General features: G+C 43.4%; 7 protein-coding genes across 12 annotated transcripts in view; 1 reads left to right on the plus strand and 6 right to left on the minus strand.

Annotated features, from left to right (window-relative positions):
* Positions 1-4920: 4920 nt before the first annotated feature.
* Positions 4921-49939, minus strand: LOC130108501 (C-terminal binding protein 1). The gene is made up of 11 exons (XM_056275462.1): positions 49817-49939; positions 48568-48622; positions 35825-35972; positions 30858-31012; positions 30255-30399; positions 27085-27291; positions 26581-26795; positions 26121-26251; positions 25859-25986; positions 9819-9939; positions 4921-8163 (listed from the first exon to the last, which is right to left on the minus strand). The coding sequence occupies exons 3-11, from the start codon at positions 35880-35882 to the stop codon at positions 7977-7979; spliced, it is 1347 nt and encodes a 448-aa protein (XP_056131437.1). The 5' UTR covers positions 35883-35972; positions 48568-48622; positions 49817-49939; the 3' UTR covers positions 4921-7976.
* A 1495-nt stretch (positions 49940-51434) lies between these two features.
* LOC130122643 (protein FAM53C-like) lies at positions 51435-65200 on the minus strand. Of its 2 annotated transcripts, none has more exons than XM_056291607.1 (6): positions 65183-65200; positions 60333-60477; positions 58219-58301; positions 54830-54890; positions 53911-54749; positions 51435-53078 (listed from the first exon to the last, which is right to left on the minus strand). In XM_056291607.1, exons 3-6 carry the CDS (start codon positions 58291-58293, stop codon positions 52833-52835), a joined length of 1221 nt encoding a protein of 406 aa, XP_056147582.1. In that variant the 5' UTR covers positions 58294-58301; positions 60333-60477; positions 65183-65200; the 3' UTR covers positions 51435-52832. The 2 variants fall into 2 exon arrangements, with proteins under 2 accessions (XP_056147582.1, XP_056147575.1); XM_056291600.1 differs by having other exon boundaries at positions 58210-58301.
* A 4053-nt stretch (positions 65201-69253) lies between these two features.
* On the plus strand, positions 69254-73953 carry phykpl (5-phosphohydroxy-L-lysine phospho-lyase). Of its 2 annotated transcripts, none has more exons than XR_008810269.1 (13): positions 69254-69407; positions 69567-69685; positions 69864-70023; positions 70113-70187; positions 70273-70360; positions 70444-70560; positions 70702-70784; positions 70857-71082; positions 71452-71606; positions 71756-71845; positions 72069-72229; positions 72402-72441; positions 72868-73953. XR_008810269.1 is itself a non-coding variant. In XM_056280634.1 (13 exons), the coding sequence occupies exons 1-12, from the start codon at positions 69349-69351 to the stop codon at positions 72416-72418; spliced, it is 1323 nt and encodes a 440-aa protein (XP_056136609.1). In that variant the 5' UTR covers positions 69254-69348; the 3' UTR covers positions 72419-72441; positions 72868-73953. The 2 variants fall into 2 exon arrangements, 1 of the variants encoding a protein (XP_056136609.1); XM_056280634.1 differs by having other exon boundaries at positions 72069-72202.
* On the minus strand, positions 73762-77351 carry LOC130113124 (heterogeneous nuclear ribonucleoprotein A/B-like). Of its 3 annotated transcripts, none has more exons than XM_056280649.1 (9): positions 77221-77351; positions 76489-76749; positions 75881-76049; positions 75633-75791; positions 75383-75514; positions 75215-75305; positions 74700-74852; positions 74503-74588; positions 73762-74089 (listed from the first exon to the last, which is right to left on the minus strand). In XM_056280649.1, exons 2-8 carry the CDS (start codon positions 76719-76721, stop codon positions 74518-74520), a joined length of 1008 nt encoding a protein of 335 aa, XP_056136624.1. In that variant the 5' UTR covers positions 76722-76749; positions 77221-77351; the 3' UTR covers positions 73762-74089; positions 74503-74517. The 3 variants fall into 3 exon arrangements, with proteins under 3 accessions (XP_056136624.1, XP_056136633.1, XP_056136641.1); XM_056280658.1 differs by having other exon boundaries at positions 77282-77348; XM_056280666.1 differs by lacking the exon at positions 74503-74588.
* Positions 77352-78952: 1601 nt separating this feature from the next.
* Positions 78953-81631, minus strand: nme5 (NME/NM23 family member 5). 2 transcript variants are annotated; one of them, XM_056279204.1, is made up of 5 exons: positions 81463-81631; positions 80735-80940; positions 79548-79648; positions 79334-79452; positions 78953-79166 (listed from the first exon to the last, which is right to left on the minus strand). In XM_056279204.1, exons 1-5 carry the CDS (start codon positions 81475-81477, stop codon positions 79083-79085), a joined length of 525 nt encoding a protein of 174 aa, XP_056135179.1. In that variant the 5' UTR covers positions 81478-81631; the 3' UTR covers positions 78953-79082. The 2 variants fall into 2 exon arrangements, with proteins under 2 accessions (XP_056135179.1, XP_056135112.1); XM_056279137.1 differs by having other exon boundaries at positions 81202-81631.
* Positions 81632-81756: 125 nt separating this feature from the next.
* Positions 81757-85663, minus strand: rack1 (receptor for activated C kinase 1). Its single transcript, XM_056279024.1, has 8 exons — positions 85449-85663; positions 84683-84854; positions 84050-84197; positions 83725-83820; positions 83301-83411; positions 82960-83100; positions 82239-82349; positions 81757-81932 (listed from the first exon to the last, which is right to left on the minus strand). The coding sequence occupies exons 1-8, from the start codon at positions 85555-85557 to the stop codon at positions 81867-81869; spliced, it is 954 nt and encodes a 317-aa protein (XP_056134999.1). The 5' UTR covers positions 85558-85663; the 3' UTR covers positions 81757-81866.
* A 13199-nt stretch (positions 85664-98862) lies between these two features.
* The window catches only part of LOC130123851 (collagen alpha-1(XXIII) chain), a 209204-nt gene continuing 164608 nt past the window's right edge, over positions 98863-143458 (minus strand). The window contains exons 12-32 of the mRNA XM_056293162.1: positions 135779-135805; positions 135232-135258; positions 135016-135069; positions 134874-134933; positions 134635-134679; positions 134439-134516; positions 134225-134248; positions 129014-129067; positions 128829-128873; positions 128569-128649; positions 128423-128476; positions 121607-121672; positions 121470-121496; positions 121305-121364; positions 121095-121166; positions 120981-121007; positions 120798-120851; positions 104576-104662; positions 104181-104279; positions 103234-103272; positions 98863-99056 (exon numbers count right to left, since the gene is read on the minus strand). Coding sequence (XP_056149137.1) covers positions 99006-99056; positions 103234-103272; positions 104181-104279; positions 104576-104662; positions 120798-120851; positions 120981-121007; positions 121095-121166; positions 121305-121364; positions 121470-121496; positions 121607-121672; positions 128423-128476; positions 128569-128649; positions 128829-128873; positions 129014-129067; positions 134225-134248; positions 134439-134516; positions 134635-134679; positions 134874-134933; positions 135016-135069; positions 135232-135258; positions 135779-135805 — 1131 coding nt within the window. The 3' untranslated portion in view covers positions 98863-99005. The remainder of the gene's footprint in view (positions 99057-103233; positions 103273-104180; positions 104280-104575; positions 104663-120797; positions 120852-120980; positions 121008-121094; positions 121167-121304; positions 121365-121469; positions 121497-121606; positions 121673-128422; positions 128477-128568; positions 128650-128828; positions 128874-129013; positions 129068-134224; positions 134249-134438; positions 134517-134634; positions 134680-134873; positions 134934-135015; positions 135070-135231; positions 135259-135778; positions 135806-143458) is intronic.

Below are 143458 nucleotides of genomic sequence, written 5' to 3' on the forward strand. Positions count from 1 at the left end.
GGAAAAGGACAGTAATGTACGAATTGAGCTGAATCGTACCACGGGTGAAAAAGTTTCATCATAGTCAGCACCATACAACTGTGAGTAGCCCTTGGCGACGAGTCTGCACTTGTATCTCTCCACTCGTCCATCACTATGATGCTTGACTTTGAACACCCATCTTGATCCTATGGCCTTTCTATCCCTTGGTAAATCCACTAAGTCCCATGTCTCATTTTCCAGCAGCGACTCATATTCCAAGTCAGCCGCCTCCTGCCATTCCTTTGCATTAGTACTCATCATTGCTTCTTTCAGTGCGCTTGGCTCTATGACACGACACACATTGGCATAATGATTAACAGTCACTATATCAGCAAACTCATCATATCCATGTCTCCTTGGAGCCCTTCTGATTCTGCCACCTTCTCTAGCAGCTTCATTGACAGTGACCTCGTCATCTGGTGTTCCACTCTCATCGGTGTTCATGGTTACCTTGTTCTCTGAGCAGGTCACTTCCACTTCCTGTTTCCAGTCGAAGTCTGATTCATTAAAGATGACCACGATGAATTAGAATCCTCCTTTTCTCTTCATCAAACAGGCGATAGCCTTTGGCATTGTTTGCATATCCCATGAAACGAAGCTTCACAGCCTTCTTGTCCAGTTTTCTTCTCTCTTTGTCTGGGATATGTGCATAAGCAACACACCCAAACACTCTCATGTGACTCATGTCTGGCTTTTTGCCACACCATCTCTCGTAGGGTGTCTCTTGCTTCAGGACAGATGTGGGCAACCTGTTCTGTATGTAAGCTGCGGTTGTTACAGCCTCTGCCCATTACATCTTTGGCAATTTAGCATGCGACAGTATACTTCTAGCTGCTTCAATTAACGTCCTATTTTTTCTTTCTGCAACACCATTTTGCTGTGGTGAGTGAGGTACAGTCATCTGATGGTGGATACCTCGAGCCTTCAAATATTCTTGAAACTCCTTTGATGTGTACTCACCACCATTGTCTGTTCTCAGTCTCGTGACGTTCTGCCCACACTCATTGGAGAATGTTTTCTCAAATTCCTTGAATTTGCTAAGGACTTCACTCTTCTGTTTCAGAAAGTATACCTTGCAGCATCTAGAGTAATCATCGATAAAAGTCACAAAATATTTTACTCCACCTATATATTCAGTCTGCATGGGACCACAGACGCCACTATGGATCAGCGGCAACTTGCGTTTGGAATGGATTTCTCCAACTGGCTTGTATGGCTTTCTAGACAGCTTGCCTTCCACACATCCTTCACAGAAAGGAACCTCTTTCTCTGCAGAGAAGTCCACTCTGTTCACCAGATCTTTTAGTTCCTTCAGCTTGGTGGTGTGACCCAGGCGCTGGTGCCACAGGCTGGCTGCTACTGATGCACTTGATGCACTATGACATGCAGACGAACTTCGTTCGATGTCCAGCTGATACAGCCCGTCAGATCTTTGTGTTCCCATTCCTTGAAGAGTTCCATCTTTCCCATGTATGTAGCAGCGAGACTTCTTGAACTGCACCGTATTTCCTTTTCTGGCAGCAGCTCCCACTGAGAATAGATTCCCAGATAGCTTTGGAACATACAGCACGTCATACATTGTGACATTTTTTACATCACTTACTTTAAAAGTCATTCTCATTTTGACTTTGCCAAGTCCTAGGGCGTCAACCACCCTGCCGCCACCGAGTTTCACAGACTGTGCTTTTGAGAATTGCTGGTAGTCTTGAAGAATTTCTTTATCAAATGTCATGTGCTTTGATGCTCCCGAATCAATCAACCATTCGACCTGATGTGGCCTCTCAGTCGGGTTTGCCTCTTTAGCGACAAAGGCACTTTCAAACGAATCTTCTGCATCTTCACACATCATGCTTTTGGCCTTGTGGGTTTTCTTTTTCTTTTTCCAACTTGGACAGTCGCGCTTTATATGTCCTTCTTTCCCACATTTGTAACATCTCCACGTGCTTCGTCTTTCAGCTCCCGCTGCCTTGGAGTTAGCCTGCATATCTCCACGAAATTGTGATGACATGGCTGATGCACCACCTGACGTAGCACCACTGGAGTTATCATTAGCATTCACTCGCTTTTGCTCTTCATTTATTAATGCTTGCTGAACAAACTGCAGTGTCAATTGTCAATTTTTGTTTCTAGTGCAGTGACAATTGTAGCATAGCTTGGTGGCAAACTAATCAAGAGTGTTATAATTTGGTCTTCCTCTTCAATCACAGAATCTATTGCTCCTAGCTGATCAGTCAGTTCCTTCATTCGTTTTAAATGTTCATTTAAACTTTCTACTTCCTTCATTTCACATCTGAAATATTTTTTCTTCATTTATTTGCCAAAGCATCTCTCTCAAAATGTCCTTTCAGCGTGTTCCACACCTCTTTTGGAGTCTGGCAGCTTGTTATTAGGTACAAATGGGGTTTACTTACATTCAGCACTAACACAGAGAATGCCTTCTCTCTCCGTTTCGTGAATTCAGCTTGTGCGTGTGCATTAGCATCTGCGGCTAGGATATCCGTCCTCATTAGCATGCCCCATAGTCCTTTTGCTTCAGCAAGTGTTCCATCTGAAATTTCCATCCACGTTGCCCAGTTCTCTGGTCCGCTCAGCTTGTCAATAAACAGCTTATCTTCCATTGTGAATTCCACAACACCGTTTATCTCACGCAAAACTCCGTGTAAAACAGCCTTTTAGCGACGCTCTGGGCCCATAACGTATTGCTCTTTCACGTGTTTATTCAGAAAGTCAAACCGGAACTACAAGCAGACACTAGAGGACAGTACAGCGCATTAGCGACACCCATTGTCAAATTACTGTATTACAACATGATAAGCCCCCATCATTCACAAGTTGGATCAAAGAAGTGCTATCTTTAATTCCATTAGAAAAACTCAGATACAATAGATGTAAGTCCCGACAGAAATTTATGGATGTCTGGTCTCCCTTTATAGAATTCACTCTTGCTCTCTCTTTTAGAAATAGCAGAATACATCTCTTTCTCCCCAATTACAGCCTCTACCCTTTTATTTTAAGTATTGGGATTAGGAATGGATGATGCTTTAATAATTAGGGATAATTTAGCTGGAATAAGTGCCTTATGTGTTATTGTCGATGACCCTGTCTGCCTATACTCAAATGTGTATTGAGATGTGTGGGTATGTATACGTATCTCTTTGTGTATAAGTGCATATACTGTATATATCTCTGTGTCTGTATATGTGTGCATGTTTGTGTGTATATATGTACTTAGCACTAGGTGTCCGACTATTGAGTGGTTCCATTTGTAACGAAGCCCTTTGTTTTTGTTTTTTCTTTCATTTTTTCATGTTTAGTTGATGATTTTGGGTTTTTTTCTCTGACTTGCTTGTTTTTTTTTGTTTTTGTTTTTTTTGGTGTGTGGGGGGGTTGTGTGTTTTGATTTTTGTGTGTATTTTTAGGAAAAATTAAAAATAAAAACTATAGCGTTAAAAAATAAAAATAGGGGCTATAAACAGTTGTTTTGGGTAAACACTGCTCCCATCCAGAGTGTAGGTGATTATCGACTGGCAAAAAACTTCTGGGTACTCACCCATCAACTGACCACTGTGCACTTCATCCAGACAGGCAAGGAGGCTGGCCCATAAACAAAACACTAAATATTAACAATACACACAAGCATATAAATGGATATGTACACTGAGGCGAAAGTCAAGTGAAAGAAACGGAGTACAGTCCGACGCTGCAGGACTGTTGGATGAGATATTATCCATATGTTCTTAGTATTAACAGTGGGATATAGACAAGGTAAATGTTTATTTGTGAAGAAGGTGAATGCGCGACAAAGGAAAAAAGTTGCATATTCTCAGCAGGGACAAAAAAAAGAAGCAAAACGATAATTTTTTTTTTAATTTTATTAAAATACGGTGTGGAGTTTACCATTGGAAGTTACCATCACAAACATGATTGTTTCTAATAAAAAAGTAAACAAAAACAAAAATAAAGCTTAAGAGCCTAGTTACAGGAGATTTTTTTTCTCTTTTTTGTGGTTTTTGCAGTCTGGTGAAAGAAAAAATAAATCAATTAATTCACAAGAGTGAATAAAAAAAAAACCCCAAAAAAAAACATGTTCACATGTTGTAAAAATACATTTCCCAATTTCAACAATACATGCAGTCACCTTCAAACATTCATTCATTCATACTTTGTTAGATGGTTATATGTCAGTGCCAAAGAAAGAGAAAAGTAAAAAAAAAAAAAAACCTCACTGTGCACAAAGGGAAGAGTGGATGGGGAATGCAGGAAGCTGCTCTACATTCTGAGGGTGGGAAATCAAACACGGGACAGAGGCTAGAGGGCGACTGCAGGAGGAGGATATGTGTGCATTTGAACCCTGAGAGAGAAAAAGTGACCAATTCCATCCATAATTTTCCGCTCTTTGACAGACCACGCCAATGTACGCAGTGCCCCCCCACCCCCACCCGCCAGGCTCTGAAAGAAGCTCTCAAATCTCTGGATTGGGAGGTGGGAGGTTTGGGCAGGGGGGCTCCAACATTCTCACACCCCAGAGTGAAATATCAGCTGTGGCTTTGTAAGCATGCTTCACAGGACTGTGGCCTTTCTGTTTCAGCTACACAGATACATGCTGCTGGACTCATTCACAATAACTCCTAGAAATAACTCAAATTAAAAAAACAAAAACAAAAAACGAACTACAAACAAATACCACAAGTCCCCTGAGCAGGAAATTATGGTGGATTTATGTGTTTGCAGAGCGAGCCCAGTTTAAACTCCACTCAATGTACGTTAAGCTAAACACGATCATTTTGCTGAGAAACGAAAGGTGCTTTTGATTTCTTTACGTAGGTAGGCCTGTCGGGGTGTGAGGTGCTTTGCAGAGCCAGGGCCTCAGACGTGACACCCACCCACCCACCCCCCTTGTCTGTCCATGTGCGACTGTGCGTCCCTGACCTCACCATCTGTGGTCAACTGTGTTAAGGCAGTGAGTGTTTCCATGGCGGCTTTCTATAATAGCTACTTTGAAACAGGGAGCGATAAGGCCCAGAGGATAGCGGCTGGATAGGGCAGCTATGCAAAGATTTAAAGAACGGGGGAAAAAAAGAAAAGAAAAAAATCACAAAGTTTCACAGGGAAAGGGATCTCTTATTTTCTCTGAAATGTTTCAGTACAACATGTAGAACACAAGAGAGCAAATCCATAAAAATGAAACTCTACAATAAAACAATGGATTTCATAACACAGTGCACTGCCGAACTGAAAAACAAAAGGAAAAAAAAACAACATTTCATCATAGTTATCAACAGCAAATTTAAAATTACTATTATGCTCATAATTCAAACTATGGGGGTTATTTTAAAAATATATACTCATCACATGGGGACAGAGGAGCCTAACGTCTCCAGACACGGACACTCTCCGTGTCACTTATAGACTCTGAGGGATGAAAAGCTGTACATCACTGGAAACTGACCACCACAAAATGGCAACTCGGAGTTAAACACTAAGAGGGAAAGGGTGGGGTTGGGGTCACAGGGATCAGGAGGAAACAACAAGATGACACAGATTCTTCAAGCCAATAGCAGTTCCTCTTAGAAAAAAAAAACAAAAACCTCATGCACTACAGATGGAGCAGCATGGGGGGGCAGCATCTACCTCGAACGTCGAAAAAAATGAGTAGACCATGCCGATCACCTTCGTTCTTCCTCATTTTCATTAGCCAGTAAGATGGAGGAGGTCCAAACGTGTTAAGATCAATTGGTTGTGAAATCAAGGGAAAACATTGTGCTCATTGTTCCCAATGAGGAAAGACAAAGTGAGAGCTAGAGAAAAAGAGTAAAACTTGTTAAAAAGGCAGAGATTAAGAGTTGGTTTCAGAGCCTGAGTTTTCAACAGCGGCCTATGTCAGATTTATAAAGGTGTTGCTGTCGACTCGTTTTATGGGGTGCGGGGTGGGTTTTTTTGTTGTTGTATTATCGATGCTACAATTTCATAATCCTTAAGGTCAGGAATAGCAAAGAAGTCTCTAGAAAATCTGTACAAAAAGAAAAGGGTATGCACGGTACATTCAATATCTGTTACTGAGGTACTAGAAAAAGGTGTTCCCTTCACATCAGGGCGACGGTGTTAAGTTACTCTGAGGGACTACTCCTTTGGAAAAGACAACAGCTTGTTATGATGGGGCGAGGGAAGCCCACACATACACACACGCACGCACGCACGCACGCACACACACACACACACACACACACACACACACACACACACACACACACAACCCTGTCGTTAAACAGAGCCATCATGCAACAGCACTCTCTCCCCTTTGCTCATGAAGGGAAACCGAACACTACTCCATCCCATCACTGTTGGAGGGATGGGTGGATGAGTCCCAGTTCACTGAGCGGATGTATAGAGTGGACTCGGACAGTGGGAGAGAGGTGGTGGGGGACCGAGTAAAAAACAGAAAAAAAAACAAAAAACTGCTATCTAACACAATAAGGCGGCAGTCTATCTCTGGTCGCCTGTCCCCTGTTGTTTTTGGACGTTGGCAGTGTGTGGGTGATGCAAGAGAGGCAATTGTGTGTTCTTTGTCACTATCGCTTCTAAAGCTGGCCGTTTAACAGTTTGTCCGCTCCGTTGAGTGAGATACATTGCCTGGACATAAAGTTGCTCATTGGGCAACTTAACCATGCAAACTCAAGTTCTCCAGAGTTGTGAGTGCTCAAACAGTGCCCCTTGGTGGCCAGGCACCAAGTGTGCACCATGTTGTATTCTCAGCTAGGAGGAGCTGATGTATTTGATTGATTATATGTGAGGGCTGTTCCAAAGAAAAGATACCTCACACAGATCCCTTCAGTCATTTCATGAGGTTGAACTCAAAACCAAGGGGCTGTCTAATATGTGGCCATTTTAACAGATCATAACAACCATTAAGGTTAATGGCAAAGCACCCCGTGAGCTGACGCTGGCGCGAATACAGAAAACATCATAAATGGCCGGCTCACACATAAACCGTCACGAGAAAGAGGAGCCAAGTGAGGCTCTCTGATACGACCTCATCAAAAGACGTCACACAGTTAACGCCTGCCAAATGGGGGGGGGGGGGGCGCTAAAGTTTATTGCAATAGGAGAGAGACGAACATGCTGAGAGGGAGACAACATGCTGAGGAGCTCTGTGCTGACATCATTATGGATCCCTGGGCTTGGCCAGATGACAAACAGGGTCGGGGAGAGGGGAGAAAGAGATGAGGGGAAGGGGGGGTCGGTGTTAGCCTGATGCCTGCCAGGGAAAACTAGAAGTACTGTCTGCGACTCTGTCCGTTTATACTTTAGTACACATTTTCCCCACCATGACAGAAGTGGTGGCGAGAAAGAAGAAAGAAAAGAAGAAAAGAGCAGTAACATTAGCCATTAACGTACACAGGGGGCTTAGACCTTCCTGCCTGTGGGGATCAGAGTCAGGGCAGGACGGCAGGGGAAGGCTCACAGAAAAGCCTCACTTCAGAAATGCTATTTTTACAAATGAAAAAAAGAGAAAAAAAAACACCTAAAACCATAACAGATCAACAGGGGGGATAAAGTTTGTTTTTTCTTTCATGAAAACAATAAAAGCCAACTAAAGGAAATGAACCAATCCGATTACTGAATCCTTGAGAAGAGTTATTGCTGACGTTGCAGGTGGGTGAGGGTGGGTGGGACCTGGGATGGCAAAGGATGGCAAGAGATGAGCATTTTCTGGGGGAGGGGAGGAGGGGGGGTTCGCTGCAGTTGGAGAGTTGGAGATAGTTGTGGACAGGTCACTCCTGGGTTGGTTATGTGATCTGGATAATCTGGTTGTGTGGATCTGTATCAACCTGGACCAAACTGGTGCCGCCAATGTCATTGTATTAGAGAGTGAGCCTGTTGATGTTGGGAGGTGGGGTTGAGGGACGTGGGTTGGTTTCCAAAGGTGACGGAATGTGTTGGTGGGCATGCGGGGGCTATTGGTCAGAGGGGATGTCTCTGTCGGCCTCAGCCTTCGTGGGTTGCCCTGGGGAGGGAGTGTGGGGAGGGTGAGAGACGGGGGCGATGCCATGTGCCAGAGAGCCTGACACCAAGCCCTCAACTCCAGCACCGGCCCCTGAGAGACCCCCTGCTGCTGCCACGCTGATCAAACCCGGAGGAAATCTGAGAGAGGGGGGCAAAGACACCATTATTTGGTTGGCCAGATAGAAAAACATTAAAAGTTAATCATTCCTTTTTAGTCTGGCAATGGTCCAATCTACACGGCCTCAACAAATAATTGCAATATTTAAAGGCACGTTAGGTTGTGCAGTGGAAGACTTAACATCCAAACCAATGCTGAACATGCAGAGCATCCACCAGATGATGGACTGCACAGATGCTTGTTAATCGGTCGTAAATTTATTCACTCAGATGACAAGGACAAGGCGTGATGTCATCATAAAGATTATCCAACTGGTTTCTGACATGTCATTAACATCACAAAATCTAAACTCACAAAAACTTGTGCAATAAATGTGATGCTAATCAAAACAACAGACTCAAAATCAATAAACAGGAAAAAAAAACCTTAGCAATCGTTGGTTATTCGTGTCTTGCTGCATGCATCATTGTTGAAATTATTCCATCAACTTTAAGTCTCACCTCACTGTAAGTTTGACTTTTATTGGCAGGCTCTAAATTACAGAGACTCAAACACTAAAGGACTTGCTCAGGACCCATGCAGATGACGTCAGGTTAAAATGGTCGAACGAGTTGGCCCGGCTCAGACAGCGAGTCAATCAGGATGATTAAAAGCATTGACAACTCGATTTAGATGTCAATATATTTCACGTGTGATTTAAAAAGCATTAAACAAACTTTGAATGGTAAAAAAACAAATAAAATATAACCAACTATAATTAAACATGCATTGATCTGCCTGACTAGGACTGTATGGGTGTGGTTTGATTGCATTATGACTGCCGGCAATGTAAAACAATCCTACGACTTGGTGTTCAGTGGAAACAAGTTAGTGCTCTGCTAGCGATGGAAGCATCAGGAAGGATTGCCACGGTGCAGCCATACGCATTTCAACTGCCAACATACATATTTTCCAGAGGATCAACCAGAGGGCCCACTGCAAAAATGGTCAACTTTGTGCTAATCAACTGATCACTGCATGTCGAGTTTTACAAGTCCAAAAGAACATGAGAGCTAAGCTTACATTAGCTAAGGTACATGATGCAAGATTTTTTTTGTGTGTGTGTTTTTGCAACAAGACTAATAGTCATTGTGTGGCGACTGCCCCACATAGTGTTTTTCTTTGGTTTTCCATTAGGTTTTTCGTAGGCAGAGATGAAGTGTGTCCAGTTTTCCCCTTCGTGTCAGTTGTCAATTTCTTTATTTTACTTAGTCTTATGTTAGGCAAACCCAAAATGTTCGGTTCCAATAACTCAGCTGCATGTTGGCTTTCGTTTTTCCACATCCAATTTTAATAAACATTTGTTTGTAACATCCTGTGTTCAGATCATCTCCAATTTTAGGGCATATTAAACCAAATTTCTCACTGCAGCATGGAAAAGATGTAGGTATCTCTCCGATTCATGGGCTTTAAGAAGTAATCTTCCACACTGCTGGATGCCACTGATCTTTTCCAACCTCCAGTCCACACCAAGCCTTTAATATTTACTTCCCCTGATTGTCAGGATTGGCTAATTAAAAGGTAAAACGGTTTGATCTTCCTCTGGTGGGCATCCAGCCTTAAACACACAAAAAAGTGAACTAAAACTCATCTCCCAGGTTACATTTCTGCTGCTGCTTCTTTCCTTTTCTCTTACCTGTATGCCGCAGCGCCATTGAGTTCGGGGTGAACGGTAGAAGCTTCCATACTGGGCCATTGGGAGGCTGCCATCAAATACTCCTTGTTAACACAGTTCTTCAAACTGTCAGGGATACGCCCTAGAGCAGGAGAGACCACTTAATTGATGTTTTACACTTAAAAACACGGCAGCATTATTTCAGTTGGTTGCTTTTCCCCCTAAATGTAGGAATGATGAAAGGAAAACAAATGGTGTAGGTAGAATTTATAAAAGGCTCATTAAAACAAAAGGCTTTACATTACTCACTGCATTTTACAGTTGCTGAGGCAATTAAGTCCAGTAACTGACAGTGGGCTTGCACAACCCACATTTTGTAGTGTGTGCATGTGTGTTTGAGAGAGATAGCAATGCAAATGACAACAGTTTCAGTTAGATAACTAAGCAATTTGGAACCAGGTTTATGGATATTTATGAAGGCATTGCTCGATGTTTTCTGTTTGAATGCTGGGACAAGTGTATCAAGTTGATTTACTTAGGTTTCTCTAAATTGTGATTTTGTTTGCAGCTCCTTAATATAAACACAAGGGCTTAAACATCAGATTCTGTGTATTACTGAATATTCAAGAAACTCTGGAAACGGAATTCAGAAATCGAAAAAACAGAAGGGGTTTTAATAAAAATCCATTTAAAATATTTGCATACTTAATTAATTCCCGTTGTGAAATTTTCTTTTCCCTTTCCCCTTCAGTGAAGTCAGAGCACGTGGCACACTACATAACACCTCCCCTTCAGAGTCCGGTTTTCCATGTCTCACTCAAGGCCACTGCAGTGGGATACTTACGGATGGGGCTGGACCCAGGGTAAGTGTTTGCCTCTCATCTGATGTAGCCACCCTGTCTGACAAGTCATAACTACTACTACTTTCGGCTGCTCCCGTTAGGGGTCGCCACAGCGGATCATCCGTTTCCATTTCTTCCTGTCCTCTGCATCTTCCTCTGTCAGACACCAGCCACCTGCATGTCCTCTCACCACATCCATAAACCTCCTCTTTGGCCTTCCTCTTTTCGTCTTCCCTGGCAGCTCCATATTCAGCATCCTTCTCCCAATATACCCAGCATCTCTCCTCCACACATGTCCAAGCCATCTCAGTCTTGTCACTCTTGCTTTGTCTCCAAACCGTCCAACCTGAGCTGTCCCTCTAATATACTCATTCCTAATCCCGTCCTTCTTTGTCACTCCCAATGAAAATCTTAGCATCTTCAACTCTGCCACCTCCGGCTCTGCCTCCTGTCTTTTCATCAGTGCCACTATCTCAAAACCATACAACACTTGCTTAATCCTCCTGTTGTCCACGGATCAAATTTAACCTGTTTTCAAATGTTTTATAGCCAAAATAAGGGTTTCTTTTATCTAACTGCCATAAAAATAACATGGATGGTTCCATACTACACTCTTCACAAATAAAAATGATCAATATTTCCTTGAATTGTGAGTGTTTTATTCAAATATACAGCATCTTTGGTCTTCCCAGGTCAAATATGCCCCATGGTGCCATAGGTCACACTATTGTGCCTTCCAGCAGATGAACAATGAGTGCGCGCGCACACACACACACACACACACACACACACACAAAATCTGTTTCTCTCTCTAGCTTAGTTAATATGTTTAGTCATAGTATAGATTATCAGACTTACAGCTTGGTCTATAACACTGAGAATGTCTCCCTTCCTTGCTGTATTGCTCCCAGGCTGTCCTCTCCTAAATGTGTCAATCACAAGAATGTAATAATCACTGTCTACCAAAGCCTTACTAATAAATGATCTGATTCTTGAACATAGTTTTATGATTGGGTTATGTGAAACATGGCTGAAACAAAATGTTTTCCTTCCCTTAAATGAAGCTTCCCTGCCTGACTATACTTATGTCCATGTAGCTCAGGCAAATAAAAAAGGTGGGGGTGTCGTCTTAATATTCAAGTCTATTTTCAATTTAGCTTCTAAACTTGAATCTAAATTCCAATCTTTTGAGGCTCTTATTCTAAGTCCATCTCCCTCAGCCATGAACACTCTGCTTAGTCCACATTGTGATGCTCTATGAACCTCCTGGCCCTTACTCATTAGGGGTGGGTGTGTGTGTGTGTGTGGGGGGGGGGGATTCTTAGATGCATCGAGATTCTCTCATAAAAGATTATGTCTCAATGCCGAAAACTCAATGATCGGAAATTTAAAGCTCAATTCTTGACTGGGCTTACAGCTGCCGCGGAACCAACTGGATGGTGAAACGTAACAGACGTAAAATATGTGCATCATGTTTACATTCTAAACTAGGCTACTTCTTCAGTTTTGGTAGGATGGCTGAGCGCGAGTAACCAAAGTTGGACACAATCCGATCGGCACAGCCAGTGTATGGAAGCATTTTGACTTCTATGAAGTTGAATGGAAAAGGGACCTGGACAAGAGCCACACTGTATGCAAGTTGTGTCTGACTAAAATAAAATATTTTGGGAATTCAAAAAATGTGAGAAACCATATTTCAAGTTTCCACCCGGAGTTGGAGGAAAAACAGCCGGTTGTAGTTGCTTCCAACCAGAAAACAATCCATAGTTTTCATGTGACGTCACATTCATATTCGAACGCCCACCGGGCGGGCAAAACACTTCCCAAACGGCAGCATTACTGACCCATCCAGAACGAAAATACATATAACTGTCTGTACTTTTGTAAGCTTTCATCCTGGCAGCAGTGTAAGGAGAGGGAATCTCCACAAGATATATGTAAACATCGCCAAATTGGCACTCTGGTATGGACTTCGCTGTTTTTAGAGATTGAAATACTGCGGCGGGTGCTGTATATGGACCACAAGTGCCCAAAACTTGTAGTTTGTTAATATATCTTTGTTTTTCTTCTTTCATAAGGTGATCCAAATAGTCACTGGAACAGCTGGAAAATTGACAGGTCTGTGCTACTGCTCTACAGAGTTTCCACTGTTGGCCGCCATGCTGGAACTTTGTTTTGCCCACCAGGGCTCCGCGTCAGTCATGTGACTGAAAACTATGAATTGAACAAGTGATAGCAAAGTTTCCACTGAACTCAGAAAGGGCGAAGCGAATCACAAAGTCGATCGCAACTTTTATTGCCAACGATTTGCCCCCCTACTCAGTCATTGAGAACCAGGGCTTTCGTGCTATGCTGCACACTTTGGAGCCGAGATACAACATCCCATCTCGACATTTTTTCACTGACAGCGATACCCACACTCTACAACAAAACAAAGTCATGGAATCATTGAGGAAATCGGGTAGGATAGCAATAACATGCGATGCGTGGACATCCATTGCTACAGAATCTTATGTCACCGTAACGGCGCACATTTATTCCATGATTTCATTGTGGCCTATTATTTGTATTTTCTCCATTATTTGTTGTTTTACCACATATTCCACAGAAAGCGTTAGTTTTGTATGAGAGCTGGTACAGATTTATGTGTTGTTTTTGTATGAAAGTTGTTTTTGATTTTAATATACAGCAAAATGTTTTTTTGTTTGTTTTGTTTTGTTTTTTTTGGTCTGAGGAATTCTGTGCTCCTGAAGTCTTGCTGAAGCCTGTGTTCATTTACAACAAGGATGCTGCTACAAGTACACTTTTGTTTCTTTTCTTGTTGGTTCTTTGCATTGCTGGGAAACATGACCTTTCGGTTGACAAATTTCTTCAATGTGTTACTGTATTAATAAAAGATAATGGAAGTAAATTCATCTGTTTATTTTAATAATGGCTCATTACAAGTAGCAAGTTGTCACACAGTGGGAAAAAATAAATCATGTATAGAAATTAAAAATGTTGATGCATCAAGAATCACTTTATAATCGCATCATAGCTCCCTGAATCGGAATCGAATCAAATCGTGAGGTGCCTAGAGATTCCCACCCCTATCACTCATTATTTCTTAAAGAATTTGGTAACTTTGTCTCAAGTCTTTTTACTCATTCTGATGAGATTCTAATTCTTGGTGATTTCAATATTAATCTGAATAAGGCTGCTGATCCTCTAAGTAAGGCCTTTCTGATGCTTGTTGATACTTTTCAGTTCACTCAGTTTGCTCAAAAATCAACTCACTGCAGTGGTAACACCCTTGATTTGGTTTTATCTAAAGGGATAGCTGTTTCTGATCTCAATGTCTTGCCAACCACATCTGCTATGTCAGATCATTTTCTCATCAAATTTGAATCATTATTGGCCTGTCCAGTTAATGTCAGCAGAGATGAAATTGCTATTTGCTACATTGGTCCCTCCACTGTAGCTGCATTTGGTCAGCAGCTGCTTGCAGTTTTGGCTCCTTTCATTGTAGAAACCGACTCTGTTGAAAATCTCACTAGTGACTTAAATGTGGCCCTCTCTAGTCTCCTCGATGCAGTGGCACCTCTCACTACCAGAGCTAGGTGACTAAAGAGGTCTACACCCTGGTTTAACGATGAGACACGGGCTCTTAAGCGGGCCTACGGGAGATTGGAACATTAATGGCAAAAATCAAAATTCTAAGTTTTCTACCTATCTTGGTATGAGTGTTTATTTAAATACAAGCGTGCGTTAGCTGCTACGAAAGCAGGGTATCTCTCTCGCGTAATCAATATTAATAAACATAACCCCAGATTTCTCTTTTGACACTTTATCTAAACCTATTAAAAAGCAGCCATCTATGAGCTGCTCACCATTCACGGCCCATGAGTTTCTAGACTTTTTCTGCAGTAAGGTTGATGAAATCATAAACAAAATTAGTTCTTCAACTCTAGCTACTCCTGCAGATCCTGTCTTACCAAATTCATACCAATACAATAAGTCACTGATAGTCCCTATTACATCATCAAGATGGCACTGTGGACAGTAGCCTCGGTTCTGCACTCTCTTGTACGTTTTCTGTTTTTGTTTATTTTCCAGCACCCACTCACTGATCACATACAGCAGGGAAGAACCTATAAGCCTCCAATTGTCCACTGGACAAACCGAACAGACCCTTTTACTGACTTTAATTGAACATTTTAACAAAAATATTGTCGAGTTCTTGATCCGTAGGTACAACCCTGTGCGGACTACGCCGAAGGGGTAAGCAAGCCGGAGTGCTCGTTAAACTGCGACAGCAGGGATTTAGAACCGTGTTCCCTTCAATCCACCTGGTGAATGTCCGCTCTCTGGCCAACAAGATGGATGAACTACTATCCCTAAACAGAAAAAACTCAAGACGTTTCCAGATATGCCGCCCTGTGTCTCACTGAAACCTGGCTTAGTGAGCATATCACAGACAGTACACTTCATCTGCTGCAGTTCCAACTCCTCCGGGTGGACTGCGAAACGGAGCCATCAGGGAAAAAAATGGGGTGGCGACATATGCGTCTACATAAATGAAGGTTGGTGTACAGCTGTTAACAGTGTTGAAGAAATCATGTAGCCCTCGCTTAGAGACCTTTTTCATTGACTGTAAACCATTCTATTCACCATGGGAATTTTCATCATTTATTCTGGTTGGTGTCTATATCCCACCCCAGGCCTGTGTTAAAGAGGTGTAAAAACACCTGGCTGATCAAATTACAAACATGGAGCACAAATATCCAGACTTCCTACTCATTATCCTTGAGGATTTTAACAGGGAAAACCTCAGCCACGAACTGCCAAAATACAGACAGCATGTTAAATGTCCCACCTGAGACAAAAACACTGGGTGGATTTCTACACAATATTAAAGGACGCCTATCGCTCTGTCCCCCATGCAGCCCTGGACCTCTCTGATCACTGTCTGATTCATCTCATCCCAACCTACAGAGAGAAACTAAAATCTGCAAAGCCTGTGGTTATAACTGTGATGAAATGGACCACTGATTCAAAACTGGAGCTCCAGGCCTGCCCCGACTGCACTGACTGGAGTGTTTTTGAGGCTGCATCTGCAGACCCGGATAAACTTACTGACGCTGTGACATCTTACATCAGCTTTTGTGAGAACATGTGTGTGCCCACCAAAACCTTCTGTACTTTAACAACAATAAGCCCTGGTTTGCAGAAAAACTCAGGCAGCTTCGTCAGGCCAAAGAGGAAGCCTACAGGAGTGGAGATAGGATCTGGTATAACAAAGCCAGAAATACACTCACAAAGGAGATCAGAGTGCCAAAAAGGTGCTACTCTGAAAAGTTGAAAAAAAGGTTTTCTGCCAACGACCCATCATCAGTCTGGAGTGGTTTGAAAAACATTACCAACTACAGGAGACCGCCCCCCCCCCCCCCCACTGCAGGAAACCATCAACTGGCTGATGACCTACGTATATAGGTTTTATTGCAGGTTTGAAAAGTAAACTTTCACACCCCTCACCCTCTCCAGCCACAACACACAACCAACTGCACTGCCTGCCAGACACTCACCCCTCCCCACTGAACCCCCACCCGCACTCAGGATCTGTGTTGAGTATGTGCGTCAGCTCTTCCAGAGACAAAAGCCCAGGAAGGCACCAGGCCTAGATGGCGTGTCACCCTCCTGTCTTAAGTCTGTGCTGACCAGGAGGCCCCCATTTTCACACTGATCTTCAACAGATCACTGGAGCTGTCCTGCTTCAAGAGCTCCACTATCATTCTGGTCCTCAATAAATCCTGTATCACAGGATTAAATAACTACAGGCCCATTGCCCTAACGTCTGTGGTCACGAAATCCTTTGAGAGACTGATGTTGGCCCACCTAAAGGAAATCACAGGCCCCCTGCTCAACCCCCTGCAGTTTGCGTACTGAGCAAACAGGTCAGTGGATGATGCAGTCAACATGGGATTGCACTACATCTTCCAACACCTCGACTCCCTGGGGACATATGCAAGGGTCCTGTTTGTGGACTTCAGCTCAGCATTCCAACACCATCATCCCAGATATCCATCCATCCATCCATTATCTTACCCACTTATGCTCAGGGTCACGGGGATGCTGGAGCCTATTCGGAGACACCCTGCCAGGCCATCACAGGGCCCACCCACCCACCCACACACACACACACACACACACACACACACACACACACACACAAACACTCATTCCTAGGGACAATTTAGTATGGCCAATTCCCCGGAGGAAACCCACACAGACACAGGGAGCACATGAAAACTCCACACAGAGGAAGATTCGGGATGACCCACCAAGGTTGGAATACCCGGGGCTCGAACCCAGGACCTTTTTGCTGTGAGGCGACTGCGCTAACCACTGTGCCACTAACCACTGTGCCCATCCCAGATATCCTCCACTCCAAACTCACCCAGCTCACCGTACCAGCCCCCATCTGCCAGTGGATTAAAAACTTCCTGACAGACAGGAGCCAGCTGGTGAGGCTGGGGAAAATCCCATCCAGCACCCGCACAATCAGCACTGGTGCCCCCCAGGGATGTGTGCTCTCCTCTCTACTCTTCTCCCTCTACACAAATGACTGTACCTCAGGTGGCTCTCTGTTAAACTCCTGAAGTTTGCAGACGAAACACCCATCATTGGCCTTATTTGGGATGGTGACGAGTCTGCATATACAGTGCATCCGGAAAGTATTCACACCCCTTCACTTTCCCCACATTTTGTTATGTTACAGCCTTATTCCAAAATGGATTAAATTCCTTTTTTTTCTCATCAATCTACACACATACCCCATAATGACAAAGTGAAAAAGGTTTTGTAGAAATTTTTGCAAATTTATTAAAAATAAAAAACTGAAATATTGCATATACATGAGTATTCACACACTTTGCTATGACACTCAAAATTGAGCTCAGGTTCATCCTGTTTCCACTGATCATCCTTGAGATGTTTCTACATCTTGATTGGAGTTCACCTGTAGTAAATTCAATTGATTGGACATGATTTGGAAAGGCACACACCTGCCTATATAAGGTCCCACTGTTGACAGTGCATGTCAGAGCAGAAACCAAGTCATGAAGTCAAAGGAATTGTCTGTGGACCTCCGAGACAGGATTGTATTGAGGCACAGATCTGGGGAAGGGTACAAACAAATTTCTACAGCCTGAAGGTCCCGAAGAGCACAGTGGTCTCCATCATTCGTAAATGGAAGAAGTTTGGATCCACCAGGACTCTTCCTAGAGCTGGCCGCCCAGCCAAACTGAGCAATCAGGGGAGAAGGGCCTTGGTCAGGGAGGTGACCAAGAACCTGATGGTCACTCTGACAGAGCTCCAGCATTCCTCTGTGGAGATGGGAGAACCTTCCAGAAGGACAACCATCTCTGCAGCACTCCACCAATCAGGCCTTTATGGTAGACTGGCCAGACGGAAGCCTCTGCTCAGTAAAAGACACATGACAGCCCGCTTGGAGTTTGCCAGGAAACACCTAAAGGACTCTCAGACCATGAGAAAAAAAATTCTCTGGTCTGATGAAACCAAGATTGAACTCTTTGGCCTGAATGCCAAACGTCACGTCTGGAGGAAACCAGGCACGTCTCATCACCTTACTAATACCATCCCTACAGTGAAGCATGGTGGTGGCAGCATCATGCTGTGGGGATGTTTTTCAGCGGCAGGAACTGAGAGACTAGTCAGGATCGAGGGAAAGATGAATGGAGCAAAGTACAGAGAGAGATCCTTGATGAAAACCTGCTCCAGAGCGCTCAGAACCTCAGACTGGGGCGAAGGTTTACCGTTCAACACGACAACAACCCTAAGCACACAGCCAAGACAACGAAGGAGTGGCTTCGGGACAAGTCTGTGAATGTCCTTGAGTGGCCCAGCCAGAGCCCAAACTTGAACCCCATTGAACATCTTTGGGAAGACCTGAAAATAGCTGTGCAGCGACGCTCCCCATCTAACCTTACAGAGCTCGAGAGGATCTGCGGAGAAGAATGGGAGAAATACCCCAAATATAGGTGTGCCAAGCTTATAGCTTCATACCCAAGAAGACTTGAGGCTGTAATCGCTGCCAAGGGTGCCTCAACCAAGTACTGAGTAAAGGGTGTGAATACTTATGTACATGCAATATTTCAGTTTTTAATTTTTAATAAAATTGCAAAAATTTCCACAAAACCTTTTTCGCTTTGTCATTATGGGGTATTGTATGTAGATCGATGAGAAAAAAAAGGAATTTAATCCATTTTGGAATAAGGCTGTAACATAACAAAATGTGGGGAAACTGAAAGAGTGTGAATACTTTCCGGATGCACTGTAGATAGGTTGATCAGCTGGCCTCTGGTGCGGCCATAACAACCTGGAGCTGAACATGCTCAAAACAGTGGAGATGACAGTGGACTTCAGGAGGAGCCCCCCAACCCCGCCCCTGTCACCATACTCAACAGCATGGTGTCTACGGTGAAAACCCACAGATTCCTGGGTTCCAGTCTCCCAGGACCTAAAGTGGGCAATCGAACATAGACCCAATCATCAAAAAGGCCCAGTAGAGAATGTACTTTCTCCACCAACTCAAGAAATTCAACCTGCCTCAAGAAGTGCTGATTCAGTTTTACACTGCAATAATCCAGTCAGTCCTCTGTACATCCATCAAGTCTGGTTTAGTTCGGCCACCAAACAGGACAGCGACAAACTACAATGGACAGTTAAGTCTGCAGAGAAAACTACTGGCGCCAACTTTTCCTTTCCATTCTGGACCTATGCACCTCCAGAGTCAGGGAATGGGCAGGCAACAGCACTGCAGAGTGCAGACTCATCACACCCTGGTCACAAACCGGTTCCAACTCTTCCCTTCTGGCAGAGCACTGTACCCCAAAACAACCAGATATAAAACAGTTTCTTTCCACAGGTTGTCATTCAAATAAACATTTAACACTGTCAAATAAATCCAACCATTCTGTATATATGATACTGTACTGTACATTTTACGTATACTGGTACACTTTCATGTCCATCTACCTCAGACATGTGTGTAAGTAGCCTGCTAACACCTATTTCAGCATCTCTGATATATTCTCTGCACCACTGCACTTTAACACCTCTTATTTCCCCTGTATAATTCAATCCTTGTATATATATCTGAAGATTGTTGTGTTGTAGTATTGTTATTCTATGTTTAAGTACACAGCGAGCCATGAAACTGGAGTCCAATTCCATGTATGTGCAAACCTACATGGCCAATAAACATGATTCTGATTCTAGCTTTTGAGACTCTCTCTTTTGGGTCTTGATACTTTGAACAAGCTCGTGTCAGCTTCTAAACTAACTAGTTGCCTACTTCATTCTTTACCAGAAAAACTTTTAAAAGACTTCTGGCCTTTCCTGGGACTGACAATGCTAGACATTGTTTATTCATCACTTACTACTGGCACTGTTCCCAGCAGTTTTAAGACAGCTGTGTTCTACTTAAACAGCAGGGTAACCAAATTGACAGATTTGCTTCAAAATACTTTATAAACGTGGGAGATGTATTGCTGTTGACATGTTAAAATGTGTTGAACCATGTATAGAACTGATTTGCGGAGTTAAGACTGTTTTTGGGTATTTTTCCAGTTATCCTTTCTTGATTTTTTTGGCCGGCTTCCTTGGTGACGTCGCCGTCTTCCTTTTGGTGCCACGCCCCCAGAGTCTTAAACCAGTGGACGCTGCAGATTTTTACACGTTTTTGAAGCTTTGTTTTATATACTTCGCAACATTTTTGAAGTGGCGGGTAACTGAGCTCAAATCTGTGTTTTGGGATACCCATACCCAAGGAAAACATATCAGTAACCACCCAGCCAATTCTGTATGATTAAAGAGCAGGGTAACCAAATTGACAAATTTGCTTCAAAATACTTTATAAATGTGGGAGATGTATTGCTGTTGACATGTTAAAATGTGTTGAACCATGTATAGAACTGATTTGCGGAGTTAGACCGTTTTTAGGTATTTTTCCCGTTTTCCTTTCTTGATTTTTTGGCCGGCTTCCTTGGTGACGTCACCGTCTTCCTTTCGGTGCCACGCCCCCAGAGCCTGAAACCAGTGGACGCTGCAGATTTTTACACGTTTTTGAAGCTTTGTTTTATATACTTCGCAACATTTTTAATCATACAGAATTGGCTGGGTGGTTACCGATATGTTTTCCTGGGGTATGGGTATCCCAAAACACAGATTTGAGCTCAGTTACCTGCCACTTTAAGAAACCACACCTCGATCCAGGGTCTCTTTAACTATCAACCAGTCTCTAATCATCCATTCTTTTCTTGAGTACTAGAGAGAGTTGTGTATCAACAACTTTTGACCCATATAGAAGATAACTATCTATATTAACCTTTTCAATCGGCTTTCAGGGCCTCTCACTCCACTGAAACTGCTCTGACCTGAGTGGTGAACAATCTTTTACTAGCTGTGGACTCCGATTCTACCTCAGTGCTTCAACTACTGGACATCATTGCAGCCCCTGACACCACTGATCACTGCATACTATTAGAAAGAATAAATTGTAATTCTGGTGTCTCTCTCAGCTTGCTTAAGTCTTACTTATATGTGCATTTATGCATTTATGAATATGCATTTATGAATGAATGAATGAACGAGTGTAATAGATATTACACCTATTTTTACACTTACGCATACATTATATGTTGACTGTGCTGCAAATGTTTCTATATTTGTATTTGTATTATTTGTATATATATATATATATATACTTTTTTTTTTTTAATTCTGTACCACTGGGGAGTTGCACTTAATTTCATTGTACAGCTGTGCAATGACAAATAAAGGCATTCATTCATTCATTGTCTGGAAGAACATATTGTGTCTGCTATAATACATCGAAATTCTTGGACGTTAAATATGGTGTACCTCAGGGCTTGGTTCTTGGTCCTCTACTTTTCTCTCTTTATATTTCATCTCTTGGCCAAATTATACGCAGTCATAGAATAAATTTCCATTGCTATGTGGATGACACTCAGCTGTATGTGCTTATGATGGCTGATGATTGTACTCAAATGACTAATTAAGAGACCTGCTTGGCTGCTGTGAAAAATTGTCCGTCACTAAATGTCCTGCTTTTAAATTCAGACAAAACAGATGCTGGTCGTTGGCCCTGCTAGACACAGAAACAAATTTGATCAAATAACAATAACAATTGACAACTCTGTGATTTCAAAAAGTGTGGTAGCCAAAAATCTTGGGTATTACATTTGATCACAGCCTTTCCTTTGATAAGCACATTAAAGAAATCACCAAGACTGCATTTTTTCACATACATGACACCGCTAAAATTCTGTCTTTCCTGTCTATGGCTGACACAGCTATCTTAATACATATATTTGTTTCATCCAGACTTGATTACTATAATGTTGTTTTCAGGTCTGCCACATGCTAGTACTAAAAGTCTTCAGATGGTTAAAAATGCTGCAGCTAGAATCCTAACTAAAACTTGAAAATTTGACCATATTACACCAATTCTTGCCTCCCTTCATTGGCTTCCTATCCATGTTAGATCAGACTTCAAGGTGCTTCTGCTGACTTATAAAATCCTAAATGGGCTTGCCCTATCACACCTGTCTGATCTCCTTAAGCTGTATATTCAATTTCGACCTCTTTGCTCTCGAAATATAGGACTACTGTGTGTACCCAAAGTTAAAAAGTCAGCTGGTGGCAGGGCCTTTTCTTGTCAGGCTCCATTCTAGTGGAATAAACTGCCTGATGCCATCAAACTGAGTCTGTTGAATCCTTTAAATCCAAACTCAAAACTCATCTTTTTGCCTTAACCTACAAACAGTTGCCTTCAAATTAAGTACTTCCCGACCTGTACTGCACGGTGGGTCGGTTTCTGTTTCAGTGGATTTACCAAGCACTGTTCTGCCGATGAGATTGTAGAGTATAGATTATTGACTATTGCAAACTGTTCTCTTCTCTCACGTCTTTTCACAATCTCTGAATTACGTCTTCTTCTTTCTCTTCTACTGTGTATGTGAATGGTGTGATGCGAGTCTCCCAGTGTGCACATGTAGTCTGTCCTCCCTGGTCTCCATGGTGAAGGTGGTTGCCACCTGGACACTGCTTGGCATCCTCCTTATCACATTTTTATAAATCTTATAAAGCAATATAATTTGTTTTCCTGTTTCAATGTTATATCCTTCTCTTACTCCAATGTGTGACTAATGTTTTTTCTTATCTATTCTCCCATGTATGTGAATGGTGTGATGCGAGTCTCTCTTGTGTGCATATGTAGTCTTTCTGTCAAGTCTACTTAGTGATGGTGGTCATGTGGCTGTTCCGGTGGCATCTGGACACTGCTTGGTAGTGCTGCACAATTTGGTGAAAAAGTCATATTGCGATTATTGTGGGCAATATTGCGATTGCGATATAATAAACACATTTATACATATACAAATAATACAAATTCGTCGTGTTGCCGCGACATGTATAGCAAATTTCATTTTGCATGTTTTACACAGTACCTCTTTCTGCTCAATGTTGCTGAGCTTGAATCCAAAATATTGCCATATAACAGAGGTCGTTTTTTTCTCTCCCACCATTTCATCAGCGTTAACCTGCTCGTTGTTACTGGTATCAATCAATCAAGTTGCATTCAATTTTTCCTTCTTTCTGGTCTGCACACAGCACACCGGATAGTCATGTGACCATAGAATGCACACGCTTCACAGTCTAAAGAGGGACTGATTGGTCATCTCTTAATTATGGGAGTAGACATGCAGACTACACACAAATAGACGTTCATACATGCACATTGTATTATTTAATTAAATTGCAGCCTTTCACAGTTATATAACTGCACAGGTTGACATTGCAATTGCGATTAGATTAATCATGCAGCACTGCTGCTTGGCATCCTCCTCATCATATTCTTCATATATCTTATAATTCCATCATGAATCTTCTATCCTCTTTCAATGTTGCATTCTGTAAATTGTGTACACACAACATCCATTGCATGCCTGTCCATCTTGGGAGAGAGATCCCTACTTCTTTTGCTCTCCTTGAGGATTCTTCCTATTTTTTCTCCCTGTTGAAGATATTTTTTAGGGAGTTGTTCCTTAACTGATGCAAGGGTTTAAGGGCTCTATGTGTGTGTGTGTGTGTGTGTGTGTGTGTGTGTGTGTATATGTATGTGTACATATAGTATATATACACTCTCTCTCTCTCTCTCTCTCTCTCTCTCTCTCTCTCTCTCTCTCTCTCTCTCTCTCTCTCTCTCTCTCTCTCTATATATATATATATATAGACTGCTGTAGTATTAACCAGTCACGTTAGTGTAGATGGCAATTTCTACAGGAACATCTTTGGTTGCATGCAAGTAAGCAATCCATGTGGGGAGCGAAAAAGGTAGAACACATTGGCCGAAATGTTGTCTGGGCCTACGAAAAGTATCAATGTTGAGTATTGCATGGAGACACGTTTGACTTGTGTTGACTACTTATGACACAACCGGTCGTAGACACCGTCTCTCAACTCCAACAACCATTCTCATGTCTCAGGTTGCTAACCCAACTATAAACAATGACGGGCGGATAGAAGAAGAAGTCTTCATAGGAAATGGAAACCAGCAGCCAGCAGCTACACCAGAAGCCCCAAAATATTGGCCGTTGCCCCCAGTAGCTAAATTGTTGTCAGACAGCCGATGGGTTCTGAGATTGATACGCACGCGCGTGCGCACGCACACACACACGCGCGCACGGACTGTTTTTGAATTTATAATCCAAATGAACTGAAATTATTCTGAAAAGTTAGAAGTTTTGAAAGGTTGGAACGTAAGTTTCAAATTTTTGGTTTTAAGTTTAAAAAAAATATTGACTGTTCTTTGTAATAAAATTGTTTTGCTCTTTGTTATTTGTGAATATAATTGCATTAGTCAATTTTGACCTGGGAATATCCTGGCTAATATTTGACATATACCAGTCTGTGGTAATCCAAAATAAATCATAATTTCAGTTTATTTCACTCAAAAATTAGGTATAATTTCATGTAGATGAGGTCTACTGACCATAAATTCCAAAAAGAAGTGTCAAACTTGTGGTAATGAGTTATAATGAAGTTGGCTAAAAAGGTGTAACACAGGATTGGGTAATAATTGGGTACTTTATGCTTTATAAACAGTCAAACCAGATCGGGCCAATTTTGACAATATGAAGGTTAAACTGGATTTTGTCAGAATAATTCCGTTGCTGTGATTATTACTAACAGTGTCTATAATCAAAATAATACAACCAAAAATGTATAAATCTTACTTGTCTAATTTTCAACAAATCTCAAAAGTCAAATCAAAACAGGTCTTCTGAAAACAGAAAACCAGTTTGGACTTGCATGTCATGTAGAACACTGCAGACTATCAATTACACATGTAGGCTTCTAGTTCATATAGTGTAATGAGGACTGTGGTGCAGGAGATAATTGACTGTGGACCCATGAACACTGGAATGATGGGGGATACATAGAAAAAAGAGAAATAAAATAGCAGATGTAAATCTATCCATGATGATGTAATTCCTCTCTAGTGTAGCACCTATGTCAAGCTACAGCTAAGGTCTAGCAACAGACAATGGATGGTCTGTTCCCACAAAGGAAAATAGTTTGACGAACAAGAATAATGTTATTTGACTAAACCAACCAGTATGTGCACATAAATGCCAAACACTCCTTTTACATATGGGCTGTGAGCAGTAATTTGAGAGAAATGAAAGAGATTTTGTCTCTGGTATAAATAACCCTCGCAAGGTACACACAAAATTTACATTACCGGTTCCCAGGTAAAACTAATGCAGTTCAAATAGTGCTTTGGACTTTTAGTGGTTCTCCCTAAATGCACCCATCTATCCCAGGTTTCTTCCAATTGATTCAAGGCCAACTAGTTATTTGTTCAACCTTTAATCTCTGGTCATATGGTGGATGCACTAGAATCTAGAGCTGTAAAATAAAAGCTGGGATTGATAGGGAAAGAACCTATGATTGTCAAACCCTATGACAATTGGCATTTGCATTGGCAGATAATAACTGAGGAAAAACTCTTAAGTCGTTTAGTTGTAAAACCGTTTATGCCTTCTCACCATTAAACATTTTCAGATGTCTAAGAAATGAGAAGACTGGAATCTGTTTAGCCAAAATTCCCCCATGCATGTGGGCCTGTCTTACCAGTGATGGCACGGCGCACCTCCCTGGCTGCCTCCTCGCGAGCCTCTACAGAGGCCTGCTCACTGTACCAGGAGGTGTGGGGGTTACAGATCAAGTTGGGGGCATCCTTCAGAGGGCCTGTTGAAAAACTATAATGAAGGGCAAGAGGGTGTCACACACATGGAAGAATGAGGATATGCTCTGCTCTGCGTGTGCATTTGCGTGTGTGTGGTGCGTCTGCAAGTGCAAGTGGATAATCAAGGTTATGTGGTTTCCAGGTTACCTGAAGGGCTCCGTCTCATGGACATCCAGGGCGGCTCCTCGTATCCGGCCCTCCTTCAGTGCCTGAGCGAGCGCTTTCTCATCGACCAGGCCCCCTCTCGATGTGTTCACCAAGAAGGCCCCCTGACGCATCTACAACAGTCAACAGCAGTAACATTAAACCGCTTTCAGCAGCACAGGCCAGAGAGGATATGAGGCATTGTCCATATTCCCATTTGTGATAATTCTCCTTCCAGAGACACAAATATGGTTGTATGACTGTATAGTGTTTGACATGTGTCTGACCGCATGCAACTTGTGTGCATTTCCAGGTGATCACAAATAATGTGACAAATAATGCAAGAGAGGTTCTATACACACTGGTGTCCAACAAGTTCGCATCATGTTTTAGATACAGTAACTGACATGGGGGGGTGAGAGAGGCTGTACATTTTTGGTAGTTGGTTTTATGTCCTGCCCACCTGTTTGATAGTAAAATCATTGATGAGGTGGTGGTTGTGCTCATTGAGGCTGCAATGCAGGGAGACACAGTCTGAGTGGATGAGCAGGTCCTGCAGAGTTGCCATACGCTGCAGGCCCAGAGAGCGTTCCACACCATCGGGCAGATAGGGGTCATAGAAGATCACACCAAAACCAAAGGCCTTGGCTCGCAGAGCCACTGCTTGGCCAACGCGTCCTGGAGAATCAATGGAATGAAAAGCATTAGTGACGGTCACTGTAGTAGCCTTGTTAGTTCCCTGATTGGAAAAATCTACACAGAAAATCTCATTGAAAAGCTCTCCAGCAGATGGCATATCATTCTCTGGCTTCGACTTAAGTACGACCTGACTAGGACTCCATTTGGAGCCATTGACAGAGCTCCTAATGACGGCTCTACAGTCAGGAGGATGACATTGGAAAAACATTCTCTGGTCCTCATGTGCCAGTCCAGTGACCTACCCTCCACATCAAACCCCTCGACTCACCCAGGCCAATGATACCCAGTGTCTCCCCCCGGATGCGAGCAGCGCCACCAGCCACCTCCCTGATCTGCTCCACACTGGAGGCGCGGGTTCCCTCCCTGAGGGCTTGATGCATCCAGGTGACCCGCCTGTACAGATTGAGGATCAGACACAGCGAGGTGTCAGCAGTCTCCTCCACTGAAGATGCTGGAACGTTGCAGACGGCAATGCCTGGATGGAATGGAGGGCAAGAAAGGAGAGAGTTATGAGCCGTCTCCTCTAAGCCGTGTGGCAGCACAATGACCGCTGCAGATCCAGTGTAGAAGGCAAAAAAAGCAGCGTAAACTCAATGGTTAATGAAAAAAAGTATTAGCAAATTATCAAATTTCAAGATTCAATAATCACTGAATAAAAAAACCTTTACTGAAATATATATGTATACACACACACACACACACACACACACACACACACACACACACACACACACACACAGGTTTTGATCAAGGAAAAAACAGAAGGTTGATGTAAAAATAGTGAATTTTCTGAAAGGAAGCCTATTTGGTCAGCAAGAGTGAATGAAAACAAGACCACTTCAAAACCTAGTATACGGCTGGACTGTGTATGGTCAATGTTCGAAATTGTGGCCAATTTGTTACAGGGATAGTCAGTAGTAGTGTCTATAATGTGAATTCCTGGATATCATCTGCAATTTTCTGTAGTGGACCCAGTTGTTAACGTGTACTGAAGTAGCATATCACATGATATGGTTAAGCTATGTTTCAAGTAAAATAAAAAGGTTATACATGCAGTTGCAAGAACAATACTTTCCCCTCATATCTTGAGATGTTTGATTTGAAAGAGAACTTAATTCAACTGTAAGTATACCTATTCTAATTATCTGTTAACTCCCCCTCCTGTTTCTATCTCTCATATTTCTAAGACTCCCTCTCTATTGACAGTTGAATACACAAAGAATGGATTGCGGCGCTGATAGTATCATGAATTGTGCAATCTCTTGCAACCGCTATCTGCCCCATCTCAAGGTCCCGTTCACAAAAGATATTGCATGAATGATATTACAGCGCAAAAACGCTGATAAAGTTTTGCAGCCTAATGCAATTTGCCCTTGTTTTGTATCTGATTGCAATTATCCATGTCGCAAAGCATAAATGGTGGCTTTGCACCAACACAATAGGTAGTTTCAATGTCATCCTTGATGTCAAGTATGGCAAGAATTGTTTGACCTGGCAACCTGTATCTGTGAATGGCTTCAATCTCAGTTAAATCAAAAAGTGATGTCATCCTCCGAAATAGTATCTGCTCACGAGGACACCTGGCATGACGATGCCTTCGCCTGGCTACAATCACTGCTGCCATGATCCCTGGAAAGTCTGGGTGTGACACCCCTTATAAATGCGCTTCAGTTACTACCAACTCTCTAAAGACGCTAATGCGGGTGCTTTAAGAATTACATGGTTTCTTTTGTCTTATTTGCTCAAGTTTACCGGCTGCAAAAGCCACACAATCCTTTTGTGAATTCGCCAGTGACTATTTTGTCAGAGACTTATTTGGGATGCTTTAACTGTGCGCTCTCCCTTATGCCTCTCGGGGCTTGGCCAACCAATCATGTAACTTCAGTGACATTGTTGGTAACCTTATCCACCAGCCCAATCATGTAACTTCATCACTCAGTCACGCTAATGTGGTCGCTCAGTCAGTCAGGGACATTTGCGTTTGTAGGGCTGATCCATTCCAGCCAAAAATGCCTTCACCTTAGTGACTTGGGAGTGGCCTTAACCAATGAGGTGGTCAAATTTATTTCTATGGGCGCATCTGACAACACTATCACTGTCCTTGATTCTAGAACATTACCTCTAGTGACAGGATGCTGTGTTGTTGTAAAGGCCCCTGAGGCAAATTTGTAATTTGTGATATTGGGCTATACAAATAAAATTGACTTGACTCTTCTTCAGTGTTATCTGCTGTTTAATGTTTAAATTTCAAAGAAAAAAAAAAAAAGCCATATTAACAATTTCCCTTCAAGGAATATTTACTTATTGATAAAAGGGAAACAATATCAATTTTCAACATTATCTCTATAGGTTGGGGCAATCGCACTGAGCAGTCTTCTGTGTGTCTCTGAAACACCACCAACATTGTGTCCGTCAGTGAGGTCACGGCAGACAATCTGCGAATGTAAAAGGTTACTTCCTGGTTTGCCTATAAGCTGCATTACTGAATAACAACGGTGGATACAACTGTACAACGTAGCATAATTATTCCCATTTTCTTATCTAGCTGTATGAAGTGTTGATATTTACATTTTCTTACACAATGCAGCCTATTGGCATATCAGGAAGTAAGTTTTCACATTCATGGATTGTCTGCCAGTGGCAAACACTTTTCTGCACAATTTGGGCAGTATTTCAGCAATGCAAATTTAGGCAAAGTGGAACCAAAGGATTTTGTCTACATGCAACATGATTTTTATTCAACAAAAATTAACATGTTTTGAATCAAATTCTTAATAAATAGATGACATATGTAATAGATAGATAATAGATATAAATAGATATGTAATAAATATATAATTATAAATCAATTTTTGATTAGGAGTGATAATGATTACTGGCAGTGCTGTCAGCACAACAAATCCATGATGTGTGCACACTGTGATGCGTGCACTGATACGCACAAAGACACAGAAATGCAACAGGGTTTCTGCGAGGGAAAGTGACAGATGGTCTATAAGGTCAAAACTAGTTTAAATTCCTAACATGTTAACAAATTCTGCAATAACCTCCCCCAAATCTCCAAATGCCACATACCACTGTGTTTGTCTTGTAGTTTTTGGATGTGTTTTTGTCTTTGTGTTGTACTGCTGTGGGCTGGGGGAAACGGCATTTTATTTCATTTCATGTACATAAGTGCATGAAGTGAAACGACAAATAAAGCGTTCCTGTTCCTTTATTTCTGATTCGTGTTTATGTCTCCATTCTGTTATTCCGTCTGTGTTTTCAACATTACAGAAATAATAGGGCTCTATATAATAGAGAATATTTATGAAAGACTGCGACTCCCTATATGAATTTGCATTCTATGTGTTTGGTTATATGGGGCAATCCGTCATGTGTTATCTCTTGTACAGTTGGGTGAACTAGTGAATTTCTGATCGAGTCATGTCGCCTCACCCAGCTCAGCAGCTGCTTTGATGTCCACATTGTCGAAGCCAGAGCCAATCCTGACGATGATGCGAAGACCTTTGAACTTGTCCAAGTCATCTCTGGACAGAGTAATGGTGTGATACAGCAGGGCACCGACTGCCTCATTCAGCACCTTGACACACATATTTCAAATGCTTCCTTTGAATCCATTAAAAATTTCACTTCAAAAAAGATGCAAACATTGCCCCTGTTCAAATAGGGTTAAGAACATCTAAATATACAAAATCTAATGATACCACACCCCCCTTACAAGCCCGACAAACATTGGTGAACAGCAATAACTAGCTGTATGGCCATGAAATTTCTGCTACAAGGAACTTCATAGCACATATAGCCTTGGAGTGTCAACTCCAACACTGAGTAAACTAATCTTCAATGTTACACCACATTTAGCGAATCAAAACCTCTGTTCAGATCATGCTATAAAAAAAAAGCTTTGTAACTCCATGTGTAGTAAACGCATTAATACTGTGAGGTGTCAGAGTGAAGGTGGGAGTTGTGGGTGTTTATTGCTCATGAATCTCCAATACAGCGTGTTTCTGCAGGTTTGTCCGAGCAAGTTGTTTCTACCTTCTCGTGAATCTCTTGTGTGGACTGGGCGTCGCAGAAGGCCACGGTGGCCACATCTTTGAGGATGGGCATCTCCACAGTGCAGTCGCGCCCGTCCAACAGGGCAACCAGCGGCCGTGGGTGCATCGGCCCGTTCAGGATGGGAGGGCGAATGCCTGTGTCAAGGAGAAGGGAAACCATGCCAGTGGTTAGGTGCGGCTTCATGGACAGTAATAACTCAAACTCACACAACTGTCTTTAGGAATGCCCTCACCAGCATGCTGAAGCAGCTATATCAGACTGCTGCATTTAAGTGAGTGAAAGGGAAAATTCACTGATTTTCAACCTTATCTCTATCGATCTTCAACAGAGATAGCACATGAAAAACAACAGCAGTTGTTTCCAATCGTTTCTACATCTATGGAGCAGCAGTGAAACGTTTTTTTTTCTGGCAACCTAGCGTGGTTTCTGATACTCTAATCTACTCTAAAGACGCTGTAAAAGAAAGAAAGAAAGAAACAAGAACACGTCCTCATTCTCTCAACTAAGCTACGTTTCCAAGAAATGACATCCACTTGCAGAGGATTTTATGGACGATGATACAGAACCTACCATGCAGCAATGCATTCTGGTACATGTAAGCGCTGTGGGAAACACTGAGCAGGAGAAGACCGATGCCGATTTCTCAGTCAATGACAATATAGGACACAGTGAGGACTTTATTGGTTCAACTGACTACATTAGTCATCAATACTGACTACATACACAAAACCATCTGTAAAATTTCCCTTTAATACACGCCTGTATGTGTACAGGTGTGTGTATGTCTATGGAGGAATGTGTAACTGAATCTACAAAGGGGAGTCAGGGTGTCCTGTCTACAGGACTGTCAGGTGGTCACTTGCACTAATTCAATTCACTGCCATTCAGGAATGCCTGAGAGCAAAACCAAAAACATGTACCTCAATCGATACTTCTGACTCACCAATCTCATTATTTCTATACACTCAAAGGGTCCCCACAATAGACCACTGTCATTCAAGCTAATTGATGTTTACAACTGCCTTGATCGGGAAACTGACTGGCCTACTGTATGAAGAGCACACACACGGGGTGGGGTGGGGTAGAGTAGTGGTAGGAGAGGTGGTCGAGTGTGATGGCTGGGGGAAGGGTGGAGGAAAACTACGGGATCTCAGAAGTAGCGGTAATGGTGGGTCATGTGGGGGTCTGAGTCATGACCTAAATTCCCCCGTCTGGAGGAGTGATTTCACCCCTCCACACACAAATCCCCATTATCTTATACTTTCCTTTCTCTAAGCACATAAATTAATGTGTACACACCTTGTTGGCTAATGGAATCACATCTAACTACTCAGTACATGTGTGAAGTTCATTTGTAATTACGCCATGTAACACAACGCCATTTCTAAAATGCAAAAATTGATTCTATTAATAAAAATGGCACTACTCTGCCAGCACTTAAGTGTCAACTTAAGGCCCCAGGAAATGAACAATAAGTTAGACAGTCACTGGTCATAAGTCATAAAGGCAAACCTTTTTGTGACCCCCTCTCGTCTCCCTGGCTTCTTCACTGGACTGGCTCATCCACACAGCCATAAAGACCCTCACACCATGCACAAAAGCACAAATACACACACGCACAAAATCTTGCACCCCCTTCCAGCATGACAGGTGTGTAGCTTTGGGTGGGGGAAGAGTGTCTAGTTGGAACATTTACTTGGACAGAGGGCAAGAGGTAATGGTGAGACTACAGAGGAGAGAAAGGAGCTGGTTGCAGGGGGTGAAAAACAAATATTTGTGAACACTTCCTCTGACGTCAAATGTTTCTCAATGCCTGCATGCAGCACACACAGGGATGGAAAACATACACTGTGCCAGTGTATCTAATATCTGCCGACTGAGGGCTCAGAAGAGCCAACAGGCTTATTGCGAGGCAATAAAACTATGATGCCTTGTAACAACCATACCTTTGTGGAAAAGCCATAGGGATTTATCACACAATATCCAAAGATTAAGATATTATTAACGCAAAAGTACTCTGCAAATGTATAAGGAATTCTACACACTCGCGTGGGGTAATACGAGTGAAAGACGCTGGGCAAACTTGAGGCCTACAAAAGCGAAAGCATGGCTGCACACACAATGCATTTCATTCAGTGATTCATTCATTCTCCCTCCCTCTTCTTTCCCCTTGCGCCCTCCTCCTTTCTCATCACTCTCCCCCTCTGGCCACGGTTGGAGTGAGTGAGAGAGGGAGAATGAGCAAGAGAGAGAGAAAGAAAAGAGTGCAGAAAGGGAGAGGGGAGGGGGGAGGGGCAGGGCATGATGATAATGCAGCAAACAGCGTACTCCACCCAGACACAGATACACACACACAAACATGCACACACCTAAATACACACACATGGCGGTTCAATTCCTTTAACGGCTACGACACACAAATGCGGCAAGCAGAAAAGGGAAACAGCACATACATGGCTGCGCCACACCCAAACCCCATACCTCCCCCCACAGTTCACAAGCATGGCTTCAAAGACACACACAAAAAAAATACACGAGCATCGAGCCTAACCTTGCATTATGAAGTCTGTCAGCCTGTCTTCCTCTCTCTCTCTCTCTCTCTCTCTCTCTCTCTCTCTCTCTCTCTCTCTCTCTCTCTCTCTCTCTCTCTCTCTCTCTCTCTCTCTCTCTCTCTCTCTCTCTCTCTCTCTCTCTCTCTCTCTCTCTCTCTCTCTCTCACGCCTTGCTCTCCCACTATCGGTCTTTTTTTCTCCCCCTCTCTGTCAGACTGCTCTTGGCTGGCTCGATCCCAGCTGTCATCCACACCCAGCCCCTCCCCCACAGAAATCCTCCAATCACAAGCACCTCCATTGTGGGCCAACCAACCAGCACTAACCTCATTAGCATAGCCAGGCTGCGGCTGAAGGCGGTTTTGGCTGTTGTCGTTTTTTAAAGAGACAGCTGGCCTGTTTCGCTGAAGCTGCGGCCACGACCCTTCACCTCGTCCTCTCCTTCTAGCCTCCAGAGACTCTCCCAGACCATTCCCTCCATTTTAGTTCGCCATTATGTCTGATCACATCATCTACTCACGGCAACTCAAACAGAATTTTCCAGAAAAGTCAGGCTTTTTTTATGCCATACATCACATGACTTCATACATTTGTCAGGCGACTTAAGCACAACTTATCTCTGCCGTCCTCACCTCAAAATCTTTTCAAAAGTTATCCTCTCGTTCTTTAAACAGCTGGGGAAAAAAGGATTCCGCTTCAACATCAACTTAACTTCAAATACAATTTTATTCTTCCATCCTTTCACATTGATATCCTTTCAACAAAAAAAGCACCCCCCTTCCTCCTCACACAGACTGAAAGGAAGGAAATGTGGCAAGTCAGCACTTTAACCAATCTCCTCACAATACCCCTTAAGGTGGAGAGAACTACAGTGTTGTTCAAATCAATACAAATATACTATGAGAAAGAAACTCAAAAAACACAGAACTATGAAATTTGTGGTAATAAAATACCTAAAGCAACTCAACCTACAACAACTGGAATCAGTCCCCAAAGTGAGGCTTTCCATGCGCATTTTGTTTTGAACAGCACACAACTCCTTTAGTGCAATACAACTTTCCTAGAGCCCAGTGTCACAATCTGGCTTTTAGTCATGTTTTTTTTTTTTGCACTATGTATGAAGATTATAAGCCAAGTCTAAAGCTCATTGAGACTATAGTGACATCTACAATATCACCTTGAACTTAGATGGAGAAAATAATTTTCACTTGTATAAATAACTTTCGCAGTATAGTAAGGCTGCAACAACGAATCAATAAAATTCGATTATAAAAATAGCTGGCTTCCTTGGGTCTATGTTGGTCCATGCCATGTCGCGGAGCTGGCTACATCACCTTTAGAAAAACTAAACAAAACATTTGAAACATGGCGGAGGCGGAGAAAACTGTTCAACCAAAATCCTTCTACATTAAATTTAAGTGTGTTAGCTGCAAACTACGTAAAACCGATCTTGCATGGCACGCAAGCACCGCAGTATCGAGAGAACACCTGAAACAAAAACACGTTGGAGTCATGGATAAAGAGGACTCGACAGCGGGATAAGTACAAAATCTTAATTAAACGAGTTTAGACCCATGGCATGCGTTGTGTTTTGAAGTGAGAAATCGGTCTCACAGCAGGTAGTTCTTGTTTATCTACATAATAGCCGGTATTTACTCGCGATCTAGCTTGAATGGTCTATTAAGTCAAATTTCCAAGAAGCAGCCAGGAGCATTTGGACATGCTAACATTTTTGCATTGCAATGCAAAGTTCCTGTGGAAAGAGAGAATGGGTGTGTGTGTGAGAGAGGGAGAGGGAGAGAGAGAGACAGAGAGAGAGAGAGAGAGAGAGAGAGAGAGAGAGAGAGAGAGAGAGAGAGAGAGAGAGAGAGAGAGAGAGAGAGAGAGAGAGAGAGAGAGAGAGAGAAAGTGTTACTGATGTTAAAGCTATTTGTTGTAGCAAAGACTGTTAACAGTTGGTGTTTTACATTTTTCTTTTTAATTATCTATAATTAATTACTATTTTAACAGCTCAGGTCCATTCAAGCAATGTCAAAATTACCTGTTTTTGTGTACTTTATATAAAAAAAAACACGCTTATATCTTTTGCATATGTTGTATAGCATACATTTAGGTCTGCTATTTGTATTAATATTGTCAATTTGGAATAACATTGTTTTTTGAATAAAATTATGGAAAAAATTTGTTTTTGCGTTTTTATCCGATTAATTGAAGAAATAATCGACAGATTAATTGATTATAAAATAGTTGTTAGTTGCAGCCCTACAGTGTAGTTCAGACAGTGTAGACATAAAAAAAAAGTAAAAATGCAGGTTAACTATTTACCTAACAATAATATGAAATGCATTAATCTGTGTGTGTGTGTGTGTGTGTGTGTGCGCATGCATTAAATCTCACCCTCACAGATGCGGTCCAGTCTCTGCCGCTTGACTTTGTGTTTGTCCATCAGAGCCATAGACTAAGCAGTCTTAACCCAGGACAGCGCAGAAAAAAAAACAGATCCAAGTATTTGGCACTGCCTTCAATATTGCCCAATCAACTTCACCTGCAAACACATTTAGAAGTTGGAAAAGATGCAAACTTAATTTATACTTCTACATTTTGCAGAGCAATTGATTTAATTACCTATATCCTTAAAGAGAAATCATCAAAAGAGCAGGTAAGCAAAAGACCAGCACCAACAAGAATTGTTTTTCATGACACTCAGCGGTATGTGCACTGCTTAAAGGTAGACCGAGTGGGAATTGTCGGTTACGGTTTGTAAACACAACATTCAAAGTTGGCCCCTCCTCCCCTGCTCAGCGACACCAAAAGCGCAAGCCCCCTGACTGCAATTGCCAGAACATAACCCAATGTACAGGCCAACTCCGCGTCGCTCTTCATTCCCATCCTCTCCTTCAGTGCTTGCCAGGGGGTGAAAGCCAACCCCAGATTCAATCTCATTATGGAACGAGCTTTGTCCGCTTGTTGTTTCGCCTTGCTATATTTGTATCTTTTCAGTGATGTGTTTGCCACTGTCGTAGCTTCCGCTTAGATGCCTGCTTACGATCTCGTCTGGCACCTGGTCTCTATGTTTTTATAGAGCCCCCTGCCCAAAAGTTATCACCCAGAAACGTCCCATACACAGCAAAATAAGAAAATACAGGCAGAGGACAGGGTCTCTGCAGATACAGACACCACCACACACGTCTAGTGGATCATAAGTGATGATTGAGTGGGATTATATTTGTATGAGCCTATACATTGAAATTTAGGAAAATCCTACTCATTCTACCTTTACAGACCAAATCTATAATTTTGAACATTGCCATGGTTAAGTGGAGTATTACAACAATATGAGCGCGCACCTGTAAACAATCCAGACGTTAATATACATTGTGGGGAGAATGGACTACAAGTGCAGCTTCCCTGCCCCTCCCTAAATTCACGCAGTTTAAAACAACAGAACCAACTCAGCCAGTTGGCTAGGGGTCATGCTCTCAGAACAGGTATGTTATAATCCATCCTGATTTTGAGATTCTTGAAAATCCTCAAGGGTTTTAGTTGTTTCCATTTCCCAAATGAAAACTCAATGTCGATCTGACAGCTATAATTTGTCAGCAGTTTTTTGTATTCAGGACAATGTTTCTTTTTTTTTTTTTTAATTTATTTCTGATTTTTCCCTTTTTTCTCCCAATTTAGTGGCCAATCGATCCCTATTTTAATTCAAACACCCACCCTCGCACTGTATGCGTTCGCCAACTGCATCTCTCCGGCCGGCAGTCTCGAAGGAGACCGCCTCGCCACTTTCGTGACAAGGCGACTCCAAGCCGAACCACGGTTTTTTCCGACACACACAGAGACGCATTCATGTGACGAACACAAGCCGACTCCGCCCCCCTCCCGAAGACAGCGTTGCCAATGATCGCTGCTTCGTCGAGTCCGGCCATAGTCGGATCTGACGAGACCGGGGCGCGAACCCCAGTCCCCAGTGGGCAACTGCATCGACACAGAGCCGATGCTTAGACCGCTACACCACCGCGGACCTGGACAATGTTTCTTTACCATTGTTTGCGCATCCGAAGTCGACTCAGAGGCGGACATGTTTACTTAATTTCTATAAATAACAGAATATAAAACAATAATGAGGGGCTAAAGTCCTCCCACACACTGTACGATTGTGGCCATCTTGCATGTTTAGTGTATGTCAGCGTATTAGGGAAAAAAATAAAGTTTTGATAAATCCCCCGGTCACAATGTACGAGTTGAAGTGACACAACAGTTGCACTGTGAGATCAGCAACACACAATCCACATGGCCACTGCAAAATGATGCCCTGGTCCTATGGATATTAAAAATGGTATCGCAGAAAACAAAATGCAGATGCATTGAGGGTAATTTTTGCCTCAAGAAACTCAGAATGAATAGACAACTTGCAGTGACAATTCTCCAAAATGAGCTTGAGGTACAGTCATAGCTCAAGAACCAAAAACAGATTCCACCTGCCTTGGTCAGCTGAAACGGTTAGACACCTGAGTCTACAAATCAAGGTCCTTAGCAAAGACTTTTGGTTGACCAACAGAATCAGGGGTGTAACTGCTTGATTGGAACATACACCTGCACCCACACTGGCCCTTTCTGGATCATGTTGCCCATCCCTGATCTAAGTCAAGATTTTTTTTGACCCCCTCCCTTTTCTTCTCCCCAATTGTACTTGGCCAATTACACCACTCTTCTGAGCCGTCCCGGTCGCTGCTCCACCCCACCTGCCGAGCCGGGGAGGGCTGCAAACTACCACATGCTTCCTCCGATACATGTGGAGTCACCAGCTGCTTCTTTTCACCCGACAGTGAGGAGTTTCACCAGGGGGACGTAGTGCACGGGAGGATCACGCTATTCCCCCCTGAACAGGTGACCCGACCGACCAGAGGAGGCACTAGTGCAGCGACCAGGACACAAGCCCACATCTGGCTTCTCCCCAGCAGGCATGGCAAATTGTGCCTGTAGGGACGCCTGACCAAGCCGAAGGTAACACGGGGATTCGAACCGGTGGTCTCCAATTCAAGATATTTTTAATGCAGCAGTCTCTACACAAGTACTTTAGATGAGCGGATGACTGATTCCCAGAGAGCAACACATGCACACAAACAGTAGCTAACTGAACCTTCTTGGTGATTTCAATATTCATCTGAATGAAGCTGGTGGATCCTCTTAGTAAAGCCTTTCCGGCACTTGCTGATATTTCCGGGTTCGCTCAGTTTGTTCAAGAGTCAAGTCATTGCGGTGGCAACACCCTCCTTGATTTGGTTTTATCAAAAGGGATAGCGTTTTCTAATCTGACTGTCTTGCCAACCACATCTGCTGCGTCAGATAATTTTCTCGTTAAATTTGAAGCATGATTGGCCTGTCCTGTTTATGTCGGCACAGATGTAATTGCCACTCGCCACATTGGTCCGTCCACTGTAACTGCATTTGGCCAGCAGCTGCGTGAATGAAGTCTTGGCTCCTTGCACTGTAGAGACTGACTCTGTTGAAAATCTCACTAGTGACTTACATGTGGCCCTCTCTAGTCTCCTCGATTCAGTTGCACTTCTCACTACCACAGCTAGGTGATTAAAGAGGCCTACACCCTGGTTCAACGATGAGACACGTGCTCTTAAGCAGGCCTTCAGGAGACTGGAACGTAAATGGCAACAATCAAAATTGTACGTTTTTTACCGATGAGTGTTTATTGAAATGCAAGCATGTTTTATCTGCTGCAAGAGCAGTGCATCTCTCTCGCTTACTCGATAAACATAATCCCTGATTTCTCTTTGACATAGTATATAAATTTACTAAAAGCAGCCATCTATTAGCTGCTCACCATCCATGGCCCATGAGGTTTCTAGACTTTCTCCTGCAATTAGGTTGCTTAGATCAACTTTATTGCAGAAAAAGTCTAGAGATCATAACCCAGCCACTGAGGATGCACAAGCCAGTGCATTCTCAGTGCCAGTCCCAAGCCTAGATAAATGGGGAGGGCTGCATCAGGAAGGGCATCTGACATAAAACCTTTGCCGAATCAAATATGTGGATCATAAATCAGATTTCCATACCGGTTGAGGCCCGGGTTACCAACAACTGCCACTGGTACTGTTGGCCAGCAGGGTGCAAGTGGAAACTATGCTACTGTTGGACAAAGGAGATGGTGAGGGGGAAGGTATGTCCAGAGGCAGCGGGAGAGGAGGAAGGGTAGGAGTGTGAAGGTGAGAGTCAAACTTTGAATGTTGGCACTATGACTGGTAAAAGGAGAGATGGCTAATATGATGGAGAGAAGGAATATAGATATACTGTGTGTGAAAGAGACCAGGTGGAAGGAAAGTAAGGCCAGGAGTATCAGAGATGGGTTCAGAATCTTCTTCCATGGTGCAGGGATGGGAGGAGAAATGGAGTAGCAAGAGTATGTCAAGAGTGTGTTGGAGGTGAAAAGGGTGTCGGACAGAGTGACGAGTATCAAGCTGGAATTCAAAGGTGTGATGATGAATGTTATCAGCACATATGTCCCTCAAGTTGGATGTGAGATGGAAGAGAAAGAAAAACTCCGGAGTGAGTTGGATGAAGTAGTAGAGAGTGTACCCAAGGAGGAGAGAGTGGTGATTGGGGCGGACTTCAATGGGCATGTTGGTGAAGGGAACAGAGGCGACGAGAAGGTGATGGGCAGGTATGGTGTCAAGGAGAGGAACGTGGAAGGACAGATGGTGGTGGATTTTGCAAAAAGGATGGAAATGTCTGTGGTGAATAAATATTTCAACAAGAGGGAGGAACGAACACAGGATGACATATGAGTGGAGGAAGAGGCACACAGGTGGACTATATCATATGCAGAAGACACAATTTGAAAGGGATTGGAGACTGCAAGGTGGTGACAGGGGAAAACGTAGCTAGGCAGCATCGGATGGTGGTCTGTAGGATGACTTTGGAGATCAAGAAGAGGAAGAGAGTGAAGGCAGTGCCAAGGATCAAATGGTGGAAGTTAACGAGGAAGACTGTTGTGTGATGTTCAGGGAGTAATTAAAACAAGCACTGGGTGGTAATGAAGAGTTGCCAGATGGCTGGGCAACTAATAGAAGCCAGCTTAAGAGGAGAGGTGATGATTAGTGAGCAGCCGTATGGTTTATGCTACAAAAGAGCACTACAGATGTGATGTTTGCTTTGAGAATGTTGATGGAGAAGTACAGAGAAGGTCAAAAGGAGTTACATTGTGTTTTTGTGGATTTAGAGAAAGCATATGACAGGGTGCCGAGACAAGAGGTGTGGTATTGTAAGAGTGGTGCAGGGCATGTAACATGATATGATATGAGGGCAGTGTGACAGTGGTGAGGTATGTGGTAGGAATGACGGATGGGTTCAAGGTGGAGGTGGAATTACATCAGGGATCAGCTCTGAGCCCTTTCTTGTTTGCAATGGTGATAGACAGGTTGATGGACGAGATCAGGTAGGAGTCTCCGTGGACTATGATGTTCACTGATGACATGGTGGTCTGTAGTGAGAGTAGGGAGCAGGTTGTGGGGAGCCTGGACAGGTGGAGGTAGGCACTGGAGAGAAGAGGAATGAAAATTAGGAGCAAGATGGAATACATATGCGTGAACAAGAGGGAGGACAGCGGAATGGTGAGAATGCAAGGAGTAGAGGTGACAAAGGTGGATGAGTTTAAATACTTGGGGTCAACTGTTCAAAGTAATGGGGAGTGCAGAAGAGTGGTGAAGAAGAGTGCAGGCAGGGTGGAGTGGGTGGAGAAGAGTGTCAGGAGTGATTTGCGACAGAAGGGTACCAGCAAGAGTTAAAGGAAAGATTTACAAGATGGCAGTGAGACCCGCTGTGTTCTATGGTTTGGAGATGGTGGCAGTGACGAAGACAGGAGGCGGCGCTGGAGATGGCAGAGTTGAAGATGCTAAGATTTCTGTTGGGAGTGACAAAGGAGGACAGGATTAGGAACGAGTATAGAGGGACAGCGCAGGTTGGACTGTTTGGAGACAAAGCAAGAGAGGTAAGATTGAGATGGTCTGGACATGTGCTGAGGAGAGATGCTGGGTATATAGGGAGAAGGATGCTGAAGATGGAGCTGCCAGGCAAGAGGAAAAGAGAAAGGCCATAGAGGAGGTTTATGGATGTGGTCAGGGAGGACATACAGGTGGCTGGCATGACAGAGGAAGATCCAGAGGAAATGAAGAAATGGAAACGGATAATCACCTGTGGCGATCCCTAACAGGAGCAGCCAAAAGTAGTAGTAAGGTCTATGAGATCATAAACAAAATTAGTTCTTCAACTAAAGCTACTCCTGCAGATCTGTCTTACCAAATTCATATCTATACAATGAGCCACTGATAATCCCTGTTATTACAGCTTTTGAGACTATCTCTCTTGATACTTGGAACAAGCTCTTGTCAGTTTCTAAACCAACTACTTGCCTACTTGACCCTTTACCGGCAAAACTTTGAAAGACCTCTGGCCTTCCCTGGTACCTACAATGGTAGACATTGTTTATTCATCACTTACTACTGGCAATGTTCCCAGCAGTTTTAAGACAGCTGTGGTCTACTTAAGAAACCGCACCTAGATCCAGGTTCTCTTAATAACTATCAACCAGTCTCTGATCTTCCATTCTTTTCTAAAGTCCTAGAGAGAATGTGTATCAACAACTTTCGACCCATATAAAAGATTACCATCTACGAACCTTTTCAATGGGCTTCCAGGACCTGTCACTCCACTGAAACTGCTCTGACCAAAGTGATGAATGATGTTCTACTTCCTGTGGACTCTGATTCCACCTTGGTACTTCAACTGCTGGGCCTCAGTGCAGCCTTTGACACCATTGAGAACTGTATACTATTAGACAGAATAAATTGTAATTTTGGTGTCTCTGGCTTAGCTCTCGCTTGTCTTAAGTCTAGAAGAACAGTCTGCTATAAATTACTTCAAAATCCCCTGACAAATGTGGCATACCTCATGGCTTGGTTCTTGGTCCTCTACTTTTCTCTCTTTATATTTCACCTCTTGGCTAAATTATACGTAGTCATGGAATACATTTCCTTTGCTATGTGGATGATACTCCGCTGTATGTGCCTTTAAGGGCCGATGATCATACTGAAAAGACTAACGTAGGCCTGCTTGGCTGCTGTGAAAAATTGGACATCACTAAATTTCCTGCTTTTAAATCCGGATAAAACAGATGCTGGTCTTTGGCTCTGCTACACAAAGGTACCAATTTGATCAAGTAACAATAACAATCGACAACTCTGTGATATCCAGAAGTGTGGTAACCTAGAATCTTGGTGTTACATTTGATCCCACACTTTCCGTTGATAAGCACATTAAAGAAATCACCAAGACTGCCTTTTTTCACTACACAACATAGCTAACAGTCAGTCTTTCCTATCCATGGCTGACACAGAGACTAATCTAATACATGTATTTGTTTCATCCAGACTTAGTTGCCTTAACCTACAATTAGTTGCCTTTAAATGGAGTACTTCACAACCTGTACTGCATGGCAGGTCAGTTGCTGTCTCAGTGAATTTACCAAGCACTGCTCTGCCAATGAGATTATAGAGTATAGATTTTTGACTATTGCAAACTGTTCTCTTCTCTCACGTGTCTTTTGTCATTATCTGAATGAGGTGTACTCCGTTCTCTTCTCCTGTGTATGTGAATGGTGCGATGCGAGTCTCCTCGTGTGCATGTGTAGTCTGTCCTCCTCCCAGGTCTCCATGGTGATGATGGTCACCACCTGGACACTGCTTGGCATCCTCATCACATTTTTATACATCTTATAAAACCATATGATTTTGTTATCCTGTTTCAATGTTATATCCTTCTCTCACTCCGATGTGTGACTCATAATTTTTCTTGCCTCTTTTCTCTTGTATGTGAATGGTGTGATGCGAGTCAGTGTGCAGGTGTAGTCTGTCCTCCTGCCATGTCTACATGGTAATGGTTGTCATGTGGCTCAGGTCCTAGGCTGTTCCGGTGGAATCCAGACACTGCTTGGTGTCCTCCTGATTATATTCTTCATATATCTTATCATTCCATTATAATAATGTTATTCTCTTTCAATGCTGTATTTTGTAAATAGTGCTCTAGACACACAAGATCCGTTGCATGTACAGTGCATCCGGAAAGTATTCCCACCCCTTCACTTTCCCCACATTTTGTTATGTTACAGCCTTATTCCAAAATGGATTAAATTCCTTTTTTTCCCCTCATTAATCTACACACATACCCCATAATGACAAAGTGAAAAAGGTTTTGTGGAATTTTTTGCAAATTTATTAAAAATAAAAAACTGAAATATTCACACACTTTGCTATGACACTCAAAATTGAGCTCAGGTTCATCCTGTTTCCACTGATCATCCTTGAGATGTTTCTACATCTTGATTGGAATCCACCTGTAGTAAATTCAACTGATTGGACATGATTTGGAAAGGCACACACCTGTCTATATAAGGTCCCACTGTTGACAGTGCATGTCAGAGCAGAAACCAAGCCATGAAGTCAAAGGAATTGTCTGTGGACCGCCGAGACAGGATTGTATCGAGGCACAGATATGGGGAAGGGTACAAAAAAATTTCTACAGCTTTGAAGGTCCCGAAGAGCACAGTGGTCTCCATCATTTGTAAATGAAAGAAGTTTGGATCGACCAGGACTCTTCCTAGAGCTGGCCGCCCAGCCAAACTGAGCAATCGGGGGAGAAGGGCCTTGGTCAGTGAGGTGACCAAGAACCCCATGGTCACCCTGACAGAGCTCCAGCATTCCTCTGTGGAGATGGGAGAACCTTCCAGAAGGACAACCATCTCTGCAGCACTCCACCAACCAGGCCTTTATGGTAGGGTGGCCAGACGGAAGCCTCTGCTCAGTAAAAGGCACATGACAGCCCGCTTGGAGTTTGCCAGAAAGCACCTAAAGGACTCTCAGACCATGAGAAACAAGAATCTCTGGTCTGATGAAACCTAGATTGAGCTCTTTGGCCTGAATGCCAAACGTCACATCTGGAGGAAACCAGGCACCTCTCATCACATTGCTAATACCATCCCTACAGTGAAGCATGGTGGTGGCAGCATCACGCTGTGGGGATGTTCTTCAGCGGCAGGAACTGAGAGACTAGTCAGGATCGAGGGAAAGATGAATGGAGCAAAGTACAGAGAGATCCTTGATGAAAACCTGCTCCACAGCGCTCAGAACCTCAGACTGGGGCGAAGGTTTACCGTTCAACACGACAACAACCCTAAGCACACAGCCAAGACAACAAAGGAGTGGCTTCGGGACAAGTCTGTGAATGTCCTTGAGTGGCCCAGCCAGAGCCCAGACTTGAACCCCACTGAACATCTCTGGAAAGACCTGAAAATAGCTGTACAGCGACGCTCCCCATCTAACCTTACAGAGCTCGAGAGGATCTGCAGAGAAGAATGGGAGAAATACCCCAAATATAGGTGTGCCAAGCTTATAGCTTCATATCCAAGAAGACTTGAGGCTGTAATCGCTTCCAAGGGTGCCTCAACCAAGTACTGAGTAAAGGGTGTGAATACTTATGTACAAGCAATATTTCAGTTTTTTATTTTTAATAAATTTGCAAAAATGTCTACAAAACCTTTTTCGCTTTGTCATTATGGGGTATTGTATGTAGATTGATGAGAGGAAAAAAAAGGAATTTAATCCATTTTGGAATAAGGTTGTAACATAACAAAATGTGGGGAAAGTGAAGGGGTGTGAATACTTTCCGGATGCACTGTATGTTTGTCTTGGGAGAGATATCCCTCCTCTGTTGCTCTCCCTGGGGTTTCTTCCTATATTTGCTCTCTGTAAAAGGGTTTTTAGGGAGTTGTTCCTTATCTGATGCGAGGGTCTAAGGACAGGATGTTGTATTGCTGTAAAGCCCACCGAGGCAAGTTTGTAATTAATGATATTGGGCTATACAAATAAAATTAACTTGACTTGATCCTTTAGTTAAAAATAACTTCATATTCGGTTAATCACAATCTATAGGATTTTTTTGTATCATGCTCCTGTTGGTCACTTGTTTTTAATCAGCACATACCCTGCCACTAGTGACACATGGGTCAGGGTTTTTTAATACCCGCACCCACCCGACCCATTATAAGAGCCAATCTGCCCCGCTAAAATATGCGTTAATTAACCACCCAAACCCGACTTGACCTGCAAACCTCCAAATTTAGCCCAGGCAACAGTAAAGTGAGCAGTGTTGCACTATTTCATTTTTGGGCTGTTTGCCCAGGATAATACAATGATTGCAAGCATAGCCTATTGAATATTAGCCTGTTTTTAACTTTTCTCTGATTAAGTCTACCATTATCTTCAGTGGTAGCCTCTTCTTTCTGACCAAAAAAAGTTTTGGCACTGTAAACAAAAGCTACAGATAACAGGGAAAAATCTCATATGGAGGCCTCAACACTCTAAAACACACGCATTGTCCAAAACCACAATCGCAAACCAATGATAAAGCTGCTTGTGTGTGTGCGTAAGTGCGTGTGTTTGCGAGACAGAGAGAGCGTGAGAGAGAAGGAGAAGGTGGATTAGTAATGCACAGCCTAACCTATTGTGCGCAATATTTCTGTAAGTTAGTTATAACTTACTCGGAACGCTGTTTTGTCACTTTTTGACCCGACCTGCCCGAACCCGTGATATTTTCTAGTAAGGCCGACCCGTGCACACTAAATGATGACTGCCACAGCTTACATTTTCTGATCCTGCTAAAACTTGGTTGAGCCTAGAATGGCACTCTGTTGGCCGTCTTTAAACTTGCCACACTTAACCCAAGACAGCCAACCGCCACTCACGACAAACAATTTGCTCACGTCAGGGAAATTTTGTCTGAAGCGGCAATACAACGGCTGATATTGCATAGTGTGTGTGTCTGTGTGTGTGTGTGGGGGGGGGCTTAACAAGACTGCTACTAAATTCACTCGAGTTGTGTTGGTGTGAGATTTTAAGCCTGTAGCCTTTCTGTTCCCCTTCCTCCTCTTCCCCCTTGCAGACCACACGATCCATGTTGACTTAGCTATATTGAGTTTATAGTGGAAAAGCGGATGTTTAGTAAATAGGTGGGACAGGCAGTCGCTATTTCCAAATCGCAGATTGGGGCTTTAATTTATGGTGGATCCGATATGAAAAAAATTTGACACCTTTCAGTCTTGGACCACCTACGTTCCAGCACCTTTTTATGAGGATCCCACACCTCTTGAGGCAAGCAAACTGAATTTTTGTATGTCACTTTATATTCCGAGAGAAAAAAGAACTTGAGTGGATTCTCTATTACCCCCTTTCCACCAATGCGAACCCAGTTCGAGCTCTGGGCTGGTGCTAGTGCCTGTTCGCAGTTGGTTCAACTTCCAAACCTTCTAAGAACCGGTTTGCTTTTCCATGGGCTAGAGCTGGCTAGAGAGCCATGTCATTACGTCACTGTATACGTCTGTAACTGTATATGTCTGTATAGGTCTCCGCTTTCCCAGCAAGATTAAGTCAGAAATCATCTGTGTAGGTTTCGAATTTTTTAAAAATGTTCATAAGCTATTTTATGATTAAATTCACATCTGAGAATTTTTAAGGCAAGAAATCAACCATGTAGATTTCGAATATTGGCAGCTTTACGAAAATTGATGGCAAATTGAAAATTTGCTCCAACATTTTCAGAGTTGAGTAGCTCCACCATCTGGCAACCAGCTGTCCAGTCATGCTCACAGACCCTGCTGTGAGCTGGCTGGAGCTCTAAAGAGACTGGTCTCATAGACAAGAGGCTTTTATTTCCCTGTTGATAGATGGTTTGTTTAAATATCAAAACACAAATGTCCATTATAAAATTAACGGAACCTGTGATTATCTGCTTTGTTCCCCTGTGGGGTGATTGGTCTGAAATTTATTAGGGCAAACTCTACGGGGTTCTTCATGGACGTATTTGTAAGCATAGGATTTCAGATATACTAAAATGAGGTTTTCAAATGTGGAAAGATCAATGTGGGGTGTCAAATTCACTCTGTCAAATCTGATCAAATAAAAGCATGTGCCAACCAACTATTTGATTCCAATCAAACTTTGTTTTGAAGTGTCATTACTGAGTGTTAAAGGGTGCATGCATTATTTGGCAGAACTGATTCTTGCTGCCAAGTAATGCATCACCTTATTGGTCTTGTTGATCATGATAATCCTGACACTGATGTAAGTGGTTCTTTCTTCTAGTCCAGCAAAGAGTTGGTGGCGCTCTGGAACCAGTTTTCCTAGCCAAGAGATGGTTCTTTGGCTCACTAAGAACTGGTTCGAGATTACACATCGGCTCTGAACCAGCCCTCAAACTGCCTTGGTGGAAAAGGGGTATTTGAGGATGCGTGATAACTTTGTGATAGCTAGCATGGCATTCATAACAATCATGTAGCACATGTGATCTAAATGCTTCTGTCAAAGTGCAGCTGAAATTCAATGCCAGCATTATCATTGCCTAAAGGCAATTGTAATTGCTGATACTTTGTTTATAAATGATGTCTAGATATATATGAATTTACTCATTAAAGTTTTGCTAGTCCACACTAGTTAGTTAGCTTGTGACTGCTATTACATTGGGATTTTTTGACATGTGGTATTGCTCCCATATGGACATTTGTTGTGCAGGTGTAATGTGCCGATTGTATTGGAAGGCTAGTTTAGGTTTGCAATAAAAAAAAAAATTTAAATCTATAATTTCAACCAGCCCTCAGCATAACAGATGTTTAATACTGTTAAGAAATGTGCTTATCATGGCACTATAGCACTAATGTGGCATCTAACGTGTTTGCCACACCAATATAATGATTCATGAATGATTAGGACCTCTCCCTTTACAGTCCATTCACTGGTCAACACTTTGGTGTTCCAGGACCTCATGATTTACAAGTTAAGCACCGTGTATGTGCATAGTATTCATAACACCATCTTACATATGATCCATTTTAAAAAGGCTAACGTATCTTGCGTTGAAATAATGCTCCAATCCCATGTGTAACAACTGCAGTTAGATAATCTAATTGGAATTATAAAACCTGCAAACCATCTGACACTTTCTAAACGTGGGGGGCTAAAATCAAATTGTATCTCTGCATGTGTGGGCACATGCATTTATAGTCTGACTTTGACACTTACCCGCAGGACGACTGTTTGTACTTTAGTGCCAATATGGTTGACAACTCAGTTTGCACTGTAAACAAGGAGGAGGAAGACAATCTGAGATCTGTAACGTGACAATATTGTGCAATTAAATACGTTACAAAGTTAACAATAACAACTGGTTCCACCACAACACATTCGCTGGCCTCTAATCATTAATCAACGCTATGAAACTACATAAACATTTTAAAATAAAGTTTAGAACCGTGACAATTTGGGGCAACAAGATGTTCCAATCAACTCAAACGATTAACCTTGTTAGCAGCACTTTTGACCATCTCCACATGCCAATTAAACCGTTAGCTTGCCTCGACACAATACTGATAACCGAGTTAACCTTAACGGCTGAGGAGCCCTTAACTACTATATCAGTGTGTTGATTGCTACGTTAATTAACGTGCACACGCTAATTAATCACCGCCCCAGCATATGCACTGCAGACGGCAAGCCTTACTGAATTTGAAAACGCCAAGTTAACTTACAGGGGAAAATACCGGCCATTAATTGGGTCGCTAGGCAGCAACGTAGGCTAGTTACCGTTAGCTACAAAACTTGCTAGCGGCAACGTTAACTCGTTATTAAACTATCAAGATTCAAACGGTTGCTGAGGCGCCCATAAGGACAGCTGAAAAACATTTCTCATCACACACACAAAAAAATCCAGCCATGTGTAAAAGGCTGCTTAACTTTTATTATTTCACAAACCCTAATACGTCCCATGCTTAACTTTTTTTGAAATGTTAAACTTAAGATAGCTAACCGAGCGCACTTAGCTAGGCAACGTTAACCAAACACAAACGATGTTCGGGGTTCGCATCGATAGTTAACGTTTCGACGGACAAGAGAAACTACTTTGGAAGAACGGTGAAGTGCGGGCAACTGAGCCACGTTTAATTCATTGGCTTGTGCCCGCCATCGTCGGCTTTATCGTGTATATAAACAGCGATGGAAAACATTTGCGCAATTGCTAACGCTAGCTAGCCAACGACCGCTGCTGCTAGCGCGCCGTGCGGGGGAGATGCAACGGTGGGGGAGCCCGTTCCGTCCGATCTGATATCGGCGAGCACCACTACAATGTGAGTGTCTCACCCACAAGCCACCAAACACCGCAGAGAAAACGTGGAAATTTCGATAAGATTAAGGTTAAGTGTGTCGCCCTCTTCTCTCTCTACACCCCCTCCCCTTCTCGGTGAACTCAGTCCCGCGGAAACTGTGAATTATTTACCCCAATCAAACTCTTTCAGGAGAGCCGAGACAGTGAGTGCGTCGGTGGTGTTCCCTCTCTCCCGATCGCCATGAAATCAGAGAAGAAAAAAAAAGAGGAAGTCGCCTGTTGACGGGGGGCCCAGGCGTCTGCGAAGAAGCGACTGTCGACGGGAAGGAGCGCCCTCACCTTCCACGGCGGAATTGTGATCCGTCGGAGAATTGCGCTTTCGTTAAACTGCGCTTCCGACCACTGTTTCGGGAAAAACGAAACGCGCAGTTTGCCCGCGATAAATGTTTAAAAAAAAAAATTTTTTTTTAAACTGTTACCAGAATGGCTATCCTTAGTCTTACGTTAAAATCACGTTATGGTTATCAATACGAGCCACGTCAAACGATTCCACAACAGACGGCGAATTTGTTCTAGATGGGTTAATATTTTCGCGTCTTCCCGCGCAACGTGTTATATAATATATATATATATATATTTTAAAAAAATTTGTCAATTGGCCAAATAATCTCTAAAATCAACATTATACCCAAATCAACCACTAGGTGTCATATTAGTCAACATTAAATAGCATACTATACTATCCATATTTGGAACGAATCCTTCATGTGGGAAATAAAACCAGTAGTTTATTGGGGGGTGGGGGGGGGTTAAAGAAACATGACGCTTTTGGAAAAAAATTATTAAACTTTATTTGTACATAAATTGCGTAAGAGGAATTGCTCCGTCTGAAAACACATTAAAAATCATTTCTGAAAGGCCACCAATCTTCTGCACCGCTACTGGACTCTGTCAAACCTACACTTGAGTAGGTTTGACATGTGTAACCACTGTAAAATACATTTTACATTGTGCCCTATTGGATCCAACTGCAGCATTGATTAATTTATTTAAATGTCTATTGTAGTGCTTGTGACCCGTTCAATATCTGAATCAGCGCAAATTAAGATTCCTTGGGAAAACATCTAGCTGTGACAAACACTGGAACAGCAAGGAAATCTGTGCACGTCAAGCTTAAGGCATGATTATTATACAGTATCATCCAAAATAACGTGATTGTTGACTGACATTCAAACAGAAGATTTCGCTCACAACTATAGAAAAATAACAATTGGGGGATTCAATCCTTTTGTCACTTTAAAGAGAAGCACCCAAATGTTTTCCCTTGTTGATATATTTCTCAGGGTCCAACTGAATCCTTAAAAGTAAAGCAGATGTGTCTGAGTGGGCTGCTCTCTTTCCTCCATACAGGAGAGGCTTTCTGGAAGTTTATTATTCTGGAATGTATTCTGTCAACAGGAATCTACAATCGACCTTCATTACTACTACACAAGTACCCAAAGTACTGCTTTTAGTAATGAAAAAAAGGCCAATATTCATGTGTTGACTTGCAGATAACGTTTTCATCTGGGGTATTCATAATTATGCACATTTTATTCTGGGATGCACTTATAAAACACAACATCCATCTAAAAGACAAGTCCGTCCCCCCCCCCCCTCACGACCTGGTCTTATTGTCATAGGTTTTGCCATCATGCATATCTATAACTTTACTAACAGTTTCAACGTGGAGATTTGACACAGGAATACTGTTAAGACAGCTTTACAATGGCGTCTTATGGGGAAATGGAATATGAATGTCAAGACGTTTTAACAAGTCCAATCTAACCCAATTATCTAAACCATGCATTTGCAAGTGAGAAACAGTAAAAGTAATCACTCAAAATGCCCAACTTCCTGGTTGAATTTACAGAATGACCAGCTTACTTACTGCAGTTATCCATGTGCACGAAGTTTTGTCTATAATGTAAAGTTTATTTAATATAGCACCTTTCACAAAGCAAGGTCACAAAGTGCTTCACGAGAGTAAAACTGTTAAAAATAAAGACCATAAAAACAGTAAAAAAAAAAAAAGAAGAAACAAAACATAAGCAACAAAAGAACTTGAAAACACACAAAATTACAAACACTAGACAGCATGAGGTGAAAAAGGCTAGTTTGAATAAATGAGTCTTCAGCTGCTTTTTAAAGGCATCAACAGAGACCACAGATTGTAGGTCTATAAGAACGTTCCACCGTGTCGGAGCCACAACTTCAAAGGCATGATCACCTTTTGTTTTCAGTCGAGGGCAAGGGACAACCAGTAAGCCCTGGTCAGAAGACCTAAGCGACGTCTACGGATGTCTGTGGCTCACCATCACAAACTACTGTATAAAATCCAAATCCTAGTAAACCTGCTGCAATGGTTAAATATTTATTCATTATCAAGGTAACTGGGTTAAATTGGACTTATTGAAAGATGTCTGACACTCATGTTCTGTGGCCCCAAAAGATGGTTTTAAAACTGACTAGCAGTGCTCCCATGTCCAAAATCTCCACCATGAACCTGTTGAGCAATAGGATAATCATAACCAATATGCATAATGACAAAAACTCCACAAATAAGACCCAAATTGTAAAAAAAAACAAAAAACTATTATTTCAACTATTCTTTTGAGATCCCTGACAATGCAAAATCTAGATTGAGAAAAAACAAATACAATTGCTGGAGATTGGAGACATACCGTACATGGAGTCACGTTTCTCATTTACTAACATTTTTTCCCCTCCATACAAGTTCTTTCTATGATATTTGCAATAATTTTTCTCTGTTAAAATGTGTATTAAGGGTTTTTGTGATCAGGATACCAACATCTATAAAAGATTATCCTGAACAAGCCTTTAAAATTATGATATCAAATCATCAGCCAGAGTACTGTGTGCATATAAACTCATTTATAAGCCAACAGAATCCTGAAGAGGCAGGCACCATCTTTTGTGAAATGCTGACCATTGTGTTTGCTCAAGCATTACAATAATATTGTATTTTTATACTGGCAGCTTATTTGTTGATTCTTCAATTATTAAAGGGTCCCAACATGTGCCTTATTAGGGCAGCAGGACCCGAGAAGAGCGTGTGTAGCCTATATGATGTGTGGTTAGCATGGTGATGAATGCAGTCGGTCACATAGGAAGCACCAAGGCGCTGTCAGTTCTCCTCTATAAGATTCAAGTCTAGCTCTGTGCAGTCTCTCTCAAAAACAATTTTTTGTACTCCAGCCAATACATTCCCTGGTCTTTTATCCTCTTCCTCCTCCTCACTTTCACTTAGTGGGCCAATGCTGTTCCGTCCCATGAACTCAGCAGGGGAGAAGGCAGAACGTCGGTCCCCCTTGGAAGGCTCCAAAATCATGCAGCTACCTGCTCTGCAGCCAAGGGATTCACCACTACCAAGCTAAAACAAAGGGGGAAACAAGGGGGAAAAGAAAAGGTACAATGACCACTCAGATGGCACTTTGGTCTGCACATTTGCAGGGTTTGAGAGAATGTATACATCTGAAATCAGATACCAGTCACATGCTAAACACATTTGAACATTTGTTCATGCCTTGTGTAAAGTGCAAATAAACCATTTCTTTAAGCAGCCGTGTGACCCTCAGGACCCTAAAGCAGAAAGTCTAATTTCTCCATCTCATATAACATTGCAGCACAGCTGCAGAAGTGACATCTCTATAAATCCTCAGCTCATCACTACCACCACCGAATAGCCAGCATGCATTACTGTGTCTACTTTTTAGTTATTGAAGGTAGTTTGAGTGAAGCATTTCAGGTGTAAATTTCAATGGCCATGGCTGGCAAAACCCACACACCAAAATTAGGCTGAAATGGCAAGTACCAACATCACACCTCAAAACCCACTCAAGACTGTTGGTCTGAATAAGATTGGAGCAGCAAGAGCTGTTACACTCTGAGGACGGGGGGGGGGGGTGTCAGGGAACCGAAGGCCCACTTCTCACTAATGATCTTGGTCTGTGTTTGAAAGGACTCAGAAAGCTAAAGGCATGGGGGTTGCGCTTAGCTGTGTTGAGCCAAAGATGTGGGGGGATGGGATGCTGCCTGAGGCTCTGTTGCTCTCAAAGGCCAGGAAGAATAAAAAAACAGCAGCCATCTGACCTTACATTTATCCATAACCCTGTGGACCATTAACTGTATGCACTGTCAATGGTTGGACAAATTTGACAAGACCGAGGGACTAACATGGTTGCCTCTTGGAGTCTTTTACTCACCTGAGTCATCTTGCCAAAGTCGAGGCCTGGTCTTGGGCAGGGTTGAATGTCTGGGTCATGGCGCCTCTTCAAGCGAGGCTTACGCATGTCACAAGGCTGAGAGTGGCATCTTGGAAGGCAAGGACGCAGGACGCGCCTGGAGGAGGATGGGGTGCTGCAGGCTGAGGTGGGAGATGGGGAGGGTGCTGGGGGGTCCATGGCAGAACAGCCAGTGGTCAAAGCAGAAGCACGGGAGGGTTGAGCAGGCAAGAGTGGCACAGAGGCCTCCCGAATATGCACAGGGGAGAGGGAAAAACGACGCTGAAGCAGTGAATGAGAGGTTGCCAGTGGGGCAGGGGAGGAGGAACAGGAGGAAGGGGCAGGGAGGAAGTTGGAGCAAGCGCCCCTTAATGTGTCAGAGGGGTCCCAAGGGAAGCTCCAGGGTAATGGGGAGTCAGAGGACAGCGCCAAGCTAAAGAAGGTAGGACTGGAGGAAGAATGGAGGGAAGAAGACGTGAGGGAGGCACTCGGGCCACGGAGTGGCAAAGAGCTAGGTGCAGATCCTATACTGGCCACTCCTCCACTTTGGCAGCGGCGTTTGACAGGTGTCCAAACCTTGGACGCGCTGGGTCGCCAGGTAGAGCGGCAGCGAGACAGGTCCTCTGGAACAGACAGAGAACGGCAGTGGCGTTTTGGAGGGGGGGGCGGGGGAGGGGAACTCTGGAAGGTCAGGTCTGTGACTGAGGTGCTGGGACCTTGTGGATGGTGGAGAGGTTCTTCAACTGGGACACAGGACACATGACCAGAGGGAGCATCCAGGAGATGGGCTTTGGACAATGGGTAAGCAGCCCAACTGCTCTCTGTGAATAGCAAGATATAATCAAGTAATTGATACTCATCATTCAGCTGTAAACTGCCAATCTAAGTTCAAGTAACTTGCCTTGTGTTGATCCGTAAGTACTCCAAGAAACTGTAGGGCTAGAACCAACTGCAGGCAGCGACTAAAATGGTACACAAAAAAAGGGTAAATAGAAAACTGACAGGGCTGTCCCCCAAATATCTTTTTTTTTTTGGGCTTCAAAGCTTCGGTACAACATTTTAAATAAGTGAAGTTTGCCTGGTATGAATAAGGGTGTTATGCTTGATTTGACTTATTCACTGGTGGGAATAAGCATAACAAACTGTCATATACCCTCTAGAGTTAGGACCGATCCAATCCAATATCTGTAATTGAGTGCAGATACTGATGTAATTCACTCATTGGATATCGGACTGACGTTACCGATCCGCAACACACCAGGGCTCCAGACTGCGAGTGTATGAGTTAAAATTTCATGTCGTCAGGTGTCCAGGTAGCGTAGCGGTCTATTCCGTTGCCTACTAACATGGGATCTCTGGTTCGAATCCCCATGTTACGTTTGGCTTGGTCGGGCATCCCTACAGACACAATTGACTGTGTCTCCGGGTGGGAAGCTGGATGTGGGCATGTGTCCTGGTCGCTGCACTAGCACCTCCTCTGGTCGGTCGGGGTGCCTGTTCAGGGAGGAGGGAGGAACTGTGGGGAATAGCGTGATCCTCCCATGCACTATGTCCCCCTGGCTAAACTCCTCACTGTCAGGTGAAAAGAAGCGGCTGGTGACTCCACATGTATCGGAGGAGGCATGTGGTGGCCTGCAGCCCTCCCCGGCTCGGCAGAGTGGGTGGAGCAGCGACCGGGATGGCTCGGAAGAGTGGGGTAATTGGCCAGATACAATTGGGGAGAAAAGGGGGGGGGTAAAAAAACAAACATGTGGTCACATTCATGCAAGTGGCACAAATGCATGAATTACAAATGGCAAATCTGCCAACAATCCAAAATTGAAGCGGTCTATAGCTGATTATTTTAAAAAGCAAAATCACGAGAGAGAGGAGGCGGCTGGTAGGGACAGAGAGCCAACAAGAGGTTCCAACTTAGATGCCACTGATGATGAAAGTGCAGGCAGAGAGAGACCGACTGAGCCAGTGAAGAAGACAAAGTACTACTTTCAACCACAATGGCTAACGCAGTACCCGTGGTTGCGGTACGAGGGGAAAGCTATGCTGCGGGTGTATTATAAACAATGTGGCCTGTCCATTGCAGGCAACTCTAAACTTGTTACTGGGTCAACACAGTTTAAGCTTGTAACTTTGAAATTTGCACAACAGTAAGGCCTGGTCCACACCATTCACATTTACCTGTGCATGAAGGCTACCTTGCTGAACTGCTGGTATGATGTCAATATGACTTTCAACAGATCATTTTCACTGTCTATTTTTGTTGAGAACCATGTCCCTCATGCAGAGAAAATAGGCTTGACGCCTGAAAATTTAGATGACGTGCCGCAGCAGCACAGCTCAAACCACGCCACTCATCCGGGCTGTGTGGCTGCTCAAACCTATTAACATGTGCACTGAAATGAAACAAGAGCAATATAACAGCGTTTGGTCACGCACGTGTGTGTGGGTTTGTGTGTGTCTATGGCTTGCAAACTACTGGACTACTACTGTGTCTTGCAAACTACTGGACCTAACAGCCTAAATTTTTTTTGCAGTTATGACTGCATGATGAAGAACCTCTCATGGTTGTGGTGATTCAAAACCTTCAAAAAACGTTCGTTGTCAATATTGCTGATCTCTCTCTTCACTCATTCCCTAGCTTGCTCGACCAACAGTGCGCTCCATCGCTGCCCACTGTGAGTCAACCGTGTGCACGTCCGACACATCGACAGGCGAGTCAGAGCAGGCAGCGTGTCTCAAAACAAAAACTATGTATTCAGGTATGAGTGTTGAAAGTAAATGAGAAGTTTATTATATTTCACAAGCCAGCAAATCATTCACTGCTGAACTCAGCAAAGGATAATTGGAGGAACACTAGATAAACCAAAAAATAATTCGTCTTATTCACCTCAACACCATGTGGAAGTGTCATAGTCTCTAATGTTTAAACTCCGCTATAAAAATACAATTTCAAGAGTAGGATTAATTGCAATCCAAGCCGGAAATCATCTCTGTAGACTTGGTCACATTCATGTGAGGGTCTGTGTAGGATGCCGAGCATCCACAGACAGACAGGCAAAATGTTATTAGGGATATTGTTTAGCTTGAGCACTACATATCAACTTTTTTTTCTCCCCAATTGTATCCAACCAATTACCCCACTCTTCCAAGCCGTCCGGGTCGCTGCTCCACCCCCTCTGCCAATCCAAGGAGGGCTGCAGACTGCCACATACCTCCTCCGAGGAGTCGCCAGTTGCTTCTTTTCACCTGTCAGTGAGGAGTTTTGCCAGGGGGATGTAGCACGTGGGAGGATCCTGCTATTCCCCCCCCCCCAGTTCCCCCTCCCCCACGAACAGGCGCCCCAACTGACCAGAGGAGGCACTAGTGCAGCGACCAGGCCATATACCCACATCCGGCTTCCCACCCGCAGACACGGCCAATTGTGTCTGTAGGGATGCCCGACCAAGCTGGAGGTAACACGGGGCTTCGAACCGGCAATCCCCGTGTTGGTAGGCAACAGAATAGACCGCTACACTACCCGGACGCCCTGCATATCAACTTTTTTTTCCATATTTCCTGTTCAATCGAATTGAGCGCTGCGCAAAAGTCTTATAATGGCAGGAAAAACTTTTTTCTATCCGTGTGTGTGTGCATTTCCCTTCTCCCAGTAGGCGAAAAAAAGGGGCACTGGAGGAGGGGAGATATGTACACCAGGCGGAGATTTGTTCTCTACTGACTGCACTCCTGTAGTTTCAGCTGATTCATGATGGCAAAAGGGACTCTGATGTCCTTTTCTATTTCTCCTGGATGTGTAAGTACACTGTTGTTTGCCAATATGTTAGTCTAAGATCTTGCTAACTTCATACATATTTCTATCTTACCGCACTTACTTCCATTCTGCGAGCTTCGCCCTAGACCACCTTCTCAACTTCTGAGTTGCAATCATAGGCAAGGCAACTTTATTCATAGCACATTTTATATCCAAGGCAGACTCAATGTGCTGCACATAAAAAAATAAAAATAAAAAACATATACAACAAAATAAAATAAAGAGAGTAAATAGAGTTGTAGATGAAGGACGTTAGGCATGCCACTGCACAGTCCGAAATTTGTCAACAATGAGCTGGGAGTGAAGGCAAAGCCTGTCTGGTTAAGGAAAACTGTAGACTGCGGTGTTGATTTTTCAATGCAATTGGCAATACATTTCTTTCTTCTTTTTTTTTATTAATATCAAAAATGTGCTGGATGCAACTTTAAGCTTTACCTCCATTTATAGCACAAGATCAAGTTGTGTATCCTCCTTACCATACTTACATTGAACGAGAAAGCCTTGCGATATGGCTCCTCCAAACTCTGCTTACGGAGCTGCTCTGTGATAAGAGTCACCATGGTTGTAGCTAGGACCCAAGGAAAGATATTTAAGGGTAATTCTGGTATTTTTTAAACCTGGGCCCTATTTTCCCCATCATGTGGTGTCTAACTGACTAATAGGGACAAACATTTTTGGAATTGGTCCAGTATTGAGCAAGAATGCTTCAGCCGGCAGCTGCAAAAAGGGCTGAAAGTAATCCACCATGGCAAGTACGCCCATCAAAGTACTACTACATCCACTGAAAATGCTTGTCTTTGCCACTCACAGGCTCAGATTGTTATTCTTGTGACAACATTATGGAAAGGATCCCTAAGACGTTTTTCTTTACATTTTGCTTCTTCCGGTCTCTGGTGTGATATCCCATTTACTTCTTCTACTATTTGCTCGCGGGGGTGTGGTTTCAGATATTTACAAAAGAAGTCCTGCCGAATCTTATCAGAGCTGACCATTCATTCAAATGCATTTTAGACAACACTCGCCATCCTTGAGTGTCTGCATCCATCTTTCTGTATCCATCTTCACATTCACTGACTTATGTGCATTGTACAGTGGAGAGGTGGTTAAATCTTTGATTGCCTATTAGCAATAAACGATATGCAAAGCCAACTCTAGTGGGTGCAAAATCCCCATCAGATGCGATGGCAAAATTGATTTATCAAGGCTGCCTGATCCCTCATTTCCTTTCTCTGCTTTCATCTCAAAAATGCTTTTAAATGCAGGTATTATAGCCTTGATCAAACATCATTCATAGCTAATAAAATTACCTTGACTCTTTCTGCAGCAATGTCCTGCCAAGGTACCTACCCTATTATAGGAAGTGTGCCCCTGCTACTCTGAGGGCCATAGTGTCAAAAGTAGAGGTCATATTGCTTTGACCCTGGTACCAATCGATTCAGCAGAAAAGGCTGAACATTCTTTGATGTATAACATGTGTATGTTTGTTTCAAAGTGTGGACTCGAACACAGAAATATAGAGCCATTTAAAGCACATTTCTGCTGGCAAAGCCTGTTTTTGATATGGTGGAGCCGCCCATATGAAGCTTGTCAGGGTAAAAGTAGAGGTGCATTTGCTTTGAATCTGACATCATTAGATTCAGAAGGAAACGCTGAACATTTCTGATGTATAACGGGTCTAGGTTTTAAAATGTGGGAACGAAGACACACATAAAGTGCTTGTAGAGCAAGAGGTATCTGTGGGGATCAGCAAGAAAATGGCTTTATCTCTGTGTTCCACCCCACAATTTGAAACAAACATCCACATGTTATATATCAGAAATGTTCAGCGGGGGCGCCCGGGTAGCATAGCGGTCTATTCCGTTGCCTACCAACACAGGATCGCCCGGTCAAATCCCAGTGTTACCTCCAGCTTGGTCAGGCGTCCCTACAGACACAATTGGCTGTGTCTGTGGGTGGGAAGTCGGATGTGGGTATGTGTCCTGGTCGCTGCACTAGCGCCTCCTCTGGTCGGTCGGGGCGCCCCCGAATAAGCAGAGAGGGGGTGGAGCAGCGAACGTCACGGCTCAAAAAGAGCGGGGTAATTGGCCAGATACAAATTGGGGAAAATTGAAAAAAAAAAAGAAAGAAATGTTCCGCGGTTTCAGTTGAATCAAATGGTACCAGGGTCGAAGCTATGTCACCTCTACTTTTGACGCTACGACCCTCGGAGTGGCCAAGGGCACACTCTCACTCACGTTTCCACCATTGTCTTCCTGCAACAACTCCTTTCGCGAGATTTCAGAATGAGACTTCTCTTTGAATTAGACTTCTGTTATGGGTTAGACACACATCTGTCCAAGTAGGGATCCTTTACATAATGTTGTCAGACACTTATAATAACAATCTGAGCCTGTCAGTGGCTGAAACAAGCACTTTTAGTGGACATACTTTTGATGGGTGCACTTGCCCCGGCGGACTGTATTGCAGCCCGTTTCACAGCTGCTGGCTAAAGCATTCTCGCTTAATACTGGACCAATTCCAAAAATATTTTGTCCCCAATAGTCATTTAGACACAAAATAATGGGAAAATAGGGTCCCAGTTTAAAAATACCGGAATTACCCTTTAAGAGGAGGAGGAGAAGCAGCAAGGGTACCGGGGAATTTGCTTGTCAGAATCCTGGCTTGGTTTTTGGTGTCCCCTCCACACCTCAACCGGCCAGACTGACCAACCTTCCCACTATGCCACAGTCATCTTTACTTTTCACCTGGGAATGGACAGGGTAGAGAGACAAGGTAAATGGACATCAACATGAAATATACCAAAGAAGGTCAAGTAAACCACAGAGGAAAAAAAACAATAATAACAATAACAACAACAACATATCACTTTTCAAAAACAAGTTAAAGTGCTTTACAAAGACAAAAACAAGAGAACTTAACAGATAAATAGTAAATAAGAATTGATACAGTAAGTGACAAGCGACAAGGTAATGAGTTGCTAAAACACAGTAAAAACAAGTAAAGTAAAAACAGAAGAACAGCAGAGTCAAGAGAAAGCAAAACTGAAAAAGTGTATTTGTAAGAGATTTAAAAAGAAGAAACAGAGCTAGCCTGCCTGATCTCTGGCAGGTCGTTCCAGAGTCACGGGGCCCTTACGCCAAAGGATCAGTCTCCTCTGGTTTTTAGCCTTGACCTATGAATTACTAACAGACCTCTGCCTGAGGATCTCAGGCTCCATTATGGCTCATAACGGGTTAGTAAGTCAGTGATATAATTAGGGGCCAACTCCAAGCGTGCTTAAAAGCAGTCATCAAAGTCAATTCTAAAATGTACAGGTAACCAATGTAGAGATGCTAAAATAGGCATTATGTGGACTCTTCTACTGGATTTTGTAAGTAGTCTTGCTGTAGCATTTTGAGCTAGTTAAAGTTTAACTAGTTGGAGAGGTTATATTGAGTGAGACAGGAATACAGCAAGTTACAATAGTCTAAGTGGGCTGTAATAAAAGCATGGATGACAAATTCCAGATTCTTAGTAGATAAAAAAAGACCTAATTTTTGAGATATTACGAAGTTGCAGAAAAAAACATTTTTTGATTTTGATATACTCTATTGATCCCCGTAAGTAAATTATGTTCTGCATTTGACCCATCCTAGCTGTGTAGCTAGGAGCAGTGGGCAGCCACTGTGCCATGCCTCGGTCAAGGATACAGACAGGAGTATTAACCCTAACATGCATGTCTTTTTTGATGGTGGGGGAAACTGGAGCACCTGGAGAAAACCCACTGCAGACATGAGAACACAAAAACTCCACACAGAGAACGACCTGAGATGACCCCCAAGGTTGGACAACCCCGGGGTTCGAACCCAGGACCTTCTTGCTGTGGGGTGACGTTAACCACTGCGCCACCCAGCTGACTTCACCTGTTGGTCAAAGTTAAGTTTGTTATCAAAGATGATACCCAGATTTCTGAACTGAATTTTGATGTGATAGGAAAGAGAACCTAAGTGAGAGGAGAAGTGCTCGCTGGAAAGGGTCTGGACTAGGGATACACGATTAGATGTTTGCCGATATATAATATGCCAATGTTTTCCGACTCATTTTGGGTGAATACCAATACCAGTATATGTACATACTTTTTCCACCTAACTACAAAGAACATCAAGTCTCTTCTGTAGTGGACCGAACTGAAGCTGCTACACTGACCAGGGAAGCTGCACACACTTGCACAGGCACCCGCGCTACTGATCTCTATGGCTGGACTATTTTTTATTTTCTCTACGGGAAGCTACTTAATTCAGTACCACTCAAAGCATTTGCCATTTAACTTACCCATTTTCGAAAGTAGCCTACTTGAAATCTACTCAGAAAACACAGCTGGCACGCAACCACACGCAATTGGTGTAGCAGGTAAAAAAAAAAACGCTCCGCCCCGCCATAAGCGCCGATCCCATGGGTGTTCGAGCACCCACTGAAAAGGATGAGCACCCACAGGGAAGGCTGATCAAAAAATAAATAAATAAACAAGATTGTGTGCTGGTATGACATGGCCTGTTATATTTTGCAGCAGAGCAGTGTTGCATTTTGTTGCGGTTCGTGTCTACCTCCAACAGATGACAGCAGCCTAGTATGCCTACATCACAGTAATTACTAAAGCAAGCGATTTTGTGACAATCATCACCTTAATGGTATTCACTTAACTTGGGCACCCACGAGCAAAAACATAAATCAGCACCTGTGCACCCCACCTACATGACATGCCGTATCCATGCCTGGTCAACTGGTCGCGTCGCGTACACCTAAAGCATCATCTTATCGGCCTGTCTCATCGGCATTCTGGGCCGACGCAGATATTTCATTTTGATGCCGTTATCTGCCAATACCAATGACGTGCTGATATCATCGTGCATTCCTAGTCTGGACCTATGACAATGGCTTCTGATTTATCAGAGTTTTAACTGAAGAAAGTTTTTGCAAGAGCCAGTTTTTAACATCTGTAAGACAGGATTGGAATTTTGACCAGTTGTGTTGTGGGAGTCAAACAAGAAATACTTCTGGGAGTCGTCCGCACAAAAATGGAAACTGATATTGTACTTATGAAAGCTTTGACCTCAACATAACATATAAATGCAGAATAATAAAAGGCCAAGGACTGAGCCTTGAGGCACTCCATAGGAGAAATGGGAGTTGGAGGATTTAAAGTCATCAATGGCCACACAGATTTTCCTATTATAAAGATAGGAACCAAACCAATATAAAACTATACCCGATATGCCAACCCAACGCTGTATCTGTATCAAAATGCAGTAAGATCTAAAAGCAATAAAACAGATGTTTGGCCATTGTCAGATGCTAAAAGAATATGATTATAAGGAGTGCTGTCTCATTGTTATGACCTATCCTAGAACCTGACTGACATTTATCAAAGAACCCACTGCCATTCATATGATCAATGAGCTGCCCAACAACTATTTTTTTTCCAAGACCTTAGCCAGGAGGGAAAGTTTAGATACTGGGTGGAAGTTATTTAACATGGCTGGGTCAAGAAAAATAAAAATAATCCTTAGAATGTCCTGTTTGTGAGATCCAAACAATAAATGGATGGGTTGGTATGAAAAAGCCAGAGAAAGCAGAACAGTGAGTAAAAATGTTCTGATAACTAGTCTGGCCACACAGTGCTCAACGAAACCTAGGTTAAGATCCATGTACTGCCCTCACTCACATGAAAGGCAGTCATAGAAGTTCACTTTCACAATAGAGGGACAGAACACATGGTGGCTAGGAATCGTGGGACAAAGAAACACTTCACATTCCAAAGTGCACACTCAGTGGATGAACGCACTCTTATCTGGCTAGCATAAACATAACATAGGCCAAAGTAATTTTAAAAGTGCACACGAAAAAGTGTGATGTAAGTGATGGCTTTTAGAGAATACCATAACATTCAAAGCCAAGTGGGTCCAATTAAAATCAAGTGATAAGAACCTAGCCCATATAGAGGGCTGAGAAAAGAATGGGAGGAGGAGGAGGGGACTGGGGTAAGGGCGAGAAAATGGGGGTAGAGGGACTAGAAGCATGCCATAGTTGCTTTGCAAGGGAGACAAAAGAAGAAGAGAGTGGACAACGGGTCTCATAGGCTTCAAATTCACCAGGCCAAAGGAAAAAAATATGCATTGGAAAGCTGAGCACAAAAAGACAGTTACTAATTTGAGAGCTCACTGATGCACATCAGACATTTATACATACAAAACTAAAGAGTTAGTTGGCTTTCATATAAGATCTACAAGTTACTGACACTGGACACACCCTAGGAAACAAACCTACATTGGCCCAGAAACAATATTCTGAAAACTAATCTTCAACCTTTGCACTACTCAATAAATTTCTTCTACATAATAATAATGCACAACCCTCACTGAAGACAAAAAAGTATCAAGTATATGCATACTCAAACTACTTGCATTGTGTAGCAGTGATTCCATCTTAATTTTAAAGACAGAGCCAGGGGGAATTAAAGTTTAGGACTGATTATTTTTTCCTCAGCACTTGTAGATAACTGTGGCCTTCAGGCCCTTCTTGTATGTGAACAAACAACGCTTATACTACTAGCTCATGATTTTAGTCCTTTTGCCCACAGCCATCCTAAAGCAGCAACCACCAAGGCCAGTTGAAGGGAGATTTTTATCAACACAAAGAAATGTCATAAATTCAGAACACTTAAAATATGTCTCATCACAGCTGTCAGTAGCCATTTGATTTCAACCAGCTTGATATCAAAGTTAATAAATGTGCATTAACCTTGTTTAATATCTTTTGCAAATTTGGGGTTGAAAAATCATAAGCAACCATTTCAGCCACGAAATCTCCCCAGTGTCACTATCAGGCCATATTTGCACTAAATTGTTAAAAGATCAGCTACAACCGCTGCCAGCATTTGTATAAGTAAATAAGTGGGGGAAAAGTGAATAAGCTAGCAGACGCATAAAAGGATAACACCGTATGCGCCCTTTTCAAATACATAAAAATAGTTGTCAAATATTAGCCATTAACAGTTTACTCATCAATGTTTGTTACTGTAGCGCATTTATTCATTTATATTTTGGATAGCTTCATTGGCTAAATAGCTTTAGACATTCCCAGCTAGCCTGTGAGCTGGGGTAGTTTAGATAGCTCCACAGCATGATGCAGCCCGTGGGAACTGACCCCTCGTTGGCTAGTTCGCATTAGCTGCTAGGCTACACAGTTCCCGCAGCGGTAGCTTGCTAACCTGCTCATTGGCCTGTTTTCTATCGATTACCACGTTGTCATTCTAAATAAGCTACAGCCATAAAGAGTACAAGAGAAACGCAAAGAAGGAACATCTACAAAGGAATCCACGAGGCCGACAATGTTTACAAAACCACCATGACTTCGGCTAATTGTCACTGCTCACATGCAAGCTAGCTTGCTACAGCCGCCTTGATGCATTACCTGTACTCGATGTTTCCTTAGCAACCAAAAGCTGCACAAGATTGCGGCCGGCCTCGCAGGGTATTTATGTCCTCTGGACGATACCACTACAGAGGTGGTAATAATATGATCCAGTCATAATATGTCTTCATCTACCGTAAATCCATTCATACAAGCTTTGAAATGAATTTATATAGATATATATGTAATTCATTAGCTTCCTTTACACTGAAAAAAGTTTTGACTTTATTTTACTTCGTTAGGTGCGTCTCTCATCCCCCCCTTCCCCATTTCGGGGAGCGAAGTACCGGTACTGGTTAAATGTTAGTGAAATATTACAATAGAACACCAATTTGGTTGATTAAAAGTAAAAACGAAAATATGTATTAATGTATATATTCACATTTATATAGCAATTCCACATAAATGTCAAACAAACGCCATCTGCTGCGAGTGACGCATGCGTAGTGGAAGTAGAGCGGTGAAAGCCCCTGCTGCGAGATAGCATTACCATCACAGCAATGTGAATATTACACATGGCCATAGTAACTCCAGTTAATGGTCACGGCAATTTGAATATTAATCCGATTGTTGGTTCGGTCGTTAATCAACTGTGCTGTTTATAAGGGTTGGGATACCGGCAGTCATTGAGATTGAAGTAGTCACTTAGATGAGCGATGAAACATCTCTCCCAATAAACAATAAACGTTGCGTCCAGATGAACTAATTCAACTTTATGTGATTTCCTTACCTGGATTATAGAGCATGCAGCAACACAGATTTAAAAATGTAACAGTTGCGTGCAGACATAATTTGGGGAATATGTGGTAAACGTGGAGATACAGATATGCAGCAGGAGAAAATGGAAAAGAACCCAAGTGTAATCAGTGTGTTGTGTGTGTGTGTGTGGGGGGGGGGGGTCATGAGGCATGGCAAGGAGACTGTCCAAAGAGAAAGAAAGCGATGGAAGCCATAAGAATCAGGTCCAATATAGGGTTAAGCCTAGGGTTAAGTTAGGAAAGAAAGTATTCAAGTAGTAAGGGAGAACAAATCAGGTAGGAAACATGATGCATGATGAATATTGTTTTGTAAGGATAAGATTAAGTTCTTAGCATTTCTGGCCATGGTGTTTAATTTTGCCACTAAGGCAGAAAGGAAATCAGAGAGAATAGAGATACTGGTTGAAGCAGCGAGAAAATTTTTGGATATCGTGGGAATACAGGAGAGAAACTGCAGGGGCTGCTGAGAGAGGCTTTCAGGCCCCCTCAAGGGTTAGAATTACAGATAAATTATTGGTTTATACAGCTGAGCTGATGGCAGCGATTGTTGGTCTTCAGTGGGTAGAAGTAGTGAGGCCAGACAGGGTGGCATTGTGCACTGACTTTGCAGCAGTACTTTTAAGTTTAGACTATGAATTCAACCAGGAAAGATCTTATATGTACAAACCCCAATTCCAATGAAGTTGGGACGTTGTGTAAAACGTAAATAAAAACAGAATACAATGATTTGCAAAAATCCTTTTTGACCTATATTCAATTGAATACACTACAAAGACAAGATATTTAATGTTCAAACTGATAAACTTTATTGTTTTTTGCAAATATTCATCATTTTGAATTTGATGCCTGCAACACGTTCCAAAAAAGCTGGGACAGGGGCATGTTTACCCCTGTGTTACATCACCTTTCCTTTCAACAACACTCAATAAGCGTTTGGGAACTGAGGACACTAATCGTTGAAGCTTTGTAGGTGGAATTCTTTCCCATTCTTGCTTGATGCACGACTTCAGTTGCTCAACAGTCCGGGGTCTCCGTTGTCGTATTTTGCGCTTCATAATGCGCCACACATTTTCAAAGAGAGACAGGTCTGGACGGCAGGCAGGCCAGTCCAGTACCCGCACTCTTTTACTACAAAGCCACGTAGTTGTAACACGTGCAGAATGTGGCTTGGCATTGTCTTGCTGAAATAAGCAGGGACGTCCCTGAAAAAGACGCCGCTTGGATGGCAGCATATTCTGTCGAACGTATAAGCAACGACAAAGGTAACTCAGTAACCCCTTTATTGAACTCACACAGAAACAAGAACTTACAGAAAGGTGACACAATACATGGCCGTGATCTACTCGAACAACAAAGTTGTTCAGGGTTTCAGTTCCAAGGTTACACAATACAACAGAATGACAACTACAATTACACCACAACAAATGGTAATCACATAAACACATAAAACACTTACAAAACATCGAATAACAACTGACAATCTGCACGCAGTGCCTGGTGGGTAAAACAGGACAATTGGCACAATTCTGACGGGGTAGCAACTTCGCTACAATATGTTGCTCCAAAACCTGCATGTACCTTTCAGCATTAATGGGCCTTCACAGATGTGCAAGTTACCCATGCCATGGGCACTAACACACCCCCATACCATCACAGATGCTGGCTTTTGAACTTTGCGTCAGTCCGTCTCAGATGAACTCGGGCCCAGAGAAGCCGGCGGCGTTTCTGGGGGTTGTTGATATATGGCTTCCACTTTGCATGGTAGAGTTTTAACTTGCACTTGTAGACGTAGATGACGAACTGTGTTAACTGACGATGGTTTTCCTAAGTGTTCCTGAGCCCACGTGGTAATATCCTTTACAGAATGATGTCGGTTTTTTAAGCAGTGCCGCCTGAGGGATCCAAGGTCACGGGCATTCAATGTTGGTTTTCGGCCTTGCCGCCTACGTGCAGAGATTTCTCCGGATTCTCTGAATCTTTTGATGATATTATGGACTGTAGATGATGAAATCCCTGAACTCTTTGCAATTGTACGTTGAGAAACGTTGTTCTTAAACTATTGGGCTATTTGCTTACGCAATTGTTCACGAAGTGGTGAACCTTGACCCAGCCTTGCTTGTGAATGACTGAGCCTTTCAGGGATGCTCCTTTTATACCCAATCATGACACTCACCTGTTTCCAATTAACCTGTTCACCTGTCGAATGTTCCAAACAGGTGTTTTTTGGAGCATTCCTCAACTTTCCCAGTCTTGTTGCCCCTGTCCCAGCTTCTTTGGAACATGTTGCAGGCACCAAATTCAAAATGAGTGAATATTTGCAAAACATAATAAAGTTTATCAGTTTGAACATTAAATATCTTGTCTTTGTAGTGTATTCAATTGAATATAGGTCGAAAAGAATTTGCAAATCATTGTATTCTGTTTTTATTCACGTTTTACACAACGTTCCAACTTCATTGGAATTGGGGATTGTAAGAAAAATTTCAATGTCTATTTAGAATTCAAAGATTGGGATAGATGCAGAATTTTGTTGGACACCTGCTCATGTGGTATTAAAGGGCAAGGCATTTGCAAACATGATGGATAAAAGATAATCAATAAGTATGAGGCATATAACTGACATTATATTTTGTAAAAGGGGGAAGTAAAGCACTAATAAAAAAAATCTGACCTTTGGCAAAAAGGATGGGATGGGGACAGTAAGGGCAGAACACACTAAAGAATACAAAAGAGCGCACAGTGTTAAAGGGAGAAGTAGAGGAGAGGAGGTAGTTTTACCTGGGTTAAAGTTTGATCACACTGGTTTAAATAAGACCATTTCTCTTGGGGATAGTAAATTCACAAGTGTGTGCGCACTTTAATATGATTGCAAATACTGAACACATGATAATGCACTGTGACAAATATAATGAAGAAAGGACGAGATTGCAACAAAGGGAGAAACACAAAGGATACGGATAGGATTTGGAAGGGACATTAGGAACAAATAGAGATAAGGTGTGGGAGAGGGGTAATAACACAGAGAGGGGTAATAAGAATCTCTTAATAAATACCGGATTGTTTAAGAGTATATCAGAAAGTTGAATCAGCTCATCTGGACACAACGTTTATTGTGTCCAGATGAGCCGCTTAAACTTTATGATATTTCCCTACCTGGATTATTGAGCATGCATCAACGCTTATTATAATAGTTGGGTTTTTAAAAAAAAAATGTAAACCAGATCCTGTTCTACATACTCCGGGTTGGTAGGTGGCGGTATGCACCTGCCAGTTAGTATTGCAATCTGCCAGAAAACGCAAGTAAAAAAAAAAAGACAAGTTCGTTTTGCTCTAGGACGTGTAACTGCCAGCTAATTATTATCTCAATATTGCATTACTGATATTTATACTTTTGTAAAATAGTAGAGTATGGAATTGGAAAAGTTAAAGAAAACAGAAACCCTTGCAATGAGAAGGAAATTGATTGGGTAAGTGAACCGATTTACTTCACATTGACGGGAACTAGGCTGAAGTCTCGACGCCGAAACTGTTGAGGTAGGGCTTTTAAATGCCAATAGCCATATCTTGCACCAGCCTACTGACAGTCGTGTTTTGGTGTGTTTCGTGTAATTTTCTATCGAATGCAGGCAATCTTGCAGGCTTTTTTATTCGGATGACCCGGTGAAAATAGTGAGGGGTCGGGGGCAATACTTGTATGACGAGAACGGCGTGCGGTACTTGGACTGCATCAGCAACGTTCAGCATGGTAAAACAACAGATTCCTCTCCGGTTTTCCAGTTTACGGCCCAAATAACCAATAATGCTCCCCGTTTTTTCAACAGCACACTTGCTGATTTAGCGCAAACTTAAAAAAAGATCAACAATTCAGTTGTGCCTGCCAGTGTCAAAACTCGGATGAGTTGAAAGGTGTTTGTCCATTGCAGTGGGCCACTGTCATCCCAGCATTACACGAGCTGCAACAGCTCAGATGGACCTCCTGAATGCAAATTCACGCTTCCTGCACGACAATATTGTCCTATATGCAGACCGGCTGGCTGCAACCTTCCCAGAGAAACTGGCCGTCTTCTACTTTGTCAACTCCGGGTACGTAGATTATTGCCACGGACAACTCGTGGTCTAACAACAGCTCTGAAACTAAAGCTATTCCAATACCAAATCTCCTTTCTTGGCAGTTCAGAGGCCAATGATCTTGCTCTTCGTTTGGCCCAGCAGTACACCCAACATGAAGACGTTATTGTTCTTGACCAGTAAGGTTGTGTTCTAATACAACATATTACCTTATGGGCCATTAAGCTAGATGCCAATTACAATGCAACTCTTCTTCTATACCAGTGCATACCATGGGCATCTTATGTCCCTCATCGACATTAGTCCATACAAGTTCCGGAAACTGGCAGGACAGAAAGAATGGGTCCATGTGGTGTGTAAACTTATACAGCATTTCACAGTGCTGACCAACAGTATACATTTCCCATTATTAAAGTATGTTTCTAATCATCCCAGGTCCCTTTACCAGACACCTACAGGGGAATATACAAAGAGGACCATCCCAACCCAGCCCAGGCATATGCTGATACTGTAAAAGACATGATTGATGAGGTGCATGGAAAAGGTCGAAAGGTACTCGTTGGTCAAATACATGAAAACATAAATTAAATCAAGTGTACACTTTATGCGAACATTTGTCAAAATACTCTTAACAGTGTAATAATAAATATGATCCAATTTTTCACCCTTTCTCTGCTGGGTAATTTTTCATAGATCTCTGCATTCTTCGCCGAATCATTGCCAAGTGTTGGAGGGCAAATAGTTTTGCCCAAAGGATACTCAACTAAAGTTGCAGAGTGAGTAACAGTTCAGTTTTTGCCATGGCATCCAAAAGACACTGGTTCATGTATCTCTACTGTTAACTCTAGATATGTGCACTCAGCTGGGGGAGTGTTTGTGGCAGACGAGGTGCAGACAGGCTTTGGACGAGTGGGAAGTCACTTTTGGGCTTTCCAGTTGCAGGGAGATAATTTCTGCCCCGATATAGTAACCATGGGCAAACCAATGGGCAATGGACACCCCCTCGCCTGTGTGGCAACCACAGCAGAGATAGCCGGGGCTTTCACAGCCAATGGAGTAGAGTACTTCAACACAGTAATACATTTTATTATACTACTTTTTTATTACACAATTGCAATAGTTTTATAATTGATATTGCACACTGGTGTTATTCCACCCATGGCATCAGAAAACAAGTTTATAGTCATGATTGTTTTTAAATAAAGGTATGAAAAACATTTATCCCTGGAAAGGCAATTTGATGTAATTTGAATGCATTCTTCTTTTGAGTACTGATCAAATTTTTCAGAAAAAAACACAAATAATAATTCTTACAATTCAGTAAATAATCTCTGAGTTTTAATTCATGTTTCTTTGGAAAGCTATACTTAAGTTGGTTCAGAAATGTTTGCTATCTCAAGGGGGCTTATGTTGCAATTTTATATTTCCTCTGACATTACATAGTTTGGAGGGAATCCCGTTTCCTGTGCGATTGGCCTGGCAGTCCTCGATGTAATGGAGAAAGAGGACCTAAAAGGAAATTCCACACGAGTGGGAGCATATCTAAAAGACCTGCTCACAAATCTACAAACCAGACATCAAATTATCGGGGATGTGAGGTACAGTGGCTAATGTGATAAGTTCTGTTCTTAACTTATTCATTGGAATTTGGATTACTACCCCCTGCCATATTTTTATGCCGTTGGTATGGATGTAGTGCTGTGCGTCATACATTGCCAGCAGAGGATCATTCATCACTTCTCTGCAGGGGTGCAGGGCTGTTTGTGGGGCTTGAGTTGGTGACTGACAGAAAACAAAAGACTCCTGCCACAGATGCCGCATCCAGGCTGGTGAAGAGGTGAGAGGATAAAGTGTAGATGAGCAAGATTAGCTAGTTACAGGGTAATAAAGACAAATTGTGCTTTAAGAATGTATCCTTCCAAGCAAATTAATATGGTTTTGAATTGCTTAAGAAATGGCCTCTCAAACCCCACCCCCCCATCATTTTAGGGCACTATCTTTTTTTTTTTCCAACTTAGTGACAACATGGGGAATATGCCCCTTTTTATCTACTATACCAGGTTGAAGGAGGAGGACCATATCTTTGTCAGCACAGATGGTCCCTCGGAGAATGTCATCAAGTTTAAGCCTCCCATGTGTTTCAGCATGGAAGATGCAGAGCTGGTGACGCAAAGCATTGACCGCATCCTCACTGGTTAGTTACATAGGCATGGCTTTTTAAGTAAGACACTTTCTATTAACTCCCATCTGTTACATCACAATTGTTTACTTTCTTGATAGGATGTAATGAACCCCCAAAATCTCTTAGCACTAAACAATTATGTACCTTACCAATCATATTACACACATTCTATAGTGAAAAATGCATAACTGTATATGACATCTTCCCTTAGAAATGGATCATCCTTAACCCAGAAAATGAAGACATCTAAGGTTTGTTAAACCTGTAGAAATTTTTTTAATAAAAATCAAAACATTTTTAGTCACATTCAGAAATTTCAAGAGGTAGAGAAATGTATATTTTTATACTTGACGCTCCAGAAGACCCCAACTGGCAAAATGAGCTCCTTCAATTTGACTTTGGCAAAATATCTGTACTTAAATGCATTGATATCAGCCCATTTGGGGTTCACAGTCACTGCTGAAGTATTTTGACTCCCTGATTTAAAGATCGTTATTCTGGGTGTTATGTTCAATCAGTCAGGAAAATGCATGTCACATTGCCTGTATGCCGACAGTGACAGTGGAGCCTTAGAACCTGTTGAAAGATTTAGCACTCACGCTGTTATTTAGCTTTGCATGCCGATACTGAAAGAGAATACAAAAGGGAAATAACCGTTTCATTCTGTTCCTTTACAGACATTGCATATTCCTGACAATCAAAGGAACAAAGTGAAAGATGAAGATCACCTCTTCAGCTAACAAACTGAAGTTATGTTACTGTGATTCTCAACTTGAAGTGATGACAGCCACAGCGGATCACAACACACCACCTAGAAGACCATAAACACAAGAAGACACAAACTGGAACACTAATGAACTTTCATACCAAGCTGGCATCAAAACATTTTTAACAAGTTATTCTGATTCACACTCCCTTTTACACACACTGTAGCAGTTTCAAAAATAACTAATGTAGGATCAACACTCACCGATGACAGGTTCTCAAGACACATTATGGTGAAAATCAGCACTTACCGGAGCACTACCTTTTAACTCTTGGACTTATGCACAAAAACATCCAAGTATCGCAGTTTCACATCTAAGGGGTGAGCATCAAAACTTAAGCCAGTTATCCTGCAGGCAGCAAGGCCCTTTGCCACAGCTTCCCAAAAGAGGTATCCGTTGATATTTTAGCATTACCGTTGACAGAACAAGCAAGCCATTTAACAACACAAAACATTTAACATTAATTTTACAAACAACAAAAGGATCCACATGTAATATAAACCAAAAAGTTTATTTCTACCAATTTGCCCAAGACACTAGAGGAATGAGTTTCCAGTGAGAGAGGGAATGCCCTCTTACATTAACAGGCTTGCGCTTGGTTGTATCATTACACTAGTAAAGCCACTTAAAATTGCAGACATGACGGGGAAAGTCTCCTTAAAGCTAAAATAAAGGAAAAAAAATGCTGGTTGTTCTCGTCTACTTATCTTGCTTCACCCCATATCTGAAGCCATGCAACTCGCATCAAACACTCAGCACGGGAGGAAAATAACTAAGAGCTAGACACACCGAAAGAAAAAAAAAAAAAGCAAAATTGATTTATTTGTGAGCTTTAAAAGCTCTGCTGTTGCTTGTTGGTAAATCCAGTAGACATGTAAAATACAACCATACAATACATTAGATTCAAAAAGGTACCAAAAAGTACAGTAAAAATAACACTTCCAATTCTGGAAATGTAAATGACAACACAATATAAAATAAAAAGTGGAAAAGTGACATTTGCTTCCCCAGTTCCTCACTTGATCTGTACAAATGGAGCATGAGTCCAATTTTCAGCCAACTCCAAAGGAAAAGCCAGAGCCCATGTTCGCTGTGGTTGGACCATGGGTTCCTTCTCTTACTTACTTTAGACCTTGAGAGAAAAACACGGTGCTTAACGTTACTGAGAATAACCAAATAAGGCATGTAGTTACAAAGACAGACAGATGCATGAATGAGTTTTTTTCAGGTCAGTTAATGGACGGACACACCCAGGGGGGGACACGATCACTAAGCTGCAAAACCTAGCACCCCGGCCCTTATTCCTAGTCTTAACCACCACCACCTCAACCCTTATTGATCCAGTAGTGTTTGTAGGGATGCATCTTAAAATGGTTGGCACGTGGAATGAATCCATCTTTAATGATTACAAACCCCATGACACAACCCCCCTGTCCACCAAAATGTTTGAATGGATTTAGAATAGATGGAGAAATTTAGAGTCAAAAGGCACTAATGGTTACAGCTAGGTTGTCATATTACGGTAGATGATGCAAAAATGCATACCTGCACTACATGTGATCAGTATGGCTTGTAGCTACTCTGGTGGCCTCCACGTCTTGGAGTTTTCCCATAGCTTGTATTGCCCTGGTCTGGAGGACAAGAGAAAAAGGGACTGAGTTCTTCTGTGCAACAAGGAGGACCAAGAAAAAAAAAAAAGTTTCACTCATTTGCTTTTTCCCTGGGGGGCAGTTAACGCTTACTGTAGTCGTAGCCACCCCCATAGCCGTAATATCCAGCTGTGTAGTCATAGTTGCCATAGCCGCCATAGCCATAGCCTTGCTGTCCGTAGCCGTAGCCCTGGTTGTAGCCCTGGTTCCAATAGTTGTAACCTTGGTTCCAATTCTGGCCCTGGCCTAGAAATAGAGGACCTCATTTTAGGATGCTCTAGAACATAGCACATTAGCCGTTAGATGTCCAACATAACCCATGTTTCTATCCAAATGAAAAGCAATTTTTGGAAAGGGCAACTACAAAAAATGCACCTCTTAACTGGTTCTGAGTGATCAAAAGAAAGAACCTCTGAGCAATCAGGGTGCTATATCATGATGTATTTGAAAGAAAAACAGGGTTGACAAAAATTGCTTGCAAATGGAAACATTTGACAATCCCTTTTCATCTCTCTTTATACCATAATTCCTTATTTATCCTATAGAAGTGTAATAATGCTTGCAATAGAATACTAGTTGAACGAAAAAAGGAATCAAAAGATACTTACCTCCACGGCCCCTCCCACGCCCGCCATAGCCTCGGCCACCATACTGCTGCTGCTGGTACACCTCTTTCGGCTGGGCTATTTTAATCTCACACTGAAGGACCAGACAAACACACGTTAGTTTCGGATTAATTTAAAAAGACTTGTGTAGACTTTGTGTCGTGCATTTACCTTGCTCCCGCTGACATTATGGAATTTTTTTTCCAAAACTTTCTTGACAGGAGCCTCTTCTTTATACGTGATGAATACGAATCCCCTCCTCTTTTCTGTTTTTGGATCTTGTGGAAGCTCAATGGTCTCGATCTATAAAGTTGAAGAAAAATTAAAACTTGTTTTGAACAACAGACATTGCTGGCGGTGCCGATTTCTGACAACCATAGGAAGAAGTGACACACCAATTTAAAAAAGCCCGACACTGTACCTCTCCAAAGGTTCCAAAATACTCCTGGATAGCTTCTTTTTCTGTGTCTGGGTTGAGGCCTCCCACAAAGATTTTCTTGACTGGCTCCTTCTTCATGGCCATGGCCTTCTTGGGGTCAATCTGTCGTCCATCTAGCCTGTGTTCCTTCTGTTCAAGGACCTGGAAGGAGTCTTAATGTAAGCTCTCCGCTTCTGGACATAATGTATTCCCTGAACATCTAAAAATTGGGGGCTTTTTTTCTCTCCCACCTTATCTACACTGGCAGCATCTTTAAAGAGGATAAATCCAAAGCCTCTTGACCGGCCTGTCTGCTGGTCCATCTTAATGGTGCAGTCCGTCACCTCACCAAATTTAGAGAAGTAATCTTTAAGATCCTTCTTACTTGTGTCCCAGCTGAGACCACCAACGAACATTTTCCTGACCAGAGAGAGAGGGGCAAAAAAGTTATATTACTACACAGGCTTAGCCACAACTTTATGGAGAGGGGGCGGAGGACAAGTGCACAAACTGTCCTAGAACATCTGTTGCCACCGGTGACGTAGGAAGGCACGGGGTGTACTAATGCAAGCACCGCTAGGTTGTAGAGATTAAAAAAGTAAATAAATTGGAAACAGTTAGGATTCAAACGTAGTAAATACTGTACATCCAAGGGCACACGTTATCAAATACACGTTAGATTTCGTCCCTGATCCGAGTGCCCATCCCCCCCACCACCCACTCCGCTCTGCACATGGCGCCAACAAAGCCCAGCGGAACAAAGAAACAGGGCAGAGCGCACACGGACGTCCCCCCCATACACATACACACCCCCACTTATTGCTTTCACAAATTAATCAACATTGGCCATTTAACTCACCCTGCATCCTCTTCGCCTTTGCTGGCGTTGATCTGTCCGCCCTCCGCGGCACCGTTTTGCGAATCTCCCCCCTCCGCCTCGTCCGCACAGGCTTCGGGCCCTGCGTTCTCCTCGCATTCATTCACAGCCTCGCCGTCATTAGCCTCCTCGACGTGCCCAGCTCCGTTAAAATCCTCATCGCCTTCGTGGCCGTTTTCAGATGTTTCCATAAACTGCTGCTCGGTGTCGGACATTTTGAACTAGTATGATCCCCCTAATTTCCTGTGGAGGACATAAATTACGTAGTTACAATAAAAATTAAAAAACAAAAAAACAAAACAAACAAAGACACAGTTATTATATAATCCGAGTTGCCAAGCAAGCCTCGCCATTAATGTGCCAATGCATACGTTTCCACCACCATTTTGGCCGGCACGATCGCCTTCCATACATTTTAAAGAGTCACGCTACTTGGGATATCGGTAAACGGTGACACGGTAAACATATGAGTAATGTGTTGTGAACAACACACTGCTCATACAATATAAACCCGAGAATCGTCGTGACGGCTAAAAGACCAGCGGCAATATAAGCAGGATACGACGAATAAAACCGAGCCCTGAACAGTACAACTCAATTCACAGTTACGTAATGTGGAGGCCGTGGTCGCCGCCGTATGACTTTGAAATCGCGAGTATCTACGCACCACTGCGATAACATTACCAATGAATCCGCTCCGTTCGAAATACTTACAGGACAAATTAAAACAAAGGTAAGCGTAATGGGTGCAAAAGAAGTCCGAAAAGCCGCTTACAGATCACACCGTCGGAGAGCTCTCTTCAAGATGGATTCTCCCATACGACGCCAACTCGTGGTTGGTTTTATAGAACCGGCAGAAAAAAAATGACATTCCGGTCATGAAGCCATACAATTCGATCGTCGGCGCTGCCAGTCGGCGACTGACCAATCACACAGGCCTATTTGTCGTTATGCAGAAGATGTTCACGCCCCCCACACAGGAACTTAAGTACATTTTCTGTCACTGTGTTGCTACGTTTTATGGAGGATTGTACATGTCATATTTGAATTCTAATATTAGGATTATTAAAGAGACGCTAACACCTTGTGTAAAATGACTGAAACCAATAAACGCACTGTGCTTTCAATCCCTGGGAAATGGAAACTGGTATAGCCTTCCCACAAAAGCGTCGATTCACGAATCATCGTGTATCCATGATTTAAGAAAGTCACTGGTTACGGAAAATGTTAAGACCATATGAACGTGCATATTGCATTTGTGACTAATTGCTCTTGACTAATTTGCATACACTGACAACTGCTAAGGTGCAATACTATTCAAGAGTATTTCCTAAGAGAAATGTTCTGTGGGGTAGGCCAGATACTAGAAAGCAAAACGTAGCTTTGTTTTAATTAAAGAGAGGGAATCCTTTTTTTTTCTTTCACGCTCTCATTTTCATATTCTGGTCTGTCCACGTAGTTGTCAAGTAATTAGACTCACCAACAACAAGGATCCCCTTCTTCAATCCCCCACCCCAAAACGATGAGCAAAAACCCTCATTGATTATTACACACCCATAATCAAAGGCCAAAACAGTAGGCTAATAATAAGGATTGAACTGAACTTCCTTACCTTTATTTGACATTGCAAGTGAGCTAAGCATTATCGTAAATCATAATGATGATATGGCAAACCAGAATGTGTCTTGCAGAATTGGCTCTTGATTTCAAAAACATAAAAATCCCCGTCAAGAGACTCTTAAATTATGGTGGCAGACCTTCCAAACACCACAAAATGGCTCAAGGGGTCATTGTGTTATTTTGGGATTCTATCCTTTTAGGCCCACTCACAGCTGCTATGTGAACTTTTTTTAAGGGGGCTAAAATCAAAACATTTTCAGTCCAAACTAATTTACAATGCAAACAGTTCATACAGTCTTGTGCACTCCGAGGGACCTTTACGTGGCTGATTGAGACACTTTGAATGCTTTAAAGAAAAATAGTTTTAAATTTGTGACTTAGCAAGTGATGAGGACCAGCTCCTGGAAAACAGTCAGCATTGGAGTCAGTAGTGAGGCCAGCAGGCCACAGAAAATGTTGGTGTGAACATTTAATGCAGCTTGGTTATTATTACTTTCAACCACCCAGAACAACAGATTTAGTGTGTGTTGGCAGTCTGAAGAAAAGCATGTGTAACCAGTTTTAGCAAATCAGCATTTCCATTTCAACTTTTGCTGTTGAGATTTGATCAGACAGCATATTGAGGAATGTCAGGCTTGAGTAATGTGATTACTCAAAAATGAATATTTGGCAATTTAGGAGTTAATGAATAAGTGCTACCAGTTTTTATTGAGGGACGCAGTCATATCTAAAAAGTGCAGACATTTTGTTTTGGCTCGTTAAAGTAAAATTGAATCACCCACTTTAAAGATTTGCACCGCAAGTATGATGCTGTTGTACATTTTGGTTTAACAGTACAATTTAAGCATGTGATGTGTTGCAAAATCACGTTTTATTTGATCTCAGCATTGAAGTAATACAATTGCTTTTAAATTAGTTTGTCTGAAATGTCATATTCTTCTCTCTTTATCACGTTGTTATTCTGCTTCTTTCACAGTGGCCCCATCATATATCTTAGGCTTGTTAGGGTTGTTTAAGATCAGCCACTCAGCAAGCCAAATCTGTTGAATATTGGAACAAAATGACAGAGCAGTGGCATAAGTTGTCTAAGGGCCAAAACAACAACAACCATCAATATCAGATACATCATGGTTACAGTGGCACCAAACAGTGGCTAGAAATCATCAGTTACTGTATATCTTCAATTATCAGGTATTCTCATACTTACACAGGGGTTGAGTGGCTTCTGTTTGCAAAGCTCAGTCAGCCCACTGAGCAAAGTTGGGTTTATGTACTTGAACAGATATTCTTTGACTGCCTCTTCCATTGGGACGGGCTCAACTACAACTGGAGGAGGATCACAGGAAGTAAGTGTTCACTAACAGACCATTTTATGTATTTGAGAAAAAGCTTGCATTTTTACATCTGTGAATTTAACTCACAGTTTGGAAACATGTATTTGATCTCTCTCTCTGCAGCAGTGAATGACTCACTGCCATGAAGTGCATTGCACAGTTCAGAGGTGCCATACTTTGCTCTCAGGCTGTGATAGAGAAAACATTAGTAAAAAAAAAATGTCACCACACAACTCTATAAGGGCCCAGCAATACTGGTATCAAATTATACAATGACCAACACGACAGTGTTTGCTGCACACTGTGGTGTTGGTCATTGTATAATTTGATATAAATGTGATATAACATGTCTTGGTTAAAACTTGATGAAATGAGTCCCAGGTAAAGAAGTTGTTTAATAATACAAATGAGAAAACAGCCTATTATCTGCAAGACTGATATGTCTTGAGTCTTACATTTTATTGAAAATGAAGACCATCTACCAAAATGTTGTTTTCTGTGTGGGGAAAGTTACACATACCATTAGAAAGTTCTTCTAAAAACATCTCACAATTCCAGATCACATGGGCAACATGATCCTGAAAGGGCCGGTGTGGGTGCAGGTCTTTGTTCCAACCATGCAGTTACACACCTGAGTCTACAAATCAAGGTCCTTAACAAAGACTGTTGGTTGACTAATAGAATCGTGTGTAACTGCTTGGTTGGAACAAGACTATTGGTTGACTAATAGACTCAGGTGTGTAACTGCTTGGTTGGAACAAAGACCTGCACCCACACCAGCCCTTTCTGGATCATGTTGCCCATCCCTGGAGAGTAAGATTTGTGTAATGTGAGTATACATTTTCTCTGTCACCCATATGAGAAAGCAAAAATATTCAAGCTGGTTTATAACGTCTGCTCTGTCAACTGGATACCAACACTGAAAAATATGTGCAGATCCGTCCAGCGAATAATATTGCCATGACATCTTCAACATGATTTTCAATTAAAAAAAACGCCACCAACTCAGTCTCGACTTGTGTCTATAACTTAGAGATTTTTGGGTAGTACAGATTTAAGACTTTTTAAGATTAAGGCATTTAAGATTTGGAGTCGTGACATTATTGCAGTGTGGGAAGTATTGTGAAACTACAATATGCTCATAAGCAATATGTAGCATACATAATGTTATTAGAGAAGAACTTATTATACCAAGGCTCCTCCCACACTTTTTGCCATAGGGTTGACGGTGGAATTTACTTAGAACCACTTATAAACTGATCAATAGAACTGACCATTCCGGGTGGGTCTCCTTGGCCTTGACGCTGTTGACCGGCCCGATGATGGCCTTCCAGTGGGCAATAGCGTTGTCCCGGGCCAATGCCAGAGCAATGATGGGGCCAGAGCTCATGAAGGCAGTCAAGCTGGGAAAAAGTAGCTTACCATAATGTTGTGCGTACAAGTCACTGCATTGTTCTGGACTAAGCTGCAGCCTGCGCTTCTGCTGGTAAGAACGAGATGAATTTTGCGCTCAGTAAAAGTTACTTTAGAAGAGTCTACACAAGCTACCGCTGAGGCAGTAACCAACCTGTATATTAAAACCCTCAGGTAAGCTTACTTCAACTTAAAATGGGCTGCATTTTACTGCTTAACGCCACTGACGCATTCACTGCAATCTCATTTGTGCAAATACCGTTAAATACACGTAACCCTCTGTCCTCCGTTGTCAAGACAGCGCGTTTCCAATTAGCGCTACACCAACCTGCAATATTGTGAAGCCCGATTTGAGGATGACGGCTTCGATATCCTCTGCTTTGTGTACGGCGTCCGGCTTTATTATTGCCAAGGTCTTCTCCACGTAAATACGGGAATATACTGTCCTTCCGTCATCCATTTTACCAAGGAAAGCGTTAACTCACGACGTTAAGACTTCTGCGGTGATAATTTCCCCCCTCCAATAACGCAAATATCGGCAAAGGAAGGTTCGTGTTAGAGCTTAATCGCGTATCAGCATGTCACTTACCAGCCAACTTAACATTTTTAACTGTAACGTGGTTTGAGGAATAAATCCGAGGGAAATCTTAGAATCTCATCGCTGCCTCCGAAAAGGGTATTTTCGTGTTACTACCCGTTGCTAGGATACTACACTACGGCAACTCATGATGGGCAAACCTTTAAAAATTGACATCCGTGTGCTTCTACAATGAATACCATTATGACCTGGTATACAAACCTTTGTCAGATTTTACATCTAAATATTCACTTTTTGTGTGCATGGGAACATGCAAGTAGTCCAGCCAATAAGTATTACCAAATCCACCATCAGCAGTGTTTAATCCAAGAGTTCACACTACTTTTTATAACTTTTATTCAAACGCTTCATGAGAAAAGTTCTTATCAGGTCCAACTGGTGACCATGAAAACTTCTTATCGGGTTCCAATGGTGACCTGCCACACTCTAATCAGGTTGTCGGTGTAGCCAGCAAACAGGGTCTGTGAAGGGGAGGGGGGCGGGGGGAAGAGAAATCAAACATGGTAAGTGTCACACTGGACCCATTTAAAACCAATTCAGAGTATGCAAGCTCCATTTGTATAGGTTACGAGTAGTTAGTTTTCCAGTGCCCCCTCATATTTGCAGGACTGTCACCATTAGACATCAGTGTTAACAAGTGAATGGGTATAATCAACGGGGGTGAACAAATAGTGACTGGAAATGACTGGAGCCAAGAACAACTTGTAAGGTAGCAAGGACAGAAATAAAACCGTATTAAAGGATTCTGCTCAGCTAATGTATTATACCTGTCCATCAGCAGACCAGGCCAAGGAAGTACATTGTGGGGGTTCAGCCTTGCTATTGGTGCTGATCACTTCCTGTCTCAGTTCATCCACAATGATCTTGCCCTCCAGATCCTATGTACAAGAACAAAGAGAAATGAGCCAAGAAACAGAAATTGGCATTTGTGACAAAAGGACCAACAGATGTGGATCAATTGATTAACTTCATGGCTACAGCCTTTACAGAGCTCAGAAACAGCCTCTTTATCATCACAACAATACAGTTGGCATTGAAAAGGTTTCATCACCGCCCATTCAGCTACAATACATCAATGTAGAAAAGGTGCCACATGTACTAGTTTTATCCGACCACCAATGTTGAGCAATGTGAACAAATCAAAGCAAGCAAGACAACTTCAAACAGAAAGGTAGCAGATACACAGCACATTTACGTATGTCATGTTCAAACACTCAAGTCATTCTCTTTTACGGTGATCCCTGCATGGTTTACTGAGGACTCCGAAGTGTGAGCCAGGTCTTTTGGGGATCATGTGTTTTTGAACTCACAAATCTAGTGAGTGTGTGTCATTAACTTCGTTTCAATTGGTAACATTCAAAAAAAACCAGCTAGAATTAAGTAGTGATTCAGGAAGGAAGAAATAATGCATATAGCACCTTTAAATACACCATGTAATTTCCTTCTCATTGGGGGGGGGATTAACAGCATCCATAAAAATCCATTTACCCAAATCTTGATGCTGGGACCAGTGGCAGCGCACAGCCAATAACGGTTGGGACTGAAGCAAAGAGCGTTGATGTTATCGCCACTGTCCAAGGTGTACAGGTGCTTGCCCTCATTCAGGTCCCACAGCATGGCCTGACCGTCCTATGTGCAGACAAAGGTTGCTTACAAAAACATCTGTAAGCCAACTGCAAGACATTTTGCATTTTAAAATTATGCCCGACCAACAGATGTGTAATTTTCTTTGTGCTTTTTTTTTGGAATGCAGGTTGAGCTAGACTTGTGTAGGCACCAGAACCTGTTGTGTGTGGCAGTTCAGAAATCATAGAATGCTTTTATCATACCTTTCCACCAGATGCACACAGGGAGCCATCGGGAGACACAGTCACTGTGTTCAGGTAGCCAGTGTGGCCAATGTGGTTGGTCTTCAGCTTGCAGTTTGCTAAGTTCCACACCTAAGAAGAAAGTTCAAAGAATACCATATAAAGAGTAGATCACAAATATAACTGCACAAAATCCTCACAGTACCGTGTATTGTGCCCTCATCACTAGAAAAAAAAAAAACTCAGCAGAGACAAGGTTCAGGTAATACATGCCATTTATTTTAAATCACTGGGCAAAGATCACCACAAACTTGCACCTGTACAAGATTTTAGAATTAGTTTTAAGAGTTTCAATGAACATATCAACAGATGTCAAATAAGAAGCCTCAAGTCAATTATTTATTCCAAGGTTAAATTAAGATGATATTAGAAAGGGATGACATACCTTGACCATCTTGTCCCAGCCACAGGAGACAATAATAGGGTTGCTGCTGTTGGGGGAGAAGCGGACGCAGGACACCCACTCAGAGTGGCTCTCATCCTGGATGGAGGGTCATCAAAGACTGAATCTATTGCTTCCAGTGAACAGCTACACAAGTTTAAAATGTGAAGTTCATCCTTAAATTTAAACTGATTAGAGAATAAGACTGACCACTGATGTGTCTGCCACATAAAATTAAGTGTTACCTATGCAGACATGGTGTGACTAAGCATAACTGCTCCAGGTTGGGACCTGCACATTCATTCTATCATATAAGCAACAAGCTCACCTGGATGGTGTATTTGCAAACACCCAGGGTATTCCACAGCTTGATGGTCTTGTCCCGGGAGCCAGACACAATCTGGCGGTTATCAGCAGAGAAGGCCACACTCAGCACATCCTTGGTATGGCCAACAAAACGGCGGGTGGTGGTGCCACTGAAGAGACATCACAAACACATCAGAAGCTGTATCTGCTTGTATATCCTACCTCAAAAAAGCATTAGCAACACTAAAAAAAAACAAAAAAACAAAAAACAAAACAACTCACCATCAATCACTGATTATGCAACATACAAATCATCCTCAGTCCAGTTTACCTGGTTTGATTACTTACTGATAGGAGTTTCACAGGTGGTATTGTAATTGAACTGAAATCATGGATAGCTCTCACAATCAAGAATCAAATTAATAACCACTACACTGTGCAGTATTTCAAAAATTCGAAGGTAGATATAATTGTTTACATCAAGGACAAAAGCAACATTCAAGCACAAGAGATAACAAAAATGAAATCCAAATCTCCCCTTGGATTTTGTTCACACATATTTTAAGCCATAATGAACAGGAATTGATAGTACATGAAAAGTTTTATCCTGTTATATACTCCCAAAGAAACAGCAAAGCTAGACAATTGACCTTACGTTGTAAGATCCCACAAGCGGAGGGTCCCATCCCAAGACCCGGAGAGGGCAAACTGTCCATCAGAGGAGATGACAACATCACTGACAAAGTGAGAGTGACCCTTCAACGCACGCTGGGGGATGCCGTAGTTGGTCTCATCGCGGGTCAGCTTCCACATAATGATAGACTTGTCTGGAAAATGAGGGGGAAAAAACTATATATAAATATGCAAACTTGAACTTTAATTTGGTGCCGAGTGGAGAGATCTTAAAAATGGTAACAACAGTTTATGATCACTGAGTAAAATGTTGCCAATTTGCGAAGGCACCAGCAGAAATGTCAAACTAAGTGGAGAGTAGGCCTACATCCTGAAGAGAATCGACTAAGTGCTTTGCTCATGATGAGATCAAGTGTTAAGAACATATGAATTACTTTATTCACTGCCACGAACTTGCTTTACGATTTAACCCGGCAAAAACGCAATTGCATTTCGTAAAACACGTGTCCTGGCTGCGTTGTGGGTAGCCAGTGACGTTTTAGCTGAAGCCAAGTAACGTTAGCTTAGCAGTCTGCTGACAGACCTTAAAGATTCTGACGACAGTTGCATTGGATAAGAAATAACGCCACGATGTAAAATGACAGTTCAATTTGGTTTACTGAAAGAAACGGCGGTCATGCATAAGTCATTCGTGCGACAAACGCCATCGGTTGACGACACTATTGTAATTCGCTAGCTGGTGCGAATGACTGCTTTAGCCATGTTGGCGGGGTGGGGGTGACGCTTACCTCGGGACGCAGACAGAATCATATCTGGAAACTGTGGAGTTGTGGCAATTTGGGTGACCCAACCATTGTGCCCCTTCAGGGTCCCCCTTACTGTCATCTGCTCGGTCATTTTGGCGACGTTTGGTTCAGCCTTTTACAAGGATGGATCTGGATTATTTAGAGGTCCAGGTTACCCTAGGTCCTCATCGCAATTTGGGCACAGCGGAAAAGGAAGTTCACACCCGGATGCAAAATCTATGAAGGGTTGGTTGGCCTGCAAAGCATTCTGGGAATTTTGAACTTCAGTTGCTCACCGAAGCGCCTCCCTCTGGACAACACCTAGATATTCAGATATTTGCCTTATTTAGATTTACTACAAATTGCATGTTTGTTTTCAAATAAAATAACATAAAATCTTTACAAAATTATCCGATGTAATCAGTCAGAGTCGGTTTAATTTAGCACACTTCAATCATCAAAATCACAAGTCCCCTATCCAGTCCTCAGGTACCACCAGCTGGTTTTCTATACATTCACCAGTTGTTCGAGGTCAAAAACTTGGAGGCTGGAATAACTAGAATGAGTCACACTGTACGCCATTTTATAATTTTTCTTTCTATGACGCCAAGTGGACATTTGGGTTGTACGTAGCATTGAGATCTGTTTATTCTTGGTACATGACATTAGGATGTATTTTTCTTTATATTTTCCCCCTCTCTCATATGTTTTTTATGTGTTTACTTTTTTCTCCTATTATTCACAGTAGTTGAGTTTGCATAGTGCAGCACAACTTGCATTGAATTTGAACTATACAGTACAGTGGGAATTGAGTTTGAAATGTATAGCAGCTGAATTAACAAGAGTAGGTGAAAAGGGGTAGGAACTCAGCCACTGAGGATGCACAAGCTAGTGCATTCTTAGTGCTGGTCCCAAGCCCAGATAAATAGGGAGCGTTGTGTCAGGAAGGGCATCCAGTGTAAAACCTTTGCCAAATCAAATATGCGGATTATAAAGCAGATTTCCATACCGGATTGGTCAAGGCCTGGGTTACCAATGACCGCCACCGGTACTGTTGGCCAGCAGGGTGCCGGTGGAAACTATGCTACTGTTGGGCGAAGGAGAAGGAGAGTGGGAAGGCATATCCAGAGGCAGCGGGAGAGGAGGGAGGGTAGGAGTGTGGAGGTGAGAGTCGGAATTTTGAATGCTGGCACTACGACTGGTAAAGGGAGAGAGCTGGCTAATATAATGGAAAGAAGAAAGGTAAGTAAACTGTGTGTGCAAGAGACCAGGTGGAAGGGGAGTAAGGCCAGGAGCATCGGAGGTGGGTTCAAACTCTTTTACCATGGAGCAAATGGGAGGAGAAATAGGGTAGGGGTAATTCTGAAGGAAGAGTATGTCAAGAGTGTGCTGGAGGTGAAGAGAGTGTCGAACAGAGTGATGAGTATGAAGCTGAAAATTGAAGGTGTATTGATGAATGTTATCAGTGCATATGCCCCGCAAGTTGAGTGTGAGATGGAAAAGAAAGAAGAATTCTGGAGTGAGTTGGATGAAGTGGTGGAAAGTGCACCAAAGGGGGAGAGAGTGGTGATTGGAGCAGACCTCAATAGGCATGTTGGTGAAGGGAACAGAAGTGATGAGGAGGTGATGGATAGGTATGGTGTCAAGGAGAGAAATGTGGAAGGACAGATGGTGGTCGATTTTGTGAAAAGGATGGAAATGGCTGTGGTGAATACATATTTCAAGAAGAGGGAGGAACACAGGGTGACATACAAGAGTGGCGGAAAACACGCACAGGTGGACTATATCTTATGTAGAAGGCTTGATCTGAAAGGGATTGGAGACTGCAAGGTGGTGACAGGGGAGAACATAGCTAGGCAGCATTGGCTGGTGATCTGTAGGATGACTTTGGAGACCAAGAAGAGGAAGTGAGTTAAGGCAGAGCCAAAGCTCAAATGGTGGAAGCTGAAGAAGGAAGACTGTTGTGTGGAGTTCAGGGAGGAGTTAAGACAGGCACTGGGTGGTAGTGAAGAGTTGCCGGATGCCTGGGCAGGCACTGCAGAAATGGTGAGGGAAACAGATAGGAAGGTACTTGGTGTGTCATCAGGACAGAGGAAGGAAGACAAGGAGACTTGGTGGTGGAATGAAGAAGTACACAAAAGTAGTCAGAGGAAGAGGTTGGCAAAGAGAAGTGGGATACTCAGAGAGATGAAGAAAGTAGATAGGAATACAAGGAGATGCAGCGTAAAGCGAAGAGAACGGTGGCAAAGTCAAAGGAAAAGGCGTATGGTGAGTTGTATGAGAGGTTAGACACTAAGGAAGGAGAAAAGGACTTGTACCGATTGGCTAGACAGAGGGACCAAGCTGGGAAGGATGTGTAGCAGGTTAGGGCGATCAAGGATAGAGATAGGAATGTGCTGACAAGCGAGGAGAGTGTACGGAGAAGGTGGAAGGAGTACTTTGAGGGGCTGATGAATGAAGAAAATGAAAGGGAGAGGGAAAGTTGGATGATGTGGGGATAGTGAATCAGGAAGTGCAGTGGATTAGCAAGGAGGAAGTGAGGGTAGCTATGAAGAGGATGAAGAGTGGAAAGGCAGTTGGTCCTGATGACATACCTGTCGGAGGCATGGAGATGTTTAGGAGAGATGACAGTGGAGTTTTTAACTAGATTATTTTTATTTATTTCCTTTTTGGATTCCCTCCCCCCCTTTTTGTATCCGGCCAATTACCCCACTCTTCCGACCCGTCCCAGTCTCTGCTCCACTCCCTCTGCTGATCCAGGGAGGGCTGCAGACTACCACATGCTTCCTCCGATACATGTGGAGTCGCCAGCCGCTTCTTTTCACCTGACAGTGAGGAATTTCACAAGGGGGACGTAGCGCATGGGAAGATCATCAGTTTCCCATCCCCCTCGAACAGGCGCCCTGACCAACCAGTGGAGGCGCTAGTGCAGCGACCAGGACACATACCCACATCCGGCTTCCTACCAGCAGACACGGGCAATTGTCTGTAGGGATGCCTGACCAAGCTGTAGGTAACACGGGGATTCGAACCGAGATCCCCTAACTAGATTGCTTAACAAAATCTTGGGAAGTGAGAAGATGCCTCAGGGGTGGAGAAGAAGCATACTAGTACCGATTTCAAGAATAAGGGCAATGTGCAGAACTGTAGCAACAACAGAGGTATACAGTTGATCAGTCACAGAATGAAGACATGGGAAAGAGAAATAGAAGCTAGGTTACGAGGAGAGGTGACTATTAGTGAGCAGCAGGATGGTTTCATGCCACGAAAGACCACTACAGATGCAATGTTTGCTTTGAGAATGTTGACTGAGAAATATAGCGAAGGCCAGAAGGAGTTACATTGTGTCTTTGTGGATTTACAGAAAACATATGACAGTGTGCCAAGAGAGGAGGTGTGGTATTGTATGAAGAAGCATGTATGGGGAAGCATGTGGTATTGTATGAGAGCATTCTGACCAGCTGTATCTCTGTCTGGTATGGGAACTGCAAGGCCTCTGATTGCAAATCCCTACAGCGGATAGTGAAGACAGCTGGAAAGATCATAGGAGCTGCTCTCCCATCCATCCAGGCCATCTTTGATGCTTGGTGCATCCGGAAGGTTCTTAGCATTGTGAAGGACCCCACCCACCTTCCCACATCCACTTCACCCTCCTACCCTCTGGCAGGAGGTACCGGAGGGAGCATCCATGCTGCCTCCACCAGACTATGCAACAGTTTCATTCCTCAGGCTGTGAGGTTCCTCAACAGCCTGAACTCTTAGACCTTCCATAAAGTGACTTTTTGACCGTCTTACTCACTGTCCATGTCAGATGTGCTTGTGATGTTTAGGTCTGTGAAGTAATTCTTGTTTTTAATGCACTTTTTGTTTTTAATATTTATTGTGTGTTATTTGTTTTTATGTGGTACTGAGGTCCTTGTGAAACCCAATTTCATTCCCTTGTATGTATGAGACATGCATATAAGGCAAAGACAAATAAAAGCAGTCTAAGTCTAAGTATTATATGAGGAGGTCGGGAGTTGCAGAGAAGTATGTAGGAGTGGTACAGGATATGTATGAGGGAAGTGTAACAGTGGTGAGGTGTGCGGTTGGAATGACAGATGCATTCAAGGTGGAGGTAGGATTACATCAAGGATCAGCTCTGAGCTCTTTCTTGTTTGCAATGGTGATGGACAGGTTGACAGACAAGACCAGGCAGGAGTCTTCGTGTATTATGATGTTTGCGGGTGACATTGTGATCTGTAGCGAGAGTAGGGTGCAGGTTGAGGAGAGCCTGGAGAGATGGAGGTACGCACTGGAGAGAAGAGGAATGAAAGTTAGTCGGAGCAAGATGGAATACATATATGCATGAATGAGAGGGAGGACAGCAGAATGGTGAGGAGGCAAGGAGTAAAGGTGACAAAGGCATGAATTTAAATACTTGGGGTCAACTGTCCAAAGTAACAGAGAGTGCAGAAGAGAGGTGAAGAAGAGTGCAGGCAGGATGAAGTGGGTGGAGAAGAGTGTCAGGAGTGCTTTGCGACAGAAGGGTACCAGCTAGAGTTAAAGAGAAGGTTTACAAGATGGTTGTGAGACCAGTTATATGTTATATGGTTTGGAGACAGTGGCACTGATGAAAAGACAGGAGGCGAAGCTGGAGGTGGCAGAGTTGAAGATGCTAAGATTGGGAGTGACGAAGGAGGACAGGATTAGGAACGAGTATATGAGGGACAGCTCAAGTTGGACAGTTTGGAGACAAAGCAAGAGAGGCAAGATTGAGATGCTTGGACGTGTGTGGAGGAGAGATGCTGGGTATATTCAGAGAAGGATGCTGAATATGGAGCTGCCAGAGAAGAGGAAAAGAGGAAGGCCAAAGAGGAGGTTTATGGATGTGGTGAGAGAAGACATGCAGGTGGCTGGTGTGACAGAGGAAGATACAGAGGACTAGAAGAGATGGAAATGGTTGATCCACTGTGGCGACCCCTAACGGGAGTAGCCGAAAGTAGTAGTACTAGTAATAGTGGTAGTAGTAGTAGTAGTAGTAGGTGAGAAGGGGTAGGAAAAAAATCGTGTATACTTCCTCCTACTTCTTTTTGAACAAGTAACAAATAATCTGATACATATGAAGATTTGTTCGCTGAGTTTGATGTGTGGATTTGTTGATCACTTCAGATTATTGGCAATGGCTTATCTGTATGTTATAGCCTGCTTATTTATATGTTTGAAATAAATCATCATCATCATCATTTCACCTGGGGGTTAACACTATGTTAAGGTTAAGGTTAGGGTTGGTGTGGGGGTTAAGGTTAAAAACGATTAGGTTGGAAATGGTTAAGGTGCTGCTGGTTTTCTATTTTCTATTCTACCAGGTAGTTAAATACATTCACCGGTTGTGTCAGGCACTCTAACCATCTTGTAATTAACTATCTGGTGGGAGAGCAAACCAGCAGTACAGGGGGCTCATGACGAGAACCACCGATCTGGGTGACTTGGTGCACCATGTCTGGTTGTCCCTAACAAGAATAACTGCAAAAACAGGCGATCTACTGAACCACCTGGCCGAATAGAAAACCAGCCTTATTGGTGGCACTTGAGGACCAGAACTGAGGACTACTGCCCTAGAATTACCATTTTGGCGCATTTTTAAATTCCCTCACCTGTGATGATCTAAACTGTTTATCATCATAGCTAGAATATAAACTTAGCGCAAAAAGTAAGGAAATGTGTGTTTGGTAGATTATTTCTTTGTTGTAACAATGCTGATATAAATCTTATATCAGGCACCTGATTGTCAGCACATGGGGTACCAGAAGCTCAAAACAAGAGTCAATAGCAACAGCAAAATAAGCTGTTTGCCATTGGGAAAGAAGATTTGGCAAATTTTTCATGGGTGCAACCCACATACTCAGCTCTGCTACTCATCCCGCAAATGCATGTTCCTTACAAATGTGGCACCATTTAAAAGGGAAATAAACAGGCTTTCCAACGGTATAAGATTTATTGCCAAGAAGCATTGTTACAACAAAGAAATAATCTACCAAATACAAATTTCGTTACTTTTTGTGCCAAGTATAGATATAAAAGTGTTATGCACTACCATGGGGTCTGTGTCTGTACCTGGCTTTCATTAAGTTTATTATCTGGCCAAAGCCAAATTACTCTTTTTGTGAATCATTCCGTTGCATTTCTTCAGAAAAAGATACATTTCCAGACAGCTCCAGCAAGCTACAAGTCTCAGCTTACTTTTGTAGGCAGCTTTATCAAATGGAGTTAGAGAACTCTCATTCTCTTCCCTTCTCTTGCCAAAGAAGAGAAAGAACAATTTGTCAGGATGAAATAAGTATGGGTGTGGATAAATCATGTGATGTACGCAAGACCCCAAACATACTGAAAAATTGAATAGTTTTGTCAACGAATGACATGAACGTAATATACAATGAAGATAATGGAGAATTTTTTGACTTGAGAATTCCTAACCTATATTAGTAAAGCTGTGTTTAACCCAGACATTGAGGATGCACAAGCCAGTGCATTCTTAGTGCCAGTCCCAAGCCTGGATAAACGGGGAGGGTTGCATCAGGAACAGGGAATGTGGAAGAGAGGTGAAGAAGAGAGTGCAGGCAGGGTGGAGTGGGTGGAGAAGAGTGTCAGAATCAGAATACTTTATTTATCCCCGAGGGGAAAGTGAGTTCTATTACAGGCACTCATGCTCTAATAACTAAAAACTAACAAGATACAAGATAAGAAAAGAGAAACAGGAACAAACAGAAATAAAAGATAAATAAGAAATAGAAATAAGAACAAAATATATCAACAAGCATGGTACACATAACACCCTATCTATACTGCACTACCGCAGCACATAACAAGCAGCACAAAACAAGCGGCACAAAACAACATAAACAAAACTTGACAGGGCCAATCCAATGACCATTGACTCAGAGTGTCTGACAGTCTGAGTCTGAGAGAGGAGTTACAAAGTTTGATGGCCACAGGCAGGAATGACCTCCTGTGGTGCTCTGTGGTGCTTTTCGGCAGGGTACTCCTGTGCCAAACCAGCATGTCATGGAGTGGGTGGGAGACATTGTCCATGATGGCACGTAATTTCAACAGCGTCCTCCTCTCAGAAACCGCCGCCTGAGAATCCAGTTCCACCCCCACGTCGTCACCAGCCTTGCGGATCAGTTTATTGAGCCTATTTGCATCCGCTACCCTCAACCTGCTGCCCCAACACACAACAGCAAACAGGAGAGCACTGGCCACCACAGACTCATACCACATCCCGAGCATTGTCTGGCAGATGTTGAAGGACCTCAGCCTCCTCAAAAAGTAGAGACGGCTCTGTCCCTTCTTGTAGAGGGCATCGGTGTTCTTAGCCCAGTTCAGTTTATTGTTTATATACACCCCCAGGTACTTATAGTATTCCACATTGTCCACATTGACCCCTGAATGGAGACAGGGGTCACTGGTGTCATGTCCCTCCTCAAGTCAACAACCAGCTCCTTTGTCTTAGTCATGTTGCGCTCCAGATTGTTCTGCTTACACCATGTGACAAAATTTCCCACCACTGCCCTGTACTCATCCTCCTCGCCCTTACTGATGCATCCGACTATAGTAGAGTCATCAGAGAACTTCTTAAGATGGCAGGACTTTGTGTCGTGGTTGAAGTCTGTGGTGTAGAGGGTGAAAAGGAAGGGAGACAGGATTGTCCCCTGCAAAGCCCCAGTGTTGCTGACAACTCTGTCTGACAAACAGTGTTGCAAGTGCACATACTGCGGTCTACCAGTAAGGTAGTCAACAATCCAGGACACAAGGGGGGCATCTACCTGCATTGCTGTCAGCTTCTCACCCAGTGGAGCTGGCCGGGCGGTGTTGAAGGCACTGGAAAAGTCAAAGAACATGACTCTCACAGAGCTTGCTGGCTTATCCAGGTGGTCATAGGCACGGTTAAGCAGGAAAATGATGGCATCCTCAATTCCCAGTCAGGGTTGGTATGTGAACTGGAGGGGGTCGAAGTGTGGCTTGACCGTGGGCCGTAGTTGCTCCAGGATGTCTTTCCAGAGTTTTCATGATGTGTGAAGTCAATGCTACCGGTCTGTAGTCCTTGGAGTCCCTGGGATGCGATGTTTTAGGCACAGGAACGAGGCCGGATGTTTTCCACAGCACGGGGACCCTTCGAAGTCTAAGGCTCATGTTGAGGACATGGTGAAGCACTCCACATAACTGAGGGGCACAGGCTTTGAGCACCCTGGGGCTAACACCATCCGGGCCTGCCACCTTGCTTGCGTGAAGTCTCAACAGCTGTCTTCTACTGACATGGTCAATCGTGAAGCACACTGTAGGTGTTACAGGTAGGGGGGGAGGGGGGGTCGTCAGGATGGAGAGGGCCATTAGTCCAGGAACTCGGGGGGGGGGGGGTAGGGCCTCCACTGGAGGCTGGGGGATGTAAGGAAGAGGGAGGGAAAGTGAAGTTGACAGTTGGTGAAAACAGGCAACAGTTGAGACCGGGGGGGGGGGGTCATTGTGTCAAATCTGTTAAAAAACACATTACGTTCATTGGCCCTGTCAAAGCTGCCCTCCACTGCTCTGGTGCCAGTCAGCCTGAAACCAGTGATGGTCTTCATACCACTCCAGATCTCTCTCATGTTGTTCTGTTGGAGTTTTCACTCCTGACACTTAGGGAGTGAGTTGGAGTTCAAGTCACTCCTAAGTGTCAGGAGTGAGTTGTAACAGAACGGTACCAGCAAGAGTTAAAGGGAAGGTTTACAAGATGGTTGCGAAACCAGCTATGTTATATGGTTTAGAGACAGTGGCACTGCCAAAAAGACAGGAGGCAGAGCTGGAGGTGGCAGAGTTGAAGATGCTAAGATTTTCGTTGGGAGTGATGAAGAAGGACAGGTAGCAATGAGTATATTAGAGGGACAGCTCAGGTTGGACGGTTTGGAGACAAAGCAAGAGAGGCAAGATTGAGATGGCTTGGACATGTGTGGAGGGGAGATGCTGGGTATATTGGGAGAAGGATGCTGAATATGGAGCTGCCAGGGAAGAGGAAAAGAGGACAGCCAAAGAGGAGGTTTATGGATGTGGTGAGGGAGGACATGCAGGTGATTGGTGTGACAGAGGAAGATGCAGAGGACAGGAAGATCCGCTGTGGCGACCCCCAACGAGAGCAGCCAAAGTAGTAGCAGTAGTAGTAGCATTAGTAGTAGATTAGTAAGGCTTTTTTCTTATAACAGCATCCTTTTAAACCATGGCTCTAAAGTGCTTCAAGGTGGAATACTAAAATACTAGATAACAAAATTTTGAATATCAAAATATATAAAACATGGCAGAGTCAACATGAAGCAAACTATAAAAGACATAAACTAGGAACTCTTATATTGAGGGAGCAGGTAAAATAACCAAAGAAGCAATTTGCACAGACAAACCTACAGCATCAGATGCAGTGGTACTGTAGGTATGTAACTACAGAGTACAGACACGTCTTCAGGCCCTTTTTAAAAATGGCCACTAACTTATATTGTCTGATGATAAGGGGAAAGCTATCCTTGGGGCATCTGTAAAGAAAGTTCAATTGTCTTCGAGCCTAACCAGAGGAATGGCTAAGAGTTCTTCATTTGAGGATCTCACAGTCCTCTTTAAGTTACACTGGCGTAAAAGAGCTGAAAATTGGTCATATTATGTATATAATCATGTGTACATCTATATTCACAGAGCTTATACATTAGTCTAAACTTTACATTTTGTTTACATGTGTGCTTGAGTCTGTGTACATGTGCATATATGGAAGTGTAATACAGGTCTGCTGAACAAACACAGGGAGGCAACATAAGGAGTAATGTGTGATAAATGTGCATAAATGCTCATATGCTTATTTTGTTTCTCATTCCCAAACGCTCATCTCTACGAATATACATGCACTCCCCTAATAGGTGCATCCCCCAAAGGCTTGTTGAATCCGTTTTCGATCCAATGTCCTGAGTTAATGATAAGGACCGGGGGAGCTTTATATGACATAATTAGATGCACAAGACAAATCAATGAAATAAAACAAACAATTAACCAAACCATTGTTTGGAGAGTTTTAATTCAGTCTACACGTTAAGTTGACCAGATTTCACGTTATGCATATTCAGATGATGACTAATTAAAAAAATAGCTTAATTTTTTTACAACCAAATACACAACCAAATAAACATTCTCACAAGGTCAAGCTAATACTGTAATATTTGTGTTACAACACCACACTATGTTGAGATATTGTGCCACTTACTGATAAGTTATGCCTTAAAAGTGAAACTGATAGAATCTGCAAAAGAAATAAACACATAAAGTAATGTAAATGACAGATAACTATCAGATAACCATCATTATAAGAACTGTGTGAGGTTTGGATTCAGCCCATTCTATGTCAGCCTTAATTCTCCCACAACATACCGTTCTTGAATGATTCTGCAATCACATGAGAGACTCAGCAATTACTTCTCGGTCACATCTGACTCGTTTACAGATTTTCGAAAACAAAACAAAACAAACAAAACCTCTTGAATGTTTTCATCTTTCAAAACGATCGTCTCTACCGTTATGTATAGTATAAAGGACCGGTGTTGTCTATGCACATCTATGGAAAACCGAGTGTGTCATGTGGCCTCTATGCTTTTGTGGTTCATTTTAAAGTTGTTGGGGTTTTCCGTTGCCTACCAACACGGGGATCTTCGGTTCGAATCCCCGTGTTACCTCCGGCTTGGTCGGGCGTCCCTACAGACACAATTGGCCGTGTCTGCGGGTGGGAAGTCGGATGTGGGTATGTGTCCTGGTCGCTGCACTAGCGCCTCCTCTGGTCGGTCGGGGTGCCTGTTCAGGGGGGAGGGGGAACTGGGGGGAATAGCGTGATCCTCCCATGCGATACGTCCCCCTGGGCGAAACTCCTCACTGTCAGGTGAAAAGAAGAGGCTGGTGACCCCACATGTATCGACGGAGGCATGTGGTAGTCTGCAGCCCTCCCCGCATCGGCAGAGGGGGTTGAGCAGCGACAAGGACGGCTCGGAAGAGTGGGGTACAATTGGGGAGAAAGGGGGGGGTAAAATAAAATAAATACAAAAAGTTGGTTTTCTTTTTGGAATTTGGTACTCTGCTGTCACTTTGCTTTTCGTTCACAGCGAAACAGAACCAAGTGCTGTGTGGAATGAGAAAAGATGAGTAGATGATTTAGCACGGCCGCTCAGAGCGACGCTAGCTAGACTGGTTTGGGATGGGAGGGAATTGAACCACGGATCAACTTGGAAAGACAAAACGGCTTCCATAGAGCGGAGAACCAAGCGAGCATTCCGGGCAGCGTCAAGGTTAAACCGCATAAATTAATACCCACCAGCTTGCCGAAGCCATACTAACTTGGAGCAGAAGAGAAAGAAACTTCATTTAACCCGCACAAAACCCCGAAACAGAAATAAAAACAAGGTGTGTGAAACATTTCCAACACAAGCAAACAAGGTGATGACAACTCCGTTCGTGTTTTTTTCTTCTCTCTCTCCATGTTCATAATTTTCCGCGCGTAAACTGCCGTTTATGGGCGTGGCTAAAAGATGGCCAACTGCCCGGAGAGACAAGAAGAGTTTGATTGTTCCTCGCTTCACTTAGTGTTGTGCATGTTAAAAACAAGAAAATGCCACGCTGTTTTGCACTTTTACAATGTGCAAGTACAGCTTTGAACGATGATTTATCATTATTATTATTTTCTATTATGAATAAGACCTGCCACAAGTGAAGTTAAAAAAGCACAGTAATGAATGAGGAAAAAAAAAATCGATATTCAGTTAAGTTGAAGAAGCATTTACTCTATATAGCTCCACCATATTGTGATTGATGCACATGAACAAACGAGAGGCGCTGATTGATAGCTGTATTAAGTTCAACAGTTGTCCAGGAAATTCCAGCCTTTCTAGAGAGCTGATATCAAAGATGCACCTGATATCACTGTATAAAGTGTGTGCTGTGCTGGGGCCAGCTTAGGAAGAAGAAAAAAAAGCACACTAATCTAAATGTAGTCTTATGCATCTAAATAGGACAAATAAACAGGGATTCTCCTTCTGTAAGTAAGCTGGATACAGCCCAAAACTAGGAAATAATTTTCCTTTTTCCTATTCTGCCCATTTCCCATGTGTCTGTGTGTGTGTGTTGGTGAGAGAGAATATACCATGTTATGCATGTATTTGTGCAATATAGATAGCAGCTTAAATCTGCTATAGAGCATTTGAGCACCAAGAAATTACTCTTTAAAAAAACACACAACAAATAAAAAATAAAATAAAATAATAAACCCCCCCCCCAAAAAAAAAACACATTTGCAGATCAAAACACACCAGAAAGATAATTGGTAGAGATGGTTTGTTTAAAATCTGCTGTTGTAATAAGTGAAAAAGCATAAAACCAATTTTTGAAAATTAAGAACTGTGTCAGTAAATACATAATGAACACAACCACTAACAAAAAAAAAAAAATTAGGTTACGTTTGTTTTATATTTCGCACCTTAGTCAGCATGTCCCAGTCCAGTTGACTGGTATTGGTTAAGAATCATCAAAAGACGCAAATTTGCGTCAGCAGCAAAATCTCCATACTATCTCTCAGAAAACCTGAAGACAGCAATTAACGTCTTCAGATGTGATTTAAAAGATTACATGTCAATCAAAATACATCAGTTGCACTAACAGCAAAAATCTTAATGAAATCCTAATGGATTATTTTGATTGTCACTCATTTACCAAATTCACAAAAAAGGTCCCAACTTAGCTTTAAAGTTGATCCGCTTTTGTGTTGCAATACTGCAGGATCCGAAATACTGCAAATGGTTCTTCCAACTCTGGCTTTGAATCTAACATTAAAAATGTACGGCATCAATTACACAAACATGCAGCAAGGAATGCAAAAAAACAAACAAAACAAAACCGCAAGTTGACTGGAGTAGATTAGAATCAAACAGAACAAACGAAATAAAACAATACAAAAACAACACGCAAGTCACCGCCACTGAAGGTGTACGCAATAAAGAAAATGTAGATTTACTGACCTTAGTAAGCGGCTTGTTCAAATGGAAAGACTGTTAAGGGTTGTGCTACGCAAATGAAGATGAAACGGTGGTTCTTTAAGGTTTTAATGTCCTAGCAAGAGACAAGTCGTGTAAGCTGTCTGAATGCAAACCAACAACACACCCTGATTTGGACTTAAGGGATTCAAAATTAGGAGAGCAAAATAAAAGACAACATAACGTGTTGAATAACATACATGTGTTAAATCTTTCTCTATGTGCCAGTGACCCTTAATGAACCATAACGAGCTATTGTTCAACACCGACAGCCACTGGTGTATCTTCTCCTCCAGCTGAATGTAGAGATGCAGTTTCCTCGGTCGGCCTCCTCCCCTCCCCGGTGAATTTCCATATCAGAGGATCTGAGTGTTCAGTATTACATGCAGGCGTTCAATGGCTTGCTCCGCTTCGCACAGGGCAGTCCGCCCCCAATGCTCTCTGTCCGGTCTGGCTCTCTTGTCTGCCTACGTCCCTTTTGTCTCCCGGGCTGTCGCGTCCATCAGGGCTGAGAGAGACGCTTGCGTTTGAGCTTCAGCCTCGTCATCTCCTCCTTTCAAAGAGTGGAGAGAGGGGAAGAGAGTACTGATCCACACTCCTGCTCCACCACAGCAGATCATCTGTCCATCCAGCCATCCATCCTTGAGGCTGGGTGAGCACACACGCACACTGTCACTTCCATGCAGCATTCCCGATCACTATCAGGCACTGAGTCAGACTCCATTAGTAAGGCAGCTAGACAATCATCCGGTCTAGGCATCCTTACTTTACAACATTGACATGTTAACTGTCCTTTTGGAGATTAGCTGCCCATTCAGTTCCCTCTCTTTAAAAGGCTATTTGGGTTCCCAACATCACTGGCTCTCAAATACTTCATATCAAGAGTTCATGAGTTGAAAAAGAATGTCCTATAAGTCTGGTCTTGATAATACTGTTGGCTCCAAACAATGTCCTTGTTTAAAAAAAAATCTCAATATATTATATAAAACATATTTATATGGAGAAAAAAGGAGTGGTGGTGGTGGTGGTTGCTGTAGTACTCAGCTGCAATATATATACCATATCAATATGTACAGATGCCATGCTTCTGGTTAGTCATCACTGCAAAGGAAGAGGAGTTGGTGTTAGGAGGGTATCAGTCACAATTCAAACACAGACCACCTACAAGCAGTGATCAACGTCAAGAGAGCATGCTTTACAATCACAAGGACAGACAATGTAATACTTACAAAATGCCCCTGTACCAAATCAGAGTCAGGCAGTGAACTTATTGCTCTTAATTGTTGAATAGTTTATCATTTCAATGTATATGTAATGTCAAGTTATTGTTTGAGTAGAAACACAGTTTACTTAATCGACTCTGTGCATAACTGTAGTCCACTGACTTCTGGTTTCTACTGCAGCAGGCATACCGGTTTCCTGTTAATTGGTGTGTGCAACTGACAATGGCATAGTTTTTGCGATGCCTGCAAGATTTGCCATGGATAAATGTCAACGACATGCACAGAATTGTCGACAAACTTTCACCTGCACCTACCAGCAAACGGGTGAAAAGTTTCAAGTTGTACATATGAAATTACGTAATTGTGGACGTAAATCTTGCAGGCATCGCGAAAACTATGCCACTGTCAGATGCACACGCCAATTAACAGGAAACTGGTATGACCGCTGCAGTAGAAACCGGAAGTCAGTGGACTACAGTTATGCAGAGCCGATGCTGTGCTTAGGTACTGTCTCACCATTAACTGCATATCACTTCATTAATCACATAGAGATGATTGCCAAAGCAAAGCAAACACCAATGCAATGAGTTTTAATAGCCAGATGCGCCACCATTAAATGACCAGAATACCTTTAGCATATCTTGGCTGAGATTCTACCCGGAAACGTATATTGGGAGGGTGCAGCATGACTCTGCCCTCTGCACTGTGTGTTGTAGCACGGTACAACAGTAGAGTTAAGAGGTCCCTGTGTATGGATCTGTAACTGAGATCGGGTAAGGGTTTCATTCCTGTCTATTCCTATGGCCTTTCCCTTTTGTCTCAGAAAAAGCTAACATCATGCTCACCTACAGAATGCAAGAAGTCAACCCACACATACTGTGAGGCAATATTAACACAGCATGAAAAACACACAGCAACGTAATGATGGCTGTTGATAATGCTGCATAATTTATAATGATAATGGATTACAATTATATAGCACTTTATCTAGACACCCAAAGCGCTTCACACTGAAGGGGGGAAACTCACTTAAACCACCACCAATGTGTAGGCATCCACCTGGGTGATGCATGTCAGCAGCTTGAGGTGGAGAGGGAGGAATCACTGAGTGAATTACACGGGGGGGGGGGGGTGTGATTAGGTGGCCAGATGGAAAGAGCCAGGTTGGGAATTTTGCCAGGACACTGGGGGGACCCCCTACTCTTTGCAATAAGTGCCATGGGATCTTTAATGACCAGTGAGTCAGAACCTCGGTTTAATGTCTCATATGAAGGATGGCATCTCCTACAGCACAGTGTCCCCGTCACTGCACTAGGGCTTTGGGATTTTCTGTTATTGTTATTTCCCCCAGCTATGGGTTAAATAGTGCCACTGCCTAGTGGATACCTCGGGAGAGGAATAGGCTATGGGAGTAAACCCCTACAGAAAATCAACGTCCACAGTGCTGTTGTTTTTTGTTTTTCTTGCCCTTTTGTACCTGTCTAAGTTGGAGAGCACTGCTGGCCTCATGTGTGGCTGCCGCTTCTCCCTCTCGTAGCCCCCCTTCCCACCCTCCCCGTATATTTGTGCTATGTTTATCTGTTGTCTTGTTTCACCCCATTCATTGTAAAGCGACTTTGAGTGTTAAAAAAGCACTATATAAGTTTGATTTATTATTATTATTATTAGGACCAGAGGGAAGACTGCCCCCTAACACCACTTCCAGCAGCAACTCAGTTTTCCCAGGAGGTCTCCCATCCAACAGCCAAGCCCACACTCGCTTAGCTTCTGTCATTTGGCAGAACCAGGGTATATGTTGGTATGGCTGCCAACCACAGTGCCCCCATAGTCATCTCACCCAGAGATGCTCATCTTTCTTTCTTTGTATTTCATACTAGTGCGGAGACACCATGTTTGTGTCATATGTAATTCTGTCCACAGATGCCTCTCATGTCTTGAGTTGAAACGTCAATGTCTACGTCCCTTTCAAATACTGCTTTTGGTGAACCATTAGTGAGCTGTGCACTATTCATCACTGAGGCTCCTACCCAATGTGCCCAAACTATCACTTTCATATTGGAACCAAGGCAGACAAAATTTTAGGGGAACTGGGTCTATTCTGATATACACTCACTGGCCACTTTATTGGGTACACCTTGCTAGTACCGGGTTGGACCCCCTTTTGCCTTCAGAACTGCCTTAATCCTTCGTGGCATAGATTCAACAAGGTACTGGAAACATTCCTCAGAGAGTTTGGTCCATATTGACATGATAGCATCACGCAGTTGCCGCAGATTTGTCGGCTGCACATCCATGATGCGAATCTCCCGGTCCACCACATCCCAAAGGTCCTCTATTGGATTGAGATCTGGTGACTGTGGAGGCCATTTGAGTACAGTGAACTCATTGTCATGTTCAAGAAACCAGTCTGAGATGATTCGAGCTTTATGACATGGCGCATTATCCTGCTGGAAGTAGCCATCAGAAGATGGGAACACTGTGGTCATAAAGGGATGGACATGGTCAGCAACAATACTCAGGTAGGCTGTGGCGTTGACACGATGCTCAATTGGTACCAAGGGGCCCAAAGTGTGCCAAGAAAATATCCCCCATACCATTACACCACCACCACCAGCCTGAACCGTTGATACAAGGCAGGATGGATCCATGCTTTCATGTTGTTGACGCCAAATTCTGACCCTACCATCCGAATGTCGCAGCAGAAATCGAGACTCATCAGACAGGCAACGTTTTTCCAATCTTCTATTGTCCAATTTTGGTGAGCCTGTGCGAATTGTAGCCTCAGTTTCCTGTTCTTAGCTGACAGGAGTGGCACCCGGTGTGGTCTTCTGCTGCTGTAGCCCATCTGCCTCAAGGTTCGACGTGTTGTGCGTTCAGAGATGCTCTTCTGCATACCTCGGTTGTAATGAGTGGTTATTTGAGTTACAGTTGCCTTTCTATCAGCTCGAACCACCCTGGCCATTCTCCTCTGACCTCTGGCATCAACAAGGCATTTTCGCCCACAGAACTGCCCCTCACTGGATATTTTCTCTTTTTCGGACCATTCGCTGTAAACCCTAGAGATGGTTGTGCGTGAAAATCCCAGTAGATCAGCAGTTTCTGAAATACTCAGACTAGCCCGTCTGGCACCAACAACCATGCCACTTTCAAAGTCACTTAAATCACCTTTCTTCCCCATTCTGATGCTTGGTTTGAACTGCAGCAGATCGTCTTGACCATGTCTACATGCCTAAATGCATTGAGTTGCTGCCTTGTGATTGGCTGATTAGAAATTTGCGTTAATGAGCAGTTGGACAGGTGTGCCTAATAAAGTGGCCGGTGAGTGTATATCAGCATATATGCTGATATATAGGCATATATATCCCCTATGCATGATGGGATGTTAATTGCTTGATGTGTCTTCTTTCACTACATCCCGTATCCAACAATTGCGCAAGCGTTTGCTTTATTTTGGCATCTTTATTCAGGCACTAAGCCCTTTTGTCTGGTGCATCTCTTTCTACTCACCTTGTGCCAGCAGCCTGGTATGGGCAAGCCATCTTGTCCCTGAAGGGTGAGGAAGGCAGTGGAAGTTAAAAAGTGAAGTGTAATGAGGTGACACACCCTAAAGTGCAATAATTCAGCCTCAGGAAGTACCACTAACAACTTTGTTGTCTTCAGTTCCCCCCCTTTCCCCCAATTGTATTTGGCTAATTACCCCACTCTTCTGAGCTGTCCCGGTCGCTGCTACACCCCCTCTTGCCGATCCGGGGAGGGCTACAAACTACAACATGCTTCCATCGATACATGTGGAGTTGCCAGCTGCTTCTTTTCACCTGACAGTGAGGAGTTTCGCCAGGGGAACGTATCGCATGGGAGGCTCACACTATTCCCCCCAGTTCTCCCTCCCCTCCCGAACAAGCACCCCGACCGACCAGAGGAGGTGCTAGTGCAGCGACCAGAACACATACCCACATCCGGCTTCCCAACCCGCAGACACGGCCAATTGTGTCTGTAGGGACACCCAACCAAGCCGGGGGTAACACAGGGATTCGAACCGCCAATCCCCATGTCGGTAGGCAACGGAATAGACCGCTACATTACCCAGACACCCCCTTGTTGTGTTCAGTTCCAGGAAAAGGCAGTACAGTGTCGGTTTACATGTCATGGTCACTCACTCCCAACACCCTTTCTGCCAACCTAACAACACTACAGTGATATTTAATATGATAGTTATTGCACTCTTGATAACTTTATAGAAAAATACTAAAGCCGTCTTTTTTCACTGTTGATAACTTTGTGGAGAATTTTGATTGGAGTTATTTTTCTTCACAGTATGGGACTTGGATAATGGGAATCAATGAACAACAGTGCATATAAAACAGTTTTGAGAGAGAAGGCATTTAAACAGGATAGCTGGATACAAGGCTACCAATGAAAGAGAAGAGAGGAGGAAAGAGACAAAGATACTGTACCACAGGACAGGGGGCCTCAGGGCCAGAAGGAGGGAGAGGAGGAGATGGAGGGGAAGAGAGCTGTGCCTCCTCAGACAGACCTTTTAGTCTGTCACAACCCTGTCAGCAAGAGCCAGCCAACTGTTACACATTCACAGCATCATGGAAGAGACTCAGAGAGACGAGCATACAGTAGGAAATAAAAGAAACTGAGAGTGAAAGTGAAACATCTCCAACAGGAAAAACAAATCAAAGGGCAAAAAGCATCGAGACGCAAAGTCAGTCACCACTTTATCAATTATCAATGCATAAAAAAGTGTTATTGCATTACTGTGGTGGGTGTGAGTGTGATTGAGTGCATGTGTGTGAGTGAATATTTGTGCATGTGTTTATGTATGTGTGTGGAGTTCTCTTACCACAGGACAAGGCTGGTCCAGGCCCGGGGGCCCCTGCTCTCCTTTCTGGCCCTTCAAACCTCTTTTTCCCACTGTTCCCCTGTCCCCCTGGCAAGACAGAGCACAGTAGTCAGACAGAAGTCTCACACACACAGAGACACACACACACATACACATCCATAAACTTATATTACAGGGTGACAGAGTGACTATGCAGTAGTCCTGTTATCTTGATCCTTTCCTTACTGCTTGATAAGTATATAATAAGTAATGGCCCAGATCATTGTTTATTAGCAGGATTATATTTTCCAATAATAGGAGGTACTGGAGCATCCATGCTGCCTCCACCAGACTATGCAACAGTTTCATTCCTCAGGCTGTGAGGTTCCTCAACAGCCTAAACACTTAGACCTCCATAAAAGTACTGTTTGACCATCTTACTCGCTGTCCGTGTCAGCTGTGCTTGTGATGTTTAGGTCTGTGAAGTAATTCTTGTTTTTAATGCACTTTTTGTTTTTAATATTTATTGTGTGCTATTTGTTTTTATGTTGCACTGAGGTCCTTGTGAAACGTAATTTCATTCCCTTGTATGTATGAGACATGCATATAAGGCAAAGACAAATAAAATCAGTCTAAGTCTAAGTCTTATGGTAAATGTGAGGACTGTAGAATTTATATTACAGGTTCAAGTCTGTGAATGTTCTCATTCATCCAGGTCATGGTTATCCAAAGGAATTGAATCAAATGCAATGCACGGATATATACCTAGTCCAGCTGCATTTGATTCAATTCCTTTGGATTACTGGTTCAACCATTTTCACTGCCTCAGCAAAGGATATAAAAATACACTTTACACACATTTATTGAATGTTTGGAAGGGTCACATGAAGTTTTATATGTGAGGTTACAGTATCAGGCAAATAAATGCTGGACCATGCCAACTATGCAAGGCAATGCAAGGCAGGTGTGAGACTGTGGGAGGCTGTGTTGCAAAATGGGGACCGGTGAGAAAGCTCTGGCATTATCCAGGAACGTGGTCCGTTGATGGGCTGCAGACCAGGGAGCTGTGGTGTTGGGGACAAAATCCCCTGGGACCCGCAGCGGCTGTCTGTAAACTAGTTCAGCGGACGAGGACTGGAGGTCCTCCTTAGGGGTGGTCCTGAGGCCCAGCAAGACCCACAGGAGCCTGTCGACCAAACTACTATCCTTGACGGTGGCCTGAAGAGCGGCCTTCATAGAGCGATGAAACCGCTTGCACAACCCATTGGTCTGTGGGTGGTACATGGTGGTGCGGTGGAGCTTCACCCCTATGCTCGCTGCGACTGTGTTCCAGAGCTCAGATGCAAACTGTGAGCCCTGGTTCAAGGAGAGGTCAGATGGGGTGCCGAACCGGGCGACCCTGGTCCCAATAAACACCCGGGCTATGTCGGTGGATGTCGTCGATGACAGTGGGACGGCTTCTGGCCATCAAGTGGTCCTGTCCACCATAGTGAGGAGGTAAATAAAACTGTGGGAGGGGGGCAGGGGGCCCACTAGGTCCACGTTTACGTGGTCGAACTTCTTTTTGGGCACTGGGAACTGTGCCAGGGGGGCTCTGGTGTGGCGGTGCACTTTAGAGCGCTGACACTCCACACAGGTGTCAGCCCAGTCTCTCACATCTTTTTTGAGCCTGTGACAGACAAACTTGGCTGCCACTAGTCTTTGAGATGGCTTTTTGCCAGGGTGGGAGAGGCCATGGACAATGTCAAAAACACGCCGCCTTCAGCCAGTGGTGCCAGCGCCGTCAAAACCATGCCCTCTAACTGCAGCCATGTGACAGCTGTCCTGAAAGCCTGCACGCCCGGGTCAGACACCTGGTCAGCTGCCATGCGGGCACAGTCAAGACCCCAGTGGATCGCCCCCGCAATGGCAAGAGAGGCAGGCAGTTGGCGACAAGGTTGGTTTTGCCAGCAACATGCTGTACGTCCGTGGTGAACTGCGAGATGTAGGAGAGCTGTCGTTGCTGGCGGGCAGACCAAGGCTCAGCCACTTTGGCCATGGCGAACGTCAGTGGTTTGTGGTCCACAAATGCTGTGAACTGGCGAAGTGTCGAACGGCGAGGTAGAGAGCGAGGAGCTCCCGATCGAAGGTGCTATACTTCCGTTTGCTGGGGCATAACTGTTGGCTGAAGAAAGCGAGCCAACTGCCAACTGACGTTCACCCGACGGCGTAGTCCGAAGCGTCTGTAGTAATGGTGATCGGAGCCTTGGGTGACGGATGTGCCAGCATTGTTGCGTCAGCCAGAGCAGCCTTAGTGTCCACAAATGCCTTGTGCCTCTCCGCAGACCAGTCCACAGTGTGTTTGGTGGCCTTGTCTTTCAGGGCCTTATACAGGGGTCGCATGAGTTGAGCAGCTCGGGGGATAAAGCGGTGGTAAAAGTTCACCATGCTGAGGAACTCCTGTAGGGACTTGACTGTGAGCGGTCACGGTAAGTTCACGATGGCGTCCACCTTTGACAGGAGCGGTACCGCCCCGTCTTTGGTGACTCAGTGTTCGAGGAAGTCGATGGCTATCAGCCCAAACTGGCACTTGGCTGGATTGACGATCAGCATGTGCTGGCTGAGCCGCTCAAAACCAGTCTGGAGGTGGGACAGGTGTTCGGTTTTGGAGGTGCTGGCGACGAGGATGTTGTCTAGTTAGACGAAAACAAAAGGCAGGTCCCGCAGCACTGAATCCATGAGGCGCTGGAATGTCTGCGCGGCGTTCTTGAGGCCGAACAGCATGCGCAGGAACTCGAACAGTCCAAATGGGGTGACCATCGCCGTTTTGGGGACATCCAGTGGGTGGACGGGCACCTGATGGTATCCACGAACGAGGTCCACTTTGGAAAAGATGCCTTTGCCATCCAGGTGTGTAGAAAAATCCTGGATGTGTGGGGCTGGGTAGCGGTCCGGTGTCATTGTATTGTTGAGTCGGTGGTAATTGTTGCACGGGCGCCACCCGCCGCCAGGCTTCGGGACCATGTGGAGGGGTGAAGCCCACGGGCTGTTGGAGCGGCGAATGATGCTGAGATGCTCCATATTCTCAAACTCCTTCCTGGCGGCGGTGAGCTTGGCCGGGTTGAGGCACTGAGCCCGAGCATAGACTGGTGAGCCAGTTGTAGTGATGTGGTGCTCCACTCCATGCTTGGCGGCGGAAAACGAGAAGGTGGGCTGTGTGAGGACCGGAAACTCAACAAGAAGCCAGAGAAAATCGTCCGCAGCGGACAGCATGCTAGACAGTCTGATGGAGTCCGCTCCGCTGACAATACATACGAGCAGAAGGTGACAGTGTCGATCAAGCGGCGGTTTTTGACATCCACCAGCAGCCCATAGGCGCACAGGAAATCTGCGCCAATGAGGGGGACGGCCACATTCGCCGTGACAAAGTCCCAACCGATACGCTGTCCTCCAAACTTTGCGTGGTGAAAATACCGGCTTTGATCCTGCCGCCGTTGAGGAGCTGCTGCTGTGGCGGCGACTGTTTTGTCTCCAGGCAGTGATGAAATGTTTCAACAGGAATAAACGCAGCCACGCAGTGCGCTGTTGACCAGCCAAGGAAAATTAGCAGCCTCCTCGGCCAGAGCACAACAGTCAGTGATGGTGGTAGCCTGTCCACTGTCAGTGATGGTTGTGCTGGCTAAAGCAGCCCGTACCTGAGAAGGCAGCTGTCGCAGAAACAGTTGGATGAAGAGGAAGTCGGGCTTGTGCTCTCCCAGGAGATCCAACATCCTGTCTTTAAGTTCAGATGGCTTACTGTCACTGAGGCCCTGTAGAGAGAAAAGCCGGCTGGCCCGCTCAGCGTCATAAAGTTTAAAAGTTTTCAACAGGTGAGCATTGAGTGTCTCGTATTTATCCTGCTGCGGAGGATTTTTGAGGAGGCTCACCACTCTGGTTGCTGTTGAACTGCTGAGAGCTGACACCACATAATAGTATTTTGTGGCATCTGCGGTGATTTCCCGCAATGCGAACTGTGCTTCTGTCTGGGTGAACCAAGCCGAGGCTGATGACTCCCAGAACTCCGGCAGCTTGAGAGGAACCGCATTAGTTGTCATGTTCATAAAGATTTGTCTCTGGAAACGTCCAGCAGACAAATGTCGGTGTCACCAATGTGGAAATTGTAGGAAAGTAGAGACGGACAATTTCTCTCATTGACTACACGAACGCGTGTGTCATTTATTCTTCCTTACAAAATCACAATGCGAGCAACATGGCGCTGCTCCAACCATCCAAGTCCTCACTCTGCCATCTCAACCCGGAAACCCTTTCTTAAAGGGCCTGTGTCTACCAATTATGGTGAATTGTGCCCATATAGTCCACCACAACATTTCTTAAATTGCACATTTTTTGCACAGATGCTTTCTGGGGTTTTGACGCACTCAGTTGGGGTAAGTGCCCCCGGGGGTAGGGGGGCATCCCCTTGATCGCTCGTTTTGTTTTTTTGTCTCTCTCTGTATTGTTTGTTATCTCCTTTCTTCCAAGTTCCCCTGTTGTCATTTTATCGCTGTTAATTACACTCATTCTTTTTATTGTAACACTTTCCTTGTACTTAATAGTATTATTTACCCTGGTGTAATGCTCTGTATTTTACAACGCAACCTGGGAAATCATGAGCATGGTTAGGGATAGTCATAGAAAGGTCAATTTTATTTTATGTAGGGCAGATGTTTTACGAATCCAGAGGAGCTGGGTAGAGAAGTTATTTCATTCCAAGTTTGAGTCTAAGGCTAGAGGAACAGCTATGCTTGTACACAAAAGTATTTCTTTTGAAAGTGACAAAATAATTGCAGACCCAAATGGCATTTTTATTATTGTCATAGACCACCTTTTCAATAAGCGGGTTGTCCTTGCCAGTGTATACGCTCCCAACTATGATGACTGTGCTTTTATTAATTCCTTTTTTTCTTCTATTCCTGATATTAATAATCATTACCTGGTTATTGGGGGTGACTTCAACTGTGTCCTCTGCCCCAAACTCGATATGTCTTCATCCAAACCTTTACCCCTAACTAAAATGGTTACAGCTATTAGTAATTTCATTAAACAATATGGAATGGTAGAGCCATGGCATTTACATTTCCCTACAGGTTGGACTTTTTCACCATACTTTCTCTAGAATTGACCACTTTATTTTAGATGCAAAACTTCTGCCTTCTTCTAGTCCTCCCACCTACCATAGCATAGCGATTTCTGACCACCACAGCTCTCTGTCCTTTGAATTAGACTTCCCTGATGTACCCGCCCTATACATAATATGGCGCCTGAACCCTCTCCTTCTTTCTGATGGTACTTTTGTGAAATACATCCGAACACAAATATCCCTTTTTATAGAGACCAATGCATCTCCGGAAATATCCCATAGTACCAGATGGGAGGCGCTAAAAGCATACTTATGTGGACAGATTATTGGATATGCGTCAAATACAAAAAAAAAAAAAAAAAAAAAAGGTGGCCAAATTAAAAGGGCTCACAGCTGAAATTTCCCAATGAGACGGGCAATATGCCTTGACTCCTTCCCTGGAATTATACCAAAAGCAAATTCGTCTGCAGACAGAATTTGATTTGGCCTCTACCTAAACAGTGGAACAATTGCTATCAAAATCTAAGCATACATGTTACGAATTCGGTGACAAAGCAGGCAGGGCAGGTTTCTTGCACACCAAGCCTGCCAAATGGCAGCTTCGCGTCAAATATCCCAAATTAAGACTGCCTCGGGCTCTGTGAACATAGACCACAAGGGGATTAATGATGCATTTGCGGCATTCTATGCTCATTCATATTCATCTGAATATGACAATGATGTTTCTAAATCAGTCTTTTTTTGAGAATTTAATTTTACCAACCCTTAATGACTCTCAGAAAGGTGATCTTGATAGCCCCTTGACGTTGGAGGAGGTCTCAGAAGCCATCAAAAGTATGCAATCTGGTAAATCCCCAGGACCAGATGGATTCCCAGTGGAATTTTCCAAGAAATTCACAAAGGCGTTATCTCCATTATTATTGTCTATGTTTGTTGAATCCTTTTCAAATGGGAATCTCCCCGAAACCCTGAATCAGGCTTCCAGTTGTCTCCTGCATAAAAAGGGCAAGGACCCTCTGCTGTGTGAATCGTATAGACCAATTTCTCTTCTAAATGTGGATTATAAAATCCTTGCTAAATCCCTTGCTAGGCGGCTCGAGAATGTTCTTCCTGATCTGGTACTGCCTGGCCAAACCAGCTTTATTAGAAACAGGCATTTCTACTTTAATATTCGTAGGCTCTTTGATATTATCTACACTCACACTCGGTTGAATGTTCCTGAGCTTGTGATATCCTTAGACGCCGAGAAGGCTTTTGATCAGGTGGAGTCGGAATATGTATTTAGGACTATGAGAAATTTTGGATTTGGTAATGACTATATATCATGGGCTAAACTATTATATGCATCCCCCTTAGCTTCTGTCCATATTAATGACTTACATTCAAGATATTGCTCATTACATAGATCCACCAGACAGGGTTGCCCTATGAGTCCCCTGCTCTTCACGCTCGCCATCGAACCACTTGCTGCTTCTTTACGTCAGTGCCAGGCCTTGGAAGGGATAACCCCAGGAGATAACGTGCATAGTAAATGATCTCTATGCTGATGACCTCCTTTTATATATTGCCAACCCATCATCTTCGTTACCACATGACCCATCTATTTTGGAACAATTTGGAAGGTTCTCAGGTTACAAGTTGAACTTAGAAAAAAGTGAACTTTATCCTGTAAACCCAGTGGCCCTCAATATCCCAGCTTCAGCATTTCCATTTAGTAGAGTGACATCCCACTTTATATATCTCGGGGTGGTGGTACCTTGCTCCTTTCATATGCTATTTAAATTAAATTTCACACCTCTGATCGAGCAGTGCAAGCAGGACATACACCGCTGGTGCTCCTTACCTCTATCACCAGCTGGCCGTATTAACCCAATTAAGATGAATATTTTTCCTAGATTTCTCTATTTGTTCCAAAGTATTCCGATCCCCCCCCCCTTTTTTTCTCCCCCCAATTGTATCTAGCCAATTACCCCACTCTTCCGACCCGTCCCAGTCGCTACCCCATCCCCTCTGCCGATCCAGGTAGGGCTGCAGACTATCACATACCTCCTCCGATACATGTGGAGTCGCCAGCCGCTTCTTTTCACCTGACAGTGAGGAGTTTCACCAGGGGAATGTAGCACGTAGGAGGATCACGCTATTCCCCCAAATTCCCCCTTCCCCCCCGAACAGGCGCCCCTGCCGACCAGAAGAGGCGCCAGTGCAGCGACCAGGACACATACCCACATCTGGCTTTCCACCCGCAGACACGGCCAATTGTGTCTGTAGGGACGCCCAACCAAGCCAGCAGTAACATGGGGATTTGAACCAACGATCCCCGTGTTGGTAGGCAACGGAATAGACCACTATGCTACCCGGACGCCCCAGTATTCCGAATTTTAGTCCTAAAATTTTTTTTTTATCACTCGACCAAATCCTCCCAGTATTTTATGGGATGGCAAAACCCCACGTATTCATAAGTCATTTCTACAAAGGCCAAAAAAGTTAGGAGGTATGGCCATGCCTCACTTTCTTCACTGTTATTGGACTAGCAATATCAATATCATGTATAATGTGGGTCATGGATGGTGCAGAAGCTCCAGTTTGGGGAAAATTGGAATCTTTTAAATTGAAACTCCCGTCCTTAATCTCGGCCCCTTTACCACTTCACTTAGTGCTGGCTCTTTTGAAAATCCTGTAGTTAACCGTACATTAAAGATCTGGGTACAGTTTCGCAAACATTTTGGGTTGCAAAACGCTTCACTTTGGGCTCCTATTTTTGCAAATCATCTTTTCACCCCCTCTATGTCAGACCTGGCTTTTCGGGCCTGGTATGGGCATGGCATTAGAGTTGTTAAAGATTTATATATAAACGGAGTATTTGCATCATTTGAACAATTGTCATAAAAGTATGCCCTGCCATGCTCCCATTTTTTTCTGGTACCTTCAGATTAGGCACTTTGTACAAAAAGACTATCACCCTTTCCCAGAGCAACCTCCAAGCACCCCCTTAGATGCTCTTTTAGGATTAAATACTAGTCTCAAAGGGGCCATCTCCTGGATATATGATGTAATTAACACTATTAACCCACAATCTCTAACTAACTTAAGGACAATTTGTGAACAAGACCTAGGCCTGTCTTTTGCAGAGGACCAGTGGACTTCAATTCTCGACCTAGTACACTCCTCATCTCCTTGTGCTAGACACGGTCTAATACAATTCAAGATATTTCATCATCTTCATTTCACTAGTTCATCATCTTCATTTCACTAAGGAGAAACTGGCAAGGATATACCCAAACATTGATCCCACCTGCGATCAATGTACATAAGACTACCACTGCAAACTGGTTGCACATGTTTTGGTCATGCTCAAGCTTTCAGACTTTTTGGGAAAAGGTCTTTGAATCCTTTTAGTCCATGGGCCAGAGCCCAAAATTTCCTGTTTCGGTACACTCAAGGTGGCAAAACTTACTTATAATTTTTGAAAGGATCCATGTCTGTAGATGATATTTTGGTATGATAACCATTCCTGAGTGGCAGCTGTATCACAGTTATCAGCTCATGAAGTTAACCACCCCCTAAAGTAAATTGCATTTTAGACGCTGGTGCATATCCTGGTTTAGCCTCATGGTCAGGACATTTTTCAATGTTCTATAATATTGTCTTTGGTATCATTTTAAAGGGGACCTTCTTAGCTTTCATTCAAGCCCTGTTGTGGATATTTCTCACAAATATAGAGGTCACTTGAGCTCTTCAACCCGTCAATAACACACATCTTTCTGCAATTTTCGCCTAAACTATATACTTTCTTTTAGCCCTGTGGCATCTAGGAATATCAGGGACACAAAACACAAACACTGGAATACTCACAGGACTGTAAAGATTCAGGAAATGTATAATATACCCATACTATTTCATTGTGTGAGGTGATTGTGAACCTTAAATTAGAAGGGCATTATTACTAAGAAACTAACTAGACCAAAGCCAGTTAGTCCATGGGTCAGACCAGATATCGATATCACCCAAGGTGACACAACTTCACTGGTGCCATTTTATTTGGTACACTAACAGAAGTAAAATAATACATGATAACCTTTCCAAATGAGCAGCTATTTCATTTTTCTTTCAGGAAACCTGTTTCTGTGCCTCTCACGATTGTGTATTTGCCCAGATTTTTACAAATATAGCATTTCAACATCCCTGGTACTGATTAGCCTAGCTTAAACTCTGGGACAGTTCTTAGTTGGCCAACAACCAAGGATAACCAGTACTGTGTACTTCCATTCATTGTGCTAAGCTAGGCTAACGTGCAGCCAGATAGCTTTCTACTAAACACATGTAGAGGAAACTGGTATCTATCTTCTTGTCTCACTCTGGAGAAGATTGTAAGCTAATTTCCCATAATGTTAGCATGTTCTTTTAATGTATATGTTAATATGATTAGTTAAAGTGGCTACGAGGAACTTTCATCTTGTGTTGATTTTAGCGGCCTCATGTGGACAAAATACAGCTGTTGCATAGCAACTAGGTAATGTATCTATTTGTGGCTATGTAAGATAAATAATGGTAATATGACGCTGGTGAAGCAAAGTAAACTTTGTTTTAGTAGTGTTCATACACCTAAGTTACATGTATTTGTTTGTATGTGGCAGGTGAAAACTGACTGAATATGGCCACTGGTGAACAAGCAAGTTTTTACCCAATACCAAAGCGCCCACGGGTGGAGTGCATTATCCACTGTTCTGATGATACAGATAAGCTGGTTTCACTACAAAGTGTCGACTCATGGAGAACTCTGCTCAGGGCAGCTCAGATACGAAATCATGCACCAGTTTTGAAACTGGCAAAAGACATTCCTGAGGGACAGATTCCAGCAATCTACTACCACAGAAAGTGTCGCAGTATCTTCACTATGAAGCAAATTCTTGATGGCCTCCTTGCAAAAGAAAATAAAAGTTGTGTCTCTGCTGAAGAGAGACAATCTAAGAGAGTAGCTCGACATGCTCCAAGTACATCTAGGACTTATGATGCAGAGTGCATATTTTGTCAGAAAAACAGCAAATATTCCAAGAGACAGAATACGAGAGAAGTACTGGTGTTGTGTCGAGAACTGCGAGCTGATGCAAAGATCAGGAGTGCAGCCACAAAGAAAAGGACAGCAGAATCCTTGCCATTGTGAGTAGAGACCTTGTAGCAGCTGAAGGGCACTACCACAGGTCATGCTATAGACTTTACACCAAAGAAGAGGTTTCCAAAGGAGAGGTTGCCAGCAATGAAGATGATGATGCTGCAGCCCAGTATGAAGCTGCTGTGAATAAGGCATACAATGAGCTGTTCCTCTTCATCAGGATGGAGCTTTTTGGCAATCCTCAAGTGATGACAATGACTGATCTCTCTTCTAGATTGGTAGCTTCAATGAACTCCCAAGGCATTGCCCAAGTCAAGGAATCAACCAAGAAGCACATAAGGCGAAACCTGGAGAGTGAGTTTGCTGGAGCCTTGCAGATATTCCCTGATGAGAAAGGAAAATTCCTCCTCTATCCCGATAACTTGTCCATGAGGGAACTTGCCAAAGAAAATCAGTCTCTCAAAAGGGAGCTGCAGACCCTGAAAAGTGTCAGTGCACAAGATGTTATAGCCAAAGCAGCCATCAAATTGAGAGCAGACATTAAAAGTCAAGATGTTCCTCAAACCTGGCCGCCTGAAGTCAAACCAGAAGCAGAATGTCCTACCATTCCAGAGTCGCTCATTATCTTCCTGTACTCTCTACTCACAGGCTCAAATGATCCTGATCATGCATCCCAGAGAGTGCAGTGCCTTCTGCAGTCATTTGGCCATGACATAGTATATGCAGTGACATGTGGAAATACCAAGCCTTCCAAGCACATTGTTCTGCCATTCAGTGTCAAATCGTTGACAGGAAATGTAGAGTTGATAAACATCCTCAACCGACTTGGTCACAGTGTGTCCTATTCACAGATGGAAGAGATCAACACTGCCCTGTGTCTCCAGAAACTCTCATCATCAGGGAGTGGCATTGCCCTTCCAGCTAACATCCATCCTGGCATATTCACAACTTTAGCCTGGGACAATATCGACCGTCTTGAAGAAACTGTCAGTGGTGAGGGAACATCTCACAGAGTCAATGGGATTGCTGTGCAAGCAAAGCCAGTCAACCCACTTCCTGTCCAACCCATGCCCACTGTTCCCAAAACAAAGAAGAGAAGCATTGATGGACCCCCACCAATGTTACCAACTTACAATGCTGGACAACGGGTAGGGCCACCACAAAGCAAAAAGTCAGATGCCGATACTGCAGCCAATACTAAGCTTGCCAGAGAGAAAAACCTTCTTTGGGTCCTAGCACGCATGTCACAACAAGAAGAACAGTCAGTCAGCAGCTGGACAGGCTTCAACATCCTGACTCGAGGAGAGATGACGGTCATCCCCGACAATATAGGCTATCTGCCTACCATCAATGCTCCAGCGACACAAATGTCTACTGTCAACGAGGTGCTTAACCAGTCACTGAGCATCATGCAGTGCTTAGGCCTGAGGAAGATTGTCTGTGTCTTTGACCAAGCCCTGTATGCGAAAGCTGTCGAGATCACATGGAAACACCATGACAAGTTCCATGATATCATCGTTAGGCTTGGGGTATTCCACACCATCTGCACACTGCTGGCAATAATAGGAAAGCATTTCCAAGATGCTGGACTCAAAGACCTCTGCATTGAGTCTGGCATGATTGCAGAAGGCTCAATTGCTGGTGTTATGGATGGCCGCAAGTACAACAGGGCAGTGTGACTACACAAGCTCCTGTATGAGGCTCTCATGCGACTGACCTTGAATGGTTTCCTGTCCTGGTTGGAAGAAACTCACAGGAATGACATGGTTCACCTGAATGAGACACTGAAGACCATTGACAGCCTTGGGAAAGAAGTCTCACAACATGCTTTGAAGGAGGTCCTCGAGAACAGCTCTTGTACACGCATCATGGATCTATTTGAAGTCTACCGTGAGTTCCTTAGAGGTGGAAACGGCAGTCTCTCGAACTTCTGGATGTCCTATTTGGACATGGTTGAAATCTTGTTGGGGCTCATCCGAGCATCCAGAGAGGGAGACTGGATGCTACACTTGGCTAGCATTCGAGCAATGATCCCATGGTGCTTTGCTTATGACAGGATGAATTATGCACGCTACCTCCCCTACTACTACGCCCAGATGTCTGAGCTGCCCATCACACACCCAGATGTGTACACAGAATTCATGGAAGGAGGCTTCTCAGTCCAACTGGGCTCCACCAATCCCTTTGGCCGAATCCCTGTTGACCAAGCTATAGAAGAAACGGTGAACAAAGACACCCAAACAGCTGGAGGGACAAAGGGATTCAGTTTGAAGCCAGGAGCTGTGACCAAATATTATCTCACAGCTGAGTATAGAAGCATGTACCTCAGACAGCTGAGAGACCTGACAGGTCAAGGCAGGTGCAAATGGTCTCATCCAGATCTACAGAGTCCAAGGATCAAGAGAGATGAAGCAGATGTCCAGTCTCTCATGGACCTTATGGAGAATAACTGGCTCAATCCTATGTCCCCTGATGAGATTGATTTGGTTAGCCTCTCCACTGGCAACATGGCTCCACCTGATGTGACCATAGATCTCTTGAGAGCTCTTGAGAAAGGAGAAGAGGCCTACCAAGCATTCCAGCAAACAAGGTTAGATGCAGACCCACCACCTGTGAAATTCCACGACAAGATGACCAAGCAAAGTCTGAAAACATTCTCCAATGTCAGCACAAAACAAGCTCATGGAAAGAAAGCACAGGATGTGGTTCTGAAGGCAGATAGAAACCTTTTCAGTCACATGATCCTGGTGGCTGAAAGCAGGAAGGTGAATCTGAAGGATGTCCTTGCCTACCCATTGGGCCCACTACCATGGGCACTGGCAAATGCTGATGGGTCCTTACGAAAAACAAACAAGGCTGCACTTGCCAGAGAGCTTGAAAAGAATGTATCTCCTGCAGAAGACATCCCAATCCCATCTACTTCCATCATTGATGGGATGAGCCTGGTCCAAAAAATGAATGGCAACAACAAAACCTTTGCACAGGTGGCAGAGTCAGCCTTGACCCAGGTCCTCCATGAGGGAGCACAGAGTGGGAGGATTGATGTTGTTTTTGATGTCTATCACCAGACTTCGATCAAAGATGCTGAACGACTGAACCGGGGTGGAGACATCACTCTCCAGTACAAGAATCTTGCAGGGGGACACCACGTCCAGCAGTGGAGAAAATTTCTGTGCAGTTCCTCCAACAAGACCAGTCTCATCAAGTTTCTGGTGGAAGAGTGGAAACTCCCACGATACAGAGCTATGCTGCATGGCAAGGTGTTGTACATGACCTGTGAGGAAACCTGCTACAAGTTGACAGAAGATGGGTGTGAGGAAGCAGCAGAACTGCACTCCACACATGAAGAAGCTGACACCCGTCTGCTCCTGCATGCATTGCATGCAGCAAATGCGGGCTCAAAGTCAGTTATCATCACAGCTGAGGACACTGATGTCATGGTGCTTTGTCTTGGCTTCCAGAAGGACATCACCTGTCCCATCTACCAGAAGTGTGGGACTCAGAACCGCACACGGTTTGTCGACATCACCAAACTGGCAAGTTCACTTGGAGACAGCATCTGTGACAGCCTAATTGGCTTACATGCCTTCACAGGCTGCGACACTGTCAGTGCATTCGCTGGTCGAGGGAAGCTGAATGCCCTGAAGATAGTGAGAAAGCACACTTCCTGCCAAGAGACTTTTAGTCAACTGGGACAGACATGGAATGTGAGTGATGAGCTGTTCCAGAAAATTGAGCAGTTCACCTGTCGGATGTATGTTGCTAATAGCAGCACTGCTGAGGTGAACAAACTGCGTTACCAGCTCTTCTGCACCAAAAGGGGAGAGGTTGAGTCCAGCCAGCTGCCACCATGTAGAGACTGTCTCTTTATGCATGTTCAACGAGCCAACTATCAGGCAGCAATATGGAAGTGCTGTCTGCAGGCTAACCCTGTGGTGCCAAGCCCTTCTGAGTATGGATGGACAGACGATGAAGGCAAGCTGGCCATTTACTGGATGCGCTCCCCACCTGCACCAGATGTGGTCTTGGAAATGCTAACATGCAAGTGTGTGCATTCATGCAAAATGCCAAGCTGCATGTGCCTGTCAAATGGACTTCCATGCACAGACATGCGCAGGTTACAGACCTGCAGTAACCAAAAACAGCAGGATGGTCCAGAACTGGACTTTGAACTTGGGGAGTCAGATGATGAGAGAAACGAGCAGTTTGATGAATGACAGTGTGATGATTCTGATGGTATTACTGTGGTAGTAGTCTATTGATGCACAGGATGTTGATTCTGGACTTGGTTACCCAGAGCTTGATAACAATAATGTAACCATATTCACATATACCCATTACCCTACCCATTACCATTACATATACCCACTAATGATATGGGATTACATGTATCACTGACTAAGTATATGTAAATGTCAATGTTGTTTAAAATATTAAAATAGTTCATTACCTCACTATGGTATTCCTTTTTATCATGTATTTTGATTGTGTATTTAAACAAATGTATAGAGACCAGTTTGTGACCTAACTGGCTTTGGTCTAGTTCTCATTTAAGGCTCACAATCACCTCACACAATGATATAGTATGGGTATATTATACATTTCCTGAATCTTTACAGTCCTGTGAGTATTCCAGTTTTTGTGTTTTGTGTCCCTGATATTCCTAGATGCCACAGGGCTAAAAGAAAGTATATAGTTTAGGCGAAAATTGCAGAAAGATGTGTGTTATTGACGGGTTGAAGAGCTCAAGTGACCTCTATATTTGTGAGAAATATCCACAACAGGGCTTGAATGAAAGCTAAGAAGGTCCCCTTTAAAATGATACCAAAGACAATATTATAGAACATTGAAAAATGTCTTGACCATGAGGCTAAACCAGGATATGCACCAGCGTCTAAAATGCAATTTAGTTTAGCGGGTGGTTAACTTCATGAGCTGATATCTGTGATACAGCTGCCACTCAGGAATGGTTATCATACCAAAATATCATCTACAGACATGGATCCTTTCAAAAATTATAAGTAAGTTTTGCCACCTTGAGTGTACCGAAATATCGTCTGGCCCATGGACTATTTAGTGACATGTATAATATTAAAATGGTACCTCAGCCCATTATTGCCGTTTGGATTGAGGCCAGAGGATGCAGTGTGGTCGACTGAAATGTGCAATGTGGTTGCCTTTACTACTCTGTTAGCTTGACGTCTCATCCTCCTCAATTGGAAGAGAGCAGTGCCACCATCCCATACAAGATGGCTTAAAGAGATTGTTTTACCTGAAGCTTGACAAAATCAAATTTACACTGAAGGAGAATGCAAATAAATTTGAAAGGCTGGAGGCGTTTTCTTACCTACTATGATAACCTAACCCAAATAACAGACTGGGATAGTTCATAACCTAATAATTTCTTGGTTGGAGCAGAACTGTAGCAGTCTAATTAAGAATTAGTTTAAAAAGATAAAAACGAGTGTATTTTTTTGTTATCATTAAAAAAAAGATTTTCTTTTCTCCCTTGTCTGTGTTTATGTGAATGAGGAAGTTGTATATCTGTTGTATATTTGTACTTGATGTCATTTCAGAGGATGTTGGGGGGATTTGGAGACATGTTAGGCAGCAGGGGAGGGATGGGAATAATACTTTATTTATTTCATATGTTGATTCTGTGATTTGTAAAATGCAAAATCCATTATATATAAGTAAAAAAAAAGACATTTGAAAAGAATAAGACAAAGCAATTTTGGAAAAGAAATTAAATGATTAAAAAGGGTTAATGTGCAGAATAAAAGTGCAGTGAAATTTGGTCAAATTACAGATGTCTGTAGACTGGAGAGACAGATAAAGGCAATGGCGAACCTAAAGGTTTTTAGCCTAGTTTTAAAAGTGCACTGACTTTGAGAAGAAAAAAAATATAATCCCTTTTGGTTGAGAAATTCATCAAAAGTCATGACTTTTTTTTTTATAGCTCACTCCAAAGTGCATAAGTGTCCCACAGCGTATTGACAGGTGGTTTGTAATAGCTTTGCCATTTCCCTACGTACCTTCTCTCCTCTTTCTCCCCGGTCACCTTTCTCTCCGGTCAGACCTGGGAAACCCTGCAGAATACACATATGTATGGAGGGACATGTCAACATGTTATATAGGAAATAGAAATACCAGAATAGTAACAAGCAGAGTAAAGTCGGAGGTGAGAAAGAAATTAAAACATTTAAGGACAAACTCACATCCATTCCAGGCTCCCCCAATTTACCCTGCAAGCACAACGTAGAATGAGTGTTTTACAAAAACAAAAACAGATGTTGACGTAATAATAATAGTCACGGTGATCAGCTGATTACCTTTTCTCCCTTGGCGCCTGGAAGCCCCACTAATCCTGTGGGGCCAGGGGGACCCTGAGGGCCATCCAATCCCTATAGCAAAAAAACATCACCATATTGCCACTGTATCACCATCATCACAGTTATTGAGCCATTAGCCAGTTTTTTTCTCACCTCAAATGTAAACAGCTCAAGGCCTTGTTGTAGTAATAATGAGACAATATCACTCACCCTGAGACCAGAAACACCAGCGTCTCCCTTTTCTCCTTTCTCCCCATCTCCAGGCTCACCCTGCATTGTAGAATGATAACACTCAAAATCACACTTAAAAAAGATGGAATAGCATCACATTATGGCAGATTGGCACATATCAAATACAGGGCCTTCGAGTCTTACCTTGGGACCTGGCATTCCATGATGTCCCTGAAAAATAAGGTATAATGTGAGTGTTTGTCAGACAGGGAGCAGGAGCCATGGCAAACAAATATATCAGTAGTACCTATCCAGACTCGGACTGTGACATGAACACTAACCATGAATCCTGGAGGCCCGGGAGGACCTGGTGGGCCAGGTGGGCCTGGCTGGGAGATCATCTGAACCTGAAAACCAGAAACAACAACGTGTCATGCAAAAAGGAGGGCATGTGGAAAGCAAGCACATTGGGGTTTAAGTTAACTCCAGTGGAGTTAGTCTAATTCAGGGGTCCCCAACCACTGGGCCACGGACCGGCACCGGGCCGCAAAGCATTTGCTTCCGGGCTGCAAGGAAACAATATTGTAACGTGCATGGATAAGTACACACGTTGGTCCTTGACTAACGGGTCTGACCCTTTAGTCGACTGGTTAACGTTGTCGCTTGCGGAGTGGGAGACACGGGTTTATGTCCCGGCTGTAGCGATGGTCTCCCAGACTGCCCCCCGAATTCGCTACATTGGTGTCAGAAGTGGGATGGTGAGACCGTGAGGTAATCGGAAGTGCGTGCGCCCAGAGGTGTGAGGCAGCCAATATGCTGAAGCGCAGGGACACGCTTCCTGAAGGAGGCGGGTAGTGTAACATGCATGGATAAGTAGACACGTTGGTCCTTGACTAACGGGTCGGACCCTTTAGTCGACTGGTTAACGTTGTCACCCGCGGTGTGGAATACACGAGTTTGCGTCCCGGCTGTGGCGGTTCCCCGACTGCCCCCTGAATTCGCTGCAATATGATATATAATATTAAAATAAAAGCCCAGTCCAGCTGTGTAATGCTAGGGGGCTTTTAATTTGAAATGGATACTTGAAGCGTGTACAATGATGTCATTTTATCATTAAATCCCGTGGCATTCGGCAGACTAATGGTAACTAACTTCATAACTCAGAGACACACTCGTTCATCTCGTTACTAGCCATGAGTACTGGTAAAAAACAAACGTCGCTTGACAGTTTCTTCGTAAGAGGTAGGGGAGATTAAAGGTCTAACGTCGATTATAATGTAGAGACAGCAGAGTCCAAGACAGCAAAAAAAAAAAAAACTTCCTTCAATAGGAAATAAGATGAGTCATACCTAAAATACGGCTTTATTGCGACCGGTGACTCGCATGCTCCGAGCCCCCTGTGTGTGATATGTGAAGACAAGCTGTCTAATGAGGCAATGAAGCCCTCAAAACTGCTTCAGCACCTTGAGTCCAAGCACCCTGCACTTAAAGACAAACCCGTGGAGTTCTTTGAGTGAAAACAATATGAGCAAGCGGGAGAGAAGCAAGTGCTGAGAGCCACCACCTCCTCTACAAATGCTGCTGCTCTGACAGCATCGTACTTAGTGGCTAGTTGTATTGCCAAGGCTAAGAAGCCTTTCACCATCAGCGAAGAATTTAAATTGCCTGCTGCCAAAGACATGAGCCCTGAACTGTTGGGGGAAGCTGCAGCTAACAAGGTGGCACAGGTTCCTCTTTCAGCTACCACAGTTTCAAGGAAAATAGATGAAATAGCGGAGGACATAGAAGCACAGCTGTTGGAGCGGCTTAATGAGTCACCGTGCTATGCTATCCAGGTCGATGAGTCTACCGATGTCGACAATGAAGCAATACTGCTGGGTATGTGCGATATATATTTCAAGACGATGTGCATGAGGATATGTTGTGTGTTCTGTCGCTGCCAGCTAACACAACTGGGGCAGAAATGTTCAAGTCTTTGGATGACTACATGTCAGGCACAGGGGTCATCACCGTGTCGGCTTGTGACGGACTTTTTGGTCAAAATGCGATTTTTACCACAGACATACAAAATTTGAAGTGGTCAAATATTACCAGAAACACATAATTACATGCTAGATCTCGCAATGTGCCATTATACATATTTTAATATGCTACATGAGTTTAAAATGATAGTATTTCTAACATTAAAAAACAGTGCCCTACCTTGTTATGATGAAAACTTGGAGACTGGAAAGTCCGCCTTTGTATATGGGCAGGTGGCAATCCTACGACAGGCATCAATGCGGCATGCTCCAAGTCTATTTCGTGTTTGAGATTTAATAGCATTCATATGACTGAAAGCTCGCTCACAGCTGCAGATGTCTGGGCTTAATGTGAGCAGGAGTATTGCTTGCAAGTTTGCTCAGTTCATTGTACTCCACGCTGTTCTCAAACAGATGGCACCAGAATTTGACAGTGTCACTGTTGCATCGGTCAGACACGAATAATGTCCTCATGCCATCATCTTTGCAAAAGACGAGGTACTGTGATTGCAGTTCGGGAACAGACACATGTTTTGCGAACCTCTGCGTGATGTTTACGATATCGCTCTCTGTTGGTTTGGGGTTCAGGGGATCAAGAAAGAGCTTTTGTTTGACCAATTCTCTTTCTGGGAATCTCATCCGGAAGGCACTTTGTAGCCTCTTTGCATAGTTGACTAACGTGATGCTGAAGTTCAGTATCTCTGAATCGGAGAGATGGTGTTCACATTTGCATTCGTCAATGAATTCGTTCAAACTCGCGTTTGGAATTTTCAAGTCTCTCGGATCAATAAACGAGGTATCATCGTTTCTGTTAAACAGGATTGGTTTCAGAATTACACACATGTATTTCTGGATGTTATTATAGGCAGAGTACAAACTCACGTTCTCCTTCTGTAGGGCCTCGTTCATTCTAGCCAGCAGTGGCAAAATCCAATTAAGAAACAGTAAGAATGAATTTGGGATTCTGCAGCATGTCACCCAATGTACCGCAACTTTGTTGATAGCGAGCAGAACCCTCACTTCCATTTGCAGCGCTCTCAAAATATTGTACGAGGCTGGCTCGAAGTTCCATGAGGCGTTCTACACAGGCTGCAAGGCTAAGTCATCAAATGTTTTTGAAAGTGACCAGGTGGTTGTATTTTTCATCATTTAAAGCAGAGATGTGGTAGAACTCCTTCTTTCTCACTGGGCCACTAAAATGTGACAATGTAGCTTTTATAGTGTCTTCTACAAAGACTGGTATTTCTTTTTCTGCATCTCCAGACATTAGCGTCTGTCTGTGTCATGCAATGCTGCACAAACAACTCTCCAAATTGCTGCTTTAACTTAGCTGCGATGTTGCCCTCTCCCTGCTGGTTGCGTCCGAGCATCACAGCGGCACCATCCGATGTAAAACCGACTAGCTTTTTGGTTGGGTAGTTCTCACGATCAAAATGGTCAAAGATGGCCTTGGAAATGTTGTCAGCACTACGTTTCTTTGTGATTTCGAGTAGGCTCAAAAACTAAAGTCTTAATTTCTTGGCCTTGATATCCACAAATCTTTGGAAAATCTATAATGGGGTCTTATCTGTACAGTCGGTGCTTTCGTCACACATTACATACATGAAAGAGGCTTCCCCTACGCTAGTTAGGCTGGCAGCTGCTAACTTCTCCCCTATTTTTTTCTGTTTCTGGCTAGTGCTAGCACTGAACGCAGACGATTTTGGGTCGACTTTTCTTGCAATTTCTTTGAAAGTGTCACCCACTGTAAATAGCAGTTTTGCTTTGGCAAGTCCGAAAGCTAAAGTGAGGTCATTTTCCAGTTCAACTTTCTCTCAACTGATGAAGCTAGTCATCAGCTTAACTTGCCCTGTCCTGCCCTCTTTTGCCTTGCTAGCAAACTGTTCCTTTTCAACAGAAGACATACCATTCGTTTTTGTTCGTTTCTTGCACCATTTCTCACTGTGGTCCCTCGCTGCCGTTGACTTTAGCGGTTTCATTGTCTGACCTCACCTCATTACACTCCATCAACCCATCATCTCTCAAAAATAAAACAAAACAAAAAAGTCTTCCTCCCACGAAGGATTAAAAGCAAGTTTGGTCATTTTCGGGGGCTGTAATGTTAGGCTAGTTAGCTATCTATTTAGCGACCTGACTCACAGTGGGAGAATTCACGCAATTGCATGAGTTTTACGCGCATGTCATCCTGACTGTTAACGTGGTGTAACCTAGATTACTGTTGTGCTGTGGCCAAATTAATTCATTAGTCTCAGAAAACATTGACAATTTATATTATCATGGGGGAAAAAAAACCAAACTTTTTTCTCAATATATATATATATATATATATATATATATATATATATATATATATATATATATATATATATATTGCCACAGACACGTTTGTCCGTTTACGGACAGGTTGATGACCCCTGGTCAGGTAAACTGGACTTGTCAGTCTGTGTTGGAATATGCACAGATGAGGCCGCAGCTCTGACCGGACAGCTGTTTGGTTTCACTACCCGAGTCAAAGAGGTTGCTCCTGAATGCTAGTCTACACACTGTTTGATACAAAGAGAAATGCTGGCAAGCCGAAAAATGTCACCTGATCAGAACAGCGTATTGAGTGATGTTATTAAAATTATCAATCACATCAAAGCACACGCCCTTAACTCACCTCTGTTTGAGCAGCTTTGAGAGGAAATGGACGCAGAGCACAGACGCCTTCTCTTACACACTGAAGTCAGGTGGTTATCAAGGGGGAGATCCCTGGCCAGGGTTTTTGAGTTAAGAGAGCCGCTACAGAGATTTCTTTCAGAAAAAAAGTCACCACACTTCAGTGACGAGGAGTGGATAGCAAAACTCGCTCATCTGTGTGACATCTTCAACCTCTTCAGTGAACTAAATTTGTCACTTCAGGGGAGAATGACAACTGTCTTCAAGTTGGCAGATAAAGTGTCTGCATTCAAAGCCAAACTGGAACTGTGGGGACAGCGAGTGAACAGGGGCATATTTGACATGTTCCAAACAATAGCTGCGATTTTGGGAGAGACTGAGGCTGCACTGTCCTTCTCCTAGCTGGTGTGCGATCACCTGGCTTTGCCGTCGACAGAAATTGAGCATTACTTCCCAACCGCAGAAGACCCAAGAAATGTAAAAGGAATGGATCCTTGACCCATTTGTGAATGTACCCGGTGAATCGTCCATGTCTGTAACATATTGTGTTTGCATACCGTAGCTGCAGTCTATTCTGTCCCTACACAGCACCCGTACCTCTATTCACATCGCGCAATAAACAAGATGGCGCCCACCAGAGATGTGTGTCCCGTTTTAAGCATGTTACATGGTGTCAGAAGTCTGTCAAGAACAGAAAATTAAGAATAATGGCAAATTCGCAATTTGAACACCCCGAGATCGACTGGGAGGCTCCTGATTTATATCAAGAGTTTGAAAGATTCAGGAGTCATGTCACGTTCGTCTTCGATGGTCCTCTGTCTGAGCTAACAGCTAAACAGCGAGCCGGTTGGCTAGGCACGTGGATCAGCGAGCAAGGTAGAGAAAGCTACAAGACATTAAACTGGGCTGATGGTGAAAAAGAGGATCCCTCAAGTTTTGGATAAGTTTGCCAGCTACATCAGACCGAGGAAAAATAAGCGACTAGCCAGGCATAGTTTCAACAAAGGAAACAAGGACCAAGTGAAAGGTTTGATAACTTTGTTAAGGGTTTGAGACATACACTCATGGATTGTGAGTACGCTGACCCAGATAACATGTTGATTGACGCCATAATCACGGGAGTAAGAGAAAAAAGGTCCAAGAAAGACTGCTCGACAGAAGTAAGGACATCCAAAAGTTCTACTATGACCGCAAGAGAGCAGGCAAACCTCGTGTTGCCCTTAAGCCTGGGGATGAGGTTAGGATGCAGCCCTATCCTGGCAACCACAAATGGCCCCCAGGAGTCATAGCTAAACCACACAGTGCCCTATGTTGTGGACTGTGGGAACAAGGAGTACCGCCACAACAGCCAACACCTCCGCAAAAGCACCGCAGCCGCCAACCGTCCACGCCACTAGGTTTGGGATGAACCTTGGACTGAACTATCAGATCCGCTAACTGAGAAGGAGCCACAAACTCCAGCTCTTCCTGAACTGCCACACTCACCACCTAAAATACCTTTGAGCCCCACTCAAGCCCGGCCAGTTGAACAGCTTACTACTAGGCGGGGCAGAGATGTGAAGCCTCCTGATAGACTGAATCTATCTATAAGTGTTTGAGTTTGATGTTTTGAGTTGTTTTTCTCATCTTGGGAAAGTGAAGCGCTGGTAAACACTCCTTCCAAGTTCTTGTGTGTAGAATCACATTTAGACATAGTTGTTTTGTTTATTGACACAAGTAAAGTTCAATGAATGTTTATTTTTGTTTAAGAGGGGAGCTGTAACATATTGTGTTTGTATTCCGTAGCTGCAGTCTGTTCTGTCCCTACACAGCATCCGTACCTCTGTTCACATTGCGCAATAAACAAGCTGGCTCCCAACTGAGACGTGTGTCCTGTTTTAAGTACATTACAATGTCAGTGCGGGAAGAAGATCAACTCCTCGAGGTTGCAAATGATGGACATTCTGGATCAAAGTCAAGGCTGAATATCCTGAGATAGCCACGAAAGCACTGAAACTTTGCTTTCATTTCCAACATCATAACGCTGTAAAGCGGGGTTTTCTGCAATGAATGCAACGAAAACAAAATTGCAGAATAGACTGGACATAAGAAACACCCTTCGGGTGTCTCCCATCACCCCTCGATTGGACTGTCTTACTGCAGTGAAACAAGCCCAGGGCTCCCACTGATTCAGTGATATTGGTGAGTTGCAATGTTGTTATATGTATGTTATGTTAATGCGAGGAAAATATGCGCTGTGTGTTTAATATCCAAACGTTACTTTAAATGTTACTATACTATTGACTTATAAGCCTAACCTATATACCAGTCGTTATTAACCCACCCCGCCCCTTTCCCTGTCCGCCAGAATACTGTCAATATTAAACCGGTCCACGGTGCAAAAAAGGTTGGGGACCCCTGGTCTAACCCAAACGTGCAAAGGATAATGGGCTAGAACTACTACAAAACTGTGTGTGTGTGTGTGTGTCGTTCACTGACCAGGTTATCTTCCAGTCTGCAGTCGCCTTTCTCTCCTTTCTGCCCATCCATCCCCTGTTCCACAAAAAGTAAGACAATTAACCCATGTCCATTTAACCCTTACTCATGAAGTATGTTAGAAAGATGTGTTTTCATTCAATGCTTACAGCAGGCCCAGAAAGACCCATCTCTCCCTTTTCCCCTCTTTCTCCAACTGGTCCTGTCTCACCCATGTCACCTTTGGGTCCCTGGAGGAAACAGAAAATGGGTATGGCTTGTAAAGCAAGTACAGCACAGCACAGAACAAAGAGGCCAGCAAGCTGTGAAATTACTGTACATCTCTTCACATTGGAAGCAAGTGACGTAGGAGCATACAGTGTATGTGCAAATGATTTCTGCAATTTCTTAACCATGTTTACAACCATACCTTATGTCCATCCACTCCAGATGGCCCAGGCAAACCAAGCTCACCCTGGCACAAGACAAAGAGAAACAAGATCCTCTTGGCAAATGTGATTGGTTGTAGCACAATTCCAAAAACAGTCTGGCTGTGAATAAAACCACATTGTTGCCCGAGTTAAATATCAAAAAGAATTAAAAAAAACAACGTACCTTTTCCCCTGGTAGGCCTGGGGGTCCAGGTAGGCCTGGTGGGCCAGGTTGACCCTAGAGAAAGAAAGAAAGACAGACAGATGGAACAGACATAAGTTAGCCAAGCATACATCAACAATTACACTTAATACCCTCTCTAATTTATCGAATTAATAATCAAACATCTCTCCATCATTAACTGCATCAGTCATTCTCAGGCAGCCACATTAGGACACAGCTGTTTGTTGCCATTGTTGGTAATGATTGTGTTAACATTAGGAGCTAAGAGGAATTTCCCTCTGGGGGAAGCCCTTATGGGGCTAGCCCAGGAGGCAAAAAAGTAAAAAGACTGCTGAATTTTTAGACTTGGCTGCAGTTGTTATCAAACAAAACAGATTATTTCTTACATTCACTATGTCCACTGATTAGGGGCCCAATCTTGGCCTGGTTTGAAGCAACTTGGTGTTAGAATAACTGTAAAATGGCATGGACTGTACACTACCCTGGCATCAGATTCCACAACAGTTCCATATTGTTTTTTGGCCAGTTCAGTGCAGGATTATTGTTTCACAAAGGAGAAGAAACAGAGCTTTTATTGAATGAAACTTCATACAGGTTTAAGACTGGGTACAGCTTAAGAGACGGGTCTGACAACTGAGGTACCCAAACAACATATAAGAGTTTGGACTGTCTTAGGGGCTACAAGCTATTGGGCTGGTAAAGGATGATTTCGTAATTACCGTATTTCCCGGACAAGTTGCACTGGAGTATATGTCGCACTCAGAAAAAATGCGTTGTTGTGAGGAAAAAAACATGTATATGTCGCTTCGGTGTATAAGTCGCATTTATATGGTGGTACCATAGAAATTGAATGACAGTAGAATGGACATTCCAATTCAAATCAACATAGCAGGATGGTCACAGCAGTGGCCATTTTTATTTGGATCGCTGCCATTTCAAAGAACTGTGACCATTGCGGCAGCCTAACTTTCGTATAAACTTCCGTATAAACCGATTTGTGGCAAGTTGCAGACTGTAGCGGACTATATGGGCACAATTCATCACATTTTGTAGACAACGGTTTCCACGTTGAGAGGGCGGAGTGAGGACTAGGATGGTTGGAGCAGCGCCATGTTGCTCGCATAGTGATTTTGTATGGAAGAATAAATGACACACGTGTTCGTGTAGTCAATGTGAGAAATTGTCCGTCTCTACTTTCTTGTAATTTGCACATTGGTGACCCCGATGTTTGTCTGCTGGACGTTTCCAGAGACAAATCTTTATGAACATGACAACTAATGTGGTTTCTCTCAAGCTGCCGGAGTTCTGGGAGTCGTCAGCCTCGGCTTGATTCGCCCAGACAGAAGCACAGTTCGCATTGCGGGAAATCACCGCAGACCACAAAATACTATTATGTGGTGTCGGCTCTCGGCAGTTCTACAGCAACCAGAGTGGTGAGCCTCCTCAAAAATCCTCCGCAGCAGGATAAATACAAGATACTCAAGGCTCAGCTGTTGAAAATTTTGAACTTTCTGACGCTGAGCGGACCAGCCGGCTCTTCTCTCTACAAGGTCTCGGTGACAATAAGCCGTCTGAACTTATGGATGCTGAATCTCCTGAGAGTTAACCACGGACGTACAGCATGTTGCCGGCAAAACCAACCTCGTCGTCGACCATCTCTCCCGGTCCATTGCGGGGGCCGTCCACTTGGGTCTTGACTATGCCCGCATGGCAGCTGACCAGGCCATCGACCTGGATGTGTAGGCTTTCAGGATGGCTGTCACAGGGCTGCAGTTAGAGGATGTGGCTTTCAACGATGCTGGCACCACGCTCCTGTGCGATGTCTCCACGGGTCGGCCCTGGCCGGTCATTCCCACTGGCTGGAGGCGGCGTGTTTTCGATGCTGTCCATGGCCTCTCCCACCCTGGCAAAAAGCCGTCTCAAAGACTAGTGGCAGCCAAGTTCGTCTGGCACGGGCTCAAAAAAGACATGAGAGACTGGGCTGACACCTGTATGGAGTGTCAGTGCTCTAAAGTGCACTGCCACACCAGAGCGCACCTGCCACAGTTCGCAGTGCCCGAAAGGAGGTTCGACCACGTAAACGTGGACCTAGTGGGCCCCCTGCCTCCCTCCCACCATTTTACTTACCTCCTCCCCATGGTGGACAGGACCACTCGATGGCCAGAAGCCGCCCCACGGTCATCGACAACGTCCACCGACGTATCCTGTTCATCGGGACCAGGGTCGCCTGGTTCGGCACCCCATCTGACCTCTCCTTGGACCGGGGTTCACAGTTTGCATCTGAGCTCTGGAACGCAGTCGCAGCGAGCATAGGGGTGAAGCTCCACCGCGTACCACCTGCAAGCCAATGGGTTGTGTGAGCGGTTTCAGTGCTCTATGAAGGCCACTCTTCGGGGCAGCCTCAAGGATAGCAGCTTGGCTGACAGGCTCCCATGGGTCATGCTGGGCCTCAGGACCACCCCTAAGGAGGACCTCCAGTCCTTGTCTGCTGAACTCGTTTACAGACAGCCGCTGCGGGTCCCAGGGGATTTCGTCCCCAACACCACAGCTCCCTGGTCTGCAGCCCATCAACTGACCACGCTCCTGGATAACGCCAGAGCTTTCGCACCGGTCCCCACTTCGCAACATGGACTCCCACAGTCTCACATCCCTGCAAGTCTGCAGTTGGCAGAATATGTTTTCATCTGCCACAACGCCCACCGTGGACCCCTGCAGCCTCTCTACGACGGGCTGTTCCATGTTCTGGAGACCGGAAACAAGCACTTTGTCATGAAAGTCGGCAACAAGCCAGAGTGCATTTCAGTAGATCGCCTCAAACTGGCTCACTTGGACTTGGACCGACCTGTTGGACTTGCCCAGCCCCACGGCGGGTGCACCCTCTTACCTTGCCCTCACCCCCCAATAAGGCCCCTAAGGTTCCTCCACCACCCGCCCTACCCCCACGCCGCTGCAGGGTCCTTAAGGCCCATCTTGTAGGCACCCTGGGCTCTGCACCTGTTCGGTGAAGCCGTTGCGGCCGGGCCATCCACCCCCCTCCACGCTGACTTTTTTTTTTTATGGTGAATCCTGGGGGGATGCATGTAGCGGACTATATGGGCACAATTCACCATAATTGGTAGACACAGGCCCTTTAACAAAGGGTTTCCGGGTTGAGAGGGTGGAACGAGGACTAGGATGGTCGGAGCAGCAGCGCCATGTTGCTTGCATTGTGATTTGGTACGGAAGAATAAATGACACTGTGGCGGACACTAGGGGCTATGCCTCTCACCCAGCAGGACTGTGAGCTGGGGGCGTGGTTTACGTTCCCGGGCTTGCTGGTGCAGGGTTGTTCCTGCTGTAGTTTGGTTTTGGAGCTGAGGAATAAACAGCAAACTCGCCTTTGTCTCCTGTGTTTTTTCCTCATCCTGCCACAACACGCGTTCGTGTAGTCAGTGAGAGAAATTGTCCGTTTCTTTCCTGGAAAAGTTTTCCTTTCCTCTATTTCCACAAGACTCTTCTTTTTTTCTTTTTTTTTTTTAAGTCGTGGACTCACTGAAGTGAGGTTTTGCAGTAATGACCAAACAGACAGTGGATCATTACGAACATTTACGGCCTCAATGACGTGTGTTGGCACCATAACAGCTAACAATAATCACCTTTTCTTTTTTTTTGAACTGCTCAAATGACCACGACAAACAGTTCAATGTCTCTTCTACTCTTATTCAATTTCTACGTACAGTACAGTATTTTCAATTGAGTCACAAGTTTAAACAGTGCTATCTAGTGGCCTTAGTTGAAATGCAGTGTATGTGTCAAACAAACAGTCACTTTGGAATATAAATCGCAGGATCAGCCAGATGAGTAAAAAAAAATCCCAGCCAATTTATATTCCGGGAAATACGGTAGTTGTTTTAGCTCTATCCTCTTGTCTATCATACTGGCTGACAGACATCTTACATAATGCCGCTTTGTCTCCTCTGCATCCACAAAGCTACACTTGTTGCTCAGCTCTCTGAAGTGTTCCGTCATCTTGAAATAATAAAAAATGGAAATTATATTTTCTCCCCAGAGGTTTACATGCTCGTTTCTCTTCCTTTCCGGCTCTCCTAGTTTTTCATTTGTATTCAATGAAAACTATGGCAACGCAGAGATATTTACAAACAACTATTATTTTTGAGATTTTCAATCATTGCAAAGTGGCAGCCACTCATGCACGTAATTATGTAAAAAGCCATTTAATGGAAAAAATGAGGGAATTAATTCAGAATATGTAATGCTGAACAGCAATTCATCATCACCTAAAATGTCACCACAGATGCAACCAGCATGGACATTCAAACAAGTGAGCGACATGAATAGAGGTGGGCAATGACTATTCCCTTTTTTGTGAACATAATGTCCCCTTAGCCTTTGGTGTTAGCAGATGCCCACTGATCCAGATTGGCACCAGACCACAGATAAGATCTCAGGTTCTTGTTTGAACCGACTCCTGTGTAACTGACTCATGCAGTTGAGTTTAGCGTTGCATGCAGGGGCCCATTCCAGACCGGGCCCCATGGGAACCCATGGCATAGTGTTTTTTTAAAATCAAATACACACTCCACTGCATAGATAGGCATCTGTTATTAGCATGTAGCACGGTACATGGTAGAGTCAAAGGGCCCCTGTGTATGAATCTGTAACTGAGATCGTGTAAGGGTTTCACTCCTGTCTATTCCTATGGCCTTTCCCTTCTGTCTCAGAAAAAAAAAACTGTGAGGCAGTATCAACACAGCATGGAAAACACACAGCAATATAATGATGGCTGTTGATATTTCTGCATAATTTAGTGCAGCTCTTGAAGCCATGTATTATCTGACAGAGCCGTGCAGCTGCATTGTATTTGCTGTATGTGTTGTACGCTGTATGTATATGTAAGGAGGACAAGTAGACTATTGAACTAGTAGACTGCGGGCATTTGGTGACATCGTGTTGGTTACTTGTTTGCTGTGGTTCCTGGAGTGCCATCTGATACATCTGATGCAAAGAGCATTGGGTCGATTGTACCAGCTGATTAAAACAATGCACACAAAGCCTTGAATTGCCACAGCTAGGACGAGAGGTTACACACACAATTTAAGTGTATGTGTGTGTATGTGTGTGTGCATGTGTTATTTTTGTGTGTCTGTGTATATTTCATGTGTTAGTTACAGATCACACCAGTAAGACCATGCAGACAGAGTAGTTTATTACCGAGATACTGATGGTGTTGATAGCCTGTCAAGGGGGAACAGCACCACATTCAGTTTGGCAGCAATGGTGTGACAACAATGAGACGCTCCCTTACCACACTGCTATTGCCTGGCAACTAACTTTTCCGAACATTGACACATACTTTTAATAACTGGCCACGGCATACATAGTGTACCCAGACGCTTGGTCTCATTCACGTTGGAATAACGCTTACCTTGAAAGCATCTAGAAGCTTCCCATTGAAGTCAATGATGTCTGAGGAGCCTTGGGCGCCCTTCTCACCGGGATAACCCTGAGGCAGAGGAGGAAGGGATCAGACGAGGGTGTTGACACAAACGAAGGAGGAGAGGCATATAATAAGTGTTTTGGGTGATTACTGAATGATTAGACGATAAGTACAATATACGCACCATGGCTCCATGGGGACCTTGCTCTCCCACATCCCCCTTTTCTCCCTGTAAAGTCCAGAGATATAGATTTGTAATATTTGATTTCTAGGGTGGAGATACCTAGGTGTACATAACTAGCAGTTATACCGACAGATTATTATATTAAGACAAAAAGTTGCCATAAAAATGCACTGTAGCAATTAATGTTATTCGGCAATAGCACTAGCAATGTCAGTATTTGACAAAGACTGGTCTCGTACGTTTAATCCGGGGACTCCATCTGTGCCTCTCTCTCCTTTCTCTCCACTGCCTGCTTCACCCTGTTTAAACATGGAGGAAAGGATAAAGAGTTGCCAAAGTCGATGAAATCATAACTGATTAATGGAGTCCACTCGTCCTTACCTTTGGCCCTGGAGGTCCCTGGGGTCCTGGATAGCCTGGCTCGCCGTCTTCTCCCTGTGCGTTTGCAGAAGTCAAAAACTGGTCAGCAAGGTTATAAAAGGTGGATACTTAGTACACCCATAGAATGCAGTGGAGCGGGTTATTCTGTATGTGGAATATGCAGTTAGAGGAAAGGGAAATGAGATAATGACATTAATAATCAATTAGGAATCTTACCGGCTTTCCAGGCAAACCTGCAGGTCCCTGAAACAGAAAAACGTTGGGCTGTCATGTTTACCTGAACAAAAAGTGTGTGTGTGTGAGCGGGGGGCAGCATCATAGCCAACGCACAATCACACTTCTTTTTTTTTTCATTTTTGATTTTGATCCCCGTAGGGAAATGATGCTCTGCATTTAACCCATCCTAGATGTGTAGCTAGGAGCAGTGGGCAGCCGCCGTGCAGGACCAACACCAGTTCGTCTTGCCATGCCTCGGTCAAGGGCACAGACAGAAGTACTAACCCCTACATGCACGTCTTTTTTGATGGTGGGGGAAACCGGAGCACTGGGAAAAAACCCCACCGCAGACACGGGAAGAACATGCAAACTCCACACAGAGGACAACCTGGGATGACCCCCAAGGTTGGACAACCCCAGGGTTCGAACCCAGGACCTTCTTTCTGTGAGGCAACAGCACTAACCACTGGGCCGCCCATGGAAAACAAACTGATTTCTTGAGGTGAAAAAGCGATGAATGTAAGAATCTGATCCACGCTTAACTCACCTCAACACCGTCATGGCCTCGAAATCCCTGTGGATAATAGAGAAGAAAATTATTTTTTAGTTTGCATTATCTGTTGAGTATTTCAGTCTGTTGTCATGGTGGACTTGGATTAACCACTAGATGTCAGTATTCAGCTGAGCATGATCAGATCCCCGGGTCTGCATGTAGTATCTAGTGTTTCAGGGCAGCGGAGCGAGACTGGTTTTGACCCTTGTTGGATACGAACCCTGGATTCGAGTAAGGAATGAGTGTGTGTCTGAATATGTGTATATGTGTGGGCTCATGGGAAATTTGTGCGGTTGAGTGGGGGAACCATTGTGATTGTGTGGAAAGATAAAACAGCAGAGAAGATCACAAGCAAACGGTTAAAACATAAATAGCGTAAAACAAGTATCAAGGAGGAGATGATAGAAACTGGAGTCAACAGTCATGTCGGAGGAAATGATCACGGGGCTGCGGTCAACGTGCATGCTTCACACATTGTGATCAGCGAGGCCCGAGGTCTCCCCTCACACTAATGCCTCACTGCTGGCTGTGGATCTGTGTGTGGAAGGTTGAAATACTATTTTGTGTAAATGTTGTTTGTATCTGTGTGTGTGTGTGTGAGAGAGAGAGAGAGAGAGAGAGAGAGAGAGCGAGAGAGAGAGACAGAGACAGAGAGAGACAGAGACAGATGAATAATGCTAGTGTCTGGTTAACCGTAAGACATCGCCCGAACATGAAAACTTAGAGAGTAATCCATCTAAATTGTCTGGCATGCATCCCTCAGTGACTTGGATAATTTAGGTAAACATGCATGCGTGTGTGCGCTCCGCGCACATATGTGTGCATGTGCACTTAGAGGAACTCAACATCTGCAATGAAGTCATTCATGGCAAGGATATAGGGTGATCCTGTAAGAGCTCTTCTCCAACTTGCTCCCTCTCACACACACAAACACATGCTCGCACGCACGCACGCACGCACACACATTCACACACGCACAGTACATACACAGTGTTATCTAGAAGCTGTGTGTTTATCTGCTCGTTCAAGTAGTTGTTAAAGTAATGAAATAAATGTCATATAGAAATAAATTTGAGGTTATTAGCCTTCCTTCCTTTCCTTTGCTCATATTGCAGAATAAACATGAGTTAGATGTTTTCCATCTGGTCTTCACTTTGCTTCTTCTCTTCCGTCACACTCAATTTGTCATTCTGTTCTCCTCTGCTACTATGCGGCCTCATTTTTATTCCAACCTAGTAAGCCCTTCAGCCTCTCGTCTCACCCTTCCCCTCTTGCCATCCTCATTAAAGCCCTTTAAGGGCTGTAACGGTGATTCAGGGCCATACAAGTAGGGATGCACGATGGTATCGGCACGTCAAATGTATCAGCCAATAGAAGCTTTAAAATGGAATATCGGCATCGGCCCGAAATGCCGATATGACAGGCCGATAAGATGACCCCTTAATTATGCGCACGTGACACGAACCGTTGACCAGGCACGGATGCGGCGCGTTACGTAGGCGGGGCGCATAGATGTCGATCTTTTTTCTTTTGCCTGTGGGTCAAGCGAATATCACCATGGTGATGATTGTCACAAAGTAATTTTTATTTCGCTTGCTTTAGTAATTACCATGATGTAGGCTTACTAGGCTGCTGTCGTCTGTTGGACGTAGGCACAAACCGCAAAGAAATACGACACTATTCTGCTACAAATTATAACAGGCTACACCATACCAGAAGACAGCCTTGTTTATTTATTCATTTATTTATTGCTCATCCTTTTCGGTGGGTGCCCGAGCACCAAAGCACCCACGGGGTCGGCGCCTGTGGCAGAGCTTTTTTTATTTAACCTGCTACACCAACGCGTCTGTAGTGTGTGGTTCATGGATGTATTATAGTAGTAGAACTGGATACGGCACCGCCGCTCAGCCTTGCAGCCAATTTTTTCTAGTGGCCACTCGCGGTATTGCAGCGAAAAATCCCCTGCGGCCCAAAAAGCATTTTCCCCATCGACCAGCATTGTAAAAGAGACGCCTGCAGCTATGATCAAGGTCAATTATTACTCTTTATATTGTATATTTTTAAGCCATGGTGTTTTAATATTTTAAAAATGTTCCAAAGCCCAGATTTTTTTTTCCTGCATGACGTCACGGCTGTGTACGAGCACTATACGCGCGGTCGTGTCTCGGGAAGGGGCCGTGCCTATAGGACCCTTTCGAAAAAAAAAGGGTCCCATATTCCCCGTTTTTCCCTAAAAGGTCCTATAATCCCGGTCGCAATAGACACCGGGGAACATAGAACCCTCTTTTGGAAAAAGGGGCCGTGCCTATAGTCCCCGGGTCCTATAGGACCCTTTCGAAAAAAAAGGGTCCCATATTCCCCGTTTTCCCCTAAAAAGGTCCTATAATCCCCGTTGCAATAGACACCGGGGAAGATAGGACCCTCTTTTGGAAACAGGGTCCTATATTCCCCGCTGTTTCCAGGGGAACATAGGACCTTTTTCCAAATAAAGGGTCCTATATTCCCCGCTATTGCCAATCGAGGAACAAACCGGGGAACTTAGAACCCTTTTGGCAAATTATTTCCTTAACGGGTCCAAAATAATAAAAACTGGGGTCATGGCTGAGATGTAGGCTACGACAATCTATTCCTCCGCTGATTAAATTAGGCCGTATTACCATTGTTGGCTGTTGTATATCGCAGGCCACCTTGAGTGCGTATCCAAATTCGGCCTATAGAGGAGGCTGTAATTTGCTTTATTGTTATTTCTTACCGATATTTACTGCAGTAGGCATAGTTAGTTGGCTCTCCGGCTCAGCATGGACAGTCGGCAATCAACGCAAGTTTGTCTTGCAGTAGGCTCGCCTACCAGTATAACCTAGCCATTTCCACCTTCGCTCAAAGTTCAATTTGCACAGCACTGGACACTTCAGCCACTTTCTTGTTACTTTGCAATTCGTTTTCCATATTAAATCACTTGGCAGACTTTCTTTCAAAAAGACTTTAATGATGAACTTTTTAGGCAGAGAACTTAGACCAGGACTTGGGAATTTAGGACCAGCACAAAGTATCCATCAACAGGGGCCGCCTACCGTACACAATAGGCTAATTGCCTAATAATAATAATATGTGCTTCTCAAAAAACTAAAGGCTTGTGGAGGTGCTAAACCAAAAACATGAATCAAAGACGAACATCAAAGGATGTAAGGTAACACTCACCAAATGGTAAAAAAATAACAGAGGCAGTCCTCTATTTCACCATTTTATTGTTTGGCATCAGTCATTAAGGTTTCTGAAGAAGACCACCCGGCCAAGTTATTGACTGATGCCAAACAATGAAATGGTAAAATAGAGAATTTTGTCTTTTTTTTTCATTTGATGAGTGCTACCTTACATCCTTTGATGTTCTTCTTTAATAATAATAATAGCCTAATTATAAAAGAGGCCTAATAACAAATAACAATTACAGGCATAATACTATCAATAGTAACACTGATAATAGGCTATTAATAACAAAATGCTTCTAGTAAAAGCTTGGCTGAAAAAGGGTTGGTCTATGGCAGAAGCCCCCCAGAAAAGGCATGGTCTAAAACAAAAATCTCCAAGGCCTAAATAGCCTAACGTTAAGGCTTTTTTCTTCTTCAAAAAAGCAAAATGAGTAGTCCTAGTCCATTAGGCTACTCAACAAAGAGGGGCTAAAACCTCTAACGAGTTACCAACGATAACAACCGATTGTTGCAAATTGTTGCAAGTTGGCGGGCGGTTTAGACATTGGTGAATTTTGATCATGTGGTTTAGAACGCCAGGAAACTTGCGTGCAGATGACCACACATCCACGACAAGTTTTAAATATTTCCAAACTCGAAATCATGTGTGCATTTGGCTATTTATAGATTATTTTTCGAGCAATATGTGTTTCGTGATTCAGCTTTAGCGTTGTTGATTAGCCTTTCATTCATATTTTGTCAAAAAGGCGTATTCATTAGCCTAGGCCTATGTCCCGTTATTTCTGTAGCATACAGCATCTTAGAATCTTAAGAGACCAGGCAGATATTGTTATTATTTTATTGTTATTACCATGCTATATTAGCCTACTTTATAATTATAAATATTTCAATTATCCAATTTTTAGCATTTCTAATATAAGGCTATATTGTTATTATTATTATCATCATCATCATTATTACTATTAGGCTATTATTATTATCATTATTATTATTATCATTACAATTATGATGCTTAAAGGGCCTTACTGAGCAGATGGTTTCTATCTAATATCTGTCAGATGCTTTTCCCAATAAGCTGGTGTGGTTATGATGGGAACGACGGCTTTCTAGGGAACATAGAAGAAGTGGGTCGGAATTGGCCTATTGTCGGTATCAGCCAGTTTACGCAGGAGTTCATCCCTGGTACAATGCGCTAGACCTCTGGGAGATGGACTGCTGAAGACGGAACACAACACCTATCCTCAGCTCCCAGCACTTCTCGCACAATGTGCTACTCATACGCTGAGTTGGCGGCACCCGGGATCGAACTCACGACCTTGCGATCCATAGGCGAGAGCTCTACCAACTGAGCTATGCCCGGGTACAATTGCCCAAGGAACATAGGCTTACTATATTACATTCAGACACAGACGAGCCAGCTCACCTACTCGGCGAGGCGCATTTTCCCCGATAAGTGACACATTTCACGCATAAATATCAGAGAACTACCGGGGTGGGTGGGTTATGTGCCCAAATATAGGCTATAGCCTAATAAGCTGAAATTGGTTTAGTGTCGAAAGTTTCCACATACTTTAGCCAACCTGGACTTTGTGAATTCGTTTTTGTGATATAAAAATAGAAATCGTATGATTCATTGTCTTCTTAATAATCTGCCCTAAATAATGCATTATTGAAAATGCACTTTTTGCGCCAAACAACGTCAAACCTGCTGACCGGGGCACCCGGGGAACATAGGACCCTGTTTATAAAGGTCCCATGTTTCCCTGCACATACAAAACGGGGAACATAGGACCCTTTTGGGGAAAAGTGGGGAATATAGGGCCCTCTGTATACAAAAAGGTCAGATATTCCCCGGTCTCATACAAAGCGGGGAACATAGGACCCGGGGACTATAGGACCCGGGGACTATAGGGAGGACCCCTCGGGAACGAGGATCTTTGCTAGGTTAAAAGAACGGTGTTCGGATGAACACAAATCAAAGGTAAATGTGAATGACACGAAGCTGAGTCTTCTCTTTCACACGTCAAGATATTTTGAGTTTGTGGTTTTACGTCGTTTATTGGTCACTTGTTAGACTTTGTTTTGAACGTAATTGTTTGTTTTGTTTTTTGACAATTTGTATAAATACATCCATGGTTTCAAGTCCCAAGTAAGTCCAGTAGAAGTCTTATTATGCAGCCATAAAGTCCGCTAGCATGGCATCCATGAACGCGCAGCGCCGGATCCTGAAGGGTTGATGCTAGATCCAACGGAGTGTAGGCACGGAAGTAGCCGTGATTGGCTGTTGCGTCGGCCAGTAGACAGCGTGGAACCTCGAAAAGCATAAACAAACGATGCGCACTGAAACATTTAGCTAGCTAGCTTATGTCATATATGTATTGTTAATTAGATTAACAATGAGGCGACACAGTAACCCAGACGGACAGCACGTTGGTTCAGCTTGACCGTCTTTTTACTGAACGCCTTCTTCTATGGTGTTACATGTCATTCAACAGGTAAGTTATAGCAGCAGCGCCACCACAGGCTAAGCCTATTTACTACACATCACAGCTTCCTCTTTCCAGCATAACACCTAAATATGTAACCAAAGCAAATAAACCTCAATCATGAAATAATAAACTCAAATAACAATCTAAGCATTGTTAAAGCATTCATGTGCTTCATCTTAGAGATGTTTATCCTTAACTTAAAGCCATTAACTTTCCTTAACTTTCCATTCTTTTTGTTTTACTTGGCTTATTTTACTAATCAACAAAACATCTATGCAATGTTACTTTCAACTCAGTACAAACATTAAACAAGTATGTGACCTGTAATGTAACAACATGAATTCACCGTTACATTCACTCCACTTTACTTTTTTTTTTTTTACTGTGAATAACGTTGTGGATGTTTAATCACTCTCCCAGAGCGTGAGATTGTTACTGGACCTGTTGTAGTTGTAGTCACGTCCGGTGTTACAGTTTCTCTTGTAGGAGAAGCGACAGGTGTTGGCATCACTGTGATGTCTGCTGGTTCACTAGCAGACGCCGTGAAGTCCTGTTCCTGACCTGTTCTGTTCAGTTCTGGAAGTCTGTCCTCTCTACTCTTTAGCAGATGTCGCCCGTTTCTGCGAAAGGTGCCGCCTTCAGGTGTTTGGATCACAAAAGACCTTGGCTGAACATGGCGATGTTGCACAACAGTTGGCTGCCATGTATTGCCCACTCTGAATCTCACAGTCTCACCCTCCTGTAGTGCAGGCAGGTCTCTCACGCCTCGATCAAAGTAGTGTTTGTGTTTGAACTGTCTTTTCCTCATTTGTCCATGCGCTTCCTCGTACAGCTGAGGCTTCAACAGCTGCGTAGTTGCTGGTAGTTTTGTCTTCAGTCGCCGACCCATTAACAGTTGGATAGGAGACAGTCTCACTCCATCCAAAGGTGCATTTCTGTACTCAGGAGAGCAAGATATAGGTCTTCTCGGCTCTCTCGTGCTTTCTTGAGCAGGTTTTTTATGGTCTGGATCGCTCGTTTACTTTGACCGTTAGATTGTGGGAATCCTGGGCTTGATGTAGTGTGTTTAAACTCCCACTCTGCTGCGAACTGTTTCAATTCCTCACTCGCAAACTGCGGTCCATTGTCCGACATAACCTCATCTGGGATTCCATGCCTTGCAAACATGGATTTCAGAGCTACAATTACATGTTTGCTTGTTGTCTGGGGCAGCTTGGCAATTTCCGGATACTTCGAGCAGTAATCTACACAGAGTAGATAAGCACCTTGATCAAAATGGAAAAGATCCACACCCAGTTTTGCCCATGATCGATCTGGAATGCCATGGCACAGCAGTGGTTCTTTCACATTGCTCTTTTTGAAAGTGTTACAGACGCTACACTTCATCACAATGTCCTCAATTTGTTTGGACATCCCGGGCCAAAATAATACATCTCTTGCCCCCTCTTTGCATTTGACAATCCCTAGATGGGCTTCATGGATTTTTTGAAGCATTTCTGCTTAGTTTTTCAGGGACAACGAGTCTGGAGTTTTTGAAAACAAGTCCTTCTGAGCAGCTGAGTTCTTCTCTGAACGTCCAGTATTTATTTATTTCAGCCGGAACTTGGCCAACCCGACTGAACCACTTTCATCACGAGCTGCAGTTCACCATCCTCTGCTGTTGCCGTTTTGAACTGACTCAGTTTTTCTTCTGAGATTGGAAAGTGTGCTGATAGAAGATTGACTTCTATTTCCTCTTCAAGTAGTTGTTCAGACTGTTCTTGCAGGTAAGCGCTGCTGATTGTATCCACAATGTGCAACTCTTTTCCTGGTTTGTCAGTTAGACACAAGTCAAAAGACTGCAGTGCCAAAAGCACCTCTGTAGTCTGGGAGGAGCTTTGTGTAGTCCTTTTTTGAACACTGCCTCAAGTGGTTTATGGTCAGACTCCACCTGTACCCTTTTTCCACACAGACACTGTCTGAATTTTTCACACCCATAC

This window comes from Lampris incognitus, chromosome 1, assembly GCF_029633865.1.
Source record: "Lampris incognitus isolate fLamInc1 chromosome 1, fLamInc1.hap2, whole genome shotgun sequence".
Taxonomy (NCBI): domain Eukaryota; kingdom Metazoa; phylum Chordata; class Actinopteri; order Lampriformes; family Lampridae; genus Lampris; species Lampris incognitus.

Excerpts from the sequence above, each read along its gene's own strand:
- nme5 (XM_056279137.1), bottom strand. The coding sequence starts at position 81,333 with ATGGATGACGGAAGGACAGTATATTCCCGTATTTACGTGGAGAAGACC. Across the intron at positions 80,941-81,201 it reads CGGGCTTCACAATATTGCAG|AAGCGCAGGCTGCAGCTTAG; the intron begins GTTGGTGTAGCG and ends TCTTACCAGCAG. Across the intron at positions 79,167-79,333 it reads AGAAGCCACTCAACCCCTGT|ATTTGGCTTGCTGAGTGGCT; the intron begins GTAAGTATGAGA and ends AATATTCAACAG.
- LOC130108501 (XM_056275462.1), bottom strand. The coding sequence starts at position 35,882 with ATGGCTCTGATGGACAAACACAAAGTCAAGCGGCAGAGACTGGACCGC. Across the intron at positions 27,292-30,254 it reads CAAAGCAGCTGCTGAGCTGG|GCATTGCCGTCTGCAACGTT; the intron begins GTGAGGCGACAT and ends CATTCCATCCAG. Across the intron at positions 9,940-25,858 it reads GGTGCGCCGTGCCATCACTG|GGCGTATCCCTGACAGTTTG; the intron begins GTAAGACAGGCC and ends CTCCTGCTCTAG.
- LOC130122643 (XM_056291600.1), bottom strand. The coding sequence starts at position 58,293 with ATGGTGACTCTTATCACAGAGCAGCTCCGTAAGCAGAGTTTGGAGGAG. Across the intron at positions 54,750-54,829 it reads TACTTACGGATCAACACAAG|AGAGCAGTTGGGCTGCTTAC; the intron begins GCAAGTTACTTG and ends TGCTATTCACAG. Across the intron at positions 53,079-53,910 it reads ACTTTGGCAAGATGACTCAG|CTTGGTAGTGGTGAATCCCT; the intron begins GTGAGTAAAAGA and ends CCTTTGTTTTAG.
- LOC130113124 (XM_056280649.1), bottom strand. The coding sequence starts at position 76,721 with ATGTCCGACACCGAGCAGCAGTTTATGGAAACATCTGAAAACGGCCAC. Across the intron at positions 75,306-75,382 it reads ATAATGTCAGCGGGAGCAAG|TGTGAGATTAAAATAGCCCA; the intron begins GTAAATGCACGA and ends CTGGTCCTTCAG. Across the intron at positions 74,589-74,699 it reads TGGGGGTGGCTACGACTACA|ACCAGGGCAATACAAGCTAT; the intron begins GTAAGCGTTAAC and ends CTTGTCCTCCAG.
- phykpl (XM_056280634.1), top strand. The coding sequence starts at position 69,349 with ATGGAATTGGAAAAGTTAAAGAAAACAGAAACCCTTGCAATGAGAAGG. Across the intron at positions 70,188-70,272 it reads GACGTTATTGTTCTTGACCA|TGCATACCATGGGCATCTTA; the intron begins GTAAGGTTGTGT and ends CTTCTATACCAG. Across the intron at positions 71,607-71,755 it reads CAAATTATCGGGGATGTGAG|GGGTGCAGGGCTGTTTGTGG; the intron begins GTACAGTGGCTA and ends ACTTCTCTGCAG.
- rack1 (XM_056279024.1), bottom strand. The coding sequence starts at position 85,557 with ATGACCGAGCAGATGACAGTAAGGGGGACCCTGAAGGGGCACAATGGT. Across the intron at positions 83,821-84,049 it reads TTTGCAAATACACCATCCAG|GATGAGAGCCACTCTGAGTG; the intron begins GTGAGCTTGTTG and ends CCCTCCATCCAG. Across the intron at positions 83,412-83,724 it reads GCTGGGACAAGATGGTCAAG|GTGTGGAACTTAGCAAACTG; the intron begins GTATGTCATCCC and ends CTTTCTTCTTAG.